The sequence below is a fragment of the Camellia sinensis genome, chromosome 12 (genome assembly GCF_055761805.1).
Source record: "Camellia sinensis isolate YWXY chromosome 12, ASM5576180v1, whole genome shotgun sequence".
Lineage (NCBI taxonomy): Eukaryota > Viridiplantae > Streptophyta > Magnoliopsida > Ericales > Theaceae > Camellia > Camellia sinensis.
The window spans coordinates 58,493,457-58,637,635 of record NC_138972.1 but is presented as its reverse complement, the minus strand read 5'-3'; the positions used below and the strand labels follow the sequence as shown (position 1 = coordinate 58,637,635).

The 144,179-nt window shown below is 39.6% G+C and overlaps 1 protein-coding gene, 1 long non-coding RNA gene and 1 pseudogene across 2 annotated transcripts in view; 1 reads left to right on the top strand and 2 right to left on the bottom strand.

Annotated features, from left to right (window-relative positions):
• Positions 1-1,335, bottom strand: part of LOC114313326 (cytochrome P450 CYP94D108) — a 1,707-nt gene extending 372 nt beyond the window's left edge. The window contains exon 1 of the mRNA XM_082898694.1: positions 1-1,335. This exon is cut by the window's left edge and continues 372 nt beyond it. Coding sequence (XP_082754820.1) covers positions 1-1,209 — 1,209 coding nt within the window. The 5' untranslated portion in view covers positions 1,210-1,335.
• A 45,493-nt stretch (positions 1,336-46,828) lies between these two features.
• LOC145804155 (uncharacterized) lies at positions 46,829-52,019 on the bottom strand. Its single transcript, XR_014345776.1, has 2 exons — positions 51,788-52,019; positions 46,829-47,179 (listed from the first exon to the last, which is right to left on the bottom strand). It is a non-coding gene; the product is annotated as an uncharacterized LOC145804155 (long non-coding RNA).
• Positions 52,020-65,061: 13,042 nt separating this feature from the next.
• LOC114262059 (protein NRT1/ PTR FAMILY 3.1-like) lies at positions 65,062-96,835 on the top strand (annotated as a pseudogene).
• Positions 96,836-144,179: the final 47,344 nt, after the last annotated feature.

Sequence of the window (144,179 nt, the reverse complement as noted above, 5' to 3'; positions counted from 1 at the left end):
AAACCAATCCTTCTTCACAATCGTACCGTCTGGTAAAACGTCGTCGTCTTTGCACGCCTTAGTGTCTACAGGAACTGGAGGGTACAGTCTCATAGCTTCGGAAATCGCCGCGTGTAGATATCCCATTTCGCGTAACTCGTCGAAACTGTACGTTTCGCCGGTACGTTTCGCGTTTCGGGTTCGTACCGTTTCGAGCTCTTGGAGAATCTTTTTTTGGATCTCAAGTCTAGAGGAGAGTAACCAGAAGAACCAAGTGAGAGCCGACGACGTCGTATCGCGGCCGGCGAGGATGAAGCTTATGACGATATCTCGGAGAAACTCGGCCGAGTTATCGTCTGTTCCGATGAATCGCGACAGTAAATCCTCGTCTCGCTTCTCGGCTCTCTCTTCCATTCTCGATTTTATGATCTTATCTGCGAATTCATGAACTACCCCAATTGAATCCATCAACTTTTTCTCTGAACCCATGTTGAAAAACTTTTTGATTTTGTATAAATTTGGTAAAGCATACATAAACCTCCCGGAGCTAAGCGTCGCCGCCTCTTCAAACGCCGTCATGAACTCCCCGCCAGCAGTTCCATCGCCGCCGAGACACCCCGGATCAACGTTAAAAGCTAATTTACAAATATTATCGAAAGCGAACCGTTCCAAAACGTCTTGGAGATCCAAAACCCGGTTGGTTTTGGCTGATTTCTGAAAAATCGGAACCAATCGGGTTTGGGTCTCCACCGTTACGTTTTCCAACACGAAATTTCGGAGAGACTTCGTGTTGAATTCATAACTTGCGGTTTTGCGCTGGACTTTCCAGAGATGGGCGTCGGAGTTGAAGATGCCTTGGCCGAGGAAGTCTTGTAAGAGGGTTATGAATCGAATGCCTTTTGGGTAGTTATCGAAGTTGGTTTTGAGGATGTGTTCGACGTTTAAGGGGTTGGCGGTGATGACGCCGTGGACTTTGCCGGGGCGGCGGAAGACAGCGGTGTTGGTGGGGCAGAGAGAAAGGACTTCGGTGGACCAGTCGAGGAAGCGGTGGCGGTTTTGGATGAAATCTGGGAGGGTTCCGACAAATGGGTAGAATTTGAAGCCTGTTGTTTGGGTCGGTTTGGGTTTTCGGAAAAGGAAGAAGTGGAAAATGTAGAGAGAGATGAGGAAGATGAAGAGAAGGTTTTGGATGGATGAAAGTTCCATTTGAGAGAGAGATATGAATGACATGAAGGGTGTGGTGGTTTTGTGTGGATATGCAGTAGTATAGCACTAGATAAGGTAGAAATTATTTAATACTTTTTAAATAATTTTATGTGTTATTGTGAGATAATAATTGGACGGACCAATAATTTATGTAATTGTCTCTTAAGATTGTAAGTGAATCAGAATTTGAATCCATGGAAGGACTGACTTTTTCCTTGTCATTTAACTTATGAACCTTTCAATATTTTATGACCAAAAAAAAAAAAAAATTAAGCTAAACAAACTCGATAAATGAATCATTAATTTTTAAATTTATAACAGATGTTTTTGTGATAAATTTAAAAAATACAATTGGTAAAATATCTATCCGTAAATGGAATAGAATTGATGGAGTTTTCAGTAATAATCTAACATAATTATGGTTATTTTCACACACACACACAAGCATAATCATCAAATAAATAAATAAATAATTAATGATTATCCTAAAGTGCGTGGATACGTAGTAGTAGTATACTAGCAGCACTAATATTTTTCAAACAAGTTTAGGTAATATTTTCAAACAATAATTATTAATTTAAATTGATGACTTATATTTGTATTATAAATTTTAAAAATATAATAGATAAAGGAAAATGTTTTCCTAAATGGAATAGAGCGCAATCATTAAATAATTTGTTTTAGATAGCATTTACTGGTCTTAAATGATGGCTTAATTGATGGAAGTTGATCTTGTATTATTAAAAATTATTAATTTCTGATGTGTTTTACTTGATGGAAGTTAATCTTGTATTATTAAAAATTATAAATTTGTGATGGGTTTTGATAGCGTAATCATTGTTTTTTTTTTTTATCTATTTATATTTTTTGTGGAGATAATCATATGTCAAATTTGAGATATATTTTGATGAGGTAACAAAATTGTTATATACTAAAAAGTGCCTTAGGGTATTATTATTGAATATTTAAAAAAAACACACACACACACTTCAAAATGGGTTAAAAGTGAAAGAAATATAATAATTTTAATAAAAAATAGATTAACTTTAATAAAAAAATATTTGGTACTTCTTTCTGTTTTTGTCTTTCTTGGAGCCATAGGAACACTTAACCGACAAAATTTAAACTTGTAAATTAATTATCAAATTCGTGATACGTTTTGTAAGGATTATCACATTCAAACAAATTATTTACAAAAAAAAAAAAAAAAAACCATGAGATTAATTAAGTTTTATATGATTCCATCAATCTTGGTATATAATCAACCAATTAAATAGTGACAACGCATCACAATTCTAGGTATCTTATTTACCGAAAATAATTTGGTTGTTTTAGAGCAAGCTTTAGAGTATCCCAATTTAATTTTTATTAATTAAAACAGTGAGACTTAACACTGTTTTTTTAATTTTTGAAAAACAACCTAACGAATGTCATCTATTAAGGGTCAGTTTGGAGTGGTATAAAAAAGTATATTTTTTTTTATTTTTTCGATTAAAAAGTTGAGGAAAAAAAGATGGTTGTTTGGGATAATTTTTTAATTTTTTATGAAAAAATGTGTATTAAAGAATTGTATAAATTAATGTATAGGAGAAGATTGGGCAGAGTAGTGTATATGAGAAACTTGCCTCCTTTTCGGGCATTGAATTGGATGGTACTGTTCGGCCCGTGAGGGCTCACCGCGGGTCCCGTTTTGTTAATCGAAACCATTCAATGTATAAAACTCGTTGAGTATTATATGTTTGTAAAAAATCACGTTAATCGGATATTAATAGCTATCTGATCGGATTAGTTTTTTGTCAACTATTAACTATAACACCATCCATTTTTTATACAAAACTGATTTGATCATGTAGTTAGTGATATCCGATCAACGAGATTTTTTACATGCATATATTGCTCGACGCGTTCTACACATTGAACGATTCATATTATCAAAACGGGACTCATGATGGGCCCCCACGGGCCAAACAACATCGTCTTATTTGCTTCTCCGCCTGTTCCTTTTGTACAAATGGTGGACAACTAAAGTACAACTCACGTGACATATTAGTTGTACTTTTTGTTTTTGTAAAATTAATTTTTTTTTTTTGTAAATAGTGATAACTTTTTAACTTTTTTTTGTAACTTTTTGACTTTTTTGAGGTATGCTAAACTAGTAAAACAATATCTGAGAGGATTTAGATGAATGGGTAGAATTTAAGCCTGTTTATTGGGTTGGTTTGGGTTTTCCGAATGAGGAGAATGTGGAAAACGTGAAGAGGGAGAGGGAGACGAAGATGAAGAGAAGTTTTTCGAATGATGAGAGTTTCATTTTAGGGGAGCTTCTATTTGCACTTTATAAAGTAGGTTAAGTACTCCAATTTAATGATATAATTTTATTGCTGTTAAGTCCTTATTTAAAATGATAAAAAAGTACTCAACTTTGGAAAAAATATAAATAAAAGTGTTTTGGACACCCATTCACCATCAGCCCTAATATTCCTTTCCGCTATTCTCTTCCTACTTTTATCACTTTGTATCTTCATACCCAACCCTAACTCAACCTTATTTGTTTTAATCCATCATTTTTGCATTCTATTTTATATTGAAATCAATAATAGACAATAAAGAAGACGTTTCTAAGCAATTTTCTATAGAGAAAATAAGCTTTTAACTGTTGTTCATCTTTTTTCGTAGGTTGATTTTCCGAATTGATTTGGCATTAACTATTCGAACAAACTCCACATGTTTGGAATTAAGTATTCCGACAAATATATTTTGTTCGACACTGATTATCCATATGAAACAATTGAAACTAACTTTCTTGTGTTTGGTACTGAGTATCCGAACTAATTTCACATGTTTGTAATTAGTATCTAGACAAATATACTTTGTTCGACAGTGAGTATCCATATGAAACAACTAGAACCAATTTTCTGTGGTTCAAACATGATTATTTGAACAAATTTCATATGTTTGGAATTAAGTATCTAGACAAATATATTTTGTCCGGCACTGAGTATCCATATGAAACAACTGGAACCAGGTAGTTGGTGGTGGATTTAAGAGTAGTGGTTTGTTTTGATAGCCGGATTGTGTAGAGGAGCAGAGACTCTCTTCGTCTTAGATGAACTCAGAATCCCTCTTCGTCGCATGGAATTCCAAAGACTGCAAATGTGATTTTTGTTCCTCTATTTATTGTTAATGGAGTGTACAAAGAATATTTGTATAGGGGTTTTTGGTTTTTAGGGTTAGAATAGGTATTATTTGGGGTGCCTAAACAAATAAATAAATGTTTAAATTTATTATTGAGGTGCTCAAAGTAATGGGGTACCCAACCTACTTTTTGGGGTGCAAATAGAAGCTCCTCCATTTTAGAGATAGGAGAGAAAGGAGATAAGATATGATTTACGTGAATGAAGGGTGATTTTAACTAGTTCGGATCCTTTGCAGGGTTTTCTTGCAATGGTTCCTGTAATGTCCCCAAACAACACTGTTTTACGAAAAAATTCTAAGAAAAAAAAAAAAAAACTGACTAACTGTTGTTTACATTTCACGTCTTTACAATGTCAGCCATCTTCTCTATTAGCTCCGACAATCCTTTGTTCCCTCCTTCCCCTCTTAAGACCTCCTCCAATCATTCTCCTCCTCCGACAGTTCTCCCCCAGCCGCATCACCCCTTCCTTCCTTCCTTTTCCTGTTCCTCCTTCTAGATCTAGAAAAAAACAGAGGAAGAGGATCTTGTCAATTTTCAGCAATTGTGGTGGCTTTGAATGAGGTAGATTTGCAACGATTTGCAGTAGCAACAAATATGCACATATATATAAATCAAAACAAACAAATATACAAATAATCAATTACTTTGCAGACTATGAAACAAAAGTTGAAATCATGGATTAATTTTTGTGGAACTATTGTGGTTCTAATTCCTAAGCATGAAACATAGCATAGAATAATAAGTAGGTTCCTTTACTTGGTTTGTCCAAGTTCAGTTGAGGAAATAGTTCCCTAAATATTGATCTTTGTTGATATTGTTGTGATACTCAAATTATATACAATAAATTTATTTGTTGATATTGTTGTGATACTCAAATTATATACAATAAATTCATTTGTTCCATACATTTTATAGCATAAATGATGTTTATTTTGTTCAATCCCATAAACGATATTTACTTCCGAAAAATATGTTTGAATAATGAAAGTTAAATATAAAGAGATGTGGGTTTAATTAAGAAAGAAGTTAGAGACAGAAAATGAAATATTCTATTGTGTGGGGCATTCTAAGCGAGCCGTTTTGGGGTTTGTCAAGGAGCGCGTATGGTCCCGTTTAAATGGTTGGAAGGAAAAATTTTTATCGGTGGTGGGTAGAGAGGTCCTCATTAAGTCTGTTGCTCAAGCCATACCCACTTATATTATGTCTTGCTTTCGCCTCCCAGATGGCGTGTGCCATGAAATCGAGTCTATGGTGTGCAACTTTTGGTGGGGACAAACAGAGGAAACCCGTAAAATTCATTGGACTAGCTGGAAACAATTGTGTAAATCTAAATTACGGGGTGGTATGGGATTCCGGTGCCTTCAACATTTCAATTCAGCTTTGTTGGCCAAACAGTGTTGGCGATTACTGCAACGGCCTCAATCTTTGGTTGCGCGGGTCTTTAAGGCTAGGTACTTTCCACAAACTTCATTTCTTGATGCTTTGGTCGGGAGCAATCCATCATTCACCTGGAGGAGCATAGTCGGATCTCGAAGCCTATTAAATGCTGGGCTTCGATGGCGTGTTGGAAATGGTGAAAGCATCTCGGTTAAGTATGATAAATGGGTTCCACGGTCTCATTCTTTTAAGGTAATTTTGCCACCTTCGAATCTTTCGGATGATGCGCGGGTTTGTGATTTAATTGATTCTGAGAAGGGAGCATGGTATGATGAGATGCTTACGCAAAATTTTTTGGGCATGGATGTGGAGGCTATCCAATGCATTCCTCTTTGTCCCACGTTACCTTTGGATAAATTGGTCTGGCATTTTACCCGAAATGGTGAGTTTTCGGTTCGATCGGCATATCATTTGTGTAAGGATATGGCATCTGTGGATGGCCACGGTGATACTTCCAATATTGGGCAGTCGGAGAGGCAGTTCTGGCGAGGTCTTTGGCAGCTTAATTTACCGACCAAGCTTAAGATTTTTGGCTGGAAAATGTGCCTCGGGTTGTTAGCGGTAAGGGCCAATTTGCGGCACCATCATATTGTCAATATGGATTTATGTCCTGGGTGTGGAGTGGAGATTGAAATGGTTTGCCATTGTTTTCACAACTGTGGCTTTGCCATGCAAGTGTGGAGATCGAGCTCACTAAATTTGATTATCAAATCTAATCCTGTCAACAATTGTTTTGAGTGGGTCTGCCAACTCATGGCCACAAATGGTCCAGAACCCATGCAATTATTTATTGCTATTTGTTGGTGCCTTTGGAATAATAGAAACTCCATTATGTTTGGCAATAAATCAAGGATTGTGGAGGAAGTTGTTTCTTTCGCGGTGAATTATGTTTCTGAATATGTTCAAGCACAAGAGCGTGGCCATCTTCATCCGGCCCAGATTCGGATGCGAAGGTGGGTTGCGCCACGTGAGGGTGTCTTCAAACTGAATTTTGATGGCTCTGTTAGGACGGCCCATGCCAGTGCTGGTGTTGGCATTATTATTCGGGACTGCCATGGGGAAGTCATTGCGGCTATGGTTGAGCGGATCCAGTATATGGAGGATGTTGATTGTGTGGAAGCTATGGGTGCGATAAAAGCTCTTCAATTGGGTTGTGATTTGGGATTGGGACATATTCATCTGGAAGGTGACTCTCAAAATGTGGTGGCTGCAATTCAAGGTAAGGCGGATAACTTATCTTGCTATGGTCATTTTGTAGGTGTGGCTCAAGCGCTTCTGTTGAGGTTCCTTTCTTCAGAAGTTTCGCATGTTTGTCGAGATGGCAATTCGGTGGCTCATTGTTTAAGTAGGCTAGCCTTTGACTTTGAGTCGCCACGTATTTGGATGGAGGAGGTTCCGTCCTCTTTAATGGCGCTGGTGATGTCTGAGGCGTCTTCTTCTGTGTAATTGCTTATTCTCTCTAAAAAAAAAAAAAATGACCGATCGAATCACTTAAGTGGGGACCCGCAGTGGACCCCATAATCCGACTGCAGCCTCTTTTCATCCATATTTTTATGTGGACAAAAACATTCTATCCTTGGAGTAGTAAATTGACAATGATGGATTGAGTGCTCTTACTGTGAGTGGTCCATGGGAGCTTGTCTCAAGTCTTTTTTTTTTTTCTTTTATTTATTTATTTATTATTTTAACCATTTATATATTAGATTTCTTCGAACAAATTATTCATGTAAAAATCTAAATTTATTAGACATCATAACACAATGCTCAAGTTCTAATTGTTAATATATATATATATATTCAAGATCATGTTAATCTTTGTTTTAAAAAAAATAAAAAAATAAATGTGTTATTATTACGAATTATAAAGGTGCAATCAATTTGATTTTTTATATAAATAATATACTTGATAAATTTTACAATGTAAATGATTTAAATTATTTAAAAAAAAAAATCTCAGAAGAAGCTCTCGCACCCACTCATAACAACCTGCCAACATGCTAGTCACAACAGAAACCCTCATCCTTATTACAATGTAGTGTTTGAACCCCCCCCCCCCCAACTCATAACACTGATAACAACCGGCTAACATGCTAGTCACAACAGAAACCCTCATCCCTCTTACAATGTAGTATTTGAACACCCCCCCTCCCCTCCAAAAAAAAAAAAAAACCCTCACTTCAGAACTAGCCAACCTGTATGGTAAAGGATTGTCCAATTATTCTCAGAGTTTATCTTATTCTGTATTTTATATTTTGTTTTATGTATTGTATCTGTCATTATTTTTACAAGAAGTTAATCTCAATCAGGAAAAAAAAAAAAACTTTAGTTGAAAATTATTTTTGTTTGGTTGAATTTCAAATTTTATTTTGAAATATTAGTAACTAATTTGATGAAAATAAGGGTAAATTATAATATAACCCCTTGTGGTTTGCTTAAAAAATACGGAACTCTCTTATAATTTCATTTGTAACACTTAAACCCCTATATTTTTATACTAGAGTGCAATATCCGACGAAACTGTTTGTTTAAACAATTCATGTGTTGCACGACCAGGAATGGTAAGTGAAATAGTTTTTCTCACACAAAAACATATAGTAAATGACCAAAACACCCATATTGTCATATATATACACAAATTAAGACCCAAACAACATAGAACCCTAAACTGAAATTTGCCCAGATTTACCCAAAGTTGAAGATTTTGAAGATTATTGTTAGATGGCTTCTTCATTTTCTTCCGAAAGTGGACAGTCAATGACAAATGCTCGAAAACTATCTTGTTGTGGAGCGAGATCTCCTGTGAAGATTTCAATGACATCTGTAAATATGGGTAGAAGGTTTTATGGTTGTGCAAGATATGGGGTGAGCAAATTTTTTTTTTTTTTTTTGGGGGAACAAAGGATTGAATTTTGTTTGAAAATGAATTTGTGGATTCTTATTTTTTTGTTATAGGTTGATGCAACTTGTGGCTACTTTGAAGGGGTTAATCCACCTATGTGCCAATGTGTGAGGGAGGTGTTGCCAAAGATGGTTGCAAAGATAAACATGTTGGAGAAGGAACTAGCAAGAAGTCGTAGAAGGGAGAAAATGTTTTGTAAAGCTTTGTTTGGGACATAGTTTTTTTCTTTATCAAACAATGTTCTAGGTGAAGCTAGTTGGAGGGAAGAAAAATGGGTTGTAATTGGGCCATAGAGTTTGAGAGATGAAAAATATAGTGAAGGTAGAAAATGAAGGTGTACAATATTTTGTAAAGCTATTGTAATGAAAGAATGTTTTGGGTCATGAAATGTAAACATATGATGAACCAAAAAAATGCAATAAAATTGTTGATTACATCTTCCAAGAACATTAAAGAATATAAACATGTTGGTTCCTATTGTTCCCTTATTTGAAACACACTTTATTTGCTTCATACAAAATAATTTCAGCAAGTAAACCTGTGTATTAATAAAGGAACACAAAACAAACAATAAGGTACACAATACTATTTAAACAAGTAAACATATGGACAAACAACGCAAACAATGTGTAAATATCAACTCAAAATTATATAATTCAACTCACATTACTTTAATACAAGCCATAATTCAACCCACTGGGCTTCTCAAAACATAGTAAACTAAGATACTATTGTTTACTAGCCAATTACAAATTCAAAAACAAATTGGTACAACCCACTTAATGATTTAACAGGTTGAAAAGAATTCAAAACACAACAAAAGCTAACTTAAAACACAAAAAGAGATTGCTAGTCCATCATGCTTTCCATTAGCCTTTGTCAATTTGCCTCTAAGTTATAGCTTTTGCAGACTCACCTCATCCTCTACCTCTTGTTGTGAAACTACCTCCCAATGCAGATCTGGACATAACTCTGCCACCTCAAACATGCCCACCCCTTCCTCTGCCATAACTAGTGGGCTGCAATACACACAAGTATGCAATTACATTTTGTGAAATACTATAAAAGTAAACGAAGTTGCATAGAAGAGAAAGATAGAGTTTACATGAGATGAAGATGTGTTGCCCATCCAAGTTGGGAAATGTGGAGAATTTTGGCCAACTTCAGTAATCCTGGGTTGTAATGATTTAACAAGTATGCAATCAAATGTTGTGAGTTATGTAAAAAGCAAATGAACTTGCAAATGAAATTTGAGTATACCTGAGATGATGAGTTATCAAATTCTAGAGAACTGTATTGAACTCTAGTGGGCTGCAATTATAATGGTCCAAGTAAGCAATTATATGTTGTCAACTATGTCAAAAACCAAATGACACCCATCGAAGAGAGAGCTTACTTGAGATGCTGATGTGTTGCCTCTCATACTTGGAAATTCTTCAAATGTGTGGCCAACTCTAGTGGGCTGCAACGATGTAACAAGTATGCAAATCAATAATAGAACTGGGCTGCAATGATGTAACAAGTATGCAAAGTGAACAGATCTTACTTGATATGAGGATGTGTTGGCCCTCCTACTAGGGAACTTCCTTTTGGGCTACAATGATTTATATCTGTATGTCATTGATGTAGAATGTACTGTAAAATGAAATGAAATTGGAGGTTCAGGCTACTTAAGATGCTGTTACTGTTGCAATTGTTATTGTTGTTGCTGCTGGTTACTTCTTTTTTGCTTAAAAAGCTTGGACTTGGGATGGGCTCCCTTTAAACTGTCTTCTGCATAGGTCCAACTTTGATGTTAGGGTCATCCCTTAACTTGTCCATATACTTGTGTGCCAAGTAAGTTGAGTTCACCAAGTGATTATTATATGACCTTCCATATACATGCTTTGGCTGGAATGATTTTATCTGAAAAGTTCTCACCTTCCATGGGAGAAGCATGCAATCTCCATCCACATCCATGCTTGCATTCTACAGTAATCCTAGAGTTGTCATTTCGTATGTACTTTATGTCATAACCATGTTGGATATTCCACTCTTTCATTACCTTTCTAAAAATTTGAGGGATGGCAAACTTCATTCCAAGTTTGAGTTGTGGCTTCTTCATATCTACTTCGTCAATTAACTCAGGATATTTATCTTCACATTCCTCATCTAATGAGTTATGTACATTGTGTAAATCTTCATCCTCAGGATCAGAATACCACCCTTCATCTGCCCCTTGATCACATAAAGGAGATTACCTCTTTCTTTTATTTACAGTCTCCCTTAGTGAGAAACTATCATCATCTTTTTGCCCCTCTAAACCCTCATTCAACCAGCCAGGTTCATCACTTTCATAGTCTTCATCTTCTAAACCACCATCATAATTCCCATCATTAATGTAATCAGGATCATCACTATCTTCTTCATCCTAAGCTTTATTATCCTTTTCCTCATCTCTGACATCTTCATCTGCTACTCCTTCATCCCCATCTCCATTATGCATTTCTTCATCACCTACATCTTGCACTCCATCTCCACAATCCATCTCTGCTTTACTTATGTTTTCCATCTCATGCCAAGTCAGTGCCTGCTTAACAGTAACTGGTACCCTTGGGGGTACCAAATGTTTCCTTTTTGGACTTATCACTTGTAATGGTTCCTGACCCTTCTCCACAAATAATTCAATCATATCTAAACCTTCATCATCACATATCATGGTATATACATCAACATCTTCTTCAATTATCGTTAACCCATCATCAAAAGTTTTTCCGAGTTTCCTATACCACAAAATAGAAGTACTATGGACATCTATTTTCATCTCCCTCGAGATGGTATGAATCTATAAAAGAGATAGTTTGTCAAGATCAACATCATATATAGATTCCACTTTCCCTTGTTTATAACTAATATTAGGAGGCGTATTGAAGTACCTATTATAGTTGATCTCAAAAAACAAAATTTTTTTTTTTTACTTCACTGCAGAAAACAACAAAATTTCACAATATTACATTACAAAACTCAAACTCATTGGGACCACATAACAATAATCATAATCCTTGGACCACACTATTTAATTCATATTTGATTATTAATTCAATTCCTTAACATTGTATATGTTTTGGAAATGTGAATTGCATATTCAGTATTGAAAACTTGTTTATCATGTTGATGAGAATGAATGATCGGTGGATGGGTCATGATGTTGGAATTGATTGACTATCATTATTGTAATTGGTTTAAACATGATTTTAACGTTTGATTTTAAATTTCAGGGACGGAATTTTTTAAGGGGGGGAGGTTATAGAGTTCCTAATTTAGACCCGACCCGTTGATGTTTTGAATTTGGGTTTCATTTGTCTTATTTAGATATTCATACCATGTTTTTCCTTATTTCTCATTGAGTTTGAGTATTGGAGTGTCTTGGTTGTGTTTGGAACAGGTTGGTTACTAGTTGGTTCAAACTGTTGTTGTCCAGAATTTGGCCTCTTCGCTTGAGCGAAGCTTTTTGTGCTCGAGTGAGCTCTTTGAGCTCTCAGTACTTTTACAAGCCTGCAGAGATACTAGGGAGGTAGTGTTCTTCGCTCGAGCGAGATTTTTTGTGCTCGAGCGATGGTCTTCTGTCTGTAAAACTTTTAGGAGTGTGTATTCTGCATTCGAGCTATGCTTCTTGCGCTCGAATGGAACAACTTATTTCATAAAAAGGTCATTTTACATCACTTTTTTATATCTCTTTCTCTAAACTTTCTAAATCCTAAGTTGAGACCCTCTCTCTCTACAAGTCACCTTCTATCTTCTAAAACACTTGGATCCATTGATTTCTTCACCCTACTCTCTTTGAGAAAAAGGTAGACCTCACTTCGAGCTTCGTTTTCATCTAAGCAAAGTTGGATTTCGGCTTCCTTATGGTTTCTTCATTTTCTTCTTGGTCTTCTAGCTTTGAGGTAGGGATTTTCTGCACTCTTTTATGATTTTTAACTTAGCTATTTGTTTTTATAAAACAATCTTGTGGTTTTGGAGAATTTTAAACAAACCTAGGGTTTTGGTTTAAAATCAAAAGAGGGGTTTTCAAATGGTTGTATGGAAAATGGTTGTGGGAGTGAAAATGAGATTAAGTGGTGATAAAATTGTTGATTGTGATACTTGGATTGAATTTTGGAAGAAAAGGTGTTTTGACTTAAATGTTTCAAATATTTATTTTGCATAAATAAATGGAATTAATGTTGGGAATGTAAAATTGGATGGATATTGATATTGATGGTAGAGTTTGATATGTATTGTCACTTGCCTTGAAATTTGGAAAGTTTATCTGTAATGGAGATTTTATATCTGTTTAGAAATACCTGTTTTGGGTTATCAATGGAGGATGACTATGATTGTTATAAAAATTGCATGAGGATTAGGTGAATTGAAACTAATTGATCATATTTGTGCATTAAACATTGTTCCTCGTGTAATACATTGCATATGTATATGAATTTGAGAAAATGAGTGAATGATGGAAAGAGGTGTGTGCCATCAAATTAAGTTGGCTTGTGTGTCCAGGATGAAAGTCTCGAAAAACGCGCATATACATTGGTATCGATTCCCGCAGATGAAATATCTGTAAAATGGCAATAGTAGCGCTTGTATAGGCTACGTTTACATGGGTGCCGTTTGACGGTTTCCTACGAATGAAATATTCGTGAAAGTTTGTACTGGTTTGAGAATTTCCCCGTGTTTCCAATGGTAAAGGTTATGGTTTGAGAATTGTGATATAAATTGAGCATGACACGATTTTGAGAAAGAAATGTAAACCGTCTTGACATGAGCATTGCATATGCATTTCACCCTTATATCTTTATTAAGATTCATTTATTGTGTTAGATTATTTTTACTGGGTTTTGGCTCACCCTATTTGGGGAAAATTATTTTCAAGTGCTGGTGATATGCCTCCACCAAGAACTTAGCTTGGGAGGACTATGGGGCTGAAGGCTCAGTTTTATTATTTTGTATTTAATGTTTGTATAAGCTTAGGGCTTTATATGTATTGAGCTTAAGACTCACTTTTGATGTAACCAAGTATTGTCTTGGAAAGTTGTAGCCTACAGGGCATTTCCTTATCTATTTAACTTCTACTTCTTAATTTTGTTGTTGTCAGATGCTATATATTCAGGGTTAGGACTTATATATATTCGCATGTGCCACCTCTTTTATACAACTGAGTTTTATGAAATTGAAGGATATCCTACTCTGATTTATGTTGTTATTTAATTATCGTTACGGTTGGTTTATTATAATTATTCAAGGCGTTACAAGAAATTATTTAGTATTTTTTAAATAATTTTATGTGGTATTGTGAAATAATAATTGGACAATAGTTGGACTTATGTGGTTATCCTTTAGGACAGTCAGGTTTAGTATTTGAGTCTATAGAACAACTGGAATGTTTTTGTTGTAGTCTAACTTTCAATCCATGAAACGACTCCAACCTTTTTGTTGCAATCTAATTCACAAACCTCCTAATATTTTATTGCAAAAAAATTATTAGTTTAAATTTTAATCACGCTACATCCACTGAATATGAATATGCTCGAATTGTTTAAATTAGACTCTCCTCAGTAAGAGTTTTTCCGTTTTGAAAACTCATGGGAGACTTTTTTCAAGAAGAGTCTCATCTATGCAATTCGAGCTGAACAAATTCGGTGGATAACTTATTAATCTTAAAATTTATAAAAGATGTTTTTGTGACAAATTATAAAAATACAATAGGTAAAATATTTATTTGTAAATGGAATAGACTAGAGCATAATCATTAAATAAAAATAATAATTATTATTAATTTAAATTTATGACAGATATTTTTTGTGATAAATTTAAAAAATACAGCAGCTAAATATCCATTCATAAATGGAATAAAGCATAATCATTAAATAAATCGTCTTAGATAGTTACACTAAGTAACCCTGGTGCGTGGGCATCATTGGTAGTTACACTAAGTAACATTTGGATATTTGACCAAGGGGGAGTTGGAATTGCCCGTGGCCATTGCTTAGTGGTTAAGTGGAAATAGTGCTCCGTGGGGAGTTAATTAAATTTATCTAATAAACTAAATCTATGAGAATTTTAAAAAGAAAGGTGAGCATATTCCTTATGATGAAATACTACTTCCGTTTGTTATTTTTTATCAATTTATTATTATATATTGTTATTATTTCAACCGATAACATTCATGTTATGCTTACTAAATGCTACTTGTTATTCTATTACTACACATTATTCATTAATTGTGGGTATTATTATCGGGGTGGGTATTTTCGGGTTGTAGTATCTTATTGAGCTCGTCACTCATTGGCATTCCCATTGCCCTGACATTTTATGCCAAGTACCAAAGAAACCGAAGGGAACACCGAGGCCTTGCAAGGTGACATTTAACCTTGGTTAGCTTAAAGAGTGACAAGTTCCATGAATTATTTTCTAAAATTTCTAGTTTTTCTCTTATTTTCTTTTTATATTTGTGTTATTTCTTTTATATACTAAGACTAAACTGTAATGTAAGAACTTTAAATTCTGGGTTGTTAATTAATGGATGTTAGTAATATTTGTGGCAATATTGATTTTAAGTTCTGAATCTTATTATGATGTCCTTAAATTTTGGGGCATCATAACATGGTATCAGAGCTTAGGTTGAGAAACCCTTGAAACCTTGAGAAACCCTAAGCTTGCTTGTTAAATAACTTCTTAGTGGTTATAGTGAGCATTTTTAGTTACTAAGTAAAATTTTGATTTTTGTAGATGGCAAATGAAAATCAAAATGGATGGTTGGAGGAAGAACCTGAGATGTTAGATGAGCCTATTGACTGGGAGGAGGACCCATAAGAAGGGCCAGAAGAGAACTTGGAAGAAGAATTTGAAGTAGGAGTTGAGGGTGATTCCAATCCTGAGTCTGACTTTGATAAGGAAATGGAGGAGTCCGATTCTGAATCCTCGAGAGATGACGGCCCTGAGGCAGCCTTGAGACATATGATGGTGCCACTCCTCATGCCATATGGAAAGGCAGTATTTGTGAGGGTTACCTCTACTAGGATGTGCTATTGGAGGAGCTCACCTAGAAGGGATATGTTTATCGGGCCAGTCCAGATAAGAGAATATCTGGACAATAATTTCTATCGAGTATGGAGCCTATCCCCGCAGTACGTCGCAAACAAGGGTGATGCGTTTCTACTCCAAGATATCCGGACTACCCAACCTCTTTTCGGTCATGTTGTCCGAACCCTAGATCCATTGATGAATTTTTATAGAGCTGTCATGTATCACGGGATCCCTACCTGCGTGATTAGATGAATGGTGGGTCAGAATTGGGTGCGGATGGTCCTTGTCCGCTGGGAGTGTTATGGGCTACTCGATGAGGCATGGGAGTTTGAGGAAACAGTGCATCAACATTGTGCCCATTTGCTTAGTTAGGAAATGACAAGTGTAAAAGTTAGGACAACAACAAATTTTGTAGCACTTAATTGTAATAGTCTTAGTTTCTAACTTAGGGTTTTTGGTAAAATAAAAAAATAAAAAAATACCACAATGTAATAGGCAGGGGTAGAATGAATTTTTTGTTTGTTTGTTTGTTTATTTTGTTTTCCTTTTTCTTTTATGAATGTACTGATCTTTTATTATCATTAATGAAATCCTAATATTTAAAAGTTTGTGTGTTGGACTATTTTACTTGCATTTTATCTTTAAATAGAAAATAATAATAATAATAATAATAATAAATAAATAAATAAAGGGAAAATTTTCAGTGCTCACAGCTTAGCTTACATGATTTCAAAACAGAAAATGGAATAAGTATGCTAATCTAACTCTCATGTTGATCAAAACATTTTTACAAAAAAAAATAAAATCAAGGCAATGAATTAGGGGCATAGTCAAGTCGGAGATTCTATCTTCTCCACCGCTTGAGTCATTAGTTTGTTGGCAACTCTTTGGCTAAATCATGAGTTCATTGGCCAACTTTTTGGTCGACCCATCAGTTTCAATTTCAACCCATCAAGACAAACTGCAAAATTGCTTAGGCTCAATGGTTGTGTTTCAGAGTCATGTTTTTTTTTTACGTTCTGTTAATACCAGTCAGAGTATATAAGTGTGTTTGGATTGCTTTGTTTCATTTTTTTTTTGTTAAGTCATTTTTTTGATTCAGGTCAGTATGGAATCAATGTCCAGTTTAGAGTTCACAATTCAATCATTCTCCAAATTCAAATAAAATTATTTTCAAGCTCAAAGTGATATGCCAGTCACGCCATTGATGTGCAAACAAAAAAAAAAAAAAAGAAACTAATTTTTCAAAGTCAGGGGATGACATCCCCGATTATAGAGACCAAAAAAAAAAAAAAACAAACCGGTGGGCAACAGCCCATGTTTTTCCCACCACCACACCAAACCACCCATTTGTTTTTCTTATAAATTGAGCCCCCTTTTCAACTTCTGTTCATCCGTCCCTTAGTTTAATCTCTATGTCTCCTACTTTCAGCTCTCTCTCTATTTGTGATATAAATTTTAAGTTTAGATATAAGAATATTTAGAGTGAGAGTTAGTAATTTTACAAGAGATTAAAGTTATTTTTGGAGATTTTGGAGCAATTTAGATTTATTTGTGGTGACGGCGGAGGTAATTATTTTGAGGTAAATTCGGGTTGTATACAATATGCTCTATTTAAATCTCTTTGCAAAGAGTTCTCTTTAATTATCCTCAATTAGTAATCCACTTGATTATTGTGGTTATTAATAGATTTTGTAAAATCATTTGTTGTCGAATTGTTGATATTCTGATCATTTGGTAAAATTCTCTACAAATATTTCTGTGTTAAAATGGTGATTTGTCTGACTGAATGGCATGGAAATACTCCATACATAGATCGAGTGAATCTTATTAATTGTTTACACCAATATGCCCGGATAAGCGTGGAGCTTGGGTGAGGTGGGTGAATAAATGAATTTATTTACTGGTCATGTACTGAGTAAGACCGGGTATTTGGTCCTAGATAAATTATGGTTGATTTGTTGTGCAATTTGGTAAATTGCTTGATTATTGTATCATTGATTTAATGTCATATATTGTTGGATTCCTGTTAATTTATTCTGTATCCGAGCCTTGTAATCCGTCGTATTGTATACTTCTCGAATTAATTTATTTTTCAGGTGAGGAGCAGATTTTAGCAGAGATCGAAATTGAGATTAGAAAGATTTATTAATATAGAGATTTGGGACCCACCACTGTAATTATTAAATTTGGAGATAGTTGTAATATTATTTATTTCAGAAATAAATGTACTGTAGAATATTTTAGAAAATACTGTACAATTTGGAGACAATTTTGTAGTTATTATTTTTGGGAGCAAAACTTGTTCATTTTTTGAAGCTATTTAACGACCTGGAGTGGAGCATTAAAAAAAAAAAAAAATCAAGCCCAGGAAAAAAAAACAAAAAAAAAAAAAAAAAAATCAAAAAGGGAAAAAAAGAAACAAAAAGGATCTTTTTGTTTTTTCGATGATGGCCACACGCCGACTTCACTTATTCGGCTCCTCTGCCGAGCTCTTCCTCTTTTTGTCATCGACCCTTGAAGGCCTTGCCTCAGTGCTTAAAGGACCATAGAGAGGGTTGACTCCTTATTGGCCATCAAAAGCAAAGTACGAAGGTGCTCCAAATCAGGACATGATGGTGGCCTTCTGTTTCAACTCTTTGTTCTTTGCCTTCAACGCGCAAATTTCTGCTCGCGCATCTTTGTACATGCATTGGAGTAGAGAGAGTTGGGAGTTCAACTGTTGTACATCACTTGTCCTATTCTGCAGCCGGTGAGACAACTTGGAGACCACAGTCATTGTCTCCATGCAGGACTTCAGCGTAAAATGGTTGGCCTCAATGTTAGATTGAGCTGCTATTATTTGCTCGATTGATAGCATAGGAAAGTTAAGAGGAGTAAACATAGGAGCAGGGGCACTCGGTCTAGGAGAGCTTATGAGATCATTTAGGTCCGGAAAGAGAGTGAGAGGACGAGACGAGGCCATGTGTCAGAGGTGAGAGGTGTAAAAGAAAGGCGTCGTAGAGAAATAGCAGAGAACAGACTGAGTTTTGGCAGCCTTTCTCCTCCACTCAGTCTCTTTGTTTTGTCTCTTGAGGAAAAAGAAGACGGAAGAGAAAAAACAGACAGAAGAGAGTGATGAAGAAGATGGAGATGGAAGAGAATGAGGAAGAAGAATGAGAAGTGAGTGATTAAGAAAAAGACAAAAGATACCGATTAAGAAAAAGACGGAAGAGAATAAGACAAAGAAGGAGAGAGAGCCGAGGCAATTGGTAATCGAGGAGGTCTGCTTTTGTCGGCCAGCCGATGCAAAAGCCAGGCCGCGTGTCAAACGCGGTTTTCGAAAGAAGAGAAAGAGGCGGGAGAGTTATATGCATATATGTATATGTATTGTATATCTATGTATTATATATATTTGTTTGCATATTTGGTCACAAGAGTGGCTTGGGTTCAGTGGTTCGGCTCAGTGGTTGAGGATTGAAAGGTTAAGCTCGAGGTTAGAGGTTCAAGCCCCCATAGCAACAAGTGTGTTTTTTTTTTTTTTTTTTTTTTGTATATGTGTCTCGTATACCTATATATACATTTGTTTGAATATTTGGTCACAAGAGTGGCGTGGCTCAGTGGTTGAGGGAGCAAGAGATTAAGCCCGAGGTCAGGGGTTCAAAACCTCGTATCCCTACATCCATGCATTTTGAGTTTTTCTTTTGTTTTTTTTGCGTGTTCAGGAGGAAAATATTCTTAAGATTGTGTTTTGAACCCGTTACAGCCACTATGAATTCGTAGTGATGCCATTCGGCCTAACCAATGCACCAGGCGTGTTCATGAGCTTAATGAACAAAATATCCACGCCTTACTTAGATCAATTTGTGGTAGTTTTCATAAATGATTTTTTGGGTGTATTCCAAGTCTGAAGGAGACCATGAACAACATTTGAGAATAGTACTTCAAACTTTGAAAGAAAACCAACTATATGCTAAGGCTAGTAAATGTAAGTTCTGGATGAAAGAAGTGAAGTTTTTGGGTCATGTGGTATCTGAAAAGGGAATATCAGTAGACCCAACTAAAGTAGAAGCAGTGACAGAATGGAAGCAACCTTGTTAGGACCAGACTTGGTTCAGGAGACTACTGAGAAGATAAAACTGATCAAACAACGGTTAACTACAGCCCAAAGTCGACAAAAGAGCTATGCAGATCAAATGAGATGACCCTTAACGTTTGAGGTAGGGGATCATGTTTTTTTCAAAGTTCGACCTCGTCGAGGTGCTACATGATTTGGGAATAAAGTAAAACTTACACCTCGATATGTGGGACTATTCGAAATTCTGAGCAAAGTAGAAGAAATGGCATACTGTTTAGCACTACTGCCACAGCTCGCAGCGGTGCACAATGTTTTTCACATCTCAATGTTACGGAAATATGAGCCACACCCTTCCCATGTTATCAACTGGGAAGAGATTGATCTTAATGAAGATGCAAGTTTTGAGGAAAATAAAGATTATGGATCAACGAGAAAAGAACCTGCGAGGCAAAGCTATTCACTTGGTGCGAGTGTTGTGGCAGCATCGTGGGATGAAAGAGTCAACGTGGGAACAAGAAGATATGATACGTGCCAATTACTCTCAACTTTTTAAGTCTAAAGGTACGAATTAATTTCGAGGACGAAATTTTTTTTAGGAGGGTAGATTGTGAAAACCTACAATTAATCATTCTTAAAAGAAAATAAATAAATAAATTAATTAATTAATTTTATCCGGAGTCTATCTGAAATATATATTAGTATAAAAGTTAGTTTTAAATTAACCAAATTCAATCACTAACAAAGACATTATTAAGAATAATAATTTTGTAGGTATTTAATATTTATTGTTTATAAATTATTTTAATTTGGATTCAACATGATAATTATTCTTACTAAATACCTTAGTTAAAAATCTTAGTGTATCAATTTTAAGCAACCCACACAAATACACAATTATAGATATATATACACAAAAATTTTTTTTTTGCAAATTTCGGTGGCAACTTTGCCACATGGTTGTTTGCATCTTAATATATGGGAAGAAGAGCTCATTATGCTCTTGTAATTGAGGGAAAATGACTACTTAGAGAGAGAGAGAGAGAGAGAGAGAGAGAGACTCAACAAAAATCTGCGAAGTAGACTAAAAGGAGTGCTTGCTTACATCATCAGTGATACTCAATCAGCTTTCATAGGAGGAAGAAACATATTGGATGGTGTCGTAATTGCTAATGAGGTGGTGGATGGATGGAGAAAAGCCAAAAAGAGGGGAGTGATTATCAAGCTTGATTTTGAAAAGACTTTTGTTCTATAAATTGATGCTTCTTATCACCTATGCTCTTGAATTTTTGGTTTGGAGTAAAATGGTTTAGTTAGATAAAAGAATATGTTACCACTGTAAAACTCTCTAGGTTGGTTAATGGTTCACCAACTAAGGAGTTTAGCCCACAAAATGGTCTAAGACAAGGTGACCCTCTGTCCCATTTTCTGTTCAATTTAGTAGCTGAGGGCCATAATATACTTATGTCAAGAGCACAACAGATTGACCTGACTAAAGGGGTGAAGGTTGGTTCTAGTGGGGTGTTGTTATCACATTTACAATTTGCAAATGATTCCATATTATTATGTGAAGCTGTGGAGATGGAGGTGTGCAATATTAAGAGAGAAATACGGTGCTTTAAGTTGATTTCTGTGTTGAAAATAAACTATCATAAGAGCTAGGTGTGTGGAATTAGTGTACCTGGGGAGTCTTTATCCAGTTTGGCCTCAAAGTTTCATTGTAAATCCAAGTCATTTCCTTTGAAGTATTTGGGAATGCCGTTGGGGGCTAATCCAAATAATAAGGCAATTGGGAAGCCAGTTCTTGACAAAGTCAGAAGTAGACTAGCAGGATGGAAAATGAAGTTGTGGGAGCCGAGTATTAGGGGATGTAAAGAGGCCGAATATTATTCTTAGAGAATCAAGATATATACATTGCATTCGGCCCCGTCGTATATCAATTCAGAGGCATCTTAATCTGCCATAGAACCAGTTGAGAGAGGAGCCGAGTAAATAATTGCACGGTGGACTACATATGGGCCCAACCTTGAGGCCCAGAGGAAAATATAAATAGAGGAACATCAACCAATGAGAGATATGTGAGAACAAGCAAACTTAACTTAAGATAAAAGTAACCAAGAGAGTATACACTGACTTGTCCGTTGGAGTGCTAATTCTGGCACCCTCGATCGGAGTGTTCATTCATTTTCATGTTGCTAGCTGAGAATCTCGAGCGTCCCATTGGATCCAAAGAGTATTTCTAAACCACTTCACCACAATTGGCACCGTCTGTGGGAATACTCTAGCACATCCATGGCGGGCGTGACGGAAGATCCTCCATCAGTCGCTGACAACCTTATGGCACGAGTCGATACCACTCCAGGCACCATGCTGGGACTAGAAAACATTATTGCACGAAGAGCCTTGAACTTCGATTCGGCTGATGAAACAATGCAAGCGATTATGGATCAGGCAAAACAAAATGAACAGAGGTTGGAAAACATAATGGCTGAGAACGAGTGCCTTCGACATGATTTGGCCTTGGAGGTGGCAAAATCCCAATAGGCCGCGCACCAAGATCTGCCACAACCTCTGAGAAAGGATGGTCGACGACCTCGAGTTCGGAGACAGGATAGTGGCAGTGATTCTGACTCCTCATCCCCAGAACCCAAAAAGAAGGGGCGAGTCGAAGTCTCCAGTTCTTCTGAAGGAAGTCTGCGTGCACGGAATAAGAGAAGAAAAAATGATTCAGACGAAGAGGACCAACATGACCCCTTTGTGCGACGGATCGCAAGGGCAGTACTACCCAAAAATTTCAAGGCTCCATCGTTCACCCTATACGATGGAAAATCAGATCCCATGACCATATCCGTCATTATAAGCAAGCCATGACGCTGCATGCAGACGACGAGGCTCTCATGTGCCGGATATTTCCAAGCAGTTTGGGACCATTGGCTGTTAGATGATATTATAAGTTGGAACTAGTGTCGATTAAGAGTCTCCATCAATTACATAAATCCTTCAGGGCAAGGTTCATCACCAATGAGGTCCAGCCGAAGTAAGCCGACTCTCTCTGGGCAATGCAAATCCAACCAGGGGAAACCTTACGAGCGTATTAGGCGTGCTATTGGGAATGCTTTAATATTGCGGATGACGCCTGCAACGACTCCATGGCCATCACCGCCTTTAAAATGGGGTTGCATCCTGATAGTGCTCTCCGCAGTTCCTTGACTAGAAAGCCCCCCAAAATAGTCTGGTCATTGATGAAGAAAGTCAAGGAATACTGCAAAGTGGAAGATGACGCCCAGCGGGTTAAAGCCGGGCACAAGGCCAACAAGATTGCCCCTTCTGAGATCGTTCAACTGATAAATTCTGCACCATCGCGGAGCCCTAAACCATGAAATCGGGCTAAATGAGACAGAAGACGGGATTCACGCCGACCAAATGACCAATGTTACCATCAAGCTAGTGAACAACTTCAAGTGGATGACAGGCGCACAAGGTGCGCAGACAAGAAATATACGGAGTTGTCGGAGCCAATCAGCATGGTTATGTTTAAAGTTCAACACTTTCTGTTCTTCAAATGGCCATAAAAAATGGTGGGATCTCCCGACACGAGGAGACGGGATAGGTGGTGCGAATATCACAAGGACCATGACCATGATACTGAGAGTTGTTATGCATTGAAGGATCACCTTGAGGAATTGGTACAAGACGGCCAGCTTAAGCAGTACGTCTGAAAAGATGACGCAACCAAAACAATAGCTTTAAGGCAGGATTCATCTCCACTCGACATAATCCATATGATATACAGCTTGTCGATGGCATCCGCGATTCATACAATTCAGTCGAATCCTGATCCCCAAAAGCAAATCACTCCAGCCAAACGGCCCCATGAAGCTCTGAGTATTACCTTCGACGATTCTGATTTGATCGGCGTAACGCTCTCCTACATTGATCCATTGGTCATTGAACTACGCGTAAGTCGATTCATCGTTGAACGAGTTCTTATTGATCAGGGGAGTACTTCATAAGTCATGTACTACAAGACCTTCATCAAACTTGGGTTCACCGAGTCAGACCTGTCTCCAACTCATTATCCGTTATTCGGCTTCAACGCTAATCTAGAATACTCGTTGGGCAAAATCACACTACTAGTTCGAGTGGGCTCCTGAACAGTGGATGTGGAATTCTTGGTTGTCAAGTTGCCTTTGCCGTATAATCTTATCATGGGACGAACTTGGCTGTATGCTATGCACTCCGTACCAAGTACCTATCATCAACTGCTCTGCTTCCCAACGGAACGCTGCATTGAACAAATCCGTGGTTCCCAAAAATTGGCACAAGCATGTTATCTTCTTGCAGTAAAGACACTAAGAGAGCTGGAAGTGAATTCTATTGAGGTGTCGGATCGAGAGAGCCTCGACGATGTTGGACGTCTCCCAAGTGAAAAGGCCACGGAAGTGCTGGATCGAGTTGAAATTGACGGGAATCCTGACAGGTTCTTCATGGTCGGCGCATCCTTGAATAAAATCGACAGGCGGCAACTAATTACCTTCTTACTCGGCAACCTTGATGTATTTGCATGGTCACCATATGAGATGCCGGGGTAGATCCATCTATTTCTCAGTATCGCTTAAATGTCGACCCCAAATGTAAGTCGATTATTCAGAAAAGTTGGCGGTCAGCCGCAGAGCACACTGCTGCCGTTGTTGAGGAAGTTGACCGGTTGCTTGATGCCGGGGCAATCCGGGAAGTGACCTATCCTACATGGCTGTCGAATACTGTGGTTGTAAAGAAGAAAAATAGGACTTGGCGTGTTTGTGTGGACTTCACGGACTTAAATAAAGTTTGCCTGAAGGATTGTTTTCCACTCCCCAGAATTGACCCACTTGTAGACGCCACGACTCGTCATCAACGTATGAGCTTCCTTGATGCCTATAGAGGCTACCATTAAATTGCCATGCATCCGGAGGACCAAGACAAAACTACATTCCTCATCCCAAGAGGAACCTATTGCTATAAGGTTATGACTTTTGGGCTGAAGAATGCAGGGCAACTTACCAAAGATTAGTCACTGCTATGTTCAAGGAGTAACTCGGCCGTGCTATGGAAGTGTACATTGACGATATGGTGGTCAAATCCAAAGAAGAGAAAACTCATCTAGCTGATCTAGAAAAGACATCCAGCATTTTACGCAAGTACAAAATGAAGCTGAATGTTTCCAAATGTGCATTTGGGATCGGATCCGGCAAATTCCTTTGCTATATTGTCAGCCACCGAGGAATCGACGCCAACCCGAGGCAAATCACAACAATCTTAGAACTCGGCTCCCCTCGATCGGTGAAGGAGGTTCAAAAGTTGATAGGGATGGTGTAGACACCCCATTTTTTACCGCCCTTAAGACTTAAGCGTTACTGATAGTTTACATGGTGGTGAAAGTTGTGCAGTGCAAAGGTTCAATTTCTTTGGCAAAGAGAGAGTCAAATCCCTAGCCTTACACCCCATTTTTGGACTAAAATGATCTTGATCAAAATATTTTAGACCTTGAAACCCTCTTTTTCAAAATATTTTTGAAAGAAAGTTTCTTCAATGTTCCGATGCTCGCATTTTGTTAAATGTCACGCTTTTCGATAAACCGAGCAAGGATAAAGTGGAAATGAATGAAGGAAAGTTGAACTCTTTTGAAAAATATTTTAAAACACATTATTTAGGGGTTTGAGGTTGAAGAAAAGAAGAGAGAAGAGAAGAAAACAAGTCGGAGAAGAAGTTTGGCACGAACCCGGGTAGGATCGAAACTGAGCAGTCTTCACTCAAATAGACATAACTTTTTGCACAGTTGGAATTTTGAAGTGAGGCTTTCACCATTGGAAATACGACTTCCAGGGATTCATTTTAGGCTCAAGAATGACCTGAAAAGGTATCCAGATGAAGGAGTTATGTCCAGTTGAAGTTGGGCTCAAAAAGCAGATTTTTCTATCCAACCAAAGGTGGAAGTTTATGACCATGAATGAGATTTTTTGGCCATGTGCCGGCCATGAATGGTCAATTCCGGCCCAATTCTGTCCAAGAGTGACCCCTGCCGGCCATGGATGACCAAGTGCCGGCCAACAATGGTACAGTGCCGGCCATTGATGGCAGAAAATAGTTTTTGGCTGATATTTGTTGTCCAGCTAGTATAGCTGTCCCTTTTGGAGATATTTTCAACCCAAGCTCTTGTTTTTTATATATATTGAAGCCAAATATCTCATATTCAAGGGTTGGAACATTTTAGGAAGAGCTTTGGGAGCCTCTCTCTCTACACCTCTCTCTCTACATCTCTCTCTCTCTTGAACCTTTGTGCATAAGGGCTTGCAAGTGTAGATACACTATCCCTTGGCCTATACATCCTTGATCAAAGTTGTTGATCCTTGGGCGAAGGTTGCTAGAAGGTTTTCTTGGAGCTCCTTAAGGTCATTTTGCTTGGTTTTGTGGCCTAAAGTTGTGTTGTGCTTCAAGAGGTATAACTCTCTCCTTTTAAACTTGTTTTAAATACTTGTTTTGCCATCTTTTTCCAGCATTTCAAGGCTGGTTTTCAAATGTAAAAAACTCTGATTTTGAGGTTCTAAAATGGTGGCTTAAGCCTTTTTTGATTGAGGGGTGTTTCCTTCATTTTGCTCATTGGCTTGTAAAGCCTTTTGAGCTATCTTTCAAGCTTTTCAAACAATCTCTTTTTGGCCTTAAAACCATTGAATTCCAGAGGAATTTCGGTGGTGGAATGATTCTTTTGAGGCCCAAAATAGGAGGGGATAGCCTCCTCTCCTTGTCTCTCTATGCCATGCCTTGTTAGCATTACAAAGTAACATGTTTTTCTAGCTTATCTTAGCTTATTTCCAGCATATTTTTGCCTCTGATTTGGCATGTTTTAGGACATTTTTGGGGCTAGTTTGGTCCTTTGAGTCTTGCTTTGTATGCTTGTTGTGCAATGCTTAAGGGTCTAGTTTGTGCTGTATGTTAGCCTCTCATTCTAGCTCTTTCTAGCCTACTTCAAGCATGTTTTAGAACTTCATTTAAGTTGTTTTAGGACTGTTTTGAACTATTTGTCCCTTATGAGCCTTGTATTGTATAGCTATAGTGCAAATGCCTTCACTAGTCCATTGCTTTGAGGCTTCCAACATGCTTTGCTTGTATTGTTTGCATGCCATAGCATCATTTAGCATGTAATTTCAAAGCATATACCTTTGTCACACTCTCGCATATATCACTCTTTCATTTCTTTTGAGAGTTGTGCTTTGATGCCTTGTTTGTGAGCCAATAAATGAGCATGCTTTTCTTTCCTTTTGTGCTTCAATTCCAGCATGTTTAGGCCACTGTTTTGGCATGATGTAGCTCTGTTTTGAACTGGTTTGATCATTTGAGCTTTGTATTGCATACCTCTAGTGTTGTGTCCTTTACTAGTTTCAATGTTTTCGACTCTTAACATGTTGTGCATGGTTTCTTTGCATGATTTTAAGCCATTTAGCATGTCATTTCAGTGCGGAAATATATGTCGTTGCACTCCATGGTTTCACTCTTTCATTCACTTTGAAAGAGGTCTTTAGCCCCTTGTTGGCTTGAGCATGTAATTGAGGCTCTCATGCCTAATGGTTTTAGCCTTCTCTTGAGGGTTTCTACTAACCAAAAGCATGAGCCTTCTTTCATGATCAAGGTGCTTGAAGGGGATGAAGCAATTGAGTACGTATTCCCAGACGAGGCCATTCTGCATGTCGAAGGCGAAACTTGGACGATGTACTTTGACGGAGCGTCAAACCAATACGAGTATGGGATAGGGGTGTTGTTGATAGCACCTGACAATTCCCGCATACCTCTAGCATTCAAACTCCGGTCCAGAGTGTCGAACAATGAGGCAGAATATGAGGCATGTATTGCTGGACTAGAAGCTGCCCTAAAACTAGGGGCATAACGGTTGGACATCATTAGGGACTCGAACCTTGTTGTATCTCAAGCTAAAGGAGATTGGAAAGTTAAAGAAGAAAAGATGAGAATTTATCACCAGACCATGGACGTGTTGATTCCTCGGTTTGAGAAACTGAATTTTGCCCACAGTTACGAGAGAACAACAGGTTTGCTGATTCACTAGCAACTCTTTCTTCCATGATAGACATCCCTTTCGGAGTCCAGATGCGTCCGATCATCATCGAACAGAAATTTGCGCCGGCCTATGAGTTGATTGCTGCCATAGATGAGGTACAAGATGAGAATCCTTGGTATTACGACGTTTGGAACTTGTTGGAGAAGGAAGCGTATCCACCAGGGGCAAATGCCAAAGATAAGAGGGCAATTAGAAGAATGGCTGCTCAGTTCATAGTCTGTGGGGGTAAACTGTACAAGAGGGGTCATCTCGGGATGTATAAACTGTGTGTTGATGCTGAAGAATCCAAGCGCCTGATGGAGGCCATCCATCGAGGAGAGTGCGGAGCGCACATGAATGGGGTGATGCTAGCCCGGAAGATCCTTAGACAGGGTTATTACTGGCCCACCATGGAGGAGGATTGCATTGACTTTGTCCGGCAATGCCACAAATGTCAGATCCGTGCGAACTGCATGAACATTCTGCCGTTGAAGCTATACAACATGACTTCGCCATGGATGTTTTCAGTCTGGGGGATTGATGTGATCGGAGCTGTCACCCCGAAGGGGTCTAACGGGCATGAGTACATTCTGGTAGCGATAGACTACTTCACGAAGTGGGTTAAGGCCCAGTCTTACGCGGTGTTGAAGGCATCGCATGTTGCTAAGTTCATCAGGAACGACATAATATGTCGCTACGGGGTCCCGAATGAGATCATTTCAGATAACAGTTCCCACTTCAAGAAGGAGGTGATTGACTTGTTGGAGAAGTACAACGTGGCTTTTCATAAGTCATCTACATATTGGCCGCAGACCAACGGAGTAGTTGAGGCCGCCAACAAGAACATCAAGCACATTCTGCAGAAGATGGTGGAAACCTACCGGGACTGGCCAGATAAGTTGCCATTCGCTCTGTGGGGCTACCGAACTTCAATTCGAACTTCTACTGGGGCGACTCCGTATTCCTTGGTTTATGGGATGGAGGCTGTTCTACCTATTGAAGTTGAGGTTCTGTCATTACGGGTATTGGCTGAGTGTCAGATAGCTGAGGCAGATTGGCAGCAGAGTAGGTTCGAAGAACTCATGCTTTTTGACGAAAGAAGGCTGAAAGCACTATACTATGTTTAGTGTTATCAACGAAGAATTGCCAGGGCTTTCAACAAGAAGGTTAGGTCTAAGAATTTGAAAGAAGGGGATTTAGTGCTCAAAGACAATCGAGCTCCCATTCACGACCCTAGGGGCAAGTTTAGACCCAATAGGACTGGTCCTTACATCATCAAGTCTATCTGGTCGGGTGGAGCTGTTGTTTTAATGGACCTAGATGGCCTAGAGTTCTCCCAGCCGATCAACATGGACAAGTTGAAGAAATATTATCCCTAAGAGGCTCGCTAGGCCGAAAGCCCGAAAGGGCGACCCAGGCAAAAGTTAGAGCACAGAAAATTTGAAATAATAAAAACTGAGCTCGCAAGGTTGAAAACCTAGAAAGGGCAGCCTTGGCAAAAGTTAGAGCGCAAAAGGAGAGTATTAATACACGAGTGAACCCTAGCCGAACTACGTAAGGCTTGATTCCCATCTTTGGGATACATAGGCAACTTTATTCTGAAGTTCAGCCATAAACACTTCCCTGATCAACTTTGTCCATGTGATCCTGATTGGTCATCTTAGTCCATTCTGCATTCAAGAGCTTGGTTGTGATCTCCGGTGCAGTGCTATTCAGGCTAGGGGCAACTTTCCAGTTGTTGGGATTCGAGGTTGTACATCTCAGCGATAGATCTCGGGTGTGTCCAGTTGTGATCCATATCGAAAATGGTTTTGAAAAGTTTTAATAAAAGTTGATTTTGCTCAAATTAATCTTTTTACAACTTAGACCATTTTTGGACCAAAAGGAAAATTTTCAGTACCCACAACCTTCAATTACATTGATTTCAATACAGAGTTCTCCTACTCTTGCATACAAATTGAAGTTGCTTTTTATTACATTCATAAAGAAAACTTGAAAGTACTAATAAAGCAATAAATTCGGGGCATAGTCAGATGTTCCTGCGTCCCCTCCTAGAGCTGGTCGAAGCCTCTGATGCCAAAGTGGGCCCGATCTGCGCCTCCTCATCAAGCCAAGCTATGCACTCATCAGAGAGGGTGCAACTGAAAGTGAGAGCAGGGGACAGAAGCTCTCTCGTCCTCCATGCTGTGGCATACCAAGCTAGCTGTGTGCTTCGGACCGGAAATGCAGCAGGGTACTCTATCCCCGCCGCTGGGCAAGTCTGATCATGTCCAAATTGACGCCGGAATCGGAACGAAAAGTAAAAGGCACAATGAGTCAGGCCGATCAACTAAATCCCGGGCTGGCCATACATGCTGTAACTCATCGCCGGCAGATTGAGCCAAGGGCAGCGCCAAGCAATGTCAGCCACGAACCTACTACACATCCATTCACACCACCATCCCTCATCAAGGGCATCGACCAGACGTCGCTGGAAGAAATAGCCGCAAACTAAATATGCTGGGCATGAGTCCACAACCTGCAACTTATCCATCAACCATACCTGGGGAGGGATGAAAAATGAGAGATTAAGGAATAGAGCGGTGTACATTGAGAAAAAAGTAAGAAAAGTAAGAAAAGGGTTTTTGTGAGAAAAATCGAGCCTGAGGGCCGAGTGATGTGAGCAATATATGTGAGATAGGGTAGGAAACACTATCTGTAGCAGTAGTGGACCCCCTGCGAATCTAGTCATCTCTCGGCGATGAAAAGCATCTAAGCCCATCAATGTCTCCGCCAGTGTCATGGCAATGCAGCTCTTGCCCTCCTTTAAGCCTTGGGCGACCTCAATCAAATGGACACTAGATGCCTCAAAGCCTGAGGCAAGCAAGAAATGAGACAGCATGCATAAGCAAAGGGCGTGTCGCCGAAAACCGTGCCAGTGATGATCGCCGCAGTCACCGGCATTAGAAAACTGATAAACCAAGCTGGGGATGTCCAACTCCCCATCATGAATCAAAGATCGAGTGTCATGCATAGTGAGCCCGCACATCCGTCCTAAGGCTTGGATGTGGCCGAAGCGGGATTGCGGCAAAATCTCTTTTTCACATTCGGACTCTATCAAAGCTTGGAAGTCTTCAAAAGTGGGACACATCTCTTGCCCACCACTGCTAAAGACGTGTGTAGTCAGATTTCAAAACCTTACTGCGGCATGAAGGAACGGAAAATGCAGCAGGGTGCGGCCCGACATAAATAGTGCATTTATGCCGAAGCCCCAGAAGTTTAGCTTTTCCGAGCCATCCAAGTTGGCAATCCAATTTGTGAGATTTTGAACAAGAAATGCCTCCATTTTGGTGCAAAACTGAGGTAGAATGAGGGAACCACGAAGTTGGAACCTTTATGAAGGATAAGACACTGTTTAGAGGACAGGTGTCAAAAAACTGGAGGTCCACAGGCCAAGTGGTCGGCCGACCAGTTTTTCTGGTCGGCCAGCTACTTGTTTGGTCTACAAAACAAAAAACTGGTTGGCAGGCTCCTATGGTGGTCAGCCATGTGCAAAAAGTGGTCTTTAGTTGTTCTTTGTCTCTAGAAAAGAATCTCTAGCTTTCCTGTGTGCTGAGAGTGCGAAAGGTCTGAGTTTACCTCTGTTTCGGATGCGTTCTGTTGCTTAGTTTGTCCAAAACGCATTTTCTTATCGAGTTGTTAAGTTTTGCTTATCGAGTTGTTAAGTCTTGCTTATCGAGTTGTTAATTTTTGCTTATCGAGTTGTCGCTCATTTGTTTGTCGAGTTGTTGCTCATTTGTTTATCGAGTTGTTACTCATTTGTTTATCGAGTTGTTACTCTTCGCCTATCGAGTTGTGAACTTGCTAAGGTCTTGTTGTTGTTTATTGAGTTGAATTGTTTAGTTTGTTGTGTCGGTTTACTACCTGACTTGGCAATACACAATGTTCAATTTCCATTCAATCTCATTTTTGTGCAAAATGGTGTGATGCGATGCTTAGAACACAAGTACAACACTTTTTGAACAAAAGCTGTTTTCATTCCATCATAGCTTCTTTTTACAACATTTTGCAAAAGGTACAAGTTTTAATAAAATAAAATAAAAACTGCCTAAACTGTACAATGTGCTACAACTACATGTAAAAAGAAAAGTAAAGCAGGAACATCTATATCAGTGCTATCAAGCTCAAGACCGAGAGGCTCTCTTCATCCTCTTCGGCTGAGCAGCCTCTACACCACCGCTGCTAGCACCCCTATCTGAATCGGAGTCACCGTCCTCAGAACAGGAACCAGAGTCATCATCCCTACCTGCAGATGTTTCTGACTATGGATGTGCTGACTCCTCCTCCTTGCTGGACTCCTCGTCATATCTGATAGGTGCTCCACGTCTACCTTGGCTGCGAGTCGAGTCCCCTCTCCTAGCTATTCGAGAAGGCCTAGATGGCCCGGGCTGTGACAGTGGAACCTGAAAAGGGTAGTTTGAATACATTAGCCAGAGTATGTATATCGGATGCAAGTACGATGCATGAAGTGTGTGCACAGAGATATAGTATGTGAATGTGATGTGTCAGATGTGCTCTATACATGCAGTGAATCAATATGGTAAAATGTTCAGTTTCAGTATGTCATCAGAAGTATGATAAATACAAGTGAATTGGAAAGTACCGGAATGCTGGCGGCATACAGCATCATCTCCCTCCGCAAGACCATGCTCTCGAGTGAGGCCACCACCCTGAGCAACCAATCAGTATACTCTCTGGGAGGCTGTAGATGCAAGTTTAAGTCATCAGTGAATATATGAATGACTAAATATCTGAGTGATAAATAAAAACAGTGGAGCATACCGGTGGTGAGTCAGGATCACTGACGTATCGATGATCTGCCAGTGGAGGCTCCAATGGAATCGGGTAAGTAGTCCCATACTACCATCCCGTTAGCTCGGTCTTAAGATTTGGCCACCCAAAATAATGACAAGTCAAGGGCATCCCTCTAGCCATACCCCTCGATGTACAGGCCCTGCTAGTAGAAGGGACGTTTGCAGCTCGAGCGCCACTCGATGATGGCATATCAGCAGCCCTCCTCATAGGAGTACGGACACCTGTCAGTGGGGGCATCAGGTATGTATGGCGGTAGGTCGCGTACTCTCCCTCCTCCAGGAACAGAACTGCATCCACACCCAGCATAAGGTCGTCGACCTCCCGGGGAGTGAGATTCTCTGTGGACCGCATGTCCAATGGAGGCGCTGAGGGGACCTCCTAATCGGCATTGTCCATTATCTGACGCATGAAGCGATCCCCAAGAAACTAGGCTCTGCCGGTTGGTCCCTCAAACAGAACCCTATATCGGGAGGTGACCTATGCCCCAGGGAACTGAAACCGTGGAGACTCGGGCATCGCCATCCAAGGCTGCCAAGTAATCTGCAGATAGAAAATGCGTAAACAGATTAGATGTCATGAATGTGCAAGATGGATTAAAGTTGAAAGCATGAAGAACTGAGAGTTCTGGTTTACCTCAGACGCCCGCACAGTGTCAAAGTACTGCAGAAGATATGACAGAGTCTCCCGGGGCCTGGACCGGTACCGACCCTCAAATCTGCGTAAGTAAGGGAACTCAAAAGGTGCCTCGACCTCGAGCTCCGGAGCGAGTGTCAGGAAGTAGGCATAAACCCACAGTTGTGAAAGGCAAGACAATGGCTGTCAGAATACAGAATGTATAGAAAATGCAATGTGTGCCGTGTGCAGTGTACGGATAATGAAAAGTAGAAATGTGAATCAATAGGGCAGAATGTACCTCCCAGGCTCGCCAGTAGCCACCCACTGTGGTCCCCCGCTTGCGGGAGGTCGCGCTCATGTAGCAATAAAGGGTAGCAAGGCTAGCACCCCCCCAATCAAAGTGCCGGACCTGCGATAGGTCTACCAGAGCACTAACCAGATAAAGCCCAACTGTGTTCCCCCTGTCGGAGAACAGAGTGGTCCCGAGCAGGAACATCAAAATTCCCTAAGCATACTGCTGTATGGCCTCGAAGGTCTCCGGTATAGACCCTCTGTACTGCTCAGCAAACCAGGTGTACCTGACCCTGCCTGATGATCTGTCGATCGGTGGACGGGCTCCAAGCAGATATACCCAAGCTGCCTCCCACTCACCCATATCTGCATCGTACGGGACCGGCCGGCCTGCCACGTCAAGGCCTGTCAGCATGGAGAAGTCATACGGGGTCATCGTCATGTCCCAGGTAGCTGAGAAATGGAAGGAGTTGGTGGTGTCCCACCATCTCTCTACCAGTGCGCCCAAGAGGGTCCTGCTCGCTGGATGAAGTGACAACCCCATACAGAATTGGCCAAATCCTGTCTCGTCCACAATATGTCGAACGGGATCCGGGAGATCCATGTACCACTCCCTGGCAATAATCGATCCGTACCCCCGAGTGAAACGGGACGATACTTGCATATAGAATGAACAGATGTATTCAGTTTCAAAATTGAAAAGAATGTTATGTTATGAACTGCGTGTTCAGATTGAACAGTGTGTTGTAAATTAAGCTGCGTGCAAAATTAAATAGAATGTTATGTTATAAACTGCGTGTTCAGATTGAATAGTGTGTTATGTTATGAGCCGCGTGCAAAATTAAACAGAATGCTGTGTTATGAACTGCGTGTTCAGATTGAATAGTGTGTTATGTTATGAGCCGTGTGCAAATTAAAGGAATGTTGTGTTATAGACTGTGTGTTCAGATTGAACAGTGTTATGAGCCAGGTGCAAATTAAAGGAATGTTGTGTTATAGACTGTGTGTTCAAAGTGAACAGTGTTATGAGCTATGTACAAATTAAAGGAATGCTGTGTTATGAACTGTGTGTTCAGATTGAGCAAAAACTGCGTTATGAACTGTGTGTTTAGATTGAGCAAAAAAAACTGCGTTATGAACTGTTTGTTCAGATTGAGCAAAAAATTGCGTTATGAACTGTGTGTTCAGATTGAGCAAAAATTGCGTTATGAACTGTGTGTTCAGATTGAGCAAAAAACTGCATTATGAACTGTGTGTTCAGATTGAGCAAAAACTGCGTTAGGAACTGTGTGTTCAGATTGAGCAAAAACTGCGTTATGGACTGTGTGTTTAGATTAAGCAAAAACTGCGTTATGAACTATGTGTTCAGATTGAGCAAAAACTGCGTTATGAACTGTGTGTTCAGATTGAGCCAAAAACTACGTTATGGACTGTGTGTTCAGATTGAGCAAAAACTGCGTTATGGACTGTGTGTTTAGATTGAGAAAAAGCTGCGTTATGAACTGTGTGTTTAGATTGAGCATATACTGTGTTATGAACTGTGTGTTCAGATTGAGCAGAATACTATGTAATGAGCTGCGTGCCTAAAATGAGCTGTGCGCCCAAAATGAGCTGCGTGCCCAAAATGAGCTGCGTGCCCAAAAAGAGTTGGGTGCCCAAAAAGAGCTGGGTGCCCAAAAAGTGCTGTGTGCCCAAAAAGAGTTGTGTGCCCAAAATGAACTGCGTGTTCAAAATGAGCTGTGTGCTCAAAATGAACTGTGTGCCCAAAATGAGCTGTGTGCCCAAAATGAGCTGTGCACCCAAAATGAGTTGTGCGCCCAAAATAAGTTGCGTGCCCAAAATGAGCTATGTGCCCAAAATGAGCTGTGCACCCAAAATGAGCTGTGTGCCCAAAAGAGCTGCGTGCAAAGTGAACAAAGTTTTGTGTTAAGTGCTGCGTGCAAAGTGAACAAAGTTTTGTGTTGTGAGCCGTGTGCCAAGTGAGCAAAGTGTTATGCTGAGAGCTGTGTACCTTATGAATCGGATGCTGTGTGCAAGTTGTGTTCAAGAATGGGCAGAAATGCTGTGTGCAAGTTGTGTTAAAAAATGAGCAGAAATGTTGTGTGCAAGTTGTGTTCAGAACGAGCAAATGAAGTACATAGCGAAAGCAAAAGAAATGTGCAAGAAATGCAAACTACTTCGCAGAGAACGTAAAAGTGAAGTGCATACCTCTCGCGCATGATGAGATAGATGATACTCAGGCTCCCGTAGCAATAAATCTGCGGGCGTCCGTCGCACGAAGTCGGTGAAATGGTGGAAAGTACTCGGAGGAAGGATATGCTCCTGCGTGTGGTACCTCTTGGGGTCGAATGGCCGAACCCTCAGAGGCAATGGTATAATGTCGGGCTCATCCTCTACCTGTGGGGGACCTCCACCATGGCGAATGTGACCAGCCATCTGAGAAAAAATGCAAAAATGAGCAAAAATGAGCGAAATGAGCAAAAATTGCAAAAAGTCAACAAAAGTCAACTCTCGGAAAGAGAAAAAGTCAACAAAAGTCAGCGCCCGGGAAAAGGTGCTAAACTTCGAGACAAACATACCTCAAGTGGTGAAAATGAAGAAAGAAGCTTCGAAAACAATTTTTAATCGGTTCAAAACGAAGAGAATCAAAAGTTTTTGCGAAACAACTTCATGTGGAGCATTGGAAAACGCGTATAAAGGGTAGATCTGAGAGGAAAATGGGTCTAGGAGCAAAGAGAAATGTATTTTTGCCTTGGAGGTGTGATACAAAGTGTTTTGGAGTTGTGTACTTAAAGAACCGAGCATAAAAAGACAAAACTCTCCCTGTTTCAGTAAACTGGTCAGCCGACCAGTTTTTCTGGCCGGCCGACTACTTAGGTGGTCAACAACTGGTCGGCTAGCTTTCTAGGTGGTCGGTCACCCTCCTAGATGATCTTCAGGGCTCCATTGTTCTCCCTGTGTGTTTTGGTGATGATCGGGGTCCTCGACCCTCGAGAGAGTGCAAGAAAAGTACACTTTTCAGCGCGAAATCGTCCTCGCGGGAACTTCAATTCAAGTCTTTGATGCGTGGCTCATCAATTACTCGTCAAGATGCAAGGTGTATCCTTTTGGGTACTTTGTGACCCCTCTGAGAGGTAACTCGGAGGTTCAGGTTGAATTACTCGCGTTAAGACTTGTATCTCATTTTTCAGTGTTTTGTTTCAAACATGCTTTTGAAGTTTCACTAAAATGCATTTGTTATGCGCATTCCTCTGGCATTGTTATGCATTTCACCTGCGTTGTCACGCACGCTTTGCTTGCATTGTTATGCACCTCTTTCGCCCGCGTTGTTATGCACACTACTCGTCGCATTGTTACACACACCATTTGCTAGCATTGTTATGCACTCTATTTGTGTTGTCACACACATTTTGCTCGCTTTGTTATGCGCTCATATAGTTGCATCATTATGCACCTCACTTGCTTGCATTGTCATGCACAATACTTGCGTTGTTATGTGCACTTTTCACTTGCATTGTTATGCTTGTTTCACTTGCGTTGTCATGCACTTTTTACTTACATTGCTATGCATGTTTCCATCGGCATTGTGTATGCACGCGTTTATCTCACATTGGAATTGCATCTGGATGTAATGTTGAGCATGTGATTCTAACTATATTGTACCTGTTAAGTTTCTTTCTTTTGCAGGCACGATATTGTATGTACGGTTCATTTGAAGCTGGAGCGACCAGAAGATATTGTATGTAAGGTTCATTTGAGACTGGTGCGACCAGACGGTATTGTATGTTCTCCGCATGAGACGTAGCGAGAATTGTATAATTCTCGTACATCCTTTCTGCATGTAATGTAGTTTGATTTGTATTTGCTCGCTTAAACTGTTGCATTTATTTTGCATAATTGCTTCGTTACAGCCTACTTTGCATGATCATAAGTTATGTTCGGCTTTGTGCATGTTTTTTGTATTTTGCCCCAGCCTGCGAGTGCATCTCTTTATCATCTTGCCTGTTTGTCTAAGTCTTCGGGCTTGTCAAAAATGGGTCGTCTCTGGGCTTTGCCATTCACTCCCGTCACTTATGACTTCCGAGTTCTGTCAAAGAGGGGAAACCATAGACACCCCATTTTTTACCGACCTTAAGACTCAGACGTCATCGATTGAGCGCTCGGTGATAGTTCATGTTGTGCTCGTTTCGAGTTTTCAGAGTTTTGGCTGAGAGCCTTGCCTTCGGGTCTCTGGACTCTTTGTGCTTTGGCTCAGTTTGCGGACCAGGCCTTGTTTCTCTTCCCTAGAGGGAGGAAGTGGTTTGGTAGACCATCCTTTTGTGGTTGTAGACCACTTTTCTCGTTTGGAGACTAGTTTCCGATTTTCGAAGCCTTTGGCCGCGCGCCTTGGCTCGGGATCGCTTAATGTTCTCCGTTTGGCGTGGTTTTTGAACCACACCTTGTTGCCTCTGCTTGGAGGGACACTGTGGTTTGGGAGACCACTTTTGGTGCCAGTAGACTGATTTTCGAGGCTTCTGGCTGTGTGCTTTGCCTCCCAAATTTTTGTCTTGCATCGTTTTGGTTTGTTTTTGGTACAAACCTTGTTTTCCTTGTTTGAAACGTGGTACAAGGGTGGGAGACCAGTATTTCCCCTTGGAGGCCACTTTTCTGGTCTGACAACTGACTTTCTTGGTCTTTGGGCCACCTTTTTTGGTCGGCCACCACACTTGAAAGGGTCACGTTGTTTTTCCAAGATAGACCTAAGATCGGGCTATCATCAGTTGAGGGTTAGAGAGGAGGATATCCCGAAAACAACATTCCGTACGCGGTATGGCCACTATGAGTTTCTTGTTATGCATTTTGGGCTAACTAATGCCCCAGTTGTGTTTATGGACTTGATAAACCGAATCTTCTGAGAGTTTATTAGTCCGCTTTGTAGTCGTCTTTGTGGGTGACATTTTGATTTACTCACTTTCTGAGAAGGATTACGAGGAACACTTGCGAGTGGTGCTTGAGTTGCTTAGAGCCCATAGCTATACGCTAAGTTTGGGAAATGTGAGTTTTGGCTAAAAGAAGTTGAGTTTTTAGGCTATGTGGTATCCGGGAGGGGTGACTGTAGATTCATCCAAGATAGAGGTAGTACAGGATTGGGCACAGCCTAAGAATGCTTTTGAGATCCGTAGTTTCTTGGGTTTGGCTGGGTATTATCGTCAGTTTGTGAAGGATTTCTCCAGATTAACATCACCTTTAACTAGATTGACAAGGAAAGGGGTCAAATTTGTGTAGAGTGAGACTTGTGAAAAGTCATTCCAAGAACTTAAGGTTAGACTTACCACCGCTCCAGTCTTGATTATTCTGGAGAGGGGTTTGGGCTATTTGGTGTATTGTGATGCTTCACGGGAAGGTTTGGATTGTGTATTGATGCAAGGAAGGAAGGTAATAGCCTATGGCTCGCGGCAGTAGCCTATGGCTCGCGACAGTTGAAAACCCACGAGCGGAATTATCCTACTCACGACTAAGAGTTTGCAGCCGTGATTTTTGCCTTGAAGATTTAGAGGCACTATCTGTATGGTAAGAGATTTAAGGTGTTTTCTGATCATAAGAGTCTGACGTATCTGTTTACACAGAAAGACTTAAATTTGAGGTAGAGAAGGTGGATGTAATTTATAGAAGATTATGACTTTGAGTTACATTACCATCCGGGGAAGGCCAATATAGTGGCCGACGCCTTGAGTAGGAAATCAATCAGCAGCATGGTTCGTATTGCCTTCCGGGAATGGGAGATGTTGGGTGCTCTTGGGGAGTTTAACTTGTATCTAGGCAAGTCTGTTGAGTCTGTAGCCTTGTTTTCAGTGGTTGCACAACCTACACTTGTGAACCGAGTGTTAGAAGCACAGAAGGATGACCTTGGGGTAGAATCCCTCTGGGAGAAGATCTCCAGTGGGAAGGTAGAAAAGGGTTTGGCTGTGTATCCCGATCTGAGTGTGAGATACCGTGACCGTTTGTTTGTGCCGGAGTCTTGCCGAGAGGATGTACTCTGAGAGTTTCACCATTCACGCTTGTAGTGCATCCGGGAGGTACAAAGATGTATCATGACCTTAGTCGCCAGTTTTGGTGGAGGGGTATGAAGAAAGATGTGGCCGTGTTTGTGTCGAAATGCCTTACCTATCAGCAAGTGAAGGTCGAGCATCAGAGGCCTGCGGGTTTGTTATAACCCTTGCCTATAGCTGAGTGAAAATGGAAGCATGTCACAATGGATTTTGTTGTGGGCCTTCCGAGGACTCAATGGGGTAGTGATGCCATTTAGGTGGTAGTTGACCAGTTGACCAAGTCGGCGCATTTTATTCCTATGTGCGTGAGTGATTATGTAGACTATCTTGTTGATTTGTATATTAGGGATATAGTGAGGTTGCAAAGGGTCCCGTGATGATCGTCTCGGATAGAGATCCACGTTTTATTACTTGGTTGTGGCAGAGCTTGTAGAGTGCCTTGGGCACTAAATTGACTTTTAGTACTGCGTATCATCCTTAGACTGACGAGTAGTCCAAGTATACCATTCAGATCCTTGAGGATATGTTGCGAGGTTGTGTCCTTGATTTTAAAGGGTCGTGGGAGAGAAACTTACCGTTAGTGGAATTTGCCTACAATAACAGTTTCCAATCAAGTATTAAGATAGCACCGTTTGAGGCCTTGTATGGCCGACCATGTAGATCTCTAGTGTGTTGGGCTGAGGAAGGTGATGCACCTTTGTTAGGTCCAGAGTTAGCTCGGGAAATGACGAAGAAATTTGCACTTATCTGTAAGAGGTTGGTTACAGCCTAGAGTCGCCAAAGGAGTTATGCCGACCGTAGGAGGAGACCTTTGTCTTTCGAGGTAGGTGATCACGTCTTTTTGAAAATATCACCTAGGCGGGGTCTTATGAGATTTGGGAAGAGTGGGAAGTTGTCCCCTCGGTTTATAGGTCCTTTTGAGATCCTTGAGTGAATTGGGGAGGTCGCCTATTGTTTGGTGTTGCCACCACAACTTTCTGGAATGCATGACATGTTTCATATTAGTATGCTTCGGAAGTATGAGCCGAATCCGTCACACATGTTGGATTGGACCGACTTAGAGGTAGATGTGTATGCCTCGTATGAGGAGAGACCGGTCAGAGTCTTGGATAGACGGGGCCAAGCCTTGCAACGCAAGACAATTCCCATGATCAAAGTATTGTGGAAACATCACGAGGTTGAGGAAGCAACTTGGAAACGTGAATTGCAAGGCCGAGGGAAATATCCGGACTTATTCGTTGATGTTTGAGTATATGTTCAAATTTTAGTGTTGTTTATGAACTATAAAAACATTGTATATGTTTTGGATTATGAAGGCATTGTATATGTTAAATATGTGTCGGAAACGCAAGTTGATTTGAACATTGTATATGTTTTGAAAACTCAAGCTTATCATAAACATTGAATATGTTTTGGAAACATGAGATATGTGTGTTGAAGTTAGTTAAATTTCGAAAGATACATATTGGTGATATATGTTGAACTATATATTGTGGATTTGTTCTCTTGTGAAGGGATTGAATGGCCAGTGGGTGGGTCCTGATGATAAAAATTGAATTGTGATCGTTTTGAAAATTGGGCAACCGTGGTTTTGAAACTTATACTAAAATTTCAGGGATGAAATTCTTTAAGGGGGGAGGTTATAGCGATCCCGATTTTGACCCGACCTTTATTATATTCCGGACTCGGGTTCCATGGTTGATTATTGTGTCTATGTCTTGTTCCCCTCCTCCAACTCTTTGAATTTAAGTTTTGGAACGTGCTAGGCATGTTTAAAACTGGTTGGTTGTTATTTGGCGTAGATTGTTGTTGCCCAAATTTTGGCCTCTTCGCTCGAGCGAAACTTTTTGCACTCAAGCGAGCCTTATGGAATTTGCCTCTTCGCTCGAACGAGGCTTCTTGCGCTCGAGCGAGAATTGAAAGTCCCCAGGTTTCTTTCCCAGAGGCAGAATTTCTGGGAAGGTAAAAGTTCTTCGCTCGAGCGAGGCTTCCTGCGCTTGAGCGAGCGTGTGCGTCTGTGAACCTTCTGAAGCTTTGCATTCTATGCTCGAGCAATGCTTCTTGAGCTCGAGCGAGGTTACTTGTTGTGTCTGGTCGCTCGAGCGATAACTCCTTCGCTCGAGCAAGGGTTGCGTATATCAGTTCACAGCTGAGCATTTTTGTTGTATCTCTTTTCACTCAAAAACCCTAATCCGGCACCCTCTCTCTCTACAAATACCCTATGATCTAAGAGTCTCTCTACTCTACTGTCTTTAATAAAGAGTTAGAGCATCTTGGGGGCTTCATCTTGATCCTAGCAAAATTGAGTTTGGGCACATTTGAGTTTCTCCTTCATCTCCGTTGAGCTTCTACACTTGAGGTAGGGATATTCTCCACCTTGTTATGGATTTTAACCTAGATACTTGTCATTTTGTGTAAATGGTGGGATTTGAAAGGATTTGGGTGAAGTTAGGGTTTGGGGTTAAATTTTGAAAGAGGGGTATTTGTCACGACCCAAACCCGGCCCTATGGGTTTAGGACCGTAACCGGCCAGTAATCCGAGATTACCGAAGGCCTGCAAAACAGTAGTATAGTAAAACAGAGTACAGGGCCTGGTGGAAGCCAAAACAGTAAATAAATAATGTCCATTGAGCTGTGACAGTCTGTATGCCAAAAAGATTTTTTTCAAGCATTCACATATACAAACAGTACAGTTTATGCAAAATTTACAGTCACACAGTACAGGGACCAAATCCCTTGATAACAGTACAGTTAGTAGCTGACAGTCTATACAGTAAACCAAACAGTACGGAGACAGACGGGGGAAAAACAAGACACCCCAAAGCCATAGCATGGCAACTCGGAACCTCGCAGTGAGGCACAAAGGCTGGCTTGACAAAACTGGAGTCTAACCCGCGCTCCTAGCTCCGATCTGGTGGCTGAGCACCTACATATATATATAAACAGTGAGCTAAAGCCCAGTGAATAACATAATGTGTAAGGAGGTTAAGAATGAAATGTCCTTACAGTAATGAAATCAGTTCATTAAACAATACTTCAGTCTTTCAGTCAGAACAGTTATTCAATCATATGTGGTACATCCATTAGCCTAGCAGTAAACAGTAGGTCTTAAAGACCGAACAGTAATGATGGCCATCAATCAGTAAACAGTAGTGGTTCCACGAGGGAACCGACAGAGATCTCTGTAACAGTAATAGTCAGTAACAGTAGTTGCTAAGGATACCACAATACAGTTCAGAATAGAGGACATACATTCATTCAATTAACAGTAACAGTTCAGAAAGCAGTACAGTTCAATTGTTCAGAAGATAATCATTTTGAACATATCTTTACACAGTTGTTACTCACAGAGTTTGGGCTACAGTATGCTAGAGCGCGCCTCTCCAGTCGCCAACCCTACACAGTTAATAGATTGAACACACACTAAGCTACACAGTTGGGAGATAACATAATTTAACCCCTAATGCCTCGGTGTGTTCTACATCTATCCTCAACAAGATGTCTTAAACTAGGCCTAAGAATGCCTAGAATGGAATGAGGATGCAAAGATGTGATCAGAAGACTGTTTCAAGATTTTCAGAAAAACAGAGTCCCGCTCGAGCGCAGGTTTCCCCGCTCGAGCGGTCATGAAACAAAGGTACACGCTCGAGCGTCAACTTTCCCGCTCGAGCGTACTGTAAAAGTACTGGATGGGTGAAATCTCCGCTCGATGCCCGCTCGAGCTTGAGACATGACTCCGCTCGAGCGCCCAATCCTCCGCTCGAGCGGACTGTAAAACAGTACAGAGATACTGGATGCTCGGATTCCATGCTCGAGCGGCACTTCCCCCGCTCGAGCGGAAGTGCAGAATCTGGGAATTCCAGATTGCACCTCCAAGCTCAAACTCACATTCAAATGCATCAAAACCAATCCTCTTGGGCCCATTTTCTGGAAAACATTTATAAACACATAGAATATCCTAGTTCAAAGCTCAATTTTGAGAAATCAAGGCCCAAGGGTGTTTAATTCAAACTCAATTTCAAACCAATTTCATGAACAATATGAACACGCAAACATGCATGAATTCAAATCATTTGGAAGTTCCAATCTGATGCTCTAAGGAGCCAATTGATCCAAAAACAAGTTGAAAACATGGACCATTACAAAATTATGAACATGCATGTTCCATTTCACCATGGATTCAACTCAAACTCATCAATTCAAACATGCATACATGAATTATGTTCTAATCCTACATGTATGAACTAAAACATGGCTTAACTCTACAAATGAAGCATGAATCATGCAAGAATCAAGTCTATGACAACAACAAGAAGATGAATGTCCTACCTTAGTCTTGTGTTCAAGGTTTAGGTGTCCAATTTGACAATTTGCACTTCAATTCCAAGCAATTCAAGCCAATTCACTAGAACAATTCAACTCTCTCCCTTCCTCTCTCTCTAAGGCCGGTTGAACAAGGAGAAGGAACTAATGAAATGTTTTGATTCATGATTCAAGCATGCAAGGGCTCTAATGTGTTATATTGAGTGGGCCACTAAGGGTGGCAATTTGGTAATAAGTCCAGTTCATGTAATTTAACACCATTAATCTAATTTAATCATACCTAATCAGTTTTCAGATAATTATACCATAAAATCACATTAATTATGAGGATCCTAAAATATCAATCAATTCCCGGTTCGGCCACTGACAAGGCCTTCAATTAGCAGTTTAAACGTAAAACACGAACAGATCAAATAATCAATCAAACAGATAGATGCACAATTAAACAGATAGACTCAGTCAATTAATTCCAGATTCCAGTCAGTCAGTTCAGTACTTTAATCAGTCCAATTATCAGTCATAATTAGTCATTAATCGGTAAACAGTATGAGGGCTGTTACAGTATTCTACATTGGGCTCCATGTATGTATGTTAAGTCATGAATATGATGTTACTTGAATATAATTGGTGAAATTTGGACTTGGAATTTGATATTTGAAAATAGGGAAAAATTGCCCTAATTTGTGTTAAATAATTATTTTGTATAAATAATGAAATTGATATGGGAAATATGAAATTTGAAGGATATGTGAATAAATGGTGTAGTTGGATTTGATAAATCACTCGCCTATGAAAAATTTGATAAATTATCTGTTTGATAGATTGTTTATCTGTTTAGAAATATATGTTTTGGCTATCAATGGATGATAGCTATGTTTGTTGTAGACACTGCATGAGGATTAGGTAAATTGAAACTAATCATATGAAATATGTCATTGAATATGACAGTTTGATTGAAGTGTTGAATATGTGAATTTTGGTAGTCATTGTATATGGGATGTTCTGAAATACATTGTACATGTATCATTGTTTAGGAGGAGATATGGGACGTACTCCATTGTTTGGGAGGAGATAGGAGATAGACTCCATTTAAAATTAAGTTGGCCGGAGTGTCCAGGGTGAAAGTCCCGAAATCTTATATGTATATGGGTGCCGATTTGGATAACACAAAACTGTACCTATGAGTTGGTTTGAATAAATGAACTGAAACAGATTGAGATGTAGATGTCGATATTGATTGGTCGTGAAAAAGATGTAAATTGGTCTTAAGTGTTGAACATTTACTTGATGCTTATATCTTAGTTAAATTTCATATATTGTGTTAGTATATCTCCATTGGGTTTTGGCTCACCCTACTTGGGAAACCATTTTCAAGTGGAGGTGACATGCAACCTCCAAGGTCATAGCTTGGGAGGATGGGGCTGAAGGCTATATTTTGTTCCTTTTGTGTTAAGTGTTTATTCAAGCCAAGGGCTTAACATGTATAGAGCTTAAGACGCTTTCTTTTGTTGTAACCAAGTGATATGTTGGAAAGAGGTAAGCCCATAGGGCACTTATTTTGTTATCATTAATTTGAATTACATGCTGTAGATTCAGAATGAATGTTTATGAATGTATAATGCATGTAATTTCCTTTTTGTAATAGAAACTCTAATGAATGACGTAGATTATTTTATTATATTCATAGATCTTATGAAATAGATTGTTGTATTATATTTTGGGGGCGTGGCAGCTGATATTTTTACCAGGCCCTTAACTTCTTCACGATTCCATTATCTTAAGGACAAACTTATGGTCCTGTCGGGTGCCATCAGTATGAGAGGGGATGATAAGATCACTTAGCCATTGAAGAAAATATGTTCAATTGCTCAGCTGAAGCCACAAGCTTTGGAGCAACTCAAGCCAAAATTGAAGACATATAATCAAGAAGAAATGTAGCTACAGCCACAGTGCTTATGTCAGCAAGAGAGTCACTACAACAAATGGCACTTTTGGCAACTAAATTTTTAGTCGTCAAAAGTTCTTTTTTAGTCGTCGAAAATTTTTACTGACTAAAATTTGTAGTTGCCAAATTGGTCGTTGAATGATTGTCGGGATAGGTAATTGGCAACCAAAAAATATTTAGTCGCCAAAAGTCTACAATTGGCGACTAATATTTTAGTCGCCAAAAGCTTTTAAATAAAATTAATAGCTCATTTTTAGTGACTAAAGCTTTTTCTTGCCAAAAACTTATATTATTTAGGCGACTAAATATTTAGTCGTCAAATTTTTTTTTTTGTTCATCTTAATTTTTTTAGCCACTAAATGTTTTAGTTGCCTGAAACTCTTTTTTTTTTTTGGCCCCTAAATATTTAGTTGCCAAAAATATTTTTTGTTTAATTTTTATTTTTAGCTACTAATGTTTTAGTCACCTAAAATTTGATTTCTTTTGGCTACAAAATATTTAGTCAACAATTTATTTATTTTTATTTTTTTTTAGCGACTAATGTCTTAGTCGCTTAAAGTTTGATTTCTCTTGGCTACTAAATATTTAGTTGCCAATTTTTTTTTTATTTTTTATTTTTTAATTTTTTTTAGCTACTAAAATTTTAGTCGCTAAAATTATTTTCTTCCTTTTTAACTACCAATTGTTTAGTCGCCAAAAACATCATTTTGTATTTTTTTAAAATTAATTAGTCCACAGCGTGTATGTATTCCATGCAACCTGTATCACGTATATAAACAAAACAATACAATACATATATTATCAACCATTCCACAATCCGCATCCATTTTCACTTCCAACCCTCCAAAATGGAAAAACTTTTAATGTCAAATTCCATACAAACCATGTATATTCCAACCTAAAATAATAATTCCATACAAAACATAGAATCATATGAAAACCATGTCCTCTGTACACAATATATTCACTACCATGCCAAATGACCATTTGGCGTGATAAAAATTACACGACAAAAGGTAATCTATATACTACACCAATAATTATCCATTCGATGTCAAAAGTAATCTGTACCATGCCAAAAGTTATCTGTATGATTAATACTAATACGTACAAAAGTAAAGGACAACAAAATAGTGGGATTGTACAAAAGTGTAAATTGTCCTCCGTGCACAAAAAATGGAATATCCACAAGTCCACGTCAAAAGCCATCTACAAAAAAAAAAAAAAAAAAAAAAATTGCACCCATTAGTACCATAAATCCATGCAGAACTTGATAGTTTGAGGCAAAAACATTAAAGGTTATGGTGAATGAATTAAACTATTCATCTTCTTCAGAGGTTTGAGTATTAATCAGGTGCAAGTGTATTTTATCCTCATTTATTTGGTTGGAAATCATTTGTTGTGCTTATAGTATTCTCTATGCATGTGAATTTGATCCAGAGAGCTAATTATTTCTTACTTTCTAACTAATGAAGCCTCAGCTTAGCTTAGTCATGATTCACTATTATTGGATTCAGACAACATCTTTGTTGGATTTTGAAAAGGAATTTCCAAACGCTCAGTCATGTTGGTTTTTTACAATTGAAAAATTAGACTTCGATTTCTTCATTACCTATTTTATGTGTTGCATTACTAGTAGTTGTTTGTTTAATTTGCAAAATGTGACATCCATAGACTGGTTCGGGGTTGTTTTGTATTTTCGCTCCCCGAACACTTTTTTTCGACTAAGTTTAAGGCATTTTCGACTCTTAACTCCCAACCTATGTGTACTAATTACATGCCATCTATCCCCACAAGTCCTATTTGTCACAAGGAAGCTGCCCGTTACATCCATAGAGTGGTTCGGGGCTGTTTTGTATTTTCGCCCTCTGAACACCATTTTTCGACTAAGTTTAAGGCATTTTCGACTCTAACTCCCAACCTATGCATGCTAATTACATGCCGTCTATCCCCAAAGGTCCTATTTGTCACGAGGAAGCTACCCGTGAATTCTATATAGTGGTTCAGGGGTTTTGTTGCATTTTCGCCCTCTAAACACTCTTTTTCAACTAGGCTTTAGGCGTTTTTCACTCTAACTCCCAACTTACGTATGCTAATTACATGTCGTCTGTCCTCTCAGGTCCTATATGTCATGAGGAAGTTGCCCGTGACATCAATAGAGTGGTTTAGGGGTTGTTTTGCATTTTCGCCCCCCTCCCTCGAACGCTCTTTTTTGACTAAGTTTTAGGTGTTTTCACTCTAACTCCCAACCTCCATATGCTAATTGCATGCCGTCTGACACCACAAGTCCTGTTTGTCATGAAGAACCTGTCCCGTGACATCCCTAGACCAGTTTGGGGGCTATTTTACGTTTTTGCCCCCTCTCCAACGCCCTTTTTCGACTTAGTTTATGGGTTTTTTGACTCTAAATATCCAAATGAAGGGAGACTTAAATCTTGACTCAAATGTTCAATTCAAAGTCTAGATTTGCTTCGTTTGAAGTTTATCATTTAGCGAACTTCCATTCTTGTGATACGATGAGAATTTTTAAAAAGAAAATTGGTTTTTGCCATTGGAGTTCATATCAAATAGAGTTTTTACTCAAAATCCAAATGAAATTGGTTTTTTTTCCATGCTATCATATTTCGTAAAATGTTCCTAGTTTTAGGGTTTCCATATATCTGTTTTATCAATATGTAATTCCTTAAAGTCAAGAAATAAAAATATATATGCAACTAGGAGTTGAAACCACAATCACAATGTACTTAAGTAGAAAACTACAATCAGAATGTTTGATACAAGATTGTGTAGAATTTAAACATGATGAAAAAACTTCTCAAAAGGAATGTGAATGAGGCAAATAATGTTCTTATACCAGTTAATGCAGACCAGACAATAAGCCCCAAACACTAGTAAATACAGAAATTCTCGTAAGATTTTCTATTTTAGTTCATAACAAAGTATAAATTACAAGAAGGAAAAAAAAAAAGAATGAAACTTCTAAACAATGAATGTGTCCTAATTGTACACTACCCATATGGTTAAGGTAATCCACAAGACATAGAATAGAAATTGTTCAAAGAAAAAGACGGTTAACTAAATAATAATCTCAGTACAACACCATAATTTGATTATATTAATATACCTAGATAGGAGTACCAGTAAGACACCATCGACGATCAACAGTAAGGGTAGCTGCATCCATAGAAATTTGACTCTTAGAAGATTTTATGGTATGTGCCTCGTCAAGCACCACCCTAAACCATCTCACTAAGTAAAGTCCCCCGTTTTCTTCAGCATTCTACAAAGTAAAACTAAAGAATGAAAGAAAAATTTATATTGATTTTATCTGTACATGCTACTTAAGCAAGATGTGCTCAAAGATATGACATAAATTCAAACAAGAACCCTTTAGGACACCTCTGTTGAAAATTCTGAAGATAAAACTCCATAGGTGGTTAGGAGAACATCACTCTAAGATAGAATTTTTGCATCCTTTGGCTTGCTTTGTCCATAATGAATATAGAGAGAAAGAGAAGTGTCATTTTGGTTAATTTGGCTACTTAGAAAATATATTTACTATTTAATAATGCTTTTAATGTGACAAATAGAAATACATTGTTTAGTCTTTAGTTCATAAAGAAACATAATGGCATTGACTTTCCAGCTTCATGTCCTCCTCTTCATGTCCAGAGCATGTTATTTTTCTGTTATATATCTAAACCAGTCCACTGTGATGGTACTCTGTCTCTGTGATCTGCCTTTTCTAAATCTAACATCTTATTTTTCATGTTTTCTTTTAAAAAATGTAAGAAATGATTGTGTTATATATTTATGTTCCTTGATTAGAAACAAGAAAGTGAAAATATTTTTTTTTACTTGGATGTAATTAATTGTGATGGGAACAAAGATACAGGGCAAACGGATTAAACCTTTGATTCATTAACAAGTTTTGGATACCCAAAAAGGGAGATGTTAGATTTTTGAAGGAATTTCAATCAAATTGGAAACTTGTGTAAGGTGTAAATGCTTCCTTTTTGGCTTAAATTCCCAAAATTGAATGTCCTTACATCAAACCTATGGGTAATAAGGACTTATTTAGCCCCGAAATTATTTAGCAGATTGAAAATTATGGTTCATATAGCAGATTATAGTTAGAAATCAAGTGCGAAAAAAAAGGCTATAAATTTGAAATTCAAAGTCAAGAACATGATTGGAAGATGAACTTGGAATAAACAAATGATCTACATACCCAACAAGACCAAGTTATAGGTGAACAATCAAAATGTGAAAAGTATGATTAGGTATCAAGCCAAACAAGCCTCCTGTGTATCTCTGCTAAGTCTATAAATCAAACTTAAATTCATTTTAAAACTCATTAAAATTTTAAATTAAATTAAATAACTTACCACTCAGCTCAAACTCTATTCAACTTGTTTATAATCCTAATGGTGTCAAGCCTACACCTGATAAGGCCCAATAGACGCAAATGAGATTAGAAAATGGACCTGAAAGTGTTAACCAACGGTATAATTTTTTTTTTTTTGAAAAAAGAAGTGCACTCTATACACTCTATAATCTAACAAGATCACAACATTAGTAATATACATCACAATATGCTACGATTTTTCTTATCAAAATGGTTCATAACATTTTTCACCACAAGTGATTTGTAACATTTACCTCATACCAACTACAATGATTCGTAACTTACTTTAGGAGTGTACACCATTCGCTATTCGTAACTTCACCATTCATTATTCGTAACTTCTATCACAAAATGACAAAAAAACTACACAAATATTTGTAACTTTCACCACAAAAATTCTTAATATGATCCTTGGAACCCAAAAGACTGATTAAATAAGAGCTAAAATCCATGTTCCAGAAGAATGAATAGACAAAAAAGAGGGCCAACAAAAATAGCAAGACAGCTTGCATGAAATAACAGGAAAAGAATGAGTCTGGCATTGTTGATGGTCTGATGACCATTGTTCACTCCATTACTGGTTAGCTGTTTGGTTGTTTTTATGGTTAATTGGTTATGTTTCTGCTTTGAATTATGAATTGTGATGTTGATCTTAATGTGTTTTCTATTGAATTGTTATGCAGCCACCCAAAAGATTGTTGGCGGGCCATCAAACAAAGGCTGGAGAGGTGGAAAAGCTGTTTTCTTTAACATTATTCCTAGTAGCACTGGAGCTGCCAAGGTAGTTATTGAATTATGCACCGATACTGTTGATAGATGTAACAATTGTTGCCTGTATTTTATTTGATTTGGTACAGATTGATTCCTTGACATTGTCTTGGATGGGAACTCTGTATTTTGTTAATTTTAGTTTACTTCTAGTAGTATATGTTTCGTGGTTTTGTGGTGTTAAGCTTTTGGATTGATTTGCTTGTGTTGTCCCTAATTTTACAGGCAGTTGGAAAAGTTTTGCCAACATTGAATGGTAAGCTGACCGGAATGTCCTTCAATCAAACCCATTTCAGAAATCAACACGAAATTCAACTGAGTCAAGCATATAAAACCCTAAAGCAACAATCAGAAAAGAGGGAAATAGAGCAGAATGTCCTTTAACCAAACCCATTTCAGAAATCAACATGAAATTCAACTGAATCAAGCATATAAAACCCTAAATCAAGAGTCAGAAAAAGGGAAAATAGAGGAAGGGGGAGAGAGAGAGAGAGAGAGGGAGAGAAACACGCACATACATAGAGATAGAAAGAGAGAGACTGTGAGTGAGAGAGAGACACGCACACTGACAAAACGAGAGTAAGAGCACGCGCGCGCACGCACGCGCACGCGCGCGCGAAAAAGAGAGAGAGAGAGAGAACCTGTGATCTGCGGCTGTGGTAGTGGTGATTTGCAACGGTGGCGGTGGCAGTGGTGGTGTCCTCTGTACGGTGGGCTGCGGTGAGGTGAGGTGATTCTCAGTGAGGTTTGGTGAAGGATAGTCTATGTGTGTTAGTGGTTTGAATGTTGTTTTCTACAACAGAGAAAGGGGCAGGAAAAATGAATTTGGTATTTGGTGCTCTAAAAAATGCTTTTCTCTAAAAGCTTTCAACCTTGGCAACTAATTTTGGTGTTTGTCGGCAAATGAACGCTTATTGGCGACTAATTTTCCTTTTGGTCAGAAAAAAGTAACATTTGCCGACAAAATCTTTTGGTCACCAAAGAGTAACCATAAAAATATGCCCTTTTTTAGTGAGTAACATTTCTTTTGTTGGCAAAAAATAATATACGACGACTGAAAAAGGATTTAGTAGCCTAAAATTTAGACAAACGGTGACTAATGTACTTTTTAGTCACCAAAAGTAACATTTTTACTGACTAAAAATAAATTTAGTCGCCAATAAGTAATATTTCTCGACTAAAAAATTTTAGTAGCTACATCCTAAACCAACGCCGACTAATATATTTTTTAGTTGCCAAAAGTGATATTTTTGGCGATTAAATTTCTTTTAGTCACCAAATTTAGTCACCAAAAGTACAAATTCTTGTAGTGAGTGAGAAAGATTTGTATAAATATAAGAGAGATAAATATATAACTGAAAGGTAGTTAGAAGAGAGAGTGAGAGTTAGAGTTTATTATAACGAATTCTAACAATCATGTATAAAGCTGTGTAAACACAAGTTAACTCATTCATTGAGAATTCATTTCAGTTTTTGTTACACTCCCAACAACATTGTTTTGGAAGGAAGAAGTGAGATGCCACCAAAACATTTTGTGCAAATCAATGAAATATCTTATCAATTTTAATAATTAAAATTATACATTTTTTTCATAAACTTGTAAATATTTTATAGAAATACAATTGATTTTTAATTTTTTCTATCGTTGAACCAAAAAACGTTTGACACATATTGCAAGACAAAGAAGTCAATTCATAGGTCCCCAATCATTTCGCTTTATTTATTATTATTGTGAGAGTAAATTATAAATATATCTTTTGAATTTATTTGAAGTATAAATTATCTCTTAAGTTTTAAAAATTATAAATAATTTATTATCAGAATTTATCATTTAAAATAGTTGACAGAAAAAGAAAATAAAAATTCCAACTATCCTCTTATACAATACTGAATTTACCATAATTGTTAATTGAAATATATAATTGACATGATTTAAAACTGGTAATTAAGTTAATGATTGATTAATTAAATGTATTATTTGTTAGGAAAATGACTGGTAGCTCGAAAGTGAAAGGTCGAATGGGTCGAAAATATTCTCTTACCGGTAAGAGAATACAAAAAAAGCCTAAAACGACGTCGTTTTGGGATTTCGAGCCATTCGACCCTCTGATATTTCGAGCTACCAACCGGAGTTGTATTTGTTATGCGAATAAAAATTTTAAAAGATATGATGTAATTTCGGACAATTAGTATTTTAATCAAATTTCAGTAGATGTATTTGTAATTATTATTAATATTATTATTGTTGTTGTTGTTTCGGTGACTCACTCTCTTGTCCTCTAATCAGCCCCCATTTGCCCATAAATAGAGTGTTTTGAACTCACCTTGTGATATTGTATGGAGAACAAGATGGTTCTAGATGAGAAGAACATGGCTGAAATTACAACTAGGGAGGAAGAGAATAAAGAGCTTATAAACAACAAGATGGAGAAGGATCAGAAGCTTGGTGGAATGAAAACAATGCCATTTATAGTTAGGAAGTTCTCATTTTCATGTTCTAGGCTTCTAGCTTAGGTTGTTCTCTGCTTTAATTACTCTCTTTTCTTTTCTTTTTTATCAACACAAACTTTATTGATAAGAGAAAACCTTACAAGAAACGGAAAGAGACATCAATAAAAGGGGGATGATGCAAAGGCCATCATAGTGGACAACATATATATAATAACATATATATATATATATATATATATATTCAACTATAAATTACACTTATGATTTTAACGATATGGTTTTTATGATATGTGTTTCATATTATTTTAGTCCTTTAAATTTTAAATTTGTCAATTTTATTTTTAAAAGTTTTAATTTAAGCCAAATTGATCCAATTCAAAATAGTAATTAAAATGATTGATGGAATAAATACAAATGTTAACTATGATCTTAAAATATATGTTTTATGCTATTTTGGTCTCTAAAATTGTAATATTTTCAATTTCGTCTCTTAATATTGTGAGGTTATGCTTTTTCTTGGTTAAATTACACTTTGCCCCTTTTATGTTTGATTACTTTCTCACTTTGGCCCTTAAAGTTTGTTTTTTCACTTTAACCCATTATGTTTCAAGTTTTTCCCACTGTACTCCTAAAATTAATTTATGTTGAAAATTAGACAGAAAATGTCACAATAACTGTTACATAACATAAAAAAATCTAGTATTATATTAGAGTTTAAGTTTGTATCAGAGGTGAGACACTACAAAAAAAGGCATTTTTTGCGACGGTAAAGAGCCGTCGCAAATGCCCCAGAAGCCGTCGCTAATACTTTTTGCAACGGTAATTTGGCTTTTTGCGACGGTAAGGGGGGGTCGCGACAAAGGGGGTTGCAAAAGAGCTTTAGCGACGGTAAGTACCGTCGCCATTAGTTTCTGCGACGGTAAGGTGTGTTTTTTGTGACGGCACTTTTCCTGTCGCCAATAATGGAAAAAAAATCAGTTTTCGCGACGGCACGTAATTCCCGTCGCTAAAAGTGAGTTTTTGAGACGGCAACATTACCGTCGCTAAAACTCTGGCATCTTATAAGTATTGGCGACGGCAACGGTTACCGTCGCTAAAGGTGTCTTGTAAATTCCAATTGCACAGCTTTTGCGACTGTGTTGGTGCCGTCGCAAAAGCCTATTATTGTTTTTATGACTATCGTGGCTCTTAAGACCCCCAATGCTTCTATCATGTAAGCGCACACGACGTGATATATTGGATGAATACCCGTCGGGAACTCTTACTTCCTTCAACACTTTCAAGAACAAATCTTTCTCATCCTTGGTCATCGTGAATTGTGCTGGTGGTAAATAGGCTTTATTCGACCCTCTTAACTGCAAATGTAGGGGTTTTCTAATATTCATATCTTGTAAATCACGCCGAGCATTAACACCATCCTTCAATTTTCCCGCAACCCCTAATATTGTCCACAACACATTGTCACAAACATTCTTCTCTATATGCATCACATCGAGGTTGTGTCTTATTAGATTGTGCTCCCAATATGGCAATTCATAAAAGATACTCTTTTTCTTTCAACTATGGGTGCGATGTCCAGCTTTCTCCCTCTCTACCTGTCTCCTATGCCTCTCCTTAAGGTCATCCCTATTGTATTGGGTTAAAATACCCTCAGATTCTAATTGTAGCAACATCTCAGTTCCAGACAACAGTTTTGGTTTGAGTCTGACTTTCCGACTACCATCAAATGATACTTTATCCTTCCGGAATTTATGGCCAGTAGGTAAAAATCTGCGATGACCCAAGTATGATTGTTTCCTACTATGCTTCAACCAACACGATGTAGTTTCCTTATTGCAATAAGGACATGCATATTCTCCTTTAGTGCTCCATCCTGACAAGTTTGCGTATGCAGAAAAATCACTAATTGTCCACAGTAAAGCTGCATGCATTTGAAACATTTGATTTGTTGATGCATCAAATGTTGACACACCCTCATTCCATAGTTCTTTCAACTCCTCAATCAACAGTTGCATATAAACATCAATCTTGTCACCAGGTCCTTTCGGGCCGTCAATAAGCACGGATAAAATTAGAAATGGTTGCTTCATGCACATCCATGGCGGCAAGTTGTATGGAATGAGCACAACAGGCCAAGTGCTATGAACTATGTTCATCGTCCTGAATGGGTTAAAACCATCAGATGCTAAGCCAAGCCTTACACTTCGGCAATCATTACTAAAGTCAATATTCCGACGGTCAAAATCTTTCCATGCAAGGGAGTCAGCAGGATGCCTGAAGACACCATCATCAGTTCGTTCCTCTGCATGCCATCTCATTAACTTGGCCGTCTTGGATGACATAAACAACCTCTGCAACCTTAACTTTAAAGGAAAATACCTCATCTGTTTTGCAGCTATTTGTTTGCCACCTGTGTTAGGACCATTTGAACCATCATCACCATTTGATTTCCATCTAGAACTGTTGCATATGACACATTTATCAAGATTGGCGTCCTCGTTTCGAAACAACATGCAACTGTTGGGACATGCATCCCACGTCTCATATGTGAAGCCCAAATCTGTTGTGACCTTTTGAGCTTTATAATATGAGTCCGGGAGTTTCACATCCAACGAAAACGCCTCATTCAATAACTCAAGCAACATGTCAACAGACTTGTCCGTCCACTGATTAAGCACCTTCAAATGTAGAAGTCGAACAATGAATGACAAAGATATGAACTTCTGACAACCCGGATACAATTCACTTTGTGCATCTTGAAGAAGTTTGAAATACTTTGCAGTCTCTACATTTGGACCAAGCTGGGGTTTAGATGCATGAGGATCAGGCCCCTGTGGTTCATCACCCTCAACACTTGTACCGGGATGTGGATTTCCCATAGCCCCTTGTATCATTCCAATCATATCATCTCCAATGTCTAAATTAGCTAATGTTTCATTCTCTCGATTACTATGCAGAGATATGTAAGATTCCCCATGATTAATCCAATGTTTGTATTTTTTAAAAAAACCATTCAAAATCAGATGCTCCCGTACACCATCTCGTACAAAATAGTATCGATTCTCACACTTCCTACACGGACAACTGATCATCGAACCTTCAACCCTATTGGTGTAGGCAAACACAAGGAATTCATCAATCCCATTAATGTATTCACTCGACATCCTATTTGGCAAATCAATCAAACTCTTATCCATCATCTGTACACATCCACAAGAATATCTCACCAAAGTAACTCTAAATATAATACCTACACATAAATATTCACTCGACATCCTATTTGGCAAATTAACAAAATGTCTAAAATTCCTATTTAAGGTTTAAATTAATTAAATTAAAAATTTAAGATTTATTTTATTATAAGGGTTAAAATCCTGTTTTTTTTTGTATTTTTTTTATTTTCTCTTAAATATTTTTATGACTTATTTAAACATTTGCAATTTAAATTTGTAATCGAACCATTACATGTGTAAGATATCAAAAATACAAAAAAAAAAAAAGAAATTCTATCATAATAAACAGATTTATTATGGTACTGTATTTTAAGATTATTGTGTATATAGACAGATTTATATAGACATCTCTGAAATCTGTTTATTGTATTTTAAATAAACCAATAAACAAATATATATAGACATCTCTGAAATCTGATTATTTAAGATTATTTTATATACAATAAACAGATTTATAAACCAATAAAATAGATTTATAAACCATAATAAACAGATATATAAACCAATAAACCAATAAACCAATAAACAGTTATTTAAGATTATTTTAAATACAATAAACAGATTTATAAAAAAAAATTAAGATTTAAATACAATAAACAGATTTCAGATTAAGATTAACTGATTTATACATATATAGACAGATTTATATATATATAGACAGATTTATATATATATATATAGACAGATTTCAGATAAACAGATTTATATATATATATATATAGACAGATTTCAGATTTATATATATATAGATTTATATACATTGCATATATATACAGATTTATATATATAGACATTCATCTATATATATATATACAGAGACCGAGAGAGAGAGAGAGAGAGAGAGCATACGCAAAGCGAGAGAGAGTCGTCGCCGGAGCACCACTACTTGTCGCCGTCGCCGCTGCACCACCGCTGGCTTGCTCGCCGCACCACCGCTGTCTTGCTCGTAGCCCGTTTGAGAAATTTGAGGGTGAAGTTAGGGATTTGGGGAGGAAGGATTGAGTGGCAACAGGAAAAAGAAGAGGGGGGATTTTTTTATTTTGACTTTTTGCGACGGTATGCTGTAGACCGTCGCAAATAGAAGGCAGTAGTTCGTAAAATGGCGCCGTTTGAATTAATACTTTTTTGCGACGGCAAATTTCCGTCGCAAATGAGATATGCCGTCTAAAAAAAAAGGTGTTTTGCGACGATTTTCTTTACCGTCGCTAATACTTCCGCATTTCCGACCCCTCCGCGTAGTTTCATTACCGACGGGTAAGTGCCGTCGCTAAAGGCTATTATTTGCGACGGGTGACGTTACCGTCGCAAAAAACCATTTTTTTGCGACGGGGGGCGCGGCGTCGCTAAAAGCTCCGTGTTTTTTGCTATGTTTTCCTGTAGTGAGAGTTATATATAATAAAATATTTTTATGTCAAATGATCGTCAATGTGTCATTTTCTATATAATTTTCAACATAAATTAGCCTTAGGGAGTAAAGTAAGAAAATTGAAACATAAAGGGCCAAAGTGAGAAAAAATCAATTTTAAGGGTCAAAGTGGGAAGTGGCCAAACATGAAGTGGATAAAGTGTAATTAACCCTTTTTTTCTTCTTCATCAATGTTTCGGGACAAAATTAACAAAACTGAAAACTTAAAAACTAAAGTGACACGGAACACATATTTTAAGAACCCTATATGTATTTTATTATTATTCCGTTAACTATTTAGAAAGTTTGTTTGACATTAGATCAAATTGACTCAAATTAAAAATTGAAAAATAAATTAAAATTTAAAGAATTAAAGTAAAACGAAATACATATTTTTTGCACTATAATTCTTTGAATAAATCATTTTTTCAAAAAATAAAAAAATAAATCATTGCTGATAAAATACATCTATTACCTAAAATACACTTTAGGTCATTCCGTGTCACTAGTCTGCCAAATTTTAATTAAATAATTTCATTATTAAAGTTTTTAAACTCAAGTTAAATTGATATAATTTGAAACGAATCATCTAAACCATTAATCAAATAATAACCAAATACACCTAGTCTCTCAATTATGACTTTCATGTCACTTTTCGTTTTCAAATATTTTAGAATAAATTATGACAGTAATTTCTGTATTTTATTCTTTGTATTATTTTGGCCCTTATAATTTCAATTGACTTTCTTTTGACTTTGAATTTATAACTTTATCTCAATTTTTTCTGATTGATTATTATGAGATTTTTTTTAATGAAAAATATGCACATAAATGGCATTTGTCATATTTTTAAGTGCAAAATAATAAACTTACTCAACTCAGTAAATTAATCTTAATCAATTCAGTAATAATTTTCTATCAAAAACACTAATGGTATTATCAATTAGACCAAATTGATACAAAATCTAAAATTAAGGGTCAAATTTGAACTAATTAAAAGTATAGGGACCAAAATAAAGTGAGGGACAAATATAGGGACTACTGTTATAATTTGCTCAAAATTTTATTTTTTAACTTTGTTGTTTTAAGATGATGAATAAAATGAGACAAAGCTTTACAGTATTGATTGATAAAATTGACAAAATTAATTATGTGGAGACCAACATATCACATAATTTAAGGATCAGAAGTGAATTTTACAATTTTACCAATAACAATTTAGACGGTCATATGCAATTAGATCAACGAAAATGTCTCGTAGCTTGAAAGGGTCGAGCTCGAAACAGCTCAAAAATGAAAGAAGAGGGGAGAAAGAGAGGGAAGAGGAGGAGAGAGAGAGAAAGAGAGAGGAGAGGGCTCGTCGCCGTGGGTCGTCGCCGATCGTCGCAGCAGACCGTCGCCTCGCCCAGCCCCGGTCGTCTGCCCAGTCCCGCCGACGTCGCAGCACCACCGTCATCTGCCCAGCCTCCCCTCCTCCTCCAACCGGTTTTTATGGCCCCCTCCCCTCCCTCCTCCTCCTCCTCCCTTCTCTTCTTCTCCCTTCTTCTTCTTCTTCGTTCTGTAACAAAACCAGGGAAGAAAGAAAGAAAAAAAAAAAAATTCAACACCAAAATGACGTCGTTTTGGTGTCGAGCCACGATTTCGAGCCGCGGTTTCGAGCTACGTAGCATGGTCGTTAGATCAATTTAACTCAAATTGTAGATTTTAGGGACGAAATCCGAAAAAGTAAAACTCACGGGCCTAGAGTAGGGGTGAAATCGGTTCGGTTCGGTCGGTTTTTTCACTATTTTTGCACCGAACCGATCATTTCGGTTTTTATATTTGTGAACCAAACCGCCCAGAAAAATGACATAAACCGGCGCGGTTCGGTTTATTACGATGCGGTGCGGTTTTTTCGGTTTTTCGGTTTTTTAGCCTTTTTTTTTTCCCTAGTTGGGCCTCACATTTTGGGCCTATATTTCAATCCATTTTGCATAAAATTTAGGCTCAGGCCATGTAATTCCTACATATGTTTGGGGCCTCACATTTTGGGCTTATTAATATTATATAAGTCAGTTCGGTTCGGTTAAAAAAATCAAAAACCGTAAACCGAACCGAATGTGCAGAAAAACAAAAACCGAACCGAACACTTGAAAACTTAAAACACCGACCAAAAACCGTTCGGTTCGGTCGGTTTGGTCGGTCCTTCCGGTTATTCTTTCACCCCTAGTCTAGAGTGATGCAAATCACATTTTTAAGTATGATAATTGTGTTTTATTCAAACCATTCCAAAGCATGGCTAGTTTAATGGTCAACTTGCATAACTCTGAATAAAAAATACAAAAGCATATCTTAATTTAAAAAATATTCTAGTTAGGTCTAGTCTTTTTTTTCTTTAACATCTTTGGTACCTTATGAGTTAATATGAGTATATATTTTAAAATATATCTATAAAAATATTCATTTAAAAAATATTCGTTGGCTCCGTTTGGCAAGAGCTAAACGGGGTTTTTTTGACTATTTTAGCCACAAAAGATAAAATAGGCTATTTTAGCCACAAAAAACAAAATATTACATCTATCCCATAATCATTACATTCTTCTCTCACAAAAAAAGCTAAAAAAAGTTAAAAAGTCAAAAAGTCCTTCCCAAACCAAACTTTTTAGCCCAGGCTAAAATAGCCAAAAAAGTCAAAAAGCCAAAAAGCCAACCCACTTCCCAAACGGAGACATATAATTACATAAACATATTAATGATATATTATTATGAAAAATCATATGTATAAATTTTTGGCAGTGGCTTTGGTCCAGTCCAAGATCGGACTGGACCGTGATGTTGGGCCCGTGGGGGGCCACCACGAGTCCCGTTTTGATAATCCAAACCGTTCAATATATAGAACTCGTCGAGTACTATATGCCTATAAAAAATCACGTTGATCGGATATCGATAGCTATGTGAACAAAACAGTTTTTTATCAACCATTATTTGTTTCACCGTCCATTTTTTTTATACAAAACTGATTTGATCACATAGCTATTGATATCCGATCAATGTGATTTTTTACAAGCATATAGTACTCGACGAGTTCTACACATTGAACGATTCGGATTATCAAAACGGGCCCAAAAAATGGATTCAATAAACCGAACTGGACGGGTCCAGTCTTGGTCCCAACTTGAGACAACTAAATTTTTTTGGACTAATAATAAGTGTCATAATTGTACTTTATTCAAACTATTCCAAAGCATGGCTAGTTTAATGGTCAACTTGCATAATTCTGGGTAAAAAATATAAAAATATATCTTAATTTAGAAAATATTCTAATCAGATCTCGGCTTCTTTCATACCTTTTGTACCGTATGAGTTAATATAAGTATATTTGTAAAATATATCTATCTAAATATTCATTTGAAAAATATTCATTAAAATTACATATAATTACATAAACATACTAATGACATATTATTATGAAAACTTATGTATAAAATTTTTGTTAGACTAATAAGGGTTAAATACACATATAGTCCTCAAAGTTTGCATTATGTCATTTTTGTTTATGATATTTCAAATGTATTGATTTAATCCTCAATCTATTAGTTTTGTTATTAAATCGTCCCTAGCTCTGTATCTTTATTTACAATTGATAATGAAAGGGTATTTTTGTAAAATTACACTTACACCTTAACAAAATGAGGAGAAAAATGAAAAGCAAGGGTCAAATAAACTATTAGTCCCCAAAATATGTGATTTATTTTATTTTGATTTCTGATATTTTAACTATGTCAATTTAATACCCAACTTATTTAATTTGCATTTAAATAATCTTCAATGTCATACAAATATCCTTCGGTGATACTACATGCACTAATTAGCGTACTAACTAGTACACCAACACTAGTAATGAAATTATTATTGATCCGGTGGTGTTACAAGTATCAATTAGTGTACTAACTAGTGTACCAACATTAGTTATGGCATTATTATTAGGGAAAATCGGTTTAAGGTCCCTATCCAACTTTTAGTAATGAATTAGGTCCACAATGTGTTCTTTTGTAGCCTAAGGTCCCTCAATGTTATTTTAGAGTGTAAAATACCTGTCTTACCCTTGTTTATAATATACGTTGTTTTCAATTTGGCAGCTAAAGATCATATTGATATTTTGTGGGAGATTACGTGAGGATGAATTTGACGATTCAGATTTTTGTGGAGATTTACTAGGGTTTTTGTAGGTGTTGAAATCCTGTTCGTTGTTTGTAGGTGTTGAAATCCTGTACGAGTTGAAATCATGTTCGTTGTTTGTAGGTGTTGATTGATCGTGTAGGAGTTGAAATCTGGTTCATTGTGTTTGATTTGATTTCATGTGGAGTTGAAATAGATAAGTTTTCAATTTTTGATTTGATTTGATCGTGTAGGTGTTGAATTAGGTTTTTGTTTTTAGTTTTGATCAATGTGAGAGAGACGAACTCAGTGTTGTTCTTTTTGATTTTTGAAGTTAATTTTTCATTATCTATTATTGATGAATTTTCGATGGAGTTGATTTTGATTTTTGGAGTTGCTTTTTCATTCTCTGTCAACATGGTTATGAGTTCCTTTTTGGTGCTCTGTTTTTCTGCGTTTTGTGCTCTGTTTTTTGTTCACTTTGCATTTTTTGTGTAGTGCAGAGAAAATTGCAGGTTTGTTACTATAATTGAACTCAAATCACAGAGAAAATTGTAAACTTGTAGTGCAGTGAAAATCATAGAGAAAATTGTAAGTAGGCAGAGAAATTTACAGACGTAGCAATAGAGTAGTAAATGTTTTGTTTTTTTTTTAAAATTTTTTTTGAATTGAGTGTTTTGTGAACATAACAGATTTTCTCTGTGATTTTTTTATGTGCTTGTGTTTAATATATTTTTGTCTCTTGATGTTAATGTGTTTTTGTTTTTGTTATATTGAAAGTGAATATAAGTTCACAAATTTCTCTGGACTTTTCTTTGTAGTCCAGAGAAAATCATATGATTGTATTACAAATGATAAGTATTACAAATTTCTCTGGACTTATATGTTGTGTTTTTATATGTTTGCACTTTTCAAAGTTTTCTGATATGTTTTCTTTGCACTTTTCATTTTTTTTTTTTTGCACTATTCATGTTTCTGGACTTTTCTTTGTAGTATAGAGAAAATCATAGGTTTGTTATTATAATCCAATGAAAATGACAGAGAAAATGTTAAGCTTGTAGTTGAGTGAAAATCACCCTTGAAGTTGGTGTCTTGATCTTGATGCTTATTGGTTCTTCAAGGTAGCAACAGAGAAAATTCCCTTGACAGAGAAAATTACCTTGTAATCCCAGAGAAAATTACAAGGTAGCAATGATTACACAACAGAGAAAATTACAAGGTAGCAACATAAACATGACAGAGAAAATTACACGACAGAGAAATTTTGAGGAAATGGAGCATTGAACAAAATAAATATGCCATAGAAAATTAGACACAAGACATAAACATAATGTGGCCAGAGAAAATTATAAATGCTGCCAAAGAAAATTAGACACACAAGTAAGAAAGTAATTTGGCCAGAGAAAATTATAAATGCCAGAGAAAATTAGCCACACCAATAGAGTAGTAGCAAGCCAGAGAAATTTACAAAAACAAGAACACAAGAAGCTTCAATAAGAAGCCCAAAATGTACAGAAAGCAGTTCAATTTTGACAGTTGGAAGGAAAGCAACCCATCATCAGTTGGAAGCAAAGAAATTCTGGACTTCCAAGGAATTTCTCTAGATTCAACCCAGAGAAATTTCAAATTTCTCTGGTCCAGAATTTCTCTGAAACGATAAAACTCTGATTTTATCAATTTGTCATTGGTTTTGCTGCTGTTGATTCAATCACAATTTCCTGCACAAACAAATTAATAGTTCTTCTATGAGTTTGTGATAGATTTTCTTTAAACTTAATGGTATGAATTTCTCTGGGTTGAATCCAGAGAAAATTCAAATTTCTCTGCGTTGAATCCAGAGAAAATTCAAATTTCTCTGGATTACTCTAAGCCTTCCTGTACTGCTGCCTCTTCCTCAAGCTTTTTTTTCCAATATTCTTCAAGTAGGGGTCCAAATATTGCTTTTCCAGAAACAACTCCAATTCTACTAAACCCAAAAAATCAAAAGACGTTATATTCAACACTCAGAGAAATTTTGAACCTGAAGATGTTATATTCAACACTGGATATATATATATATATATGTGCTGACATTGTATATATATATATATGTATGTATCATATATATATATATATATATGTTTGCAACCATAGATAAGATAACCAAGAGTAACTGTTTGATTATGGTTGCAAATGGTCTTAATTGATTAATTATCATATATATACTAGTCAAGACAGTAAGCAACAGATTGTATATATATATATGTATGTATCATATATATATATATACATCTATTAAATTTTTTTGAAAAGAAAAAATAATAATGCATACATGTCGAAGAAGATCTGGAGTCGAGAATCGAAGCTCTGATCAGTGACTTGAGACCAATACTCGTAAAGTTCATCTCTGCTGATCTTGTCAACATTCAACTCATTTGAAGATGAATAGACGTAGGGTATTTTGGTCCAAGAAATTGATAAAATGCGTGGGTATTTTGGTTAGGGACCTGAGGCAGTATTACATTTTTTAATGTCCTTTATGCAGAAAATTGTTATTATTAGGGAGCTTAAAAAAAAAACCCCTTTTTTAAAACCACAAATACTAATTTGTATTTTAAGTAAACTTTAAGAAGTGTATTTATAATTATTATTATAGTTTTGTATCAACAAATAGATTGGTAAGATATTGAATTACAATTTGGGACAGGGAATGGTGAGCCTCCCCTTGCAAGCGATACTGCCACAGCTTCGGCCCTCTCCATGCCCAACTCAAGAGAATTGCCAGGAAGCCTCATCCCTACAACTATGGGTTCTTTACCTCTCTCTTTTCCTTCTTATCGGCGGGTGCAGGCGGCCTTAGGCCCAATGTCATCACCTTCGCTGCCGATCAATTCGACATGACCAAATCCAAGGTCGAATCTCGGAGTTGGAACTTCAACTGGTACTTTTTTACCATGGGATTGTCCACACTAATTTCTGTAACAGTTCTAGTTTATGTCCAAGACAATGTAGGGTGGGGTCTAGGTTTTGGAATCCCAGCCATTGTCATGGCTTTCTCTACATTAGTCTATATTTTGGGCAAAGTAAAACCAGGGGGAGCCCATTGGTTAGATTGGTTCAGGTCATTGCTGCTTGGAAAAAGAGGAAAGAAGTTGAACCTGAAGATCTAGGAATGTTGTACCAATCTAAAGAGCTTGATGCTCTAATTTCTTCTAATGGAAGGCTTCTACACCCTGACCAATTCAAGTAAGCTTTATATATAAACCGTTCTCTTTTTTTATTTATTTAAATATTGGTTGATTTTTTGTGCTTTTAAGATATCGACATACATGTCAATATGCCGCTTACAATGAAAATTATATGTGTATTGGATAGTTTTTATAGTCGCTCAACTAATATGGAAGTGCATGCTTAGGGCCAATTGAAAAATTCATTCTTGTCAAGGGCCCTAATATCAAATTGCTTAGTTTCATTATATTATTTAGGCTGACGTTACGAAACACTTTGGGCCACTATTGTATATCAGTTTAAAGCTGATTCACAGTTAATTCAACCGATTCAGTTGTCATAAATTATATTTTTTTTGGCTGATAATTTAAAAACTTTCACGACCAATATCAATATATCTCCCAATAATGCCACTTAAAAACATCATATGAGCATCAACTAAGGCCAAGTTTGGGAACACTAAAAAAGTGCACTTTTTGTCTTTTTGGACTAAAAAATTGAGGTTGAAAATATGGATGTTTGGGTTAACTTTTTGATTTTTTATTGAAAAATGTGTAATAAAAAATTGTAAAAATTGATTTGTAGGGAAAAATTTGAATTGGGAGTTGTGCAGCCGTAATTGTTGACTTTTGGTGAATAGTGTTAACTTTTTAACTTTTTGAGTAACTTTTTGACTTTTTAACTTTTTTGGAAGTACCCAAACTTGGCCTAAATATAGATGGTTTTTGTATTCCAAGAAAAGAATGAATTGACCTTGAAATTATATATGTATATATATAGATATAGATGCACACACATCTATCTTAAAGTTACAATTTTTATACTACATTAGTTCAAAGATGAATGGCTAAGCTTCTTTATTATGTATTTTGATTTTTTTAGGTGGCTTGATCGAGCTGCAATTTTAACTGAAGATGATGCGAAAGAGACAAACTTCCCAAATCTTTGGAGACTAGCGACAGTCCATCGAGTGGAGGAACTAAAGTCCATCATCCGAGTATTGCCCATATGGGGTTCTGGAATACTGCTCATAGCTTCCCATGCAAACCAAGGCACCTTTGGCATATTACAAGCTCGCTCCATGGATCGGAGCCTCTTCCACTCCCACTCCATCCAAATACCTCCGGCTAGCATGTCAATCTTCAGCATCCTCACTGTCCTCGTTGGGCTTGTTCTATATGACTGATTGTTCGTGCCCTTTGCTCGTCGGTTCACTGGAAACCCTGCAGGCATTACATGCTTACAGAGAATGGGCATAGGCTTCGTGCTCTACATTGTTGCCACTATTGTTTCAGCCCTCATAGTGATGAAAAGGAAAGCAGTGGCAGCAGAACACAACTTACTCGACCAGCCTAACGCTGTCATTCCCATAAGTGTATTTTGGTTGCTTCCTCAGCATTGCATTTCTGGATTAGCTGATGTTTTCATGTCTGTTGGGCACATGGAGTTTCTTTATGATCAATCGCCAGAAAGCATGAGAAGCTCTGCTGCGGCGCTCTACCGGATAGCCATAGCGGCAGGGCAATATATGGGTACCTTAACGGTATCATTGGTTCATAAATATACTGGAAAGGATAGGAATTGGCTACCTGATAGAAACCTCAACAGGGGAAGACTGGAAAACTACTTTTGGCTTGCAACTGGTGTACAAGTAACAAATCTCATGTATTATGTGGTGTGTGCCGTTTTATACTTATAAGCCACTGGAAGAAGCAATTGAAATCAACAATGAAGGGGATGTGGAAAGGGCCGGCCCTGCCCTAAGGCAGAAGGCTTGTGCCTTAGGCCTCATATTTTGGCCCAAAAATAGGGCCCTAAATTTAAAAAATTATTATAGGTTCAACCTTTTTTTTATTTATTTTTAAGATCAATTTAAAGGGTTCCAAATGTTTTATTGGGACCATGTATAATTTAGCCCATATTTATTTATAAATGTGTTTGGCCCATATTTATTAAAATGAAAATATATAAATAAATAAATAAAAAATAATAGGGCCCCTAAATTTGGTAAACAACAATGATTTAGACCACTAAAAATTACACCACTAATAGCACTAATACATTGGAAATGACAAAAAATAAAATAAAAAATAAAAACAAGGCATAGAAAGTAGCCGGGGCCCACTGCCACATCATTAGTGCTCTCTTTAGTGATCCCCTTTTAGTGCTCTCAAGCATTTTTCTTTGGCAAAACATATAAACATATATAACATAGGGCCCCTAAATTTGGCCCAAAAATAGGACCCCTAAATTTGGTAAAATATTATAGGCTCAATGTTTTTTTTTTGGTTTTAGGATCAATTTAAAGGGCCCCAAAATATTTTTTTGGGTCCATGTATGATTTACTCCATATTTATTTATAAGTGTAGTTTGGTGCATATTTATTAAAATGAAAATATATATTAAAAAAAAAAAGTGTTTGGGCTCAAGAAAAATAATACATACAATATATGGGCCCTATTTTTTTTATTTTTTATTTTTACTTTCTTTATCTATTAGATTTTAGTGGAATAAATAATTTTGCTCAAATTTTTTTACCTAGGTCTCTATCAATTTTAATTCAATAATTTTTTCCTAATTTTTTTGTTCTAATTTTGGTTTATTAAATTGTTTTATTTATAATTTTAATGATTATATGTGTAAGTAAATTTTTTTATGGTTACAAACAAATAAAAAAATTGTAACTTATCGTTTTATTCATAAATTTTTTTTCAATATAAAAGGGCTCCTATTTCCGAAATTCGCCTTAGGCCCGGACGAACTCATGTGGAGTTGGGTAGTGGTGATGGAACATCCAAAGCATTGAGTGATGCCAATGGAAATGTAGAACTAGCCGTGACCAAATGAGACATATAGAAGGTTTTGGACTAGTTCAGTTGGCCACTCTTGTATACTCTCAACTGAGAGGTTAAAAAGTAAATGGTTACCAAAGGCAAATATTGAATATTTTATCTCTTTGGGAGAGTCGGTCTTTAGATTTTTATTTGTATCTCATTGTAGGGTTGTTTCTTATATTTATTGTCATTGTTGGTGTTTGACATGCAGGTGATGTGTGTTATTAGACTTTATTATGTAATTGGTTGTCCTGTTTAACAAAATTCTTATTTGTGAATAATCTCCTAAAAAAATGACTCTTTTCAATGGTTACGATACCTACCGGAAGAAGTAGATTAATCTTAATTGTAATGAGTGGAACAAAATTTGATAATTACCTTTATAAGTGTAATGAGTTTTCCTTAATAATAAAATTGTATTCATATTTTATAATCATTGAATATGTAATTGACACAATCAAAGTCCATCTTATACTTATTATTAAAAATTTTGAAAAAGAAAAATAAACAAATAATTATTCTTTTAAAAAATTGGAATGGTTTAATCCGTTACACATCACAATGCCACTCTATCTGTCTCCGACTCTTTTTTGCCTCTTCTTTTATTTATATATTTACTTTTGATTAGAAAAAATATATGTCGTATTAATGATAATATAATGTTACAAAGGAGAAACAAAGAGTACAAAAGATAGTTGGCAAGAGACGAACTAGAAAAAACCAGAAGCATAGCAACACAGATCAAACAAGAAAAAGAGTTCAGAAAATGCACACGAATCAATTTCTTATTTTCTTCAATCACATGCCAAACCATCTGAGTGTTTAGTCTTTAAACCATCAGGGTAGTTGCATCTTATTTTACCAAGTAATTAGTGCAAATTATACATGTAGTTCCTATAATTTATTTGTGAAAAATTGGAGATAAATTCAATCTAAGGAAGGTATGAGACAATAGTGTTGAATTCACCCCATGTGAAGGAGGTGATGCTTGGTCAACAATGGAAGGCCACCAACCATCTTGAAGAGTCAAGGATGGAGGCTGCCCAAAGGCTCTCCCACCTACTCCCTCACCTATAAATGGAGGTTGAGAGGAGAGAGCAAAATGTGGAGTAAGTGAGCAAACCGTGAGACAACAAAGAGAGTGAGAGATGTGAGGCGGAGAGACCGTCTCCCTCGGTGTGAGCGAGGGAGACGGGTGAGTGGCTGAGTGAGGAGAGTGTGAGTTCCTCCTCTATTGTAATCTTTCTGTAATCTCCTCATTGGTATAGTGATAACCGGTTACTCTCCCGTGGACGTAGGCATTGGGCCGAACCACGTAAAATATTGTGTCTCCTTGTGTGTGGGTGTGTTTTTCTGCTTGTTTTGATTTCTATAAGGTCTTGGGCGGGATCCCAGATCCCAACAAATAGGTCACTAGATATTTTCTATTAGTGAGAGGTCCAACCTTTATGAAATAGTTTGGTGAAAAATCTTTTTATTTTTATTTTTTTTGTAAGATTTTTTTTCAATTTTATTCCTTAATTTATCTTTTGACTTTTTTTTATCTGTTAGCTTTCATTGATTATCCGTTCAAATTTATTTCCAATCCATTCAAAATTTATCCTATTTGTTTAATTCTTTAATCTTTTCAATTCAAATTTCCCTTATCTGTATAGTTTTTTTTGACTATTTATTAAATTTTTTCTAATATGTTAAAATTATTTGTTCATAAAATCTATCTATTGCAATTCCTGTCTGTTGAAATTCTACTTGCTCAAATTATTTTTTTCAAAAAATCTATCTGTTGAAATTTTTTATTGAAAAAATCTTACTACAAGAAAAGTGACTTTAAAACACGAAATTTTTTGTGACGGCGTGTATCCCGTCGCAAAAAGTGGTCTTTTGCGATGGCATTTGAAGCCGTCTCAAATAAATGTCTTCTGTGACGGTAATCACCCTGTCGCCAATAAGCACACAAGAAAAAGTGCCTTAAACACAGAAGTATTCGCGACGCATTGTGTGCCGTCGCAAAAATAAATTCTTTTGAGACGGGTGAAATTTACCGTCGCAAATAGTGGACATTTGTGACGGCAATTCTCTATCACAAAAAAACCCTTATTAAAACGGTGTCGTTTTAATAAATGGATTTCATCATTTGTGACAGTTTATCTATACCATCGCAAAAGGTACTGAAATATTTCATCTCCCTCCTTTAGCCCAATTGGCGCTCGATCAAAACCCCCAAAATTTCATCCCCAAATCCCTAACACCATTCTCCCTCACAATCACAGAGATTTTGAGTTCCTAATCTTAGAGACGAGTTTGAGTTTGTGTTCACCGACGATCACAGAGATTTTGAGTTCCTAATCTCAGAGACGAGTTCGAGTTCGTGTTCACCGACGATCACAGAGATTTCGAGTTCCCAATCACAAAGATTTCGATTGTTCACCGACGATCTCTCTTTCGACGAGCGACGACGGCTATATTACGATCCCTCTCTCTCGCGCGAGCTCAGTCAGTATGCTCTCTCTATCTCTCTATCTCTCTCTCTCTCTCCCTCACACACACACACACACACACACACTAATATATATATACATATTTTTCTTTCCCTGTATGCCGATAAACTTTCTGATAAACTTTCTGTTTATGTTCAATGTTGAAATAAATGTATGTTGATTTGCAGATCCAAGTATGAGTTAGCATTGCTTCATCTAAAGACTATGATCATCAGAAATGATTTTTGTTAGATTTTAAAACTGTGGTTTATTATGAATATTTAGTGTCACATTTTGTTAGATTTTTTATCATCAGAAATGATTTTTGTTAGATTTTTGCTTCATTTTGTTTATTAAAACTGTGATTTTAAAACTGTGGTTTATTTTGTTAGATTTTAAAACTGTGCTTCATCTAAAAATTGTGATTTTAAAACTCCAATAAACTTTTTGTTAGATTTTATTATGATTCTAAGAGTTAGATTTTAAAGTAGGGCGACAGAAAAAAAAAAAGGGGTTTATTATGAATATTCAGTGATCAGCCTTTTTTACAGTTATTAATCACCTATTTTCATGAACTAAAATTTTACATTTACCACCAAAAATTGAGAGGAGTTCGATTCTTCTTTAAAAATATTAAGCATGAATTGAACCAAGACTACAGTTTTGTTATTTCCAAGGAGAAAATATATAAATAAATAAAATGATTTTCTCTTCATATAGCATTGATATTTGAATTCTCTAGCATACCATCTCCATTCATATATCATTTTTTAAAGATATTAATGTGGTTTACGTCTCTGTTACAAAAAATTGTGGTGTCTAGAAGCCTAAAAGGACTTGGTGATTTTGCTTCTACTGAAAGTTATTATTAATTGTTGTCTCATTCATGCCATGGTCTATATATCTATTGAACTACTTTTATATACAATTCATCTAGAAGGATGACCAAATTTGCTCACGTTAGCTTTACAATTAGTCTATTAACTAAATTAATTTGGTCAATTGTTTATTTTATCATTATTTTGTTATTTGCTAATACAAGTTGTATGTAGTGTTGGCAAATGAAGATGTAGAGATGTGGGCGTGGTGGGTCAACCCAAGAGATGGTAAGGAACTAGGAAGATTCATAGTTAGAGAGAGAGAGAGGGAAAGAGAGAGAGAGGGAGAGAGATAGAGAGAGTAAGAGAGTAAATATTGGGGAAGGGGGTGTGGGTGTGGAGTAAGATTAACTATAGTGTGTATGTGTTGTATCATGTATGAGTTGTGGGCTATGTATGTGAGGTGGGAGGCCACAAGTGAGCAAGTTGATGGGGTTCACATGAGTGTGGACTGTATTTTAGAAAGTTCATCCCCCCCATGGGCTTTAGCTGCTTTTGCTGACCACCAACATGGCCTCTCTTTCTCTCTTTGAGCCCAAAATAACACTTTTGGGCATATTTGTAGTTTAACACTTTTGTCAGCTAATGAGTAATTTGTTGTAATTATATTTTTGTCTAGGGCATATTTGTTGTGAATATGACTAATTTCGCCATTCTTTCTCTATCTGCCTCCCTCATAATCCTATATCATTATAACCCTTACATTTGTTGTAATTATATTTTTTCCTAGGGCATATTTGTTTTGCATGTGAGATGTATATCTCCCAGGAAGTTTGCCTAAAGCAAATTAATGGTGGGAAACACATATGCATGTGGAAAATGACTGACATTTAAATATATTTATATATATTGTTGAGAAGATTACAAAAGAAGTAAAGTGTGCATTTGAGGGAAGTACAGATGATGGATAAGAATTGGATTGATTTGCCAAATAGGATGTCAATGGAATACATTAATGGGATTGATCAATTCCTTGTGTTTTCCTACACCAATAGGGTTGAAGGTTCGATGATTAGTTGTCCGTGTAGGAAATGTGAGAATCGATACCATCTTGGACAAGAGGGTGTACGGGAGCATCTGATTTTGAATGATTTTTTAAAAAAGTACAAACATTGGATTAATCATGGGGAATCTTACGTATCTCTGCCTGATAATCGAGAGAATGAAACATTGGCTAATTTAGACATTGGAGACGATATGGTTGGAATGATACAAGGGGCTATGAGAAATCCACATGTCGGTACAAGTGTTGAGGGTAATGAACCACAGGGGCCTGATCCCCATGTATCTGAACCCCAGCTCGGTCCAAATGTAGAGACTGCAAAGTATTTCAAGCTTCTTCAAGATGCACAAAGTGAATTCTATCCGGGTTGTCAGAAGTTCACATCTTTGTCATTTATTGTTCGACTTCTATATCTGAAGGTGGTTAATCAGTGGACAGACAAGTCTGTTGACATGTTGCTTGAGTTATTGAATGAGGCATTCCCGTTGGGTGTGAAACTCCCAGACTCATATTATAAAGCTCAAAGGGTCACAACAGATTTGGGCTTCATGTATGAGACGTGGGAGGCATGCCCCAATAGTTGTATGTTGTTTTGAAATGAGGACGTCAATCTTGATAAATGTGTCATATGCAATAGTTCAAGATGGAAATCAAATGGTGATGGTGGTTCAAATGGTCCTAACAACGGTGGCAGACGAATAGCTGCAAAACAAATTAGGTATTTTCCTTTAAAGCCAAGGTTGCAGAGGTTGTTTATGTTATCCAAGATGGCTAAGTTAACGAGATGGCATGCAGAGGAACGAATTGATGACGGTGTCTTTAGGCATCCTGCAGACTCCCTTGCATGGAAAGATTTTGACCGTCGGAATATTGACTTTAGTAATGATTGCCGAAGTGTAAGGCTTGGCTTAGCATCTGATGGTTTTAACCCATTCAAGACGATGAACATAGTTCATAGTACTTGGCCTGTTGTACTCATTCCATACAACTTGCCACCATGGATGTGCATGAAACAACTATTTCTAATTTTATCTGTGCTTATTGATGGCCCGAAAGGACCTGGTGACAAGATTGATGTGTATATGTAACCATTGATTGAGAAGTTGAAAGAACTATGGAATGACGGTGTCTCCACATTTGATGCATCAATAAATCAAATGTTTCAAATGCATGCAGCTTTACTGTGGACAATTAGTGATTTTCCTGCATATGTAAACTTGTCAAGATGGAGCACTAAAGGCGAATATGCATGTCCTTGTTGCAATAAGGAAATTACATCCTGTTGGTTGAAGCATAGTAGAAAACAATCATACTTGGGTCATCGCAGATTTTTACCTAGTGGCCATAAATTTCGAAAGGATAAAGTATCATTTGATGGTAGTCAGGAAGTCAAATTCAAACCAAAATTGTTGTCTGGAACTGAGATGCTGGTACAATTAGAATCTGAGGGTATTTTAACCCAATACAAGAGGGATGACCTTAAGGAGAGCCATAAGAGACAAGTAGAGAAGGAGAAAGCTAGACATCGCACCCATAGCTGGAAGAAAAAGAGTATCTTTTATGAACTGCCATATTGGGAGCACAATCTAATAAGACACAACCTTGATGTGATGCATATAGAGAATAATGTTTGTGACAATGTGTTATGGACAATATTAGGCGTTGCAGGAAAATCGAAGGATGGTGTTAATGCTCGGCGTGATTTACAAGAAATGAATATTAGAAAATCCCTACATTTACAGTTAAGAGGGTCGAATAAAGCTTATTTACCACCAGCACAATTCACGATGACCAAGGATGAGAAAGATTTGTTCTTGAAAGTATTGAAGGAAGTTACAGTTCCCGACGGATATTCATCCAATATATCGCGTCGCGTGCGCTTACTTGATAGAAGTATTGGGGGTCTTAAGAGCCACGATAGTCATATTCTGATGCAACAACTAATTCTATTGGCTATTCGAAGATCGTTACCGAAGAATGAAATTGAACTTTTGATTGAATTGAGCAATTTCTTTAGACATTTGTGTTCTAAAGTGAATCGTGCGAGGGATTCACAATATATTCAAGATCGTATCGCCATAACACTTTGTCATCTAGAGAAAATAATTTCTCCTACTTTTTTTGATATAATGGAGCACTTGCCTATACATCTAACTGACGAAGCATTATTAGGTGGAGCGATTCAGTTTCGATGGATGTATCCAATTGAAAGGTATCTTCTTACTTTGAAGTAATATGTGCGTAATAGAGCTCATCCAGAAGGTTCAATTGCTAAAGGATATCTTATGGAAGAATGCATGAATTTTTGTGCAACATATCTCAATGATGTGGAAACCAAATCTAATCGACCCGTGAGGAACTACAGTGGTGACAATAATCTGGGTCGTTCTGTTGGTGAAAGCACAAGCTTTTATCTTGATAATACTTTTTGGGTACAAACTCATCGGTATGTCTTATTCAATACAAGTGCGGTTCAACCATTCATAAAGTAAGTTATGTCACTCACTCAATATTTTATTACGTTTCATTGAATTTTGAACCAATTTTTTTTTTTTTGGATAAAATTTCCATCTACATAGCAAACACCTTGAAATACTTAAGGTCAAAATGCCTCGTATTGACGATCATCAGCTTCGGCGTGAACATTTTGAAACTTTTCACATTTGGTTCAAGGAACATGTATGTATTTAAATCTACAGATTCCATTTACCTAAATCGAACTATATTTTAAATTTTACAATTTTTTTTTTTTAAATAGGTTCAAACTTTGCGAAGAACTAGTGACGTCACATTTTCTGAAGAGATTATTGTATTGGCAAATGGTTCTCATAACCTGGCAAAGAGGTTCAATGGGTATATAATGAATAGGTTTTGGTATCGAGTAAAGGTCATGGATAACCGTCGAGCCACACAAAATTGTGGTGTAGCTTTGAAGGCAGATACCATAAATTATGCTAGTCGGAAAAACAAGAATCCTCGTGTCGGGTTTGTGTACTATTATGGACAATTGACAGATATTGTTGACATTGGATATTCCAATGAGAAAAAGCATGTGTTGTTTAAGTGTGATTGGATTGACAACATTCATGGGAAGATACAAGATGTCTTCAATTTCACGTTGCTCAACTTCAATCATTTGTTGTAGCGAGATGATAGAATTACCAATGAACCTTTCATCTTGGCATCCCAAGCAGAGCAAGTTTGGTATGTTACAGACCCGTTAGAACCAGACTGGCAAGTAATGGTGAAGATGTCTCAAAGAGGTTTATTTGATATGAATTCGACTGATCCAGAAATCGAGCCATCTATGAGCCAACAATTAGAAGAAAACATAATGCTCCGTGATGAAGAAGTTGGTTGGATGAGGGAAGCCGCAGAAGGAGAAACACTTGATGTGAAAATAGACTGATATTTAATAAACATCAATAATAGAATTAAGGCCAAGGTTGCAGTTAATGTTTAGTTTCTTAATTTACTTTGTCTTTGTAATTGTATTAGTACAGTTAATGTCATATTATAGTTGACTCAAAACCATTCTCTATGTTTCTAATGTCAATTAATGTCACGGCACTTGCATATTATTATGACAAGGAAGAGGAAGCTTGATCATCCCCTATGCATGATGTTCGATGTGGTACGTAAGAGGACATTAGGGGCACCACCATTAGAGGAGGCATCACATGGACCACCATCAGAGGGGCCATTAGTGCCACAACTATCTGACCAGCCACCGCAACGACCACTATTAGTGGCACCACCATTAGAGGAGGCATCACAGGGAGCACCATTAGTGCCACCGCATCGACCACCATCAGTGGCACCACAACAACTACCATCTACTCAGCCTCCACGCCTACCATTGGTGTGTCCACCATCAGTGGCACCACCATTAGAGGAGGCATCACAGCGAGCACCATCAGAGGGGCCATTAGTGCCACCGCATCGACCACCATTAGTGGCACCATAGCAGCTATCATCTACTCAGCGTCCAAGCCTACCATCGGTGTGTTCACTATCAGTGGCACCACAACAGCTATCATCCCGACTAGAGTCATCGGTTTATGAGCCATCCGAACGTATTTAAATTTTTTTTGATTTGTATGAAATTGATTTAAATATATATTTATTTGTTCTCATTACATATAACTTGTTTATTCTCATTGTATTTTTCAGACCCTTCGACTTCTTCACAGCCCACCTAAGGTATAAGAATTTGATTTGCATTGACATTATTTAAATTTGCATTTGTTTATTATCACTGCATATTGTTTATTCTTATTGTATCTCGCAGGTCATGTTAGTTCTTCATCAACCTCGAGTAGGCATGGTAGAGGATGTCCCAAGGGCATTAGGGAGTGGGGTACTGGTACAAAGTTGGACATACAATTTGATGAAAATTACTGTCCAATAGGGGATAACGTGTCTAAGTTAACTACTCAACTTGGCATTATTATGTGGAATGGTAACATTGTTCCTCTTACTTTTCTTGACTGGAACACTGTGCCTGATGATATTCTTGATGCTATCTGGAAGGATGTGAACGTAAAAGTATATTTTTGTCCAAAAGTTTAAATTCTAAAATTGTGTTAATATTATTTAAACTTTGAAATGGTGTTTTATAGGACAATTGGAATATATGTCCAGTGGAGTACAAGGCAATCTGCATAAAAAACTGCAACAACATATGGAAGGATCACAAGAATAAGATTAAGACTAAGTATTTCAACCTTAGAAGTTCTGACCCTAATCTGAAGGATGATGTTCCTTTGCATATTGTGCCAAGCCAGTGGGAAGAACTTGTGGAGTATTAGCGTACTTCCGATGTTGAGGTATACAAATAAGTTATATGTATGATATGCAAACATACAAATCATATTTATATACTTACATTTGTTGAACCTGCTATAGAAAATTGCAACTAGGAATGCTAAAAATCGACAAGCTCACGGCATCGCTCATACCACAGGGCGTACTACTATCGCTCAGATACGGCATGAGGTTTATATTTTATTGTTTTATTTTTGTGTATAAATAAACATTGTATATTTGCAAATTATTTGGATTCTAATTTTCATATTTCTAAAAAAATGTAGATGACCAATAAAGGGAAGTCTACTGATAAGATGAATGTTTGACTTATGACACGTAGAGCAGATGACCCAGAGATTATCCGACCTTTGTAGTTTCCAAACACCTTTCATTGTATTTAAAGTTTATTTTTTTATTTTTTGTGTGTCAACCATCTAAATTTGGCATATACTTGTATGTCTTATTCAATACAGGATGAGTTTAATCGTCAAATCTCTATACTACCTGAGGATTGTCGGACTTTGGAGGCTAGGAATGCCATTTTCCATGAGTTGATAGGTCATGGCGGACATGGATATTGTCGCACATGCGGGAGAACTGTGACTCGGAGAGCGGTGTATAAAGATGGTTCTGGGCCATCACAGTCAACACCCCAGCCATCGACTATTGTTCAGATCACCTAGCAGGTTCTTGCGGAGCTAAGAGATGAGTTGAGGGAGGAGCTGGGGGAGGAGATGCGAGCAGACTTCTCTACACATTTACAGTGGATGAGAGCTGAGATGATGGACTTTGTGTCACAAGGGGCGAGTGTGGATCCCAACAGACAGGTTCGATATAAATTAAATTGTTTGATAATGAAATTTTCACACAACAATATGTATAAAATTCGAATATGATTAACACATTATGCATTGACTATCATAGGTTCGATATGCATCGAGTGGCTACCGGGCATTTAGAGAATCTGCAGAAGACAAGAATCCATATACAACACCACCAAAAGATCAGGTATAAAATGTATCTCTGCATTCTAAGCTAAAATGTATCTTTGCATTCTTTTCATTCTAAGCTAAGAGACTTGTGGGAGAAGACGGGACTGAAATCGGGTTCCTGGATTGGGAGTTAGAGCCGGATTTCACTTTAGACAAACTAGTTCCTTAAGAAACTTGAATTCGAGGTGTTGACACCCAAAAATCACCAAACGACATCGGTTGAGCATGAAACTTGGCATACACGACTGCCTAGGCACGAGAGACTCGTGGGAGAAGACGGGGCTCGAATCGGGTTCCCTGTTTGGGAGTTAGAGTCGGATATCACTCTAGGCAAACTAGTTTCTTAAAAAACATGAATTCGAAGTGTTGACGCCCCAAAATCACCAAACGGCATCGATTTAGCACGAAATTTGGCACACACAACAGCCTAGGCACAAGAGACTTGTGGAAGAAGACAGGGCTCGAATCAAGTTCCCGGTTTGGGAGTTAGAGTTGGATATCACTCTAGGCAAACTAGTTCCTTAAGAAACTTAAATTCGTGGTGTTGATGGCCCAAAATCACCAAACGATGTCGGTTTAGCACAAAACTTGGCACACATGACCGCTTAGGCACAAGAGACTTGTGGGAGAAGATGGGACTTGATTTAGGTTCCCCGTTTGGGAGTTAGAGTAAGATATCACTCTAGGCAAACTAGTTCCTTAAGAAACTTGAATTCGAGGTGTTGATGCCCAAAAATCACCAAACGACGTCGGATGGGCACGAAACTTGGTACACACGACCGCCTAGGAACGAGAGACTTGTGGGAGAAGACAGGGCTCGAATCGGGCTCCCGGTTTTGGAGTTATAGTCGGACATCACTCTAAGCAAACTAGTTCCTTAAGAAACTTGAATTCGAGGTGTTGAAGCCCCAAAATCACCAAACGGGGTCGGATCGGCACGAAACTTGGCACACACGACCGCCTAGGCACGAGAGCCTTGTGGAAGAAGATGGGGCTCAAATCGGGTTCCCGGTTTGGGAGTTAGAGTCGAATATCACTCTAGGCAAACTAGCTCCTTAAGAAACTTGAATTCTAGGTGTTGGCGCCCCAAAATAACCAAACGGCGTCGGATTGGCACGAAACTTGGCACACACGACCGCCTAGGCACGAGATACTTGTGGGAGAAGACGGGGCTCGAATCGGGTTCCTGGTTTGGGAGTTAGAGTCAGATATCACTCTAGGCAAACTAGTTCTTTAAGAAACTTGAATTCGAGGTGTTGACGCCCCAAAATCACCAAATGATGTGCACAAAACTTGGCACACATGACCGCCTAGGCATATGAGACTTGTGGGAGAAGATGGGGCTCGAATCGGGTTTCCGATTGGGAGTTAGAGCTAGATTTCGGTCTAGGCAAACTAGTTCCTTAAGAAATATGAATTCAAGGTGTTGACGCCCAAAAAGCACCAAATGGGGCCAGATTGGCCCGAAACATGGCACACACGACCACCTAGGTATGAGAGACTTGTGGAAGAAGACGAGGCTCGAATCGGGTTCCCGGTTTGGGAGTTAGAGTCAGATATCACTCTAGGCAAACTAGTTCTTTAAGAAACTTGAATTCGAGGTGTTGACACCCCAAAATCACCAAACGGGGTCAGATTGGCACGAAACTTGGCACACATGACCGCCTAGGAATGAGAGACTTGTGGGAGAGGATAGGGCTCGAATCGGGTTCCTGGTTTGGGAGTTAGAGCTGGATATCACTCTAGGCAAACTAGTTTCTTAAGAAACTTGAATTCGAGGTGTTGACGCCCCAAAATCACCAAACGACATTGGTTTATCACGAAACTTGTCACACATGACCGCCTAGGCACGAGAGACTTGTAGAAGAAGACGGGGCTCGAATCGGGCTCCCGGTTTGGGAGTTAGAGCCGAATTTCGGTCTAGGCAAACTAGTTCCTTAAGAAACTTGAATTCGAGGTGTTGACGCCCCAAATCACCAAACGGCGTCAGTTTAGAACGAAACTTGGTACACATGACCACCTAGGCACCAGAAACTTGTGCGAGAATACGGGACTCGAATCGGGTTCCCGGTTTGGGAGTTAGGGTCGGATATCACTCTAGGCAAACTAGTTCCTTAAGAAACTTGAATTCGAGGCGTTGACTCCCAAAAGTCACCAAACAACATCGGTTTAGCACGACACTTGGCACACATGACCGCTTAGGCATGAGAGAGTTGTGGGAGAAGGCGGGGCTCGAATCGGGCTCCCGGTTTGGGAGTTAGAGTCAGATATCACTTTAGGCAAACTAATTCTTTAAGAAACTTGAATTCGAGGTGTTGACACCCCAAAATCACCAAACGGCGTCGGTTTAGCATGAAACTTGGCACAAACAACCGCCTAGATAGGAGAGACTTGTCGGAGAAGACGGTGCTCGAATCGGGTTCCCGGTTTGGAAGTTAGAGTCGGATATCACTCTAGGCAAACTAGTTCCTTAAGAAACTTGAATTTGAGGTGTTGACGCCCCCAAATCACCAAACATCGTCGATTTTGCACGAAACTTGGCACACACAACTGTCTAGGCATGAGAGACTTGTGGGAGAAGACAGGCCTCGAATCAGGTTCCCCCGTTTGGGAGTTAGAGTTGAATATTACTCTAGGCAAACTAGTTCCTTAAGAAACTTGAATTTGAGGTGTTGACGCCCCAAAATCACCAAACGGGATCGGATTGACACGAAATTTGGCACACAAGGCCGTCTAGGCACGAGAGACTTCTAGGAGAAGACGGGGCTTGAATCGGGTTTTCAGTTTGGGAGTTAGGGCCGGATTTCTGTCTAACCAAAATTATTTACTTAACTATCTTTGTAATTATATAGTAGTTAATTTTTTATGTTTTTTTGTAATTAAAATATTAACACATAATTATATTGTCATTAATTATTTTTATTTTTTATTTTTTATTTTCAGATATTTCCTGAGTAGCATATTGCTTCTTGTGGAATGCAGGCGTGTGAAGATTGCTACTAGCTTTTGTTTTTGAAACCCACGGAAGAATCATGACGAAACTTTTGTTTTTGATTTACGTTAGTTAGATTTGTAAACAACATTATGTATGTATTGTGCAACATTATGTAGTGGGATAATTTTGGTGACGTGTTGTTATAAATGTAAGAATATTTTAATTATGGATGAATTTTTATTTATATAGTAGAATTTTTATATTATTATGTAATTATCTGTTTCTTTTTTAGTTATTTTTCATTTAATACAGGTAATTTTCATATTTTTAATAATTTTATTGCAGTTTTTTTTTTGAAAGGGCACCACAATCTAAAAAAAAAATTAGAACCAAATTTTTTGCAACGGCAGTAATGCTATCGCAAAAGATATTGGCATTAATTGAAACGAAAGACCTTTAGCGATGGTATTCTTTGCCATCGCACATAATATTTTAGCGACGGCATAATGTGCTGTCTCGAATAACCCTTTAGCGACGATATTTTTGCCATCGCAAATAACCCTTTTAGCAACGGCAACACAGTGCCGTCTAAAAAAATCTCAGATTTCCACGCATTAATGCCGACAGCATTTTGCCGTCGCAAAAAGGCATTTTTGTCGTCGCAAAAAAAAAAAGACGACGACGTTATACCGTCACTAAAACCTTTTAGCAAACCCCTTTGTTGTGACCCCCCACTTGCCGTCGCTAAAAGCCAGTTGTCATCGCAAAAAAGCTTTTGAGACAGCGTTTTGGGTATCTGCGACGGTATTTTGCCGTCGTAAAAAAGTAATTTTTTTGTAGTGTTTATTTGTTTAGATTTTGTATATGTTGAAATAAAAATTCCATTCATTATCTGTTGAAATTTACTAAACATATTTTTCTTATCTGTTTAATTTTTACTCCCAGATCCACTTTCTCTTTCATCTCCCATATTTGTTCTCAGTGATTTGAATGTCTAGCCACTTGTTTACAACTTATCAAAGAAGAAGATTCTAAGAAATCCAAGAAATTTGAGAACATATCTAAGATTTGTTTGTCTCTTTCTTTTATTTATTTTTTTATTTTTTTATTTCATATATGGAAGAGCCTCAAAAAAGAAAGAGTTCATATTTTCATATGTAGATGGTTATGATATGAAGATTTTGATTATCATCAAACATTCCCAATGCTTAACGACATGCCTAACAACCTCATGATACATAATAAGTTTGCCATACTCATAAAAACATATTCATACATATACACACACACACACACACACACACATATATATATATATATATATATATATATTTGATCTAGCAATTAAGTTCAACAAATGATGGGCGATTGAACCATGGGCGATTGTATTCCCTCCATAGACTGCTACATCTGTTCGATCGACTGAACCATCCAAGATCTGTAACGCATCGGGCATTAGTGTTCCCCCAAGCACAACTCTATTAATTGGCTACCATTGTTAGCGGCGAATGATCACACCTTCAACTCTACCATCCATCTTCATTCAAGTAAGGCTATTAGTACACTTTCTGATCTTTCTTTTTTCATCTGGGTTTTGTGATTTGGGGGAAATGTAGAGCAGGAGCTGGTTCTGTTCTTCCCAATAATAAGTTTTCGCACTTCACTTGTTTGACAATTTGCCTCAGTGAAAATGTAATGGAAAAAAAAAAAGGAAATGGAGGTTGGATTTCGATAGTGAGGTGGAGGGAAGGAGATGGAGATCAAGGCAAGGATGTTAAGCATGGACTGTTGTAGACCACCTGAACTCCGCTCCGCGTGCGAGGGCACGAATTGTAGTTCTAGCTACTACAGTTCGGACTCCTGTCACGGTTCTGAATCTAATCTCACAAAGTGTAATGTAAGACTGATAAATCACCAAAGAGTCCAAATCCGACAAATCATTTTTGGAAAATCGATTTTAATCAAGAAGTGCCAAACATTGACTGCTTCGCCAGATTTCAGAGTCGCCACCTAAATGTTTTATTTTGGGAAATTTAAGAAACCCTGACTCGTGCCTAAGGCCACGTGTCCATCATCACCAAAGTTGCCTCGGCTCGGGAACTTGGGTATGATGGGTGAAGGTCATCAAAAGATCGGCCTCTATTAATATGATATGTTGGTTTTATAAACACACGTGTTCTTATTCCGGTTACTAATCTAGAATTACTATGTGATGCGCACAGCATACAAGTATAAACTCAATCACGCAGATTGGAACAAAACAACTCATGTTTGTGTTACTCGCAAGTAGGCTAAAGCGCGGATTTGCCACTCTCAAGTGGGCTTAGAAAACATGTTGATTTGCTACTTCAAGTGGGCTTTAAAACTCACAATCATCGAGTTGTTCCAATCCAAGGAATCAAGCCTTCACCCACAGGCATTTATGCAGTTAATAATTAAGCAGTTAGCCTCATGGCAAGCATGCTATCATAGCAGTCACTTACTCACATGCAAGGATACTAAAGCATAAAAGCTTACCTAGTACTCTGAGCCAAAACAGAAGCTAGTTAGTAATCATGCATGATCCTAGCTATGTTAAGAATGCCTAATGAAACACATGCAAAATGCAACTAAGATAGGCTCGGCTATTCTAAGATGTCATGTGAATGCAACTTGATAATATGTATGCAAATTGATATTGAAATATAATGCAGTTTGTATGATGCGCCGAGCCCGGTGCATGCAAGACAAATGAATGATGCAAACATGCAAAGCATAAGGTATACTAACTGAAATATGCCCTAAACTAACCATCAAAAGCGGATAAGTAAAAGGGAGAAAGAATAGGGTTGGAATACATTCACACACATACGCACACTTATTACAACATTTTCCCTCTCGACGGAAGGTTCAAATAATAAGCTAACTAGCTAATCTAAGCTACTTAATTACAAACCGAAACTAATTAACTAACAAGCCAATTAATTATTACAATCCAAATTGAAACAAATAACTATGCCAAACTAATTAAAATATTACAAAACAAATCAAATGACTAGTTTACACGAACTGATCATAAATAAAGAAATGGCCTCGCGGGCAAGGAAGAGATGCATGCTCGGTCGGTTTCGCTCAGAAATCCACTGTCGTGCCTCATGATGCCTCTGTTTGCACTCTTTTGTACTTCTGAAAATTGTGCCAATTTTCAATATGCTTCTGATCCACCTTAGGAACATTCTGAGGGGTGGTCGGCCAATAGCAATGACCATCGGCTAGAGTTTATGGCTATCGGCCAATTTTGATAGCCGATCGGCAGCCTTTGAGGGCCAGTCGGCCACTGCTTCCTGCGAATTCTCCTTTTTGCTGCAACAGAGCACTAACAGAGGCATGGCAGTGTATTTACAAGAAAATGTGTGTGCAACCACAGTCCTTATCATATCCCAAGCTCAAAGGAGTGTAGTGCTCGGCTCTTGAGTCATCAATCACGCATCTCAATGTATGATGGCCAAAAAGGCCGAGTTGCACAAATCAATGTCAATGAATGCACACAAATAACACATAAGACTCGATGAACCTCCACCTTATCATACATGATCAAAGGTGTCGGTGACCTAAGGAATGAGGCACGTTTCATCACTATGAGTATGAAACGTCCCTTGTTCCTTGTGTTTGGATTGGCGTCCAACCCAAACACAATGTAACACACAATATGCTAACACAATACAATGCAACAATATGCAAGCAACAATGCAATGCAACAACATGCAAACAACATGAACATGGCAAGGGCTATGTAATGCAATACTCAATGGACCAAACCAACCTCAGACAAGCCTTATGCATGCCAAGACAATGGCCAAAACATGTTGAAAATGAAGTCTAAAAGCAAATACAAGCATGCATTCACATTGGTTCACAAACAAGGCGTGAAGACAACAACTCTCAAACATATTGAAGGAGTGGAAAATGTGAGAGTGTGGAAATGAAATAGGCTCTGAAATCATGTAAGGAATGATGCCAAATCATGCACATAATACAAGCATAGCATGCTAGGAGGCTCAAAGCTTAAGGCTAGCAAAGGGACTTGCACCATGGCCATATCAATTGAGCCCTAAAGGGCCAAGGTGACTCAAAACAGTCCCAAGGCAAGTCAAAACAAGGCCAAAACATGCATGGAATAGAGCTAACACATGTTAGAATAGGAGGCATAAAACATGACGCATGCAAGGCCAATGAGTGAGATTACACTACACCTACCAAAACCAAACATGAGATGACTCCACCAACCAAAAATAGAGTTATGGCATGGCAAAATAAGACCAAATACAAACTGAAATGGTAACCCAAAAGCCTAGGCAAGATGGCATACACATTGGCTCATGTTTAAGGCATAAAGCACAAACCCTCCAAAGCATTGAAAGAGTAAAAGATTAGAGAGTGTGACCACACTACACACACTAAAATCACATACCAAATGATGCTAAATCATGCTAATAGCCCAAGCAATGCATGCTAATGACATTGAAACTCAAAGCTAGTGAGCGAGATTGCACCATGGCTATACAAAGCAAGGCATGCATGACCAAAACAACTTCAAACAGAGCTTAAGGATGGAAAAAAATGAGTAAAAGCTTGCGGGAGTGGAGCCAAAAAACACACTGAAAAGATAGTTCAAAGCATGATGCATGTTAAGGCTATAGGGAGGATTACACTACAAGTGCAAGGAGCATGCACGAGGTAATCAAACCAAGCCAAAACAGAGCTATATCATGTTGAAATAAGGCCTAAGGCATGCTGAGATGGAGCCAAAACATGCTAGAAAGACATGCTACTTTGTAAAGCTACAAGTAGGATTAAACTACAAGTATAAGAAGCATGCAAGAGGTGACCAAGACAGGCAAAAATAGAGTCATGGCAGGTCTAAAGGGTCACAAAAAAGTGCTCAAACAAAACCTTAAGAAGATAGGACTACATGCTCTTTTGGTGAGCCACTAACACAAGTAAACAAGAGAAGAGGAGGGAGGACAACCCCCTCCTATTTTGGGCTTCAAAACCACATTTCTACCACTGAAAATCCACTAGATTTTAGTGGTGAAGAGGCCAAACAAAGGTGATCCAAAGGCCTAAAAGAGATGGCTCAAAACAAAGCCAAATAAGGTACAAAAGGGGGTAGACCACCCCCAACACCAAAGAGGCCTCAAACAAACACTTTTAATACCTAAAGATGAAGCTTTTTACAGTTGAAAGTTAAGCCAAAAGAAGCATGCAAATAGGGCCAAATAAGCTATGAAAACATAGCTTTAAAGAGGTAAGAGACTCACCCTTCAAGAACCTCTTTACAACAGCAACTTCAGAGGCAAAAACCAAGCTTAAACCACTCAAATGCAACCTCCAAAAACCTCAGCTCAATAGTGAAGGTGTGAGGAATGGAGCACTCTAACCACGCTGAGACCATGAGAAGAGGTCCTGAGACGATGCGATGGATGTAAAGAGTGTGATGAGATTGTTTGTTAGATGCCTAGGAAATGCAGTAAACAAACAAAGCGTCACTTTAAAAAGTACCTCATGGGGTGAGTGGCGATGAACTGCTCTACTCTAACTGAGATCTCCCTCTTGTGTTCTTTGAACTTACCTTCAACTCATAGTTCAAAGGCCCTCAAATGCCGACGAGGGGTAACCTCTACATATAGAAGCCACGAATGCCACTTTTCTTCCTGATCATATTCACAACTTTCCCTATTCTCTAACGGGGTGACAGACTAGGTTAGTACAGTATCCAGAATTGAGGTGCACACATGCTACCTCAACCTATGGGGCTTCTATACAGATTTCAAGTCGGGGATACACCCCTGGGTATTTAAACCAGACTTTAGCCTCAGAAATTCCAAACCTTTGTGTTCTAGGCATCACCATTCGAACTCCAGTTTCCACCGTCGTAGTTGGTCTCCTAGGAACTCATTGCAAATACAGCCAAGACGCCTCTGGCAGGGAATGATGCTCATGGAGAGTACTTTGATCGCCATTCTAACTTTAAAGGAACTTGAGATCAGGGTATACTCATTCTCCAAAGAAATGATAAGGCCTGAAAAGGTACCTCCGGAATGCAATCCCAGAAATGCTGAAGTTGAAACAAACTCAAATGCTCCAATTTTCCCTCTTTTCTTTCGCTTTGCAGTCCGGAACCTACGTAACTTCAGATAGGTCTTTGTTCCACTGTTCTCTCTTTTGATTGGGGTTAGACCCTGCAGTTTTATGAAAGAAGGATCCCTGTTTTGCACACCATGTTGGAAATGACATAACACTTTGAGCACAAAACGATTTATTTTTGAAATTGAAACCAAAAATGAGTTTTTAACTGGGTATTGAGCCTACGATTGACCATAGTACACCATGACTCAACAAAGGGAAAAAAAAGTAAAAACAATCTAACACATCTATTTACACTCACAACGACTCAAAACAAGAATCAAGACAAACAAAAACAATAAACATAACACTCGGATGTTTTCCACTAGTGGGAGACCTCTCAATCCACGAGGAGCCCACTGCACCGCTAGGTATTGTTTCCCATCCTTTCTTATTTGTGATTCTCACATCACTTTGGCACTCAATCTCTATTTTCCCTAAAAATCCCTTTCCTTACTTTTTCTCTCAACACACATCTTTCTATTCTTTAATCTCTCTTATTTTTTATCCCTTCCCAGGTGTGGTTGATGGATAAGTTGGAAATTATGGACCTTATAAGGGGAGTCGAATATTCTGCTCTATTTCTAGTTCGTGCTTCGCGCTTGGCTCGATACCTTGTTGCTTGGAGGATGAGAGAATTTTTGGCCTCTGCTGTTAGCTTCAGTTGTGCCCTTTTTGGTGAGTACGTTGACAATAGGGAAAAGACAAAAAAGCTGACTTGACTGTGCCTCTAGTTCATCATTTTGACCATTTTTTTATTTTGGGCTTTCCGTTAAAACAATTTTGACCAACATGAGAGTTAGATTAACATGCTTGTTCGACTTTCTGCTTTGAAATCATGTAAGTCAGCTATGAACACTGAAAATTTTCCTTTTTTCGGGTCCAAGAAATGGTTTAGTTTTGGAAAAATAGAATAATTTTTGAGAAAATTAGTCAACCTCATTAAAACTCCTCAAAAATTGTTTTCACAAATGGCCACTGCTCAATCAACGTGGAACTAACTCTTGAAATGCAGAACCTCAGATTTGAACTTGAATTGTCTTGCAACTAAATCTTCTAACGGGATAGGACACCCAATTTTGAACAAAGATGAGCTGATTGGACCTGGATAGGATAGCCGAGTTGAACAAGGATAAGCTAATCAACATGGATGAGACAAGCAGGTTGAAAATGGTTTGGGCCAAACTTTAGGATGAAATTGCCTACGTATCCCAAAGATGGGAATCAGGCCTAACGTAGTTCCGGGGGTTAACGTGCACTCGGGTATTAACACTCTCCTTCTGCGCTCTAACTTTTTCCAAGGCCACCCTTTCAGGTTTTCAATCTTGGAAGCTCTATTTTTTCTTTTCATTTTACTTTTCTCCTTTTTCATTTTTCTTTTTCTGCTTTTTTCATTTTTGTTTTTTTTTCTTTTTTTCTTTGTTTTCATTTTTTCACTTTTGTTCTTTTTTCTTTTTCTTGCTCTAACTTTTGCCCGGGTTGCCCTTCCAGGTTTTAGGCCTAGTGAGCCTCTCAAGGATAAAAAAGTTCAATTTGTCCATGTTGATTGGCTGTAGGATCTCTATGCCATCTAGATCCACGAGAATGGCTGCTATTCGGTGATGATGTAGGAGCCCATTCAATGGGGTCTGAATTTGCCCCCGATGTTTGTGGATAGGAACTCAATTGTCCTTTCAGCAATAATTTTCTTCTTTCAGATTACAGGATTTGGCTTTTTTGCCGATCTTCATTGGTTTGAGATGACCCATTTTTGAATTTCGTTCACATCTGATGTTTTTTGCCCCTAGTTCAAGGGCTGCTTCTAATCTAGCTATGCAAGCTTCTTTTGATGATATCTTACCTTCTTGCCCCTAGGTCAAGGGCTGCTTCAAATCCGGCCGTGCAAGCCTCCTTTGATGACATATGACCTTGTTGCCCCTAGTTCAAGGGCTGATTCAAATCTGGCCATGCAAGCCTCATATTTTGGTTGATCGTTGAACATTCTGAATCAAAGTTCCAGGTTTTGAAAGCAAAAGGGGTCGAGTCTTGAGGCTGGGAGTGATCCTATGCTGTACAATCTCAAGATCAATTCCAAGCACATTTTCATAGGACTACGCAAAATGTTTTTTGAAATCTTTTAATAAAGCAACTAGTCGCTCGTGCTCTTCTGAAGACAATGTAGAACCAATCTAGATCAAGCCAGGATCCTTCTCAGTACTCACATTAACATATATGATTTCATTCATTAAGGGCTTAGCAGCCCTCTCTTCCTCTCAGTTGATTAATTTTTTTGCAAATCCAAAGGAATTCCTTCCTCTTTGTTTTCAGCACAGTGTTGGTGTAGACACCCCATTTTTGACCGTCCTCAAGATTTGGACGTCATTGTTTGCGCACGTGATGATTGTGCTTGTTTGTGTTCGTTTTAAGCGCCCGAAGTCCTCGGCGAAATGCCCTGTCTTTGAGCCTTTAGACCTTGTTCTTTCTCTACCTTGTTTTGGACCAAAACTTGGTGTCTGGACCTATTGATGACCTATTGGCCACCCCCCAAGGCTGTCCACCATGGATTGTGCCTGTCAGCCATGGATGTGGCCGGTTGGCTACCAGTGGTGGCCGACGGCCACCAGTCTCTTTTTCCAAATATTTGTTGCCAGCTGTGCTAGCTGTAGCTCACTGAGCTGCATCTTCATACACGTGTATGGTATGATGTATCTAAGCTCAAACCTTGTTTTTCTATATATAGGGGGTGCCTCTCCCATTTTGAGAGGTTAGACATTTTAGACCAAAAATCTCTCTCTCTCTCTCTCTCTTTAGAATTCTCTCTCTCTCTCTCTCTTTCTCTCTTGTTATTTTGTGCCTTAAAGTCTAGTTTCTCTACACTTTTGCACATCAACCCTCAATCAAACTTGGACACCTTGGAGCTATGGTCTCTTGGAGTCTTGTTTGTGCTCTAGAAGAAGGTTTAAGCTAGGATTGTTGCGTAATTTGTGCTTGAGCTTCAAGAGGTAGTTTACTTGTTTAGTATACTTGCTTTGAATACTTGTTTTGCCAGCCTTTTGTATTGTTTTTGGGCTGGTTTTCAAGTATAAAAAAATCATTTTTTTGAGGATTAATATTATGGTTTGAGGCTATCTTGTGTTAAGGGGTAATCCACTATTCTTATTGCTTAATTGTTTAGACTTTTACACCATTTTTCATCACATTCAAATCAAACTTTTTGGGCCTTTTGACCACTGAAATTCAGAGGTTTTTAGTGACAAAAACCTTTTTTTGAAGTCCAAAATTGGAGGGGTTAGCCCCTCCCCTCCCCTCCTTGTGTCTTGCTTGCATGCCTAGTTAGGCTCACATGTTAGCATGTTTTTCTAGCCTAACTTAGCTTTAGTCCAGCATGTTTTTGCCTCTGTTTTGACCTACTTTAGCTTTATTTTGGGATATTTGGGTCATTTGAGCTTTGTTTTGTATAGTTGTGGTGTAATTTCCTTCACTAGCTTAGTGTTTCTAGGCTTTGAGCATCATTTGTGTGTCTTGGTTGCATGTTTTAATGCTTTTTTATGCCTAATTCTAGCACTTAACATCTATGCAACCTCCCTCTTTGCTTCACTTTTTCATTTGTTTGAGGCTTGTTTCAACCTTAGGGTTATTTAAGCTTGAGGTTGAGGCTCATGATTAATGGTTAATCCTCTTTTGAGGGTTCATTACCAATGGCATGAAGCTTCCCTCATGCCTTGAACTACCCCTTGGTTGACACTTCTTTCACTTTAGAAGACACTCACCAATGAACTAATCGATTAAAGAATGAATCGGTAATTTAAAAGGAGTAAACAAAATGAACAAGTAAAAGAAACAAGATAAGCATCTTTCATGTTGCATTGCATGTGTTCGAATCGGACGTTAATTCGAACACGAGGAAAATGGGACATTTCATACTCAAAGTGATGAAATGTGCCACTTTCCTTGATCACCATCACCATTGATCATGCATGATAGGGTAGTGGTCTTTTGAGTCTTGTTTGCACTCATTAAGCTTGTACAAGCTTGGTTCTTTGGCCATCATGCATGGAAATTGCTTGATTGGTGGTTTGAGAGCCAAGAGTTACACTCCTTTGAGCTTGTTTGATGATAAGGAGTGTAACAATACACACAAACCTGTGAGAATACACTATTTTGCTCTGTCTGCTCTCTGTTGCAGCAAAAAGAGGAGTTCGTGTCATCAGTGGCCTACCGACCACCACCAGTAGCCAACAGGCCCCCTGTCGGCCACCAATGAAAATTGCACAGTGTGTTCCTGAGGTGGAACAAAGGTGTTCTGGAAGTTGGCAAAATTTTCAGTGTTCAAATGTGCAAACAGAGGCTCGCAGTAACAAAATGGTGGCTTTCGGGGTGGAGGAACCGAGCATGCATGCATCCCTCGTTTCCTGAGGCCATTTAGTTGCTTTGCTTAGTTAATTAGTCGTAGCTAATTAATTAGTTTAATTGCTTTGTATTTAATTAGCTTAGTATTTAGCTAATTACTTCGATTTGTAATATTTAATTAGCTTAGAATAAGTTAGTTAATTTGTTTCAATTATTGTAATAATTAGTTAGCTTAATTAGCGTAGCTTGTTGGTCAACGTTTATTCATTCGGACCCTCCCTCACAAGGGCATAATGTTGTAATAAGTGTGCGTGTGTATGTGTATGTCTTCTAACCTCACGTCTTTTTCCCTCTTATTTAATCGCTTTTGATGGTTAGATTAGGGATCATATTTCAATTAGCATACCTTATGCTCACATGCTTGCATCCATTCATTTGTCTTGCATGCACCAAGGCTTGGCGCATCATTCAAACCACATCGTCATTTCAAATACTTCTTTGAATACGTGTTTAATTGCATGTTGTTCAAATCAATCCATATGCCATATTAGTAGCCGAGCCTATTAATTGCATCATTGCATGTGTTGCATTAGTCATTTAACATAGTTAGGATCATGCATTTTTCTAACTAGTTTTTATTTTGGCTCAGAGTACTCGGTAAGCTTTCACACTTTAGCATACTTGCATGAGTGTGATTGGCATATTGCCATGTTTCGCATGCTTTCCATGAGGCTATGTGCTTAAATGCTAAACTGCATGAATGCCTGTGGATGAACGCTTGTTGTTTGAATTGGAATGATTCAACGAATGTGTGTTTTAAAGCCCACTTTATTGAGTGGCAAATCATTTTTTAAGCCCACTATGTTTGGTGGCAAATCCGCATCTTTAAGCCCACTTGAGGGTGGCAAATTCAAACCATTTTCACAACCAAACATGAGTTGAATTGTTCCAAGTCGTGCGACTAGTCTATACTTGTATCACATAGTAAAGTTAGCTAATAACCGGAATAAGAATGCATAATGTTTATAAAATGCATATCATGATTAGTAGAGGCCGATCTTTTGATCGGGCGAGCGAGGGTGCTCAATTTAGGACCTTCCCCTCTCGTACCTAAGTTCCCGAGCCAAGGAAACTTTAGTGATAACGGACACGTGGCCTTTGGCATGAGTCGGGGTTTCCTAAATTTCTCCAAAAACAAAATATTTAGGTGGCGACTCTGTATTTGGTAAAGTAGTCCAATTTTGGCACTTTTTGATTCAAAATCAATTTTCCAAAATAATTTGTCGGATTTGGACGCTTTGGTAATTATCAGTTTCGCATTGCACTTGTGAGACTAGATTCAGAACCGCTGGACTTCGAACTGTGAGGCCTTTCTTTTCAAACCTTTCTGAAAGGCGGGGCAAAAGAAAAAGGCGAGTCCACAGTTTTTGGTGACTCCACTAGGGATTTAGAGAACTTGACTCGAACTCATGCTATGTTGTTTTATTTACACTTATGTGTTTATTTGCATTTTCATTTGCATTGGTGTGCCTAAGTCTCTGAGTTTGCCATCTGCTATTCCTGAACGGTTTGCCAGAGGCTTGCTTGGAAGAGCTTACCAAAAGGCTGACTGGTTGTGGGCTCTACCATGATGGGAACACAACCCTTGGATCTAAACTACCACTGTACCGTTTAATCCTCATTTCATTTCTCGGTGTTAAGTGTGAGAGGTATATTAGGTGGTCTTGCCGAGGTACCCTTTTTGACCAATCAGCCTAGTTGCATATCGGAGAACCATAGAGACTGTTCCAAACTAGGGCAGGTTGCTTACCCGAATGCAAGAATTGAATGAAACCGCTTGTTTGCGTAGCGAACCCCTAGCTCCTGACAAAACTAGGATAGGGTAACCTTATGCCATCATAGGGATGTTTTGGCTCTCACTTGCTTAGTACGTGCTTTTAGAGTGAAACTCTGCAGGAATGTATGTGTCAATTGCAAGTCTGAGCATCAGTTTGAGGGTATCAGTTTTAGGGCAAAAATTTGGGTCAGAAATCAGTATTTGAGTACAGTTATCCAACTTACGATTGCAACCGTGTGTTGTTTCTATCTGAGCCGAGGTATTGTGCGGTTTCTGATTTTTGTTTCTTTTTGCTTTATTTTCTTTTTGCAAGGTAGTTTTTTACCATTGCTTCAGACAAGTCTGTTACCCCCCCAGCACTCTAGACCCGAGTTAGAAGGATTTGCAGATATGGGGATCTAGTTAGGGGATAGCCAGTGTTTGTATCACCCCAGCCGGTTACTAGACGGAGGAGGATTTGGCAGAATTTGCCAAATCAACAGTCACCCTTTACCTCACATGTGTTCAACCAAGCCCAATCATCTGCTTCTACTCCAGACAGAGAGTACACCAGTTCCAATAGTTCAAAATCCTTTAGTAGATATGGAAGATATGCTTCAACAACTTCAACAAACTATCAAGGCTATGCTGCTAGATACTGCCCGCCAAGCGGAAGTCACCGCCTACCAAGTAGAAATTGCAGCCCAACAGGCTGAGTTTATCGCTAGGCTACAGCAACAACAGCTGCAGCAAGTAGCAGCCTCTACATCCCATCCACCTCCTGCAAATATTCCATTACCCGGAGCTACTGCTTCCACAGCTAATGTCCAGGAAAATGCAGGCATCCTAGTGGATCCGATTCCACCACAGACCTCCAAAGCACCAATATACCAAACGGAGGCCCCCTTTGAGTTTGAGGTCGACCCTACTACATTAAAAGTAAGCAAGCTAAAAAAGCTCTTTAAACGAGCACAAGGCGTGAATTCGATTCCTAACATAGAGGATGGCTATACTGATTCGGCAGTGACATTGCCAGATAGATTCAAGATGCCGCATATAAACCGTTTTGACGGTTCTAGGGATTCTATGGTCCATTTACGGCTATGCTCTAACATCCTATGACCTATGGGTCTCACCAGATTACAGAAGCTGTCGCTCTTTGGCCGGACCCTGTCAGGTATAGCGGCCATCTGGTATGCCAAACTTGAAGATTCTGTGAAGAGAAACTGGGAGGAAATGGCTAAGGCCTTCATAGCACAGTACTCTTATAATAATCAGATCGAGGTCACTACTCGTGATCTCGAAGCAACTCGCTAGGAGCCGAAGGAGGGCTTCTCTGATTTTGTAACTCGGAGGAGGGCCAAGGCCTCCATAATGACCATCCGACTGGTAGAAAAGGACTAGATCAGAATGGTGGTCCGTAACCTGCAACCAAGACTGCTACAGAAGATGATAGTCTTACCTCTGTCTATTTTTTTTGACCTCTACGAAATAGGGGTGCAGATAGAAGATGCAATGAAGCATGGCCTGATAGACCACGAGAAAGAGCAGCCCAGGAGGGCTTTCACGCACAGTTCCAATGCGACTACAAGTGGTAGTGCAGCTGCAAGGCCTTCCAATGTGGGTATGGTCACCACCACACCGAAAACTTCTAACCCCTTTGCTGGTACATTTGATACAACATCACAAACCTCGAAACACCAACCCCAAGGCCAGAAGGTTTTCACCCCACTCTACATGTCTCTATCTGCAGCCTTGAGAATCCTGATCAGAAAAGGGCATCTGAAGTCGTTAGAACAATGCCCATTGCCCAATCCTCTCCCTTCTGCATACAATCCGACCAAATACTGCGCCTTCTACCAACAACATGGTCATGATACTGATCAATGCTTCAGATTGCGTCATGAGATTCAAGATCTCATTGACAATATGGTGATAGCGCCTCCTCAAAAGCCTAATGTCACTACGAATCCTCTCCCACCACATAACCAAGCCCCTCCACCCCAGCAAATAAACCTCATCTATACACTGGCTGTCCCTTACGACCCCAGTATATACATCACCCCCTCCCACCTACCTAAGCCGGCGCTGTTCATCCCGAAAAGCACAGATTTGTGCATGATGAACGCGCCCACATCCCAACCTAAACCTTTGGTGGTGACTGTTGTAGATGAAGGCAAGGTTGCCTTGGTGGAGAGTGGGAGTGCTAGTTCAATGCCTGAGGGCTCTGTGGGCTTATCTGGGGAGGAATACAACTTGTGCTGCTACATTGTGCCAACCAATCATGCCAAGCCAGAGCTGGAGTTGCCAATAGGGATGGAGGTCAATGTAGTTCGAGAGGACGGACCAAGCCAGGGACTGGATGACTTAGCCAACCTCGAGGAGGACATTAACAACCTGTAGTTCTTCAATGAACAAGATCCGGGGGAATGTACAAATTAATTGGTTCGATCTGAACGGGTCAGTAGATAATTCGGGGTGGCTCAGTGATGAACCTGATGTGGATGAGGGACTTTAATCTAAGCTAGAACAGCCAGAAACAGGAACTGCTACAAGGGTTGGAACAACCGAGGACAAGGGTAAGCTGCCGGAAGACGCTAGTCTGAAACAAGTGGCTGAGGAATTGAGCATTGTTAGTACTACTGATACGAAGCAAGAAGTCGCACTGAAGTGGTTGAATAGGAAAGGGATGAGAATGATCAGAAAGTAGGAAAAGCCAAACAACCTGTGGGGGATGACTGTGATGTGAGAGTAATTACAACGGAACCAGAAAATTGCCTATCAATTGCTGGAGGAGTATGGTGGGAAGATGATGATCTGCATCTTGCCCACACAGACGAGGATTGGGGCCAAGACCTACCAGACGACACTTGGTATTTTGAGGAAGTGGATCACATGACTAGAAGTGGGCAGTACTTCAAACCCTCACACTTGGATCAACCAGAAGCATCCGGAAAGGATAAAGAGGCTAAAAAACAAAGGGAAAAGCAATTGGAAGAAGAAGCTGTACTGATGTAGCTAAAGAAAATCCAAGCAGACATATCCATCTGGGGTTTGCTCATGGCTTCGCGCATGCACCTGCAAGCTGTCCTATCAGCAATGGATAAGGCCAAGCTGTCTATCGACACAACTCTAGAACAATTAGTGGGACTTATCTTCCCAGGAGGTGCTTCACCTACTTTGACCTTCTCGGATAAGGAATTGCCACCTGAGCGCTCTGTGCATAACAAACCTTTATACATCTCAGTTGAATGTAGAGAGAAGTGGGTACCGGTTGTATTGGTGGATATTGGGTCTGCGATCAATGTTTGTCCGTCTCGCACGGCTTATGCTATTGGCTTGAAGCTAGCGGACTTTGTACCTACGGCCTAGGTGATCTGAGCGTACGATAGCACAAGTAGAGAGGTGATGGGGACAGTTCAAATCAAAACACAGGTTGGCCCAGCACAACAGGATATTGAGTTTCACATCTTGGACATTCCAGCCACTTTTAACTTACTCCTTGGATGGCCGTGGCTGCACCAAGCGAAAGCTGTCTCTTCCATTCTTCATCAGATGCTGAAATACCCTCTTGGAAATGGGGTAGCCATTGTGTTTGGAAATTCATATATACATCCTCCGCCTGAGGTCACCACACCAGTACTAGAGATAGTACACAGCGATGAGGATGTTTTCCTGTCTGGGTTTACCTTAGCTAAGGCCCGGGTCGTGCAAGATATCTTGGCTATTGATGAGGGGTTGTACGTCAGTGTTAAATCAGTCTACCTCATGAACAAGCTACAACATATACCCGGGATGGGATTAGGAAAGAGTGGCCGGAAGGGCATTGCTGCATTGGCCGAAGTGCCATATAACCCTCATACCTTTGGTCTTGGTTACACGCCTACCAAAGAGGACTAGGTAAGAAAAGGGAAAGAAATGGTAGGAAGAGCCAAAGTTAAGCAAAGTGGGAAGCACTGTGAGGTTGTGCATAGGCCAATTCAGGGAACTTTGAATGGCCGCTTTGTTCAGGAGGAGGAAGACTTCCCATTTTGAACTCTAAGAAGCGGCGTCTACCCGGCTTTGAGATTTTCTTCGACCTACAGCTGCAAGAGGATAAAGCCTCCAAGGAACAAACTAAATTAACTGCTGAGGCTGAACAGAGTATAGAGGGTGAGTCCAACAGTAATGAACTTGAGATAGGAGCAACACTGGCTTGTCTCCTTTTGGATCCTCAGATCAAACCGGAGAGCTTGGGAGATGACTTCACTGTTTCCATGATCGGAGATCAATCAGGTGTGGACCTTTCCGATGGTATTCTGGATGCATCTAACGCACCCTCTCTCATTTGGCAGCTAGAGAAGGGCTTTTTGTCCAGCAGTTCTGAATCAGGTAGTGAGTTAGAATCTAATTCCATGGAGTCTATAGAGTCAGAATTAGATTCCAGTCCTTCTGAGTCAGAGTCCGGTATTCTTGGGGTTGATAACCCGGACGCCGTAGTTTTGTCCAGGTCGTCTTTTTTCTTTTCTTTTGAGTCGGTTGTAACCGAGAAATTGGATGAGCTGGAGCTTTTGAATGAGAATGACACCACTACTGTTTTTGAGTACTTTTCTGTGCCACTTGTATATTGCATTGATCATGACTTTCAACATTTTGATAAAAACGATGAGGAAGGAATTTCTCTGGTTTTGAAACATTTGGTTGATCGAGAGGATGAGAGGTTTGTAAACCCCTTGTTGACGAAATTCTTGTAATTAATATGGGTACTAAGATGGATCCGTGTTTGGTCCAAATCGGGTCCACGTTGTCTTCGGAGCGAGCGCTTAGTCACCTTATTAAAATATTTCAAAGATGTTTTCACGTGGTCCTACGAAGGCATGCGTAGAATCGATCTTGAGATTGTACAGCACCAGATCCCTTTTGACCCCGAGGCCCGACCCGTCAAGCAGAAGCTTCAGAGAATATACCCGGATTGGGCTTTGAAGATTAAGGAGGAGGTCACCAAGTAGATAGATGCAGGGTTTTTGTTAGTATCTGAGTATTAAACTTGGTTGGCCAACATTGTTCCGGTCCCGAAGAAAGATGGCAGAATTCAGGTGTGTGTGGATTTCAGAGATTTGAACAAAGCCAGTCTAAAGGACGACTTTCCTCTACCGCACATCGATGAATTGGTGGACTTCACCGCTGGCCATGCCCTGCTCTCCTTTATGGATGGATTTTTTAGGTACAACTAGATTTTGATGGCAACCGAGGACATGGAGAAGACTGTCTTCACCACGCCGTGGGGAACCTACTGCTACAGGGTGATGCCGTTCGGTCTAAAAAATGCGGGGCTACTTATCAACGAGCTGCACCCACTATCTTGCATGACATGATCCACAAAGAGGTTGAGGTGTACGTAGACGACATGATTGTCAAGTCCAAGGAAAGAGAGGGCCACTACACCACCTTGAAGAAATTCTTACAACGGATCGGGGAATATCAGTTGAGGCTAAATCTACAGAAATGCACTTTTGGTGTCACAGTAGGGAAAATACTAGGTTTCTTGATCACACAAAGGGCATCGAGGTTGATCCTTCCAAAATCAAAGCCATACTAGAAATGCCACCACCAAGGACTGAAAAGGAGGTGCGAGGCTTTCTGGGTAAAGTGTAATTCATAAGACGGTTTATTGCAAAATTAACCTTGACTTGTGAACCACTATTTGGTCTCTTGAAGAAAGGAAAGAAATTCCAATGGGATGACGGTGCCAGTTTGCTTTTGAGCAGATCAAGCAGTACCTCCAGAACCCACATGTGTTGTCACGCCCAGAGCTAGGAAAGTCGTTGATTCTGTACCTGTCAGTTACTGACACGACTATGGGTTGCATGCTTGTGTAGGGATCTGAAGATAGAGTGGAGAAAGCCATCTATTACCTGAGCAAGACGATGCTGGAATACGAGACCCGTTACACCCCGCTGGAAAAGGCTTGCTTAGCCTTGGTATGGGCTACCAAGAAGTTGAGGCGCTACCTGTTAGCTCATTATGTAATTCTGGTTTCGAGATTAGATCCCATCAAATATCTCTTCGAAAAAATAGCACTTATGGGTAGGCTAGCTCATTGGCTGCTTCTTCTCTCTGAATTTGATTTGAAGTATGTCACGCGCAAGTCAGTTAAGGAGAGAACTGTAGTGGAATTTTTGGCAGATCATCCAGTGGAAGGGGGCGAAGTGGTAGAATACCTATTCCCAGATGGGGCTATTTTACAGGTCGAGGAAGAGATTTGGACAATGTACTTTGATGGAGCATCTAATCAGTACGGTTATGGAATAGGGGTGTTGCTAATAGCACCCGACAATTCCCATATACCTTTAGCCTTCAAACTCTGGTTGAAGGTATCTAACAATGAAGCAGAATATGAAGCGTGTATCGCTAGATTGGAAGCCACCCTGGAACTAGGGACAAAAAGGTTGGACGTCATCGGGGACTCGAACCTAGTTGTGTCTCAAGCAAAAGGAGACTGGAAGGTTAAGGAAGAAAGGATGAAAATCTATCACCAGACCCGGGATGTTCTGATTCCTAGGTTTGAAAAGCTAACCTTCGCGCATCTGTTAAGAGAGAACAACAGTTTTGCTGACGCCTTATCAACTTTATCTTCTGTGATAGACATCCCTTTGGGAGTTCGGATGCGTCCGATCATTATTGAACAGAGGTATGCACCAACCTACGAGTTTATCACCGTAATAGATGAAAGGGAAGATCAGAATCCCTGGTATTATGACATCTGGAACTTCTTGGAAAAGGAGGCCTATCCACTAGGGGCAAATGTCAAAGATAAAAGGGCAATATGGCAAATGGCTACACAATTTATCATCTGCGGAGGTAAGTTGTACAAACCTGGTCATCTGGGAATACACAAACTGTGTGTGGATGCAGAAGAGTCAAAGCGCCTAATGGAGGCCATCCATGGAGGAGAATATGGAGCACACATGAGCGAAGTAATGCTAGCTCGAAAGATTCTCAAGAAGGGCTACTACTGGTCTACTATGGAGGAAGATTGTATTGGTTTTGTTTGGCGATGCCACAAATGCCAAATTCATGCAAATTGTGTGAACATCCCGTCGTTGAAGTTGTTCAACATGACTTCACTATGGTTGTTTTTAGTCTGGGGAATTGGCGTCATTGGGGCAATTACATTGAAAGGGTCAAATGGGCATGAGTATATCCTGGTGGCAATAGACTACTTTACAACTTGGGTCGAGGCCCAATCCTATGCAATGTTAAAAGCGTCGCATGTAGCCAAGTTCATCAAGAATAACATTATTTGTCGTTATGGGGTCCCGAATGAGATCATTTCACACAATGGCTCCCATTTTAAGAGAGAAGTGATCGACTTGTTGGAAAAATACAATGTGGCTTTTCATAAGCCATCCACATATAGGCCGCAAACCAATGGAGCTGTCGAGGCCACCAACAAGAACATCAAGCACATTTTGCAGAAAATGGTTGAGACTTATAGGGACTGGCCAGACAAATTACCATTTGCTCTCTAGGGCTATAGGACTTCAATTCGGACATCTACTGGGGCAACTCTGTATTCTCTGGTTTATGGAATGGAGGCTGTTCTGCCAATTGAGATAGAGGTTCCGTCGCTGTGGGTTATGGCTGAGTGCCGAATAGTAGAAGCTGATTGGCAGCAGAGCAGGTTCAAGGAACTGATATTGTTCGACGAGAGGAGGCTGAAAGCACTGTATCATGTTCAAGGTTATCAACGTAGGATTGCCAGGGCTTTTAACAATAAAGTTAAGTCTCAGAATCTTAAGGAAGGGGATTTGGTGCTCAAGGACAACCGAGCTCCCATCCATGACCCTAGGGGTAAATTCAGACCCAATTGGACTGGTCCTTACATCATCAAATCAATTTGGTCGGGTGGAGCTGTCATTCTTATGGACTTAGATGGCCTAGAATTTTCCTTATCAATCAATATGGACAAGTTGAAGAAATACTATCCTTGAGTGGCTCGCTAGGCCAAAAACCCGGAAGGGCGACCTAGGCAAAAGTTAAAGCACAAAAAATTTGAAATAAGAAAAATTGAGCTCGCAAGGTTGAAAACCCAGAAAGGGCAGCCTTGGCAAAAGTTAGAGCGCAAAAGGAGAGCGTTAATACTCGAGTGAACCCAAACTAAACTACGTAAGGCCTGATTCGCATCTTCAGGATACGTAGGCAACTTCATTCTAAAGTCTGGCCGTAAACACCTCCAAATCAACAGAGTCCATATGTTTGATCAAGGCATCCTTGCCTGTTCGTTATTTGAAAAATAGGTTGTGATCCTTACCCTGAGAGAAAAGGTGACTACAGTGTTGAGCAGTACTATTCAGGCAAGGGACAATTTTCCATTTTTGGATGCGGGGTTGTACACCTCGAGGATAGATTCCATGTGGGCCAAGTTGTGATCCTTATCGAAAATGGTTTTGAAAAGTTTTGATAAAAGTTGATTTTGTTCAAATTAATCTTTTTACAACTCAGACCATTTTTGGACCAAAAGAAAAAATTTAGTACCCACAACTCTAATTTCATTGATTTCAATACAAAGTTCTCCAGCTCTTGGTGCAAATCAAAGTTGTTTTTTATTACATTTAGAAGAAAAACTTGAAAAGTCAGATCAAAGCAATAAACTAGGGGCATAGATAAATCAGGTGTTCCTGTGTCCCCTCCCAGAGCTTGTGGAAGCTTCAGATGCTAAAGTAGGCCCGGTTTGTGCCTCATCTTTAAGCCAAGCCAGGCATTCGCCAAAAAGGGCGCAATTGAAATTGGGAGCGGGAGCCAAAAGTTCTCTTGCCCTCCATGCAGTGGGATATCGAGCTAATTGTGATCCTTGGACGAAGAATGGAGCTGGGTACTCTACCCCCTCTTTTGGGCAAGTTTGGTTGTGTCCAAACTGACGCCTGAATCGGAACGGAAAGTAAAACACACAGTGTGTTAGGCCAATCAGCTGAATGCTGGGTTACCGAGTGTAGACACCCCATTTTTGACAAACCTTAAGACTTCGACGTCATCGATTGAGCGCTCAGTGACAGTGCATGTTGTGCTCGTTTCGAGGTTCTGGAGTTTTGGCTGAGTACCTTGCCTCCAGGCCTCTGAACTCTTTGTGCTTTGGCTCGGTTTGCGGACCAAACCTTATTTCCCTTCCCTGGAGGGAGGGAGAGGTCTAGTAGACCACCTCTTTGTGGTCGTAGACCACTTTTCGCGGTCGTAGACCACCTTTTGAGCTTGGAGACTAGTTTTCGATTTTTGGAGCCTTCAGCCGCGTGCCTTGACTCGGGACCACTTAACGTTCTCTGTTTCGCATGGTTTTTGAACCACGCCTTGTTTCCTCTACCTAGAGGAAAACTGCGGTCTGGGAGACTACTTTTGTTGTCATGCACCACTTTTGATGCTCGTAGACCAGTTTTCGAGGCTCCAGGCTACGTGCTGTGCCTCCCGAACTTTCGTTTTGCATCCTTTTTGGTTTGTTTTTTGTAGCAACCTTGTTTTTCTTGTTTGGAAGGTGGTACAAGGGTGGGAGACCAGTACTTCCCCTTGGAGACCACTTTTCTTCCTGCTAGCCAGTTTTCTGGTCTGACAACTGGTTTTCTTGGTCTTTGGGCCAACTTTTTTGGTCGGCCACCACATCACCACCTTGCTTTCAGTGTGTAGACCACCTTTGCACAGTGGCCAAGCACTTTTTATTTTGGCTGACCACTTCCACTGGTCGGCCGACCAGTAGAAGTAGCTGGCCGACCACTTCAACTGGTCAGCCACTTTCTAGCTCATTCCTGGAAATATTTTCTTCCAGCTGGCACAGCTAGAAGTCACTGAAACCATCCTCCATACACGTATGGAGGGATGGATTTAAGCCCTTAGCTTCCTCAAGAAGCTTAAACTGTTATTCTCTATATAAGAGAACCTCCTCCTCCCTCCTCTAGGTTCAGAAAAAAATGCCTTGAGAGTTATAGATACACTCTTGTATCTATCTTGCCCTTTACTTCATATTTGTGCTTCAAAAGTGTAGTTTTATCACACTTTAACACACAAACACATACTCAAACAACATCCTTTTGTTGCTGAGGTGCTTAGGAGCTGGTTTTGGAGTTCTTGGACTGGTTTGAGCTCAAAGAAGCTGCTAGAGTTGTAGCTTTGAAGGTGCTCTTCAAGAGTGAGCTTTTAACCTTTTAAACCCCCATTTTTGCTTAAGCTTTTAGCCCTACTTGCATGTTGTTTTAAGCTTACCTTTAAACTACAAAAAGTTCTATTTTTCAGTCCTTGTTATGTTTGTTTGAGGTCACTTTTGCATTGGGGGTGATCTACTCCCTCTTAGGCCTTGTTAGGCCTTGTTTTGAGCCATCCCTTGGGCTCTTGTTTGAGCCTTTGCATGACCTTTCTACCACTGAAATCCAGAGGATTTTCAGTGGTGGAAAGGTGGTTTTGTGGTCCCAAATAGAAGAGGGTCATCCCCTCTCCTTGTGTTTTGTATACTTGCTTCATATGCCTCATGTTTGAGCATGTTTATTAAGCTTGTGTTGGCTTGTTCTTAGCATGTATTTGGGGTTATTTTGTGATGGCATGCCACTGTTTTTGGTTGTCTTGATCATCCCGTGCATGCATAATACACTTGTAGTGTAAACCTTACAAACTAGCTTTGTGTGTCTCATGTTTGAGCATGTCTTTCTAGCTTGTTTTGGGGCCACCTCAGTATGTTTTTGGTGCTATTTTAACATGCCTTAGATCTATTTTGGGTTGGTTTAGTTGGCCTTTGCATGCCTTATGCACTTGCAGTGTAAATTTCATAAACTAGTCTTGTATGCATCATGAAGTAGCATGTCTTTCTAGCTTATGTTGAGTCCATTTCAGTAGGTTTTTGGTGATGTTTTGCCATGTCATACCTCTGTTAAGGTTTGGTTTGGTTAGCTCTTGCATGCTCCATACACTTGTAATGTAATTCCATGAACTAGCCTAATGTGTGCCATGCTTTAGACTATCATTCTAGCTTGCTTTTGGCTTAACTCTAAGCAGCTTTTGTCCATGTTTTAGCATGCTTAAGCTCTGATTTGTGTTGTTTTGGTCATGCATGCCATGCTTTGTATAGCCATAGTGCATTCTAGCTTGTTAGCTTTGTGTATCAAGTCCACTAGCATGCATTCCTTGGCCTATTTGAATGATTTGGAATCATTTGTTATGTGATTTCAGTTCTTGTTTCATGTTCATGCATTCACATTTGTCGCTCATTCAATGTGTTGGAGGGTTGGCCCTTTATGCCTTAACATGAATCATTGTGTATGCCTTCATGCCTAAGCTTGTGAGCTATCATTTCAGTATGTTTTCAGGGTTATTTTGCCATAATATAACTCTGACTTTTGTTGGTTAAGTCATCCAATGCTTGGTCTTATTAGGTGTAGCGTAATCCACCTTATTTGCCTTGCATGATTCATACCTTATGCCCTTCATGCTAGCTTGTTTTGGCTTCCTTCCATACATGTTTTAGTATCATTTTGACATGTTCTAGGACTGGTTTGGGTTGCCTTTGCCATATGCTTCATGTTTTGCATAGTTGTAGTACAAATGTCTATGCTAGCTTGAAGCTTTGGGTACCATAGCATGTTTCATTTATGTTGTGTACATGATTTGGCATCATTTACCATGACATTTCAAAGTGTGTGGCATGGCCATGTTCCCACTTCATTCACTTTTCAAGTGCCTTTGAGTGTTATGCATTATTGCCTTGTTTACGGCCTAGTGTGAATGCCATCTTACCTAGGTCCTTGGGCCCCCATCTTAGCATGTTTTGGTCTTTGTTTAGACCTAATTAAGCTTTGTCCATGGTTGGTTTAATCATTTGTGCCATGTATTGCATGCCTCCTTTGTATGGTCCTTTCAATGGCTTTATGCCTTAGGCCCTCTTGCATGCTTTACTTGTGTTGTTTGAATGATTTGGCATCATTTCACACTTGATTTCAGAGCCTTTAGTGCTGTTACACTTCCATGTTTATCGCTTCTTCATCATACTTCAGAGTTGTGCTCTTAGGCCTAGTTGATGGGCCAATACATGTGCATGCTTTGTTTTGCATTTCATTCCTTTGTTTTGGTGTTATGGCCACTGATTTGGGCATGACTGAGGTCTGTCCATTTTGGTTTAAGTCCATCGAGCATGTTATGTGAATGTTGTTACATTGTATCATGTTGTTGTATGTTTTTGTTGCTTCGCATGTCATTAGCTTTGTTAAGTTGATCATGTCACATTGCATTGAGTATGCCATGTTCTTAGCATTTAGCATTGTGTATGCCATGTTGTCTACATGCTCAGGTCATATTGCATTGTGTATGCCATGTAGTTGCATTGTGTTTTGCATGCCTTGCATTGCATGTTTGCATGCTTAAGCTACATTACATGTTTGCATGCTTTTGTTGCATTGTTGTTTGGAATAGGTGTTAGTCCAAACACGAGAAATGAGGGACGTTTCATACTTGAAGTGATGAAATGTGCCTCAATTCTCGGTCGCCGACACTCTTGATCACCTGTGATAGAGTTCTAGGCTTTATGTGTTTACTTGTGCATTCATTTCACATTGATTTGTACAAATTGGCTTCTCGGCCATCATGCATCGAGATGCGTGATTGATGGCCCGAGGGTCGAGAACCACACTCCCTTGAGCTTATGAAATGATAGGGAGGGTGGTTGTACACACATATCTTGCAAATAAACTGCCATGCCCTTTCTTGCTCTCTGTTGCAGCAAATTATAGTTTGGCAGCAACAACTGGTCGGCCACCTAGAAAAACTAGCTGGCCGACCACTTTTTCTGGTCTTCGATAAAGATAGGTGGTCGGCCATGGCTGGTGGCATCCCTAAGTGGTCGACCACCCTCCTACAGGTCCCTATGCTGGAGTTTAAGCTTTCTGGAGCTTGGTGCAAAGTTCTGAGAACAAATGGGAACAGAGACAAGTCGGGGCATCGCGACGGTTTTCCGAACAAGGCGACCGGGCATGCATGCATTCTTCCCTCTGAGGGCATCTCTTTATTGCTTAACTTAGCTGCTTTGCTTAGATTAGCTATTTGGTTATGTACCTTAAGTAGTTAATGCGTTAGCTGCTCATTCGTTTTGTAATAGTTAGTTAACTAGGAATAGTTAATTAGCATTGTTTGTAATAATTAGTTCAATTAGCTTAGATTAGCTTCTTATTCGGACCCTCCTGCGATAGGGCGTATTGTTGTAATAAGCGTGCGTGTGTATGATGCATGTCTTCCAACCCCCATTTGTTTCTCCCTTTTACTTAAACTGCTTACGATGGTTAGTTTTAGGGCATATTTCGATTAGCATACCTTATGCTTTGCATGCGTGCATCCATTCATCCGTCTTGCATGCACCGGGCTCGGCGCATCATACTAACTGCATTGTATTTCAATTCCAATTTGAATACATGTATCAAGTTGCATTTCACATGACATCTTAGAATAGCCGAGCCTATTTTAGTTGCATTTTCGTATGTGTTGCATTAGCCATTTTAATGTGAACTAGGATCAAGCATAATTTCTAACTAGTTCCCTGTTTTGGCTCAGAGTACACTGTAAGTGTTTACGCTTTAGCATACTGCATGTGTGTTATTGATTTCCATGAAAGCATGCTTGCCATGAGGCTAACTGCTTATATGATTAACTGCCTGAGTGCCTGTGGGTGAAGGTTGGATTGCTTGAATTGGAACAATTCATTGAAATCTGTGATTTAGCCTACTTGCGAGTAGCAACCTTCAAACCATTTTCAAACAAACGAACATGTAATGTTTTGTTCCAACTTAGGCGATCTAGTCTATACTTGTATGCTGTGCGCATCACATAGTAATTCTAGGTTAATAATCGGAATAAGAACACATGTGTTTTCAAAAAAACAAGATATCATGTTAGTAAAGGCCGATCTTTGATTGGGCGAGCCGGGGTGCTCATTGCATGACCTTTCCCTCTCGTACCCAAGTTCCTGAGCCGAGGCAACTTTGGTGATGACGGACACGTGGCCTTAGGCACGAGTCAGGGTTTCCTAAATTTTTTCAAAATAAAATATTTAGGTGGCGACTCTGTATTTGGCAAAGCAGTCCATGTTTGGCACTTCTTTATTAACATCAGTTTTCCAAAACAATTTGCCGGATTTGGACTCTTTGGTGATTTATCAATCTTACATTGCACTTTGTGAGATCAGATTAAGAACAATGACATTGAGTCCGAACTGTAGTAGCTAATGAACAAAACGGATTTTTGCGCCTTCCCGCGCGGAGCCGTGACGTTCGAGCGATCTGCAGTTTCTGGCGACTCCGCTGGGGACTTAGAGAGCTTAACGCGAACTCATGATATCTTGTTTTGACTACACTTATGTGTTTCTTTGCATTGCATTTGCATTGGTGCGCCTAGGACACCGTGTTCGCCGTCTGCTATTCCTGAACGGTTTGCCTAAGGCTGCATGCCATAAGGGTGACTGGTTACGGGCTCTACCACGATGGGAACACAAACCCCGGTTGTTTCCGGGGCACCCTTTTTGACCATTCGATCCAGTACATATCGGAATTCGTAGTGACTATTCCAAACTAGGACATGTTACTTACCCGATGGTAGGTTGTTTGAAACCGTTGTGTGCGTAGTAAAATCCTAGCTCCTGACAAAATAGGACAGGGAAACCCTACCCTCCATAGGGGTGTTTTGGCTCTCACTTGCATGATATATACTGTCATAGTGTGTCTCTACAGAGTTGTGTATATCAGTTTGCAAGTCTGGGTATCAAGCCTGAGGGCATCAGTATTTTGGGAGAATCAGTTTTACCTAGCTTCAGAAGGCTCCAAATATCTACCCTGTACATTGGACTTTTGTTGATAGACTTTGTCAGGTCAGAGATTCAGTTCAGAGTAGCCAGTGTTTTCCTTCGCTGAGGCAAGGCAGAGAAAAGCCAGTCAAGGCTCACCGGTTCATCTGATCCGTTAGTCACCAGTCATATCACCTCTGCTCAAATCAGCAGACTCATGATGACACAGAGTTCAGAAGAAATTGTGGTCATGGCAGCAGCATTAAACCAGGGAATCACCATGCAGGGTGAGACCAACGCTGAAATGCAACGCCCATCTGGGGCACCTGCCACGCATCCAGTCTTGGAACCCCAATCATTTCAAACCCGTGAGCCCACTACTTTTGAGCTGATGAGAATGATCAGCGATCTTCAGAGAACTGTGGCTGATCTAGCCTTTGGACTATCAACTCCGCCATCAACCACATCGCATGTCGAAAATTTCATACCAGAGGACACCCCACTCTTAGGGCGAATTGTAATTGAACTCAGCCAACCTGAAGCCATCCCAAGTTTGGGCAATGACATGTCAACAACAACAGGGCTCTGCTCTGATGTAACGACCCAAACTTTCGACCAAGCTGAGGCAAGTGGAAAGAATAAGGTGGGGGCGGACATTGATCCCTATGAACACCTTTTGTGGGTTGTTGAGGCTTTGAAAGCCGAAGGACTGAACAAACAGCAAGTGCTCACAGTTGTTGCAAAAACTGTGGAAGGCGCTTTCCTCACTCAGAATGAGAGCAGTTCAAAGTAAGGGGAGAACCAGGAGAGGGGCCATCGTACCAGAAACGATCCTTTGAGCTCTAATCCTGCACTCAAAAGAGATCAGAAAGCCAAGTCAGCACCTGCTGACCCCTTTGCTAGTGCGCCCAGCAAAAATCTACAAACCTCGAAGTATCTACCCCGAGGTCGCAGGGTCTTCCATGCCCTCTATATGCCTTTCTCCAAGGCTCTTCAAATCCTTGTCGAAAAAGGCTATCTCAAAACTCTTGAGCCTCAACCTCTCCCTGGTCGTCTTCCACCTGGCCATGATGCTACCTAGTACTGTGCCTACCATCAACAAACCGATCATAGCACCGACAGTTACTTTTGTCTTCGCCACGAAGTACAGGATTTGTTTGACAACGGAGTCCTCATCCCACCAAGCTTAGCAAAGTCTATCGTCACTGGATCAGTAAACTTGGGGGATAATACGAGTATATGATTAGGGGATGAACCACCTGCGGGCCCCGCTCAGTTTACTCCAGATGTGGCATATGGCACGCACTATTTTGAACATTTGCGAATGCTAGTTTTTGTACTTTCTGACTTGGGTATTGGGTCTGTCTTGTTGTGTTGTATAGAATCAGTCTTTTTGTACTGAGTCGGTCAGGTTTTCTGTCTTGTTGTATCGAGTTAGTCCTATTTTGTTAGAGTTGGGTGATTTCGGGGGTGCTACCTCAGACATCACTTGCTTGTTTTGTGTTTGTCTTTTCACTTTCTTTTGAGTCTGTTTCTGCCTTGGAGCCAGTTACGCCAGACGATCTGAATGAAACAGTAGTGGTTTTTCATGCTTCTGTGTTTGTTTTTGCTTTGAGCTAGTTGTGCTAGAAAAATTTAAATGAAATGGCAGTGCTTTTTGCCTACTTTTCTATGCCTTGAAGTCATTGCATTGACCTAAGTTTTTCAAAACTTTTTGAACACTGTGGTGAAAACAAAGAGGAAGAGATTCCTCGGGATTTGCAAAAATTTGATCAACTGAGAGAACGAAAGACATGCTAAGCCCTTAATGAATGTAATCATGCTTGTTAATGTGAGTACTGAGAAGGATCCCGACTTGATCCAAATTGGTTCTACATTGTCTTCGACGCAGTGATTAGTCGCTTTCTTAAAAGATTTCAAAAAAAATGTTTTGCGTAGTCCTGCGAAGACCTGTGTGGAATCGCTCTTGAGAGTGTGCAGTCCAGGATCGCTCTCAGCCTCGAGACTTGACCCCCTTGCTTTCAAACTTTGAACCTGGATTCAGAATGTTCAAACGGTCAATTACAATGTGAGGCCTGTGTGGCCAGATTTGAAGCAGCCCTCGAACAAGAGGCAAGAAAGTCAGATCAAGAGAATCAGATGTCATCAAAAGAAGCTTGCGAAGCCAGGTCAGAAGCACCCCTCGAACTAGGGGCAAAAATGTCAGATGTGCTCGAAGAGTCAAAAATTGGGATGTTTCTCAAATTAACCAAGATCGGCAAGAATGCCAAATCCTAGAAGGGAAGAAAGAAGGAAGTATTTCTGAAGGACAACCGAGTTCTTATCCACAACACTAGGGGCAAATTCAGCCCCTATCGGATGGACTTCTACATTATCAGCGAATAGCAGCCATTCTCCTGGATTCAGATGGCTTTGAGATCCTAAAACCATTTGACATGGACAAAGCTACACTTTTACCCTTGAGAGGCTCGTTGGGCCGAAAACCCGGAAGGGCGACCCAGGCAAAAGTGAGAGCAAATAAATAAATTAAAAAAAAAAGAAAAATCTTGAAAAGAAATATGAAAAAAAGAAAAGAAGAAATGAAAAGAAATGAAAAGAAAAGAAGAACATCGCTCGCAAGGTTGAAAACGGGGAAGGGCGGCCTTGGCAAAAGTTAGAGCGCAAAAGGAGAGGTTAAATACCTTAGTGTACCTTAAATCCGGAACTACGCCAGGCTTGATTCCTATGTTTGGGTACGTAGGCAACTTCACTCTGAAGTCCATCCATAAACACTTCCAATTTGATTGTGTCCATGTAATGGTTTTGATCATCTTTGTCTTCTCTCTATGTCCGAGAGTTCGGTTGTGATCGTCACTTTAAGGACTGATTACAGTGTGCTACGGCGCTATTCAAACAAGGAGGCAACTTTTCGTTGCCATACAGTATGCTGCGGTGCTATTCAAACAAGGGGCAACTTTCTGTTTTCGTGCGATGTCATTTAGACAAGGGTCAATTTTCCATTGTTTTGGATCCGAGGTTGTGCATCTCAAGAGTAAATTCTGTGTTGGTCGAGCAGTGGCCATTTGCAAAAATAGTTTTGAGAATTTTTAATAAGGTTGACTAATTCTTCCAAAAATTGTTCTATTTTTCAAAACTGGACCTTTTCTTGGACCCCAAAAAAGGAAAATTTTCAGTGCTCATAGCCTGACTTGCATGATTTCAAATCAAAAATTTGAACAAGTATGTTAATCTAACTCTCCTATTGATCAAAATTGTTTTAGTAGAAAACCAAAACAAAAAATGGTCAAAATGATGAACTAGGGGCACAGTTGAGTCAGGTGTTCTGTCTTTTCCCCGTTGTCAACATACTTGCCAAGAAGGGCACTCTACCTGACAGGAAAAAGGGCACAACTGAAGTTAACAATAAAGGGCTGAAAGCTCTCTCATCCTCCAAGCAGCGAGGTATCAAGCCAAGTGTGAAGCACTAAATGGAATGGCTCAGGATATTCCACTCCCTCATCTAGACAGGTATGATCACATCCATACTGGCCAAGGGCGTCGCCAACCATTGTCAGCTATGGATCTACTGCACATCCTGTCTCAACTCCTCTGTGGAAAAGTTCACTGTTGTGAGCAGAAGAAAAAGAATCTAGCAGAATGCTAGGGGCACGAGCCCACAACCTCCTGTTTATCCATCAACCACCCAGGGGAGGGATAAAAAATGAGAGATTGAAGAATAGAGAGATGTGCGCTGAGAAAAAAAGTCAAAAGAGGGCTTTTTTCAGAAAAACAAAGCCTGAGGGCCGAGTGATGTGAGAAACACAAATGAGAAAAAGTGGGAAATAATACCCAAAGAAACTGGGCTCCCTGTCAACCGAGAGGTCTCTCGCCTTTGAAACACATCCGAGTGGTGTGTGTGTGCTTTTGTTTGTCTCGATTCTTATTTTGAGTCATTTCGAATGTCAGTAGATGTGTTTAGGTTGTTTTACCTTTGTTTTCCGTTGTTGAGTCGTTTTTGCTCTTGTCAGTTGTAGACTCAATACCCGGTTAAAAACTCATTTCTCAATTCCAAAAAAAAAAAATCGTTTTGTGCTTAGAGTGCTGTGTCATTCTCCACATATGTGCAAAACAGGATTTATTCTTTTATAAAACTGCAGGGTTCAACCCAGATCATGTGAGAACAATAAAACCAGGACCTATCTGAAACTATATAGGTTCCGGACTGCAAAGCAAAAGGAAAGAAGGAAAATCGAAGCATCTTAGTGTGTTTCAACTTCAGCAACTTCCATCACTGCAGCCTGTGTGTTCAGACTGAGCAGTGTGCTGTACAAGCTATGTGTTCAAAGTGAACAAAATACTGTGTTATGGGCTGTGTGTTCAGAATGAGCAATGTGTTGTACGAGCTGTGTGTTCAAAGTGAATAGAATACCGTGTTATGGGCTGTGTGTTCAGACTGAGCAGTGTGCTGTACAAGCTGTGTGTTCAAAGTCAATAGAATACTGTGTTATGGGCTATGTGTTCAGAATGAGCAGTGTGCTGTGTGAGCCGTGTGTTCAAAGTGAACAGAATACTGTGTTATAGGCTGTGTGTTCAGAATGAGCAGTGTGCTGTGTAAGCCGTGTGTTCAAAGTAAACAGAGTACTGTGTTATGAACTGTGTGTTCAGAATGAGCAGTGTGCTGTATGAGCTGTGTGTTCAGAGTGAGCAGTGTGCTATATGAGCCGTGTGTTCAAAGTAAACAAGGTACTGTGTTATGAGCTGTGTGTTCAGAATGAGCAGTGTGCCGTACGAGCTGTGTGTTCAAAGTGAACAGAATACAGTGTTGACTGTTGCACTGTTTCAAGCTAGGATAGAAATGAGAAGTGCTCTCCCTTAGTATCATTCCTAGCCAGGGGCATCTTGGCCGTGTTTGCAATGAGTTCCTAGGAGACCAACTGTGACGGTGGGAACTAGAGTTCGAATGGCGGTTGCCTAGAACACAAAGATTTGGAATTTCTAAGACTAAAGTCTGGTTTAAATACCCAGGCGTGTATCCTCGGCTTGAAATCTGTATGGAAGCCCCATAGGTTGAGGTACCGGGTATGTGCCTCTATTTTGGATATTGAACCAACCTACTCTGTCACCCCGTTAGAAAATAGGAAAAGTTGTGAATATGATAAGGAAGAAAAGCGATATCCGTGGTTTCCCCAGCAAATGTTGTTCCTTGTCAGTTTTTATGGCCCTTTGTACTGTGAGTTGAAGGTAAGTGTTCGAAGAACACAAAGGGAGATTCCCGTCAGAGTAGAGCGGTTCACCGCCACTCACCCTTTGAAGTGCTTTCTAAAAGTGCCGCTTTGTTTGTTTATTGCATTCCCTAAACATCATGCTCTACATTGCTTGTAACATGTATCATTTTATCGCACTTATTGCATTTATTTGTATCTTGTATTATCTTGTAACATTTATCCTTTTACGCTGAGCAGCGTTTAGGATCGTTACCCTCCGGGGCTTTCTCAGGTTGCGTTGTGTATGCGCCTGATTGTTTGTTTTGGACCTCCTCTCATGATTTTAGCGTGGTTTAAGTGTCCCCTTTCCTCACACAATTTCAGTGTGTTTGGAATTTATCTCAAGTTGCGTCGTGTACGTGCCAGGGCGGGTTGTTTTTGGACCTCCTCTCACGATTTCAGCGTGGTTTGTGTGTGGTTTGAGTGTCCCCTTTCCTCACACGATTTCGGCGTGTTTGGAATTTATCTTAGATTGCGTCGTGCACGCACCTCGGTGGTTGCTTTTAGACCTCCTCTCACGATTTCAGCATGGCTTGAGTGTCCCCTTTCCTTACACGATTTCAGCGTGTTTAGAATTTATCTCAGGTTGCGTCGTGTACGCTCCTGGGCGGTTTTTTTTTTTGGACCTCCTCTCACGATTTCAGTGTGGTTTGAGTGTGGTTTTAGTATCCCCTTTCCTCACACGATTTCAGCGTGTTTGGAATTTATCTTAGATTGCGTCGTGCACGCACCTGGGTGGTTGCTTTTGGACCTCCTCTCACGATTTCAACGTGGTTTGAGTGTCCCCTTTTCTCACACAATTTCAGCGTGTTTGGAATTTATCTCAGATTGCGTCGTGTACGCACCCGGGCGGGTTGTTTTTGGACCTCCTCTCACGATTTCAACCTGGTTTGAGTGTCCCTTTCCTCACACGATTTCGGCGTGTTTGGAATTTATCTCAGGTTGCACCGTGTACGCACCTGGGTGATTTGTTTTTGGACCTCCTCTCACGATTTCAGCGTGGTTTGAGTGTCCCTTTCCTCACACGATTTCAATGTGTTTGGAATTTATCTCAGGTTGCGTCGTGTACGTGCCTGGACGGGTTGTTTTCGGACCTCCTCTCACGATTTCAGCATGGTTTGAGTGTCCCCTTTCCTAACACGATTTCAGCGTGTTTGGAATTTATCTCAAGTTGTGTCGTGCACGCACCTAGGTGGTTGCTTTTGGACCTCCTCTCACAATTTTAGCGTGGTTTGAGTGTCCCTTTCCTCGCATGTTTTCAACACGTTTGGAATTTATTTCAGGTTGCGTTGTGTATGCGCTTGATTGGTTGTTTTTCCTCCTCTCATTGTTCTAGCATGGTTGGAGCCTGTCTCCTTTCGCATCTGCTGCATGTCCATTTAATACTTGCATTATGCATGCATTTTATCGCGCTATTTTGCACATCGCACTGTTTTGTGCACCTTACTTGCTTTGTGTATGCATTTTATCGTGCTATTTTGCGCATCGCACTACTTTGTGCACCTTATTTGCATTGTGCATGCATTTTATTGCGCTATTTTGCGCATCGCACTGTTTTGTGCACCCTACTTGCATTGTGCATGCATTTTATCGCACTATTTTGTGCAGTTTACATTCGCGCTATCTTGCGCACCTCACCCGCACTTGTTAGTGCATTGCATTGTCATGCATGCTCCACTTGCGTTGTCACACACTTTTCACTTGCATTGGTATGCATGCTCCACTTGCATTATCACGTACTTTTCACTTGCATTGCTATGCATATTTCCATCGACATTGTGTATGCATGCGTTTATTTCATATTGGAATTGTGTTTTGATGTAACGTGGAACATGTGTTTCTAACTATATCGTACCTGTTGAGTTCCTTTCTTATGCAGGCACAATATTGTATGTACGGTTCATTTGAGGCTGGTGCGACCAGACGGTATTGTATTTACTCCGCGTGAGACGTAGCGAGAATTGCATAATTTTCTTACATCCTTTCTGCATGTAATGTAGTTTGGTTCGTGTTTATTTGCTTGCGTAGAATTCGCTTAGACTATTTCATTTACTGTGTATAATTGCTTCATTTCAGCTTTCTTTGCATGATCATAAGTTATGCTGGGCTTCTTGCACATCATTTGCATTTTGCCCCAGCCTGCGGGCACATCTCTCTTGCCTGTTTGTCTAAGTCTTCGGCCTTGTCAAAAATGGATCGTCTCTAGGCTTTGACATTCACTCCCGTCACTTATGACTTTCGAGTTCTGTCAAAGAAGGGCAACTGTAGACACCCCATTTTTGACCGATCTTAAGACTCAGACGTCATCGATTGAGCGCTCGATGATAGTGCATGTTGTGCTCATTTCGAGGTTTCAGAGTTTTGGCTGAGTGCCTTGCCTCTGGGCCTCTGAACTCTTTGTGCTTTGGCTCGGTTTGCAGACCGAACCCTATTTCCCTTCCTTGGAGAGAGTGAGAGGTCTGGTAGACCAGCAATTTGTGGTCATAGACCACTTTTCGCGGTCGTAGACCACCTTTTGCACTTGGAGACTAGTTTCTGATTTTCAGAGCCTTCGGCCGCGTGCCTTGACTCGGGACCACTTAACGTTCTTCGTTTGGCATGGTTTTTGAACCACACCTTGTTTCCTCTGCCTAGAGGAACATTGTGGTCCGGGAGACCACTTTTGTGGTCATGCACCACTTTTGATGCCCGCAGACCAGTTTTCAAGGCTCCCCACTGCGCGCTTTGCCTCCCGAACTTTTGTTTTGCTTTCTTTTTGGTTTGTTTTTGGTACAAACCTTGTTTTCCTTGTTTGGAAGGTGGCACAAGGGTGGGAGACCAGTATTTCCCCTTGGAGACCACTTTTCTTCCTGCCAGCCAATTTTCTAGTCTGACAATTGTTTTTCTTGGTCTTTGGGCCACCTTTTCTGGTCGGCCACCACATCACCACCTTGCTTTCAGTGTGTAGACCACCTTTGCACAGTGGCCGACCACTTTTTCTTCTGGCCGACCACTTCCACTGGTCGGCCGACCAGTAGAAGTAGCTGGCCGACCACTTCAACTGGCCGGCCACTTTCCAGCTCATTCTTGGAGATATTTTCTTCCAGCTGGCACAGCTGGAAGTCACTGAAACCATCCTCCATACATGTGTATGAAGGAATGGCTCTAAGCCCTTAGCTTCCTCAAGAAACTTACACTTTTGTTCTCTACATAAGAGAACCTCCTCCTCTTCCTCTAGGTTCAGAAAAAAAGGCCTTGAGAGTTATAGATACACTCTTGTATCTATCTTGCCCTTTACTTCATATATGTGCTTCAAAAGTGTAGTTTATCACACTTTAACACACAAACTGTCACGACCCGAACCCGCCCCTAAGGGTTAAGGACATAACTGGCCAGTAATCATGAGATTACCTACGGCCTCAAACCATACATGGACATATTAATAACTCACAACAGAAAACACAGTAACATAAAGTTATGTACAAACAGGATCATTTAAGTCTAAGTCAAGCCATGAACCTATGTACAACAGATTCAAAGTCTTCGCCAACATGACAAAATATAAATACATGACAAAGGGGCGAAGACGAGTCTCGTGCGTGAGACGCAAAGGCTGACTCTTCAAAACCTTGGTTGTTCCACACAGACTTCACTGAGGCTGGGTCTGTACCTCTCTTGGCTCACCTACAAACACATGAATGAGCGTGAGCGAAAGCCCAGTGAATAATATCAATTAAAGAAGATGCATTGGAACAATATATATCAGACGACCTTAGGCCGAATTCATATTTCTATCTAGTCTATAAATAGATATGGATCAAGTAACTTCGGTTCCAAACATTTCGGACGGCCTCGAGCCCAATCCATTCATGTCAAACTGGCCTTTGGCCCATTTGTCTTTCATTCATGTCAGACTGGCCTCTGGCCCATTTGTCTTTCATTCAGGTCAAAGTGGCCTCTGGCCTATTTGTACTTTCATTTAGATCATACTGGCCTCTGGCCCATTCATTCTATTATTCAGATCATACTGTCCTCTGGCCCATTTATTCATTTATGTCAAACTAGCCTTTGGCCCATTCGTTCATTCATTCATGTCAAACTGGCCTTTGGCCCATTCTCACTTTCATGTCAAACTGGCCTTTGGCCCATTCATACTTTCATGTCAAACTGGCCTTTAGCCCATTCATACTTTCATGTCAAATTGGCCTTTGGCCCATGCATTTGGCATAACAAACATTGTCCACCAATCAAATCAACAAACTTATAAACTTACATAGAAGTAAGCAATTGGACAACAACATGTTTCAAATATCTTTGTCAAGATATTACTCACAGTGATCGGTTGGTCGGTTTGCCCTGGAACTTGACCCTACACATCATATAACACATACGGGTCACAAATGATTGAATCCGTTCTTTAATTCACATATTCCTCTTTAGGCTTTATTCTTATCCCTTTAATTCAATTACAATGCTCAATGCATGCCTAAGAGTACTTAGAAGTGAAAGAGAACGGAAAACGAAACACAGAATGCACTTTCAAAATTTTCAGAAACAGGGTCCCCGCTCGAGTGTGGACTTCCTCGCTCGAGCGGACCCATGAGGTCTGCAAAAGTATTGGATGCATGAAAATTACGCTCGAGCGTGAAGTCGGGCGCTCAAGCCGAAGGTCTATCTACATAGCTCCCCGCTCGAGCGTGAACTTCCCCCACTCGAGCGGACACCTTGTTTGTACAAAAAAACACTTGGAGCTCGTATTTCCCGCTCGAGCGGACATCAAAATTTATGGGTTTTCCAGCAATGTTCTTGAGCTCAAATTCAACCTTCAAATCAATACATCATGTATTTTTTTGGCTCAATCTTTACATAAACATGTACTAACATGGTACAAACACCAAATTACAATATTACGAGGCTCAATTCCATGAATTACTTACATGCATGCCTCAAATTGACCCAACTTGCTTTCATGATAACAATTCCATGTATTTCAAACTCATTTCCTCATAAATTGTACATGCATGTGGAATATAACTCCAATTTCAACTCAAATGGTGCAAATGGTGATCACAAGCATGAGTTCTAACTAAAACTCTACATGGATCACATTTTTCATACTCAACTATAAAAATTCATGGCAATTATACACATGTGTGCATTCCATGACTTCAACCTCAACAAAACCAACTCAATTCCATTACAATCAATTTAATTCATGTTCTTGACCATTAATCAGACTTGAATTCACAAAATTGCAATTTAAGCTCCATGAATTCACTTACCTAGAGGCTTTAATCTCCACAAATTCTAGTTGACTCTTGAGTCCAACCTTCCAATCTTCATAACTTGAGCAAAACACTCAACTCTCCCTCTTGTTCCCCCTCTAGCCAACCCTCTCTCTTTCTCTTAGAGTTGATATCAGCCAAATGAACACAAAAGACAAGAATTGAGAGTGTAATGGCCCTTATGTAACCCCCACTAAGTCACATTAATTTAGTATTAGATATTTGAGCACTTAATTGATTAATTTAATCTAATTAATTTGATCCGAATCAATTTTCAATTAAATTTCACCGTAGGCTCTAAAAATTATGTCATTCACAAAGGCGCAATCAATTTTAGTTTCTGTGGCCGATAGGGCCTTCAATTTAATTTCCAAAGCAGATAATCAAATAGATATTCCTACGGCGAATAGATAGAAATTCAAAACCACATATTTTCACATAATAGCATACAAAATCATATCAAACACATAATCATATTCATATTAAGGACCAATTAGCATACAACGGAACAGGGATATCACACAAACACACACTCAAACACCATCGTTTTGTTGCTGAGGTGCTTAGGAGCTGGTTTTGGAGTTCTTGGACTGGTTTGAGCTTAAAGAAGCTGCTGGAGTTGTAGCTTTGAAGGTGGTCTTCAAGGGTGAGCTTTTAACCTTTTAAACCCTCATTTTTTCTTAAGCTTTTAGCCCTACTTGCATGTTGTTTTAAGCTTACCTTTAAACTACAAAAAGTTCTGTTTTCCAGTCCTTGTTATGTTTGTTGGAGGTCACTTTTGCATTGGGGGTGATCTACTCCCTCTTAGGCCTTGTTAGGCCTTGTTTTGAGCCATCCCTTTAGGCTCTTGTTTGAGCCTTTGCATGACCTTTCTACCACTGAAATCCAGAGGATTTTCAGTGGTGGAAAAGTGGTTTTAGGGTCCCAATTAGGAGAGGGTCATCCCCTCTCCTTGTGTTTTGTATACTTGCTTCATATGCCTCATGTTTGAGCATGTTTATTAAGCTTGTGTTGGCTTGTTCTTAGCATGTATTTGGGGTTATTTTGTGATGGCATGCCACTATTTTTGGTTGTGTTGATCATCCCTTGCATGCATAATACACTTGTAGTGTAAACCTTACAAACTAGCTTTGTGTGCCTCATGTTTGAGCATGTCTTTCTAGCTTGTTTTGGGAGCCATCTCAGTATGTTTTTGGTGTTATTTTAACATGCCTTAGATTTGTTTTGGGTTGGTTTAGTTGGCCCTTGCATGCCTTATACACTTGTAGTGTAAATTTCAAAAACTAGCCTTGTATGCTTCATGAAGTAGCATGTCTTTCTAGCTTATGTTGAGTCCATTTCAGTAGGTTTTTGGTGATGTTTTGCCATGTCATACCTCTGTTAAGGTTTGTTTTGGTTAGCTCTTGCATGCTCCATACACTTGTAATGTAATTCCATGAACTAGATCAATGTGTGTTATGCTTTTGACTATCATTCTACCATGCTTTTGGCTTAACTCTAAGAAGCTTTTGTCCATGTTTTAGCATGCTTAAGCTCTGATTTGTGTTGTTTTGGTCATGCATGCCAAGCTTTGTATAGCTATAGTGCATTCTAGCTTGTTAGCTTTTTATATCAAGTCCACTAGCATGCATTCCTTGGCCTATTTGAATGATTTGGAATCATTTGTTATGTGATTTCAGTTCATGTTTCATGTTCATGCATTCACATTTGTCGCTCATTCAATGCGTTGGAAGGTTGGCCCTTTATGCCTTAACATGAATCATTGTGTATGCCTTCATGCCTAAGCTTGCGAGCTATCATTTCAGTATGTTTTCAGGGTTATTTTGCCATGATATAACTCTGACTTTTGTTGGTTAAGTCATCCCATGCTTGGTCTTATTAGGTGTAGCGTAATCCACCTTATTTGCCTTACATGATTCATACCTTATGCCCTTCATGCTAGCTTGTTTTGGCTTCCTTCCATACATGTTTTAATATCATTTTGACATGTTCTAGGACTGTTTTAGGTTGCCTTTGCCATATGCTTCATGTTTTGCATAGTTGTAGTACAAATGCCTATGCTAGCTTCAAGCTCTGGGTACCATAGCATGTTTCATTTGTGTTGTGTACATGATTTGACATCATTTACCATGACAATTCAGAGTGTGTGGCATGGCCATGTTCCCACTTCATTCACTTTTCAAGTGCCTTTGAGTGTTATGCATTATTGCCTTGTTTACGGCCTAGTGTGAATGCCATCTTGCCTAGGTCCTTGGGCCCCCATCTTAGCATGCTTTGGTCTTTTTTTAGACCTAATTAAACTCTGTCCATGGTTGGTTTAATCAATTGTGCCATGTATTGCATGCCCCCTTTGTGTAGTCCCTTCAATGGCTTTGTGCCGTAGGCCATCTTGCATGCTTTACTTGTGTTGTTTGAATGATTTGGCATCATTTCACACTTGATTTCAGAGCCTTTAATGTTGTTACACTTCCATGTTTATCGCTTCTTCATCATGGTTGAGAGTTGTGCTCTTAGGCCTAGTTGATGGGCCAATACATGTGCATGTTTGTTTTGCATTTCATGCCTTTGTTTTGCTGTTATGGCCACTGATTTGGGCATGACTGAGGTCTATCCATTTTGGTTTAAGTCCATCGAGCATGTTATGTGAATGTTGTTACATTCTATCATGTTGTTGTATGTTTATGTTGCTTCGCATGTCATTAGCTTTGTTAAGTTGATCATGTCATATTGCATTGAGTATGCCATGCTCTTAGCATTTAGCATTTGTGTATGCCATGTTGTCTACATGCTCAAGTCATATTGCATTGTGTATGCCATGTAGTTGCATTGTGTTTTACGTGCCTTGCATTGCATGTTTGCAAGCTTAAGCTACATTACATGTTTGCATGCTTTTGTTGCATTGTTGTTTGGAATAGGTGTTAGTCCAAACACGAGAAATGAGGGACGTTTCATACTTGAAGTGATGAAATGTGCCTCAATTCTCGGTCGCCGACACTCTTGATCACCTGTGATAGAGTTCTAGGCTTTATGTGTTTTCTTGTGCATTCATTTCACATTGATTTGTGCAAATTGGCTTCTCGGCCATCATGCATCGAGATGCGTGATTGATGGCCCGAGGGTCGAGAACCACACTCCCTTGAGCTTATGAAATGATAGGGAGGGTGGTTGTACACACATATCTTGCAAATAAACTGGCATGCTCTTTTTTACTCTCAGTTGCAGCAAATTATAGTTTGGCAGCAACAACTGGTCGGCCACCTAGAAAAACTAGCTGGCCGACCACTTTTTCTGGTCTTCGATAAAGATAGGTGGTCGGCCATGGCTGGTGGCATCCCTAGGTGGTCGGCCACCCTCCTACAAGTCCCCATGGTGGAGTTTAAGCTTTCTGGAGCTTGGTGCAAAGTTTTGAGAACAAATGAGAACAGAGACAAGTCGGGGCATCATGACAGATTTTCGAACGAGGCGACCGGGCATGCATACATTCTTCCCTCTGAGGGCATCTTTTTATTGCTTAACTTAGCTGCTTTGCTTAGATTAGCTATTTGGTTATGTACCTTAAGTAGTTAATGCGTTTTGCTGCTCATTCGTTTTGTAATAGTTAGTTAACTAGGAATAGTTAATTAGCATTGTTTGTAATAATTAGTTTAATTAGCTTAGATTAGCTAGTTAGCTTCTTATTCGACCCTTTTGCGAGAGGGCGTATTGTTGTAATAAGTGTGCGTGTGCATGATGCATGTCTTCCAACCTCCATTTCATTCTCCTTTTTTCTTAAACCGCTTACGATGGTTAGTTTTAGGGCATATTTCGATTAGCATACCTTATGCTTTGCATGTGTGCATCCATTCATCCGTCTTGCATGCACCGGGCTCGGCACATCATACTAATTGCATTGTATTTCAATTCCAATTTGAATACATGTTTCAAGTTGCATCTCACATGACATCTTAGAATAGTCGAGCCTATTTTAGTTGCATTTCCGCATGTGTTGCATTAGCCATTTTAACATAAACTAGGATCATGCATGATTTCTAACTAGTTCTCTGTTTTGGCTCGGAGTACACTGTAAGCGTTTACGCTTTAGCATACTGCATGTGTGTTATTGATTGCCATGAAAGCGTGCTTTCCATGAGGCTAACTGCTTATATGATTAACTGCCTGAGTGCCTGTGGGTGAATGTTGGATTGGTTGAATTGGAACAATTCATTGAACTCTGTGATTTAGCCTACTTGCGAGTAGCAAACTTCAAACCGTTTTCAAATAAACGAACATGTAATCTTTTGTTCCAACATAGGTGATCTAGTCTATACTTGTATGCTGTGCGCATCACATAGTAATTCTAGGTAATAACCAGAATAAGAACACATGTGTTTTCAAAAAAATAAGATATCATGTTAGTAAAGGCCGATCTTTGATCGAACGAGCGGGGGTGCTCATTGCATGACCTTCCCCTCTCGTACCCAAGTTCCCGAGCCGAGGCAACTTTGGTGATGATGGGCACGTGGCCTTAGGCACGAGTCAGGGTTTCCTAAATTCTCCCAAAATAAAATGTTTAGGTGGCGATTCTGTATCTGGCAAAGCAGTCCATGTTTGGCACTTCTTTATTAAAATCAGTTTTCCAAAATGATTTTCCGGATTTGGACTCTTTGGTGATTTATTAATCTTGCATTGTACTTTGTGAGATCAGATTAAGAACCATGACATTAAGTCCGAACTGTAGTAGCTAATGAACAAAACGAATTTTCGCGCCTTCGTGCGCGGGGCCGTGACGTTCGGGCAGTCTACATCGAGACATGTTGTAGCTCATCTCGGTCAGATCAAACCAGGGGCAATGTCAAGCAATGTTAACAGTAAACTTGTTGTACATCCAATGGCACCACCACTCTTCATTCGGGATATCAACTAGTCGTTGGCGAATGAAATAGCCTCGTGCTAAATATGTAGGGCATGAGTCCACTACTTTCAACCTATCCATGAGCCATATCTTGGGTCGGATGAAAAATAAGAGAGATTAAAGAATAGAGAGGTGTATGTGGAGAGAAAAAGTGAGAAAGGGTTTTGAGAGAAAAGCCGAGCATGAGTGCCGAGTGATGTGAGGAACACATATGAGATAGGGTTGGAAACATTACCTGCAAAAGTAGTGGACTTCCTGCGAATTTGGTCGTCTCCCGCCGATGGAAGGCGTCTAAGCCCATCAAACTCTACCAAAGACGGTCGTTGCGGTTGCCGGCGTCAAAAAATTGATGAATGAGGCTGGGAATGTCCAGCTCTCTGTTGTGAACTAAGGATCGAGCATCGTGTAAAGTGAGCCCACACATTCTTCCTAAAGCTTAGATGTGACCAAAACAGGACTGGGGACAAGATTTCCTCGTCACGCCGGGATTCCATCAAAACTTGGAATTCTTCGATTGTAGGGCATGTCTCTTGTCCCCCCGAAGCTAAAAACATGTGTAATCGGGTTCCAACAGCTAGCCGCGGCATGTAGAAATGGAAAGCACAGTGGAGAACGACTCAGCGGGAATAGTGCATTTATCCCGAAACTCCGAAAATTCACTTTTTTCGAGCCATCTAAAGTCGCAATCTAATTTGAGAGCTTTTCGGCAAAGAATGGCTCCTTTTGTGGCAAAAGCAGAGCTGGAATAAAGAAACTACGAAGTCCCAACTTTTATAGAAGATAAGGCACTGAGTGGAAGACAGGTGACAACAATCTGGAGGTCCCTCACATTGATGGCCGACCGGACAGTGGTGATGGCTGACAGCCACCTTTGGTAGCCAACCGGCCACCACTGGTGGCCGACAGCCTCTGTTCATGGCTGACAGCATTCTTGTGGTCTTCCTGTGGGTTGAAAATGCTGAGAACCTGTGTTTTGTTCTGCTCTTGGTACATTCCCTATCTTGTTTTAGTAGTTTTGTCAAGTCGCTTTTAAGTTGTTGCAATTTGTTTATCGAGTTGTTTCAGTTGTTATGTTGCTCGTCGAGTTGTATTTTTTTTGTTTTGCTTAATCGAGTTGTTGCTTGTCGAGTTGTTGCATCGTTTATCGAGTTATTATTATTAGTTGTTTATCGAGTTGTCTTATTTTGCTTGCTAAGTGTTGGTTGGTTCATTACCTGATTGAGAAAGTGCCAATACAATGTGCAGTTTTCAATCAAGATCAATCTCGTTTGCATGTTACGCAATGTTATGCGGTGCTCAAAATGCCAAATACAACACTTTTTCATCAAAAAGATTGGTTTTTATTCTGATCATGGTTACTTTTGTACAAAAGAGTACAAGTTTTTAAATCAAATAAAACATGTCTAGAGCTATACAAAGTGCTAACACTACTAGCAAAAAGAAACTAAGCAAAAGTGCAGAGAATCAGTGCCAGCTATCGCAGTCTCGAGAGGCTCTCTTCGTCCTTTTCCTGGGCAGAGCCTCAGAGTTGTACCCTTAAGCGCCGCTGTCTACACCTCTCTCTAAACCAGAATCAGAATCGTCGCTGCCATCGGCCTCGGAGCCTGACGCAGTATCATCTCCACTAGCGGAACCTGAGCCAGTGTCATCATCTCTGTTCTCGGATGACTCGGCATGCTAACTCGCCGCCTCCTCGGCCTCGCTGGTCTCAACCTCGTCATCGCTCAGAATGGGCTCGGAAGGGCCACTCTCATCTCTACCTCGGCTGCACGCCAGAGCCTGTCTCTCTCTCCTTACTACCAGAGGGGGCACTGATGGTCCTGCTACAACTCCTGCTGGTGTGCCCGGTATAGCTGGGATCTGAAAAGGGCAATTGTCAATATATCAGTCTCAGTGTATGTATCAGACGCAAAGATGGTACGCAGTATGAGTATAGGAAGAAGTCAAATGCAATGTGCGGGTGCAGTGTATGAATGCGTTGTTTGAGTGCAGTGTATCAAATTAGTGCAGTGTGAAACATATTATAGTTGAAATGCTAATGTATCCGCAAAAAGTTTGATGGCATGAAATGTAAACTGAAGAAAGTTACCGAAATTTCGTAGAGGCTGAGCAAATTCATGTTCCTTTGCACCATCCCCATCGGGGAAGCCGCTAGCTCAAGAGCGTTCCCTGTGTACTCTATAGATGCCTGTAAGTGCGTTAAGGGGATCAGTGTTCTATAAGCATAACTGAAATGAGTTTAACATGCAAAAATGTAAAGTGTGGTACATACTGGACTCGGGCCTCGAACCCCAACAAGCTCTTGCCCGGCTGGTGTAGGCTCAATAGGGATCTGGTAAGCCTCCTCGGTATGCCGCCAATAGGTAAGTGTAGTAAGAAGCTCTGGCCAACCAGTCGTCCGTCTCACCTGAGAAGCCCCTCTGCTATAGGCCCTGGCTGCCCTAGTCGATCTAGGCCCCATCCTCGCAACAGGAACCCTCGCTTCCTCGCCTCCACCTCCAAGCCAACCATGAACTGGATAACTCTGTCAACAGATAGGCTGTCTGATGATCTCATGGACTCAGGCGGTGTCATCGGTATGAATTGAGCAGGCATGCCCAGAGATTGGTGTACTACTCTCTTGCCAAGGTACCAAGCTCGGTAGACCGGACCCTCAAGCAGAATGTGATAACGGAACATGCCCCAGGCCACATTATACCGGCCTCCAAGTCCTCCCGGTATCATGGCCCATGGCTGCCATAAGATCTACGAATGGAAGTTATATAGATTGTTAGTTACTGTTAGTAGCTATAATGTGAATCAGAACAGTATGAAAGCAAATGATGACCGTATTTTAGGTTACCTCGTGAGCAGCTACGATGTCGAAGTAATGCCTGAAGAAAGAAAAGGGCTCGCGAGTCCTGCGGCGAAGCTGGCCATCGTACACTTGTGAGTAGGAAGCCGTCAATTGAGCCTCCACCTCTGGCTCCGGGGCAAGAGTCAGGAAGTATGCGTATGCCCATAGCTGCACGGAAAGTGCAAAGGTATGTAGTCAGCACAGTGCATGAATTGATACAGAAAGTGCAAAATAGAAAGCATACAATGCATGAACAAGTATAGAAAGTACAAAGCAAAAAGTACATGTGTTGAACAAATGTAAAGCAAGGAATGTTGAACAAAAAATGCAAAGTGTAAAGAGAAAATTGAGATGTGTACCTTCCAAGCTCGCTAGTAGCCTCCGACCAAGAGTCCAATCCCGCGGGAGGTCGAGCTCATATAGCCATACAAGGTGGCGAGGCTAACCCTTCCCAATCATAGAAGCTCACTCAGGGAAGGACCACCAGTGCGCTCAGCAAGTATAGCCCCACGGTGTTCGCCCTATTTGCAAACAGGGTGGTACCAAAGAGGAACATCAGAAAACCTCGAGCATAGTGCTCTATCTCCTCCACTGTCTCTAGCACGGTCCCCCGGAACTGCTCCTCGAACCAGCTATATGTGGCCTGGGTTGTCCGAAACAAAGGCGGGCGCGCCCCCAGAAGCTCAATCCAAGCGGCCTCCCACGCCCCCATATCAGGATCAAAGGGAATCGAATTACCCCCTACGGCTAGGCCTGTGATCATGGCGAAGTCGTACGAGGTCATCGTCATCTCTCTGATAGTGGAAAGGTAGAGAGAGTTGGTGGTGTCCCACCATCTCTCCACTAGAGCTCCAAGAAGTGGATAGCTCGCTATGACTCGTGGCAATCCAGAGCAGAATAGGCAGAAGCTTGCTTCATCGACAATAGCTTGTACTCCCGCAGGGAGCTTGTCGTACCAATCTTTGGCCGTCATGGCCCCATAGCCCTTGTATGTGCGGGCGTCACCTTATGGCAAATGTAGGTGAATCAGTGTAAATACAGCTCAATGAAAAGGAAGTGTAAAACAAATACAGGTGGATCAGTGTAAATATAGGACAAGAGTGTGATTAGTACAAGAAATGCAAGTAAAGAACATCAAATGTGCAAGTGCATAGAGTTTGTACCTCAACGGGAACGACTAAAATATGGGAGTCCAACTCCCTCAGTAAGAGATCCGCTGGTGCATCAACGAAATCTATAAAGTGCTTAACGCCACTAGCAGGCAGAATGTGAGTCTGGGGATGATATCTCACCGCATCAAAAGGCCTCACTCCTAGTGGCAAGGGCTCTAGCTCTGCATCAGAATTGAACTCTTCCTCGAACTCTGCCTCTGGAGGAGTTCCATCATGTGGAAAGTCGTCTGCCATCTGGAATATAGGTAAAGATTCGATGAAAAGTGAAGAAAATAGGGAAAATAGGTGGAAAATGCCAAAAGTCAACTCAAGTCAAACCCTAAGACAGAAAAAATGGGAGAAAAAGTCAAAGCCTAGGAAAAGGTGCCAAACCCAAGAGAAACTTGAGGGGAACAAACCTCAAGTGGTGAAAATGAAGAAAAAAACACCGAAATCAATTTTCAATTGGTTCAAAATGGAGGAAATCAAGAGGTTTTAGCGAATCAACTTCGCGTGGGGCATTAGAAGACGCGTATAAAGCTCAAATCTAGAGAGAAGAAATGTCTAAAGAGGGAGAGGGAAGAATTTCGGGCATGGGGTGTGGAGGAAATAAGCCCCATGCCCCAATACTTAAACACCCATATGCAAAAGACCAAATTGGCCAAACCTGCCATCGATGGCTGGTCGGCCACCATTGGTAGCCGACAGGTAGCTGACACCTCTCCCTGGTGGCTGCCAAGCTTCCAATGCTCCTCCTTTGTGTTTTGCTGCTGTTTTGTGTTCTCAATTCTCGAGAAAGTGCAAGATAAGTTCACTTTTAAGCTCAAATTGCCTCTGCGGAAGCTCTAAACCGTGTCTTCAATGCATGACGATTTATCGCTGATCAACATCAATGAGGTGTATCCTTTTTAACTTGTTGCAACTCCTCCGAGAGGTAAACCGAAAGTTGCTATTCAATCCATTGTTGCATAGAATGTGCATTCATCTATTGTTGCACGGAATATGCATTTCTTCGTTTTCACGTAGAACATGCTTCCAATTATCGTGCATAGAACTTGCATTTGCTAACCTTTGCATAGAATATGCATTTCGTGCTATTGATAGGACATGCATGTTGTACTGTTACATTGAATATTCATTCCCAAGTTGCATAGTACATGCTCCGGTTCTTGTTGCATAGAATATGCTTCCGTCTTGTTTCTCGCATGTGTTGCATAAAATATGTCTCTAACATTATGTCATAGTTGTTCGTCTTGCATAGAACATGCACTCTGGCTATATTATGCTTGTTGAGTTTTTTTCTTATACAGGCACGATATTGTATGTACGGTTCATTCAGAGGAATTCCAGGTGAGATCATCCCCGTCCCACCACTCCCTATTTTGGTTAAGAGCATTTGGATGTGTTCCGATGTTTACCACCACCACTCCCTGTTTTGGTTAAGAGTATTTGGACGTGTTCCGGTGTTTACCACCATTCCCTGTTTTGGTTAAAAGCATTTGGACGTGTTCCGATGTTTACCACCACTCCCTGTTTTGGTTAAGAGCATTTGGACGTGTTCCGATGTTTACCACCACTCCCTATTTTGGTTAAGAGCATTTGGACGTGTTCCGATTTTTACCACCACTCCCTGTTTCGGTTAAGAGCATTTCGACGTGTTCCAATGTTTGCCACCATTCCATGTTTTGGTTAAGAGCATTTGGATGTGTTCCGATGTTTACCACCACTCCCTGTTTTGGTTAAAAGCGAGCATTTGGACGTGTTTCAATTTTTACTACCACTCCCTGTTTTGGTTAAGAGCATTTGGGATATGTTCCGATGTTCACCACCACTCCATGTTTTGGTTACAAGCATTTGGATGCGTTCCGATGTTTGTCACCGTTCCCTTTGGTTAAGCACAATCGGGTATGTCCCAGTGTTGACACCATCCTTTATCTGCTTCCGCGTGCAACGCGTTAGGATCATGTTTGACACCTTGGGTGCACCCGACGGTTGTGTTATTCTTTACCTTTCCCGCGTGCTACGTAGTTAAGTTTGCATAATTTTCTTACATCCTATCTGCATGAAATGTGGTTTTGGTTCATGTTCTTTTCGTGTTTCAATTTGCTGTACCATGTTTCGGTTTGTATGAATGTCACATTTCTTGGCATAACATTTGCATCTAGATGTTTCATTGCAGCCTCATTGCATGATCATAAGTTATGTTTTTGCATCGTGCATATCATTTGCATCTTGCCCCAAAGCTACGCTGGTTTGATTCGTTGCAAAGGGATACGTAGGCAGCCTACGGACGCAACCGTTCTTTGTCTTGCTTGTTTGTTTGTCCAAGTCTTCAGCCATGTCAAAAATAGGTCATCTCTGAGCTTTGACATTCGCTCTCGTCATTTCATGACTCCTGAGTTCTGTCAAAGAGGGGCAACTGTGGATATCCCATTTTTGACCGTCCTCAAGACTTGACATCATCGTTTGCGCACACGATGATTGTGCTTATTTGTGTTCGTTTTAAGCGCCCAAAGTCCTCGGCGGAATGCCCTGTCTTTGAGCCTTTAGACCTTGTTCTTTCTCTACCTTGTTTTGGACCAAAACTTGGTGTCTAGACCAAAACTTGGTGTCTAGACCTATGGATGACCTGTCGGCCACCCTGCAAGGCTGTCGGCCATTGGTTGTGCTTGTTGGCCATGGATGTGGCCGACGACCACCAGTCTCTTTTTCCAGATATTTGCTGCCAACTATGCCAGCTGTTGCTCACTGAGCTGCATCTTCATACACGTGTATGGTACGATGTATCTAAGCCCAAACCTTGTTTTTCTATATATAGGGGGGTGCCTCTCCCATTTTGAGAGGTTAGACATTTTAGACCAAAAATATCTCTCTCTCTCTCTCTCTAGAATTCTCTGTCTCTCTCTTGTTATTTTGTGCCTTAGAGTCTAGTTTCTCTACACTTGTGCACATCAACCCTCAATCAAACTTGGACACCTTGAAGCTGAGGTCTCTTGGAGTCTTGTTTGTGCTCTAGAAGAAGGTTTAAGCTTGGAATGTTGCTTAATTTGTGCTTGAGCTTCAAGAGGTAGTTTACTTGTTTAGTATACGTGCTTTGAATACTTGTTTTGCCATTTGTGTGTCTTGATTGCATGTTTTAATGCTGTTTCATGCCTAATTCCAGCACTTAACATCTCTACAACCTCCCTCTTTGCTTCACTTTTTCATTTGTTTGATGGCTGTTTCAACCTTAAGGTTGTTTAAGCTTGGGGTTGAGGCTCATGCTTAATGGTTTAATCCTCTTTTGAGGGTTCATTACCAACGGCATGAGGCTTCCCTCATGCCTTGAACTACCCCTTGGTTGACACTTCTTTCGCTTTAGAAGACACTCACCAATGGACTAATCGATTAAAGAATGAATCGGTAATTTAAAATGAGTAAACAAAATGAACAAGTAAAAGAAACAAGATATGCATCTTTCATGTTGCATTGCATGTGTTTGAATCGGACGTTAATTTGAACATGAGGAAAATGGGACATTTCATACTCAAAGCGATGAAATGTGTCACTTTCCTTGGTCACCATCACCATTGATCATGCATGATAAGGTGTTGGTCTTTTGAGTCTTGGTTGCACTCATTAAGCTTGTACAAGCTTGGTTCTTTGGCCATCATGCATGGAAATTGCTTGATTGGTGGTTTGAAAGCCAAGAGTTACACTCCTTTGAACTTGTTTGATGATAAGGAGTGTAACAGTACACACAAACTTGTGAGAATACAGTATTTTGCTCTGTCTGCTCTTTGTTACAGCAAAAAGTGGAGTTCATGTCATCAGTGGCTGACCGGCCACCACCAGTAGCCGACCGGCCACCAATGGTAGCCGACAGGCCCCTTGTTGGCCACCAATGAAAATTGCATAATGTGTTCCTGAGGTGGAGCAGAGGTGTTCTTGAAGTTGGCAAAATTTTCAATGTTCAAATGCGTAAACAAAGGCTCGCAGCAGCAAAATGGTGGCTTGCAGGGTAGAGGAACCGAGCATGCATGCATCCCTCGTTTCCCGAGGCTATTTAGTTGCTTTACTTAGTTAATTAGTGGTAGCTAATTAATTAGTTTAATTGCTTTGTATTTAATTAGCTTAGTATTTAGCTAATTACTTTGATTTGTAATATTTAATTAGCTTAGAATAAGTTAGTTAATTTGTTTCAATTGTTGTAATAATTAGTTAGTTTAATTAGCATAACTAGTTGGTTAGCGTTTATTCTTTCAGACCCTCCCTCGCGAGGGCATAATGTTGTAATAAGTGTGTGTGCATGTGTATGTCTTCCAACCTCACGTCTTTCTCCCTTTTATTTAATCACTTTTGATGGTTAGATTAGGGATCATATTTCAATTAGTATACCTTATGCTCACTTGCTTGCATCCATTCATTTGTCTTGGATGCACCGAGGCTCGGCGCATCATTCAAACCACATCGTCATTTCAAATACTTCTTTGAATATGTGTTTAATGGCATGTTGTTCAAATCAATCCATATGCCATATTAGTAGCCGAGCCTATTAATTGCATCATTGCATATGTTGCATTAGTCATTTAACATAGTTAGGATCATGCATTTTTCTAACTAGTTTTTTTTTTGTTCAGAGTACTCGGTAAGCTTTCACGCTTTAGCATACTTGCAAGAGTGTGATTGCCATATTGCCATGTTTCCCATGCTTGCCATGAGGCTATGTGCTTAAATGCTAAACTGCATGAATGCCTGTAGATGAAGGCTTGTTGTTTGAATTGGAATGATTCAACGAATGTGCATTTTAAAGCCCACTTTGTTGAGTGACAAATCATGTTTTAAGCCCACTATGTTTGGTGGCAAATCCGCATCTTTAAGCCCACTTGAGGGTGGTAAATTCAAACCATTTTCGCAACCAAACATGAGTTGAATTGTTCCAAGTCTTGCGACTAGTCTATACTTGTATGCATGCGCATTACATAGTAAAGCTAGCTAATAACCGGAATAAGAACGCATAATGTTTATAAAATTCATATCATGATTAGTAGAGGCCGATCTTTTGATCGGGCGATCGGGGGTGCTCAATTCAAGACCTTTCCCTCTCGTACCTAAGTTCCTAAGCCGAGGCAACTTTGGTGATGACGGACACGTAGCTTTCGGCATGAGTCAGGGTTTCCTAAATTTTTCCAAAAACAAAATATTTAGGTGGTGACTCTATATCTGGCAAAGCAGTCCAATTTTGGCACTTTTTGATTCAAAATCAATTTTCCAAAATGATTTGCCAAATTTGGATTCTTTGGTGATTATCAGTTTCACATTGCACTTATGAGACTAGATTTAGAACCGCAGGAGTCCGAACTATGAGGTCTTCTTTTCAAACCCTTTCTGAAAGGCGGGGTGCGAGAAAAAAGCGAGTCCACAATTAAAAAAGTTTTAAAAAACTTAGGTCAATGCAATGATTTAAAGACACAGAGAAGTAAGTGAAAAGCATTGTCGTTTCATTCAGATCTTCTGGCGCAACTGGCTCAATGGTAAAAACAGAGTCAAAAGAAAGAGTGTAAAAGACAAATACAAAACAAGAAAGTGATGTCTGAGTTAACACCCCTGAAATCACCAAACTCTGACACAAAAAAACTGACTCAATACAACACAATAAGACTGACTCAATACCAATGTCTAAAAGTACAATAAACAGCATTTTCAAAGTGCTAAAATGTGTGTGTCGTCGACCACATCTGGAGTAAAATGAGTGCCATCGGCAGATGGTTCATCCTCGATCAAATAGTCACATTATCCCCCAAGTTCATCGATCCAATGCTGATAGATTTTGTAGGATCTAGTGGAGTGATGACCTTTTTGTCAATTAGATCTTCAACTTCATGGCGAAGACGAAAACAACCATCAGTGTCATGGCTGGTTTATTGATGGAAGGCACAGTGCTTGGCAGTATTATGCTTGGCTGGAAGGGAATCAGGGAGAGGCCAAGGGTCAAGGGGTTTGAGATGGCTTTGTCCTATGAGGATTTGGAGAGCTTTGGATAAGGTCATATAAAGGGGATTGAAAGTGCGGTTACCAGTCCTATGAGGATTGATAGAGGTGTTGGCAGGTATTGATTGGGTTTGGAGGAGACCTCCTATAAATGTAGGATTGGAGCTGGAAGGGGTGTTTTTGGTCTGGCATCCATTTTCATGGTTTAGCCCTGGATTCAAAGTGCCCCTAACTTGAACGAAAAAGTGTCATCCACAGTCTTTGCAATAACTGCAAGCACTTGCTATTTGTTCAACCTTTTGGCCTTCAAATTCTTAGTAGCCCACCAGAGATATGCATAAGGATCAATACTTGCTCCGGCCTTGTTCTTGGCTCTTGCCTCCACTTTGCCAAGGGATTGGGTTGCTATATCGGAGTGAAGCCCAGTTGTTGTCGACATGTCATCACCCAGACTTAAGATAACTTCGGGTTGGCCTTCTTCAAATGTAGCTCGTCCCCAGATTGGGGAGCTTTTTGGCGTGAACTTTCTGGCATGTGATGTGGTCGATCATGGAGCCAAAATCCCAAAGGCTAAACTGCCATAGTTCTTTGAAGATCTTCAATCATGCTCATTAGCTCAGAAGTAGTGGGTTCATAGGTTTGAGATGATTGGGGTTCAAGTGTATCCATCATACACAAGTCTATACTTTTTGGAATGAACACCTCAGGCTTGGGTAAACAGGCTAAGGTGATGTATATGCTGGGGTTGTAGGTAGATGGTAGTGTATGGATTAGGTTGAGGTGTGGGGGTACTGGGCTAGGGGTGGCCTGAGATCTTTTTGGTGGAGCTATGATCTCGTTGTCAATAAAATCCTAAATCTTATGACGGAGGCGGATGTAGCGGTTTGTATCATTACTGGGTTGTTGATGATAAGCACAGTGTTTAGCGGGGTCATATCTTGGTGGAAGAGGATTTGGAAGGGGTCGGGGTTCTAGAAGCTCTAGGTACCCTTTTTCTAGCTGTGTTTTCAATGCTTGAGAGAGACTCCTGTAAAGAGGATGGAAATTTGGGGCTTGGGGCTGAGTTGAAGTGGTTAGTTTTTGGCCATTATCAGGAAAATGGTTTTTGTTGGGATTGCTGACAATGTTTACTTCTGAGCATTTCGCAGTTGTGCTACCATTGGAATTACAAACAACATTCCTCCTCATAGGTTCATTACCCTCCACAATGATCCCTTGCCTGATGGCATCCTCGATTTGAACCCCAATTTCATGGAGGTCTTTAAAGTTGAATAGCGGAAGGACTATCATTTTCTGTAATAGCCTTTCATGTGGATTTCTAACAATGATACGGACTAGCTCTTTCTCTAGAGGCCTGCTTGCCATCATAGCCGCCTTTTTCCTCCATCGAATAACAAACTCTGAAAAGCCCTCCTTCAGTTCCTGATACATTGTCTCAAGATCATGAGTTGTGACGTCGATCTGTGTGTTGTAGGAATATTAAGCAATGAAGGATTCGTTCAACTCTTGCCAGCTGTATTTCACAGAGTCCTCCAATTTAGCATACCAAATGGCAGCTATTCCGAAAATGGTTTGACTGAATAGTGACAACTTATGTACTCGGGTAAAACCCATTAGTCATAGGATATGAAAAAACAAATGCAAATGTACCATCAAATCTCCAGAGCCATTGAAGCGGTCAATATGCGGCATCTTGAACCGCTCTAGTAAGGTGATTGTCAATTCAGTGTGCCCATCTTCTATGTTTGGAATAGAGTTGACCCCTTGTGCCTTTTTTAACAGCTTTTCCAGCTTGTTGACTTTGGGAGCAGTTGGATCAACCTCGAATTTGAACGGTGCCTCGGTTTGATACACCGGGGCTCTGGAAGTTTGTGCTGGGATGGGTTCTTCTTGGATTGAGAAAACTGAACATCATCGGTTTGTGGATCTTGAGCAGTGGTAGCATTAGCTGTGGTACCGGGCATAGGGATAGCTGCGGTAGGTACATATGATGCCGAGGCCGCTGCTGGCTACAGTTACTGTTGCTGTAGCCTAGTTATAACCTCCGCCTGACAGATCGCAACCTCAGCCTGACGGGTCGCATCATGCTGGAGGGAAGTCAATTGATTGCTGCAGATGGAGTAATAATTCCTCCAAATTTTTCAGAGGCTGAGCCATGATAGAGGTAGATGCCCAGGATGAGTTGAACGAAGGTAATCTAACTGGTGAATGTCAGAACAGTGGAACTAGTGAACCCTGTATGGCCCTCCTTCGTCTCGCCACCGGCGAAAGTGAAGCAAACACTAGCTGCCTCTGAACTAGGTCCTCGACCTTCAAAGTCTATCGACACGAGTCCAGAGTACTTGGGGGATATCGGAGCCTTCTGATGCTATGGTTCCAAGACTACCTTGCAAAAGAGAAAAAAGACAGCACCTCAGTGCAAATTTCACTAGAATGGATATGATCACAGCTGAGTGACTGTACTCCACACTGAATTCTTCCCCAAAACAGATACCAACCTTGCAACTGATATGCACATTCCTATACAGTTTCACTGTAAAGCACATACTAGTTTAAAAGAAAGCCAAAATACCCCATGGTGGGGTAGGGTTACCTTGTCCTAGTTTCGTCAGGAACTAGGGTTTTGCTATTTCACACAAGTGGTTTCACACAATCCTAGATTTCAGGTGAGGATCCTGTCCTAGTTTAGATCAGTCACTATGGCTTTTCTATATGCAACTAGGCCAAATGGTCAAAAATGGTGCCTCTACAAGACTACCTAATATACCTCTCACACCTAACACCGAGAAGTGAAAGGAGGATCAAGTGGTACGGTGGTAGTCCAAATCCAAAGGTTGTGTTCCCAACATGGCAAAGCCCATGACCAGTCAGCCTTTTGGCAAGCTTTTGGGCAAGCCTCTGACAAACCATCCAGGAATAGCAGTCGGTAAACACAGTGACTTAAGCGCACCAATGCAAATGCAATGCAAAGAACATATAAGTGTAGATAAAATTTCACATCATGAAGTTCAATTCAAGTTCTCTGATTCCCCAGCAGAGTTGCCAGAAACTGTAGCTCAACTTTTTGCGCCCTCTTTCGGAAGTCGAGTAAGCCCTATAGTATTGGACTCCCGCAGTTCTGAATCTGATCTCACAAGTGCAATGTGAAATATATAAACACCAAAGAGTCCAAATCTGGCAAATCTTTTGGAAAATTGATTTTGAATCAAAATGCCAAAAATGAATTGCTTTGCCAGATACAGAGTCGCCACCTAAATATTTTTGGAAAATTTAGGAAACCCATGACTCGTGCCAAAGGCCACGTGTCCTTCATCACCAAGATTGTCTCAGCTCGAGAACTTAGGTACGAGAGAGGAAGGTCATGAATTTAGCACCCCCACTCCCCTGATCAAAGACCAGCCTCTACTAATCATGATATGAATCTTATCTACATTATATGCTCTTGTTCTGATTATTAGGCTAGCATTACTATGTGATGCGCACACACACAAGTATAGACTAATTTGCAAAAATTGAAACATTTTGATTCATGTTTGTTTTGAAAATTGTTTTGAATATGTACCACTTGAAAAGTTGATCGCATATGAACATTACTCAAATTATTCCAATTCAAGCAATTAGCCTTCATCCACAAGCATTCAAGAGTTATATCAATTAAGCATTTAGCCTCATGGCAAGCATGCTAGACATGGCAACAATCACACTCATGCAATTATGCTAAAGCTAACAAAAGCTTACCTAGTAGTCCAAGCCAAAAAGATGATAAAGTTAGAATAATTCATGATCCTAACCAATGCAATATGACTAATACAACACATGCGATATATAATTACTAGGGTTGGCTAGTAACATGGCATATGAATTGATTTGATAGCATGCGGTCTAAGCACGTATTCAAAGAAGTTTTTGAACTAACAATGCAAGTTAGAATGATGAACCAAGCCTCAGTGCATGCAATACAAGTGGATGCGAACATGAAGTATACTAAACAAAACATGATGCCCTAAACTAACCATCATAAGTTAGTAAATAAAAGGGAAAAAGACGTGAGGTTGGAAGACATACACATTATTCCAACGTTTGCGTGCCCTCACACAGGAGGGACCAAATGAACTAACTAGCTAACTAATTAACTTGCTATTACAAAATGAATTAACTAACTATTCTAGCTAGATATTACAACATCATAACTAATTAACTATTCTAGATAATTATTACAAATTGGAACTAACTAATTAATTACACTAATTAATTAATTACAAAATTCTAATTAGCTAACTAATTAATCACAAAACAAAGTAACCAAATTAACTACTCTAATTACTTCTCCTCGAGAAACGAGGAATGTTTATGCATGCACGGACTTTTCACCAGAAAAAGCCATTGTTTCTGCTGCCAAATGCCTCTGTTGCACAGTAGAACACTTGCACTGTTTTCCACTTCCAGATCAATTATGTTCTGCTTCAAAAGTACATTCTAGATTTTGCACTGGTAGCCAGCAGATGGCTTGCCGTCCACTGATGGTGGCCTGCCAGCCACTAATAGTGCTTGTCGGCCACTGATGACTGGATTGTCCTGCAGCAATAAAGAGCAAGCAGTGCAGGGACAGGGTATTCTCAAGGGTTTGTTTGCATAATTTACCCATCCTTATCATTTGAACAGCTCAAAGGAGTAGTAAAACTTGATTCACAAACCATCAATCTATGCAATTTCATTGCATGATGACCTATGAACCAAAGGGTGCAAATTTAATAAATGCAACAAAATAAGACTCTCAAACCTCCTTCCTATCATGGATTGATGAAGGGAAGTGGTTGACAATGACTCTTGAACTATTTTCATCACTAATGGGTATGAAACGTCTCAAGACTCACAGGTTCAATTAACGTCCGATTGAACCCAAACCAAGTTATTATCTTGCATCATTTTAGTCCATGTTTTAATGTTCCATTTTAATTACCTTTCCATTCTTTAGTAAATTAAGTCCAAAGGTGAGCTTTAAGTCCTCTAACGAATAATAAAAAAAAAAGTTGTTTTAGGCATGAGAGAAGTGTCATGCCATTAGTAATGAACCCCAAGGGATTAAACCATTAACCATAAGACCTCAATCTCAAGCTTAAAACAAGTAACTAGCTTAAACCAACTTTCAGATCAAACAAAAAGCCAAGATAGGAGGGAGGTTGCAGAAGTGATTAGAGGTGAAAACAAGTAAGAAAAGCACTAAATAAATGCAATCAACTCAAATAAGGTGGTGTCTAAGGCCTAAAACACCAAACTTATGAGGACAATTACACTATAAGCATGCAATATAAGGCTCAAATGCAATGAACACTTAAAAATAGTCCTGAAACAGTGCTAAATAAGTCCTAAAACGTGTTGGAATTAAAAAAAAAAAATAGCTAGGACAATAAGCTAAAACATAGATCATACTAGGCTAGTAAGTAAGACATAAGAAGGGGAGGCTAACCCCTCCAATTTTGGACTTCAAAACATAATTTTAGCCACTGAAATAACTCTAAAAATCAATGTTTAAAAGCTCAAAAATAGATAGTGTAAAGGTGGTAAACACAAGGGTAAAGTCCTTGAAAGCATGGTGTAAAGAAGGGTGAACCACCCCTTAACCCTTATTGGCCTTAAACCGCAAGTTTAAGCCCAAAAATACAGGTTTCAAACAGTCCAAAAAACAATATAAAAGATGGAAAACAAGTGGTGTAAAGATGGTACAAAGGTAAGAGAAGGTATACCTCTTGAAGAGGAATGAACCCTTAAGTTATAAACCAACAATTTCACACTTTCAAGTGCTTTAAAAGCTCAAATTCAAGCTTAAATCACCTCAGTAAGAAGCTCTCTAGGTTTGGTTTAGAGTGTTTAGGCAAAGGCTATGCAAGTTGCAAGAGAGAGAGAATTGTAGAGAGAGAGGATATTTTTGCTCCCAAAATTTTTCTAACCTTCAAACCAAGAGAGAAGGTCCTCTATATATAGAAATATATGAGCTTCAGTCGAAAATATCTATATAAAGACAGGTAGAGCAATGTGGAAACAATTGGCACAAATAACTACAAAAATCTGATTTTTTGACACTTGTGGTCGGCAGGCCACTAATGGTGGACGGCAAGACAAAGAAAGGGGCAAAAGTTTCACTACTGGCTGACAGGCCACTAAAGTGGCTGGCCACAAAAATCTGCTTCGAGGCCCGATTTCTTACAAGCATAGCTCCTTCATACGAACTCAGTTTTAGGTCATTATTAAGTCTAAATTGAATCCCCAGAAGTCTACTTTCTAATGGTGGGGGCCTCACACCTAAATTCTAAGTGTGCAAAGAGATATTCCTACTTTAGTGAAGGTTGCTCAGTTTTGTCCCAACAGATTGATGCCTAACTTCCTCCCCAACTAGTTTTCTTCCCTCTCCCTCCTATTTTCTTCAACTCTAAACCTCTAAATAAGATTTTGTTAAAGATTTTTTTCAAAGAGTTCACCTCTCTTTCATTTATTTCCACTTTGTCCTTGCTTGGTTTATCAAAAAGTGCACTATTTTGAACGAAATGCGAGCCTTGAAACATTGTAGAAACATTTGAAAAAACATTTTGAAAAAGAGGGTTTTAAGGTCTAAAATATTTTTGGTCAAAATAGTTTTGGTTCAAAAAAAGGTGTAAGGTTGGGATTTAGAAGCTTTTCTTGCTGAAGAAATTGAACGTTTGCACAGCATAACTTTCATCATCGAGTGATCAATCAGTGGCACCCAAGTCTTAAGGGCGGTCAAAAATGGGGTGTCTACACACATACAATGATCAGTTGTGCTAATTGAGATGAAGTGTTGCCAGAATTCTAATTAGGGGTATTGTTTTTGGTTTTTTTTTTTTCTAAGTTGTTGTAGCACCATAGCTTCAGAAAAGTTTGATATGCCACAAAGTCTACCAGCGTAAATCCCTAGAACTTGCGAGATATCAAACCGTTTCTGTGATTGGGATAAACCACCTATGAACTACGCATTTCCTTCTAGATATGGTTGATGGCCTGCACTTTAAATATTTAGGATGGTTTTTTTTTTAAGTTTTGAATTGAATGTTGAGTGTGAGTTTAATTCCACCTAGTCTGTAGCCTTGGGATCAGACTCAAGTCATTTTAACGAGTCTAAATCTGTTGATTTCCAGAGTACTAACCTAGACATCTCTGTTCTGTTTAGGTCTTCTTTGTTGTTTTCTTTTTAGTTTGTTGTCATCACTGAGTCGGAGTTTCTTTTGAATAAGTGCCATAGATTTTGCCTACTTCTATGTGCCTTTAACTCATCGCATTGACTGCAATTTTCAAACTTTTTCCAAAACTTCTGATGAAATGAAGAGGAAGAGATTCCTCGGGATTTGTAAAAATTGATCGACTGGGAGGAAGAGAGGCGTAGTAAGCCTTTCATGGATGAGATCATTTCTGTTAAATGTAGGTATTGAGAAGGATCCTGGCTAGGTCTAGATTGGTTCTACATTATCTTCAAAAGAGCATGAGCGATTAGTCACTTTATTAAAAGATTTCAAAAAATATTTTTGCGTGGTCCTACGAAGACATACTTGAATTAATTTTGAGATTATACAATATAGGATCCCTCTCGACCTAAGGGCCGATTGCTTTAGCTTTCAAACCTTAATTCAGAGTGTTCAAATAATCAACCAAAGTAAGAGGCTTACATAGTCAGATTGGAAGCTGCCCTTGAGCTAGGAGCAAAAAAGTTCAATGCGAATGGAGATTCCAACGTGGTCATTTCTTAAGCCAATGGAAACCAAAAAGAAAGTCAAATCCCAAAATCTAAGAGAAGAAGATTTATTCCTGAAGGACAATCGAGTTCCTATCCACGACCCTAGGGGCAAATTCAAACCCAATTAGCCGGGTCCCTATATCATCAAGTCCTTTTGGTCAAGAGAAACAATCATTTCCATAGATTTAGATGGCCTAGAGTTCTCATAACCAATCAACATGGACAAGTTGAAACAAACTATCCTTGAGAGGCTCACTGGGCCGAATACCCAAAAGGGTGACCCAGGGAAAAGTTAGAGTAGAAAAGAAAAAGAAAAAAAAAACAATATAGAAAATGAAAATGAGAATGAATGGAAGAAAAAAGATGAAAAAAGTAAAAATAAAAATAAATGAAAATGAAAAAAATGCAAAGAGTTCACAAGGTCGAAAACCCAAAAGAGCGGCTTTGGAAAAAGTTAGAGCACAAAAGGAGAGTGTTAATACCCGAGTGAACCTTAGCGTGAACTACGTAAGGCCTTATTCCTATCTTTGGGATATGTAGGCAGTCTCATTTTGAAGTTTGAACCCAACCACTTTCAACTCACTCATCCCATCCATATTTGATTGGTATATCTTTTTGACTCGGCTATCCTATCCATGTTTGATCGATGTATCTTTTCGACTCGGTTGTCTTATCCTTGTTTGATTGGCTCAACTTCGTTTGATTCGGTTGTCCTATTTCTTCTTTATGATGGGTTCAGTTGCACAGTATATCCTGCTCGGGTAATCTAATTTTCGAGTTGTACATATTAAACGTTGATTTCATGTTGGTCAAGTAGTGGCCATTTACGAAAATAGATTTTGAGGATTTTTAATGAAATTGACTGATTTTCTCAAAAATTATTCTGTTTTTCCAAAATCCAGACCATTCATTGTACCCAAAAAGGGAAATTTTCAGTACTCACAGCTTGACTTACATGATTTCAAAATAGAGAGTGTAACAAGAATGCTAATTAACTCTCATGTTAGTCAAAATCTTTTAGCGAAGCAAATAAAAATCAAAGCGATGAACTAGGGACATAGTCGAGTCAGGTTTTCGGTCTTTTTCCTTTATTTTTGAAAGTCTCCATTGTCAACTCAATAGCTGAAATTCAAAGCAGAACTCATTGAAATTCAATCATTCCTTCGAAATTCAAAGTAGAATGGTTTTCAAGTGTTATGTCATTGCCATGATGTGCATAACAAAATTTCTTTTATTGAACATTCAAGGTGAAGCCCCGGTTACAACATTACAGAGAGGACAAAGAAAATTTCAAAAACAAAGCAATAATCTGAAGCATTGGAGCTCCTTTCTTAAGCAAAACCAAAAATACAGGGAAAAAAAAAAATAGAGAATGCAAGTATTGTTCTCGGTTTCTGGCGACTAGTGTTTCCAGCAAAAAAGGTTACAGGCCAATGCTTTAGTTTCGCCACCCGCTTCCTTTGTCGATTGCTTCACTCTTTGGAAGCCTTTAAAGACTCTGCTTCAGTTTTTTCAAAGCCTCTAAAAGATATAATTCGCCATTGGCCGTCAAATGTAGAGTACAATGGTACTTCGAATCGGGCCATGGAGATGGCTTGTTGTTTCATCTCTTTGTTCTCTTTTTTCAATGCACTAATATTTGCTTGAGCGTCCTTGTACATGCACTGGAGCAAGGAGATTTGGGCATTTAGCCGATATACTTCACTCTTCCTATCTTGCAGCCAGTTTGAAAAATTGGAAACCGTAGTCATGGTCCCCACACAGAATTTTAACGTGTAATGGTTAGCATCGATATCAGACTGCGCTGCCATTGTTTGCTCGATTGACAGCGTAGGTGTGACATCCCTGTTCTGTATTATGCTAATTGGTCCTTAAGTTGTTTATGGTTATGTGTTTAGCCTGGTTTTGAATGTCATTATGTGAAAATATGTGATTTTGAATTTCTATCTGTTCACCGTAGGAATATCTGTTTGATTTTACCGCTTCGGGAATTAAATTGAAGGCCTTATTGGCCACAGAACCCGAAATCGATTACGCCATTGTGGTTGGCATAATTTTTAGAGCCTACAGTGAAATTTAATTAGAAATTGATTCGGGTCAGATTAAGTTGATTAAATTGATAATTTAGTGCCCAATTGTTTATTATTATTATTTTGGAATAGTGAGGTTTGATGTAAAAGGGCACTACACCCTCAATTCCTTCCCTTATGTGGCTTTGGCTGATTAAACTCTCTAGAGAGAGTGAGAGACCCGAAATTGAGAGAGAAAGGGGGAAATCATCTGAGTTTGCTCTTGAAGCTTTGGAGTCTTGAAGGCTAGCTCAAGAATTAACCATAGATTGTGAGGATCAAGCTCCTAGGTGAGTGATTCTTGGATTATAATTGTAATTTTGTGCATGTCCAAGCTATCTTGATGATCAAGAACAAGATTGTAATGAAGTTGAGTTGTGTTGTTGAATTGAAGCTTAATATGTGCATGCATGTAAGA